At 41.1% G+C, this 125,318-nt stretch overlaps 7 protein-coding genes across 7 annotated transcripts in view; 6 read left to right on the forward strand and 1 right to left on the reverse strand.

The window, feature by feature from the left end:
- LOC139166008 (mas-related G-protein coupled receptor member H-like) overlaps positions 1-4,946 on the forward strand; it is a 13,779-nt gene extending 8,833 nt beyond the window's left edge. The window contains exon 2 of the mRNA XM_070749268.1: positions 3,272-4,946. Coding sequence (XP_070605369.1) covers positions 3,310-4,254 — 945 coding nt within the window. The 5' untranslated portion in view covers positions 3,272-3,309 and the 3' untranslated portion in view covers positions 4,255-4,946. The remainder of the gene's footprint in view (positions 1-3,271) is intronic.
- A 25,586-nt stretch (positions 4,947-30,532) lies between these two features.
- On the forward strand, positions 30,533-31,474 carry LOC139166009 (mas-related G-protein coupled receptor member H-like). Its single transcript, XM_070749269.1, has one exon. It carries the CDS (start codon positions 30,533-30,535, stop codon positions 31,472-31,474), a length of 942 nt encoding a protein of 313 aa, XP_070605370.1.
- Positions 31,475-49,814: 18,340 nt separating this feature from the next.
- On the forward strand, positions 49,815-51,653 carry LOC139166010 (mas-related G-protein coupled receptor member D-like). Its single transcript, XM_070749270.1, has one exon. It carries the CDS (start codon positions 50,048-50,050, stop codon positions 50,981-50,983), a length of 936 nt encoding a protein of 311 aa, XP_070605371.1. The 5' UTR covers positions 49,815-50,047; the 3' UTR covers positions 50,984-51,653.
- Positions 51,654-57,514: 5,861 nt separating this feature from the next.
- LOC139166011 (mas-related G-protein coupled receptor member H-like) lies at positions 57,515-58,477 on the reverse strand. Its single transcript, XM_070749272.1, has one exon. The coding sequence runs from the start codon at positions 58,475-58,477 to the stop codon at positions 57,515-57,517; it is 963 nt and encodes a 320-aa protein (XP_070605373.1).
- Positions 58,478-89,396: 30,919 nt separating this feature from the next.
- LOC139166012 (proto-oncogene Mas-like) lies at positions 89,397-91,035 on the forward strand. Its single transcript, XM_070749273.1, has 2 exons — positions 89,397-90,239; positions 90,946-91,035. The coding sequence occupies exons 1-2, from the start codon at positions 89,397-89,399 to the stop codon at positions 91,033-91,035; spliced, it is 933 nt and encodes a 310-aa protein (XP_070605374.1).
- An 11,956-nt stretch (positions 91,036-102,991) lies between these two features.
- On the forward strand, positions 102,992-103,939 carry LOC139165491 (mas-related G-protein coupled receptor member H-like). Its single transcript, XM_070748666.1, has one exon. The coding sequence runs from the start codon at positions 102,992-102,994 to the stop codon at positions 103,937-103,939; it is 948 nt and encodes a 315-aa protein (XP_070604767.1).
- Positions 103,940-111,043: 7,104 nt separating this feature from the next.
- Positions 111,044-113,308, forward strand: LOC139166013 (mas-related G-protein coupled receptor member H-like). The gene is made up of 2 exons (XM_070749274.1): positions 111,044-111,128; positions 112,321-113,308. The coding sequence occupies exon 2, from the start codon at positions 112,364-112,366 to the stop codon at positions 113,306-113,308; it is 945 nt and encodes a 314-aa protein (XP_070605375.1). The 5' UTR covers positions 111,044-111,128; positions 112,321-112,363.
- The last annotated feature ends 12,010 nt before the right edge of the window (positions 113,309-125,318 follow it).

Below are 125,318 nucleotides of genomic sequence, written 5' to 3' on the forward strand. Positions count from 1 at the left end.
TCTTGTTTCTAAGCAAATCAGTTAAATTTCCCCATTCTTAGCTAATCTGGAGATGATAACATTGTTCTTCCTATTGTGTAATCATACAAATTCTGACTTATTTCAAAGATTGCATCCAACAAAGCTTAGTTTGCGGACAATTGCACATAAAATTCTTTATTTGATGGGAAGTAGAGGGCAACTAATGCTTGTTCGGGAAAATTGCTTATGAAAATAAAGATGGATATTTCTATACTTAAATAGCCATAGATGTATAAGCCATACAAACTCAGAGATGGTTTGAGCAGATTTATGCCTGAAAGTGACGAAACTCATACAAATCTCCCACAGCTTCTTGCTCAAGATTCATTTAGCTCAAGGTTTATTTACTTTTACAGATCCATTTGTTTATTTGGTTTGCATTCATTTCCCCACCATTTGCATTTATTTAAATGGCAGCACGCATTTGTCAGAGACAAGGTAGAAGACTGTCTGTGTGTATGCTTTTCTTTGCTTGCTTTGTCTTAGTATATTTGGTTTGTTTGTTTATTTTTAATCTGGGGTTTGAGTTTCTGTAGCTAGTGGATCTGTGCATATTCATTTGATGGCTCAGTTCCCATACAAATATACAATATATGGCAGTCAACCATAATACTAACCACAGGCTACAAGACATACTTTTAACTGAAAAGAGAATATCTTCATTTATTGGTGAGTGAAAACACTTATGGACTTTTTGTTTAAAAACTTAAAAAAACAAACTTACGTTTTATAGTTTTGTTGATTAGATAGGATAAATTGTAGAAAGAAGAAAGTTGGGTAATGACTTTAGAGACAGAGAAAGGTCAATTTATAATTGTATTTATAACCACAGAAAAGAAGATTACTAGTCATCTGTCATATTGTTCTTTCTTTTCTTTCTGTCTGCTAGTATTTTTCTGTGAACAATTGGGGTTTTTTCTTTCCTTTTTTCTTTTTCTCTTTTCTTTTTTAAACTCTATTTTAAATTGGAATAGAATAGAATAGAATAGAATAGGTAGTATTAGCCTTAATCCTGTGTTTACAAATTTCAATAAACATATTTGATATACTTTCAACAGCAATATTCTTATTGTTCAAAAATGGTAAGATCCTCTTAGTTGCAATGCTGGTAGATCTCTTTCAGCAAATTTTTCACTTTTCACACACACACACACACACACACACACACACACACATTTATGTGCATGGGTAGATGTGAATTTATGCATTGAAATCAACCATGAGTCTGACTGCCCCTGCAGGGTTTTTTTGCCAACAGCTTTGGAGATCGTGTTCATGTGTGTATTTGTGTGTGCATTTATATGTGTATCTGTGTGTATGAATATCATGTGTATGATATTATGCCTCTTGTTTATCTGTGTCTCCGCTGCATATTAAATTAGATCCAAAGTTTCAGGTTTGTCCTGTGACAAACGACTTTTTTTTCCCATGAAAAAACTCATTTTAATTATCGGCCAAGCTGATTTGATCTTAGTGTTTGAGCACAGAAATCTTACTGCATTTTTCCCAAGGTTTTTTTTTTTTTAATTTCATGATCAAAACTCTTTTTTTGGCAGTTCTTTTTCCAAAGGAAAAGATAATTTTGGAGAGGTTTTCCTGAATGGGATTATAATATTCTGGCACTTAACTAGAGGAAATAATGCATACATTTTCTCTGTCCAGATTGTTACTGAAGAATCTTTGAAAATATTGAAACCATAGATTTATGATAAAATTTAGTAATATTTATAGCCCACCTCAGTCCTAGCACAGTCTGAGTGAGTTAGGAGATTGTAAACCCTAAGAACAAAACAGAGTTCATTAAAATTGTCAATAAACAGTCAAAAGAATGATAGGCGCACACAATAAATTCATGTAAAGACAAAGATTTTGGTGATTTTTTTAAATACCATCATCCTCACTTCTAGAAGGAGAGGATTTTTTACGGAATAGAAGCCACAAGCAAGAAAGCCTGTAGCTTGGTCCACACATCATGTGTTGGGGCAATTTGCACACAGACTTTTTGAAGACTATACCTGGCCAAAAAAATGTTATAAACCAAAAAATGCAAACAAGGGCATATTTTAGAACAAGATTTAAATCGTAACAGAAAGAATATACTCAAATGTAAATGTACTCAAATGTTTCCAAATGTAAAATAATGCACTTGGGGAAAAGGAATCCTCAATCTGAGTGTCGTATTGGCAGTTCTGTGTTAGCAAAAACTTCAGAAGAGAAGGATTTAGGGGTAGTGATTTCAGACAGTCTCAAAATGGGTGAATAATGCAGTCAGGCTGTAGGGAAAGCAAGTAGGATGCTTGGCTGCATAGCTAGAGGTATAACAAGCAGGAAGAGGGAGATTATGATCCCGCTATATAGAGTGCTGGTGAGACCACATTTGGAATACTGTGTTCAGTTCTGGAGACCTCACCTACAAAAAGATATTGACAAAACTGAACGGGTCCAAAGACGGGCTACAAGAATGGTGGAAGGTCTTAAGCATAAAACGTATCAGGAAAGACTTAATGAACTCAATCTGTATAGTCTGGAGGACAGAAGGAAAAGGGGGGACATGATCGAAACATTTAAATATGTTAAAGGGTTAAATAAGGTTAAGAAGGGAAGTGTTTTAATAGGAAAGTGAACACAAGAACAAGGGGACACAATCTGAAGTTAGTTGGGGGAAAGATCAAAAGCAACATGAGAAAATATCATTTTACTGAAATAGAAGTAGATCCTTGGAACAAACTTCCAGCACACGTGGTTGGTAAATCCACAGTAACTGAATTTAAACATGCCTGGGATAAACATATATCCATTGTAAGATAAAATACAGGAAATAGTATAAGGGCAGACTAGATGGACCATGAGGTCTTTTTCTGCCGTCAGTCTTCTATGTTTCTGTGTTTCTATGAATACATCAGATGAGATCATAGATACTAAGTTCTGCTAGCCAATATTGGTGAATCAAGGTTTTCACATAACCCATTTTATTCAGACAAACAATGTCAAATTACTTCGCTTAGTTCAAACTATAAAAACTAATGAGGGCAAGACTGATCAGTTTGGCAGTTTGCAGCAAGTATAACGAAAACCCAATTTGACTCCAAGTGTGCTCAATATTATTAAAAGAGATTATCTTGCAAACCAACATGATTTTTGCTCACATCTCAGCAATTAGACTTATATGCAATATTCTTCCATATTCTGACATGCAACCAGTATGCATTTTTAGGAATTAAGGCCAACTGCTTCTCTTTTGTCCCAACAGGAATATCTGGAGCCGTAGAAGGAAAAGACCAGAGCATAATGGATATGGCATCACCCACTCCTTTCACGGTCTTAACACAAATGAATGTAACATCCACGGGCAAAAACAGAACCTGTTATGATTCTGGCATCAACGAAGAAGTGCTTATTTTTGCAATCTTCACTATGCTATTTTGTGTGCTGGGAATGCTGGGCAACGGCCTTGTGATCTGGTTGCTGGGTTCCTCCGTGAAGAGAAACACGTTTGCCATTTATATTATCAACCTCTCTGTTGCAGACTTTGGGTTTCTCACCTTTGAGCTGATTATCGAAATCCACTGGCTTTTTACCCGTTTGTATTGCGATTTTCCCTATGAACTCTTCCAAACGGGCCTGCTTTTCATGTACAGCACGGGGCAATTTCTCCTGACCGTCATCAGCATGGACAGGTGTGTTTCCGTCCTTTTCCCAATTTGGTATCGATGCCACCGGCCAGTGCACATGTTCACTACAGTGTGCGCTGTCATCTGGACCACTTCTTTCATCCTCTCTGCAATTCATTTCACAATTATAGCAGTTGATGGATTTGGAAACAGTTATACTCTGATGTACCAATTCATCGTTAACGCTGTGCTTTGCCTCCCACTGATGACCATCTCCAGTGTCACCTTATTTATCAAAATCTGCTTCATATCCAAAAGCCAAAGGAGGAGGCAACTTCTAACAGCTATTCTGCTCACACTATTCTTCTTTTTAGTCTTGGCTTTCCCACTAAATGCCTTTTATTTTATCCTGTATGTTTTCAAATTTATACATCCCAATCTTGTACATTATGGCTACTTGTGTACCTGCATCAACAGCGGCATTAACCCCGTGATCTATTACCTGGTGGGGAGACAGAGGGGGAGAGCCCGGAAAGGAATCAAAGAGTTGTTTCAGAAAGTTTTCAAGGAGGAAGAACTCTCTACTGATGAACTGGAAACTTCGGAAGGTTCCAAGATCTGAATGCTTTAGTTTCACTCTTGTCAATCAAAAGATGCATTTTTTTTTTCTTTTCAAGCAAGCCCATATTGTTGTTTTTTTATTATTATTTAAAAGAAACTGGTCTTTATGCGGATTAAGTTCTGCATGCATCCCAAATTTGTGCAGAAAACAAAACATTTCTCAAATTAAGGACTAATCTATTTACCAAGTATTATTTACTTGCTCTAAGTCTAACTGAAGACTAATTGACTTTCCCAACTTGAGTGACCTCAACTTCTGTGTGTTTGAACTTCAATGACTAGCTAGTAGGATCATTGCTGAGAATTTTCAAAGTGGACATTCACACCTTTAGAAAGGGTCCATCTATGGCGGTTATGTCCAGAAACAAGAAAATATTGGAAAAAAATAAATAATTGGTTGTGTCAAATAACAAATACAAAAATAGAATATACGCCAGAGTTTTTTCTACTGGGTATTATGAGAGGTACCTTTTCTAAAAATGTAAAATATTTAAGCTTGCATATTACAACAGCTGCAAGGATGGTATTTGCACAGAACTGGAAAAATCCGCAAATACCGGAAGACAATGAGATCATCAAGAAAATATACGACTGTGCAGAGATGGACAGATTGACAATGGAACTTAATAATCGAAAAGAATTGGACTATTGTGAAACCTGGACAAAATGGTACCAATGGACAAAAAAAAGAAACTCAAAAGAAACATCGAAATAAAATATCAAGAAATCTAAAAGTAATTAGAAGACAATGTCGATAGGAATGTATATATGATGTAGATTCATCTGTAAATATGATTGTGCACTTTTTTTAAAAAATGGAAAAATTTAATAAATATATATTGAAAAAAAAAAGTTTCTATCAGAAGGTTCCGAAATCTGTATTCTGAATAATTTATGCATGAATCCCCAATTTGTGCAGACCATTCTCTTTGTGTAATATCAAAACATTTTTCAAACAACCTATTTACCTAATATCTACCACCTGAAGATTAACGAGCTTGCTTTAGTTCAGCCTTTCTTGACTTGAGTGGCCTACAATTCTGTGTGGCTGAACTCTAGTGTCTAGCCAGTAGAATGAGTGTTCAGAATTTTCAAAGTGGACATTCACACCTTTGGAAAGTATCCATCATAGAAAGGTGAAGCCAAAGAGGCACACATGAGACTTTTAAAATGTCCCAAGTTCTACCAGGTACAGGACCAATGATGAAGGATAATGGAACTGTAGCTTTACACTACTTGGAGAATCCTAAATCTGCATATGAGATTAGGATTCATCAAATCAATTGTAATAAAAGTTTGACAACTGTTACAACAAGAAAATCATGTTTAAATGAAAACATTTTTGTCTGATTCCAAAAGAAAGGAATCAGAGAAAGACTGAAACAATTTTAAGTAGTAACATCTACAAACTGATCTCTCTTCCTACACCTCCATGGTAACTTGGTGGCTTGGTGGGTGTGGCAGAGGAAGGATACTGCAAAATCTCCATTCCCACCCCATTCGAGGGCCAGCCAGAGGTGGTATTTGCCCGTTCTCCAAACTACTCAAAATTTCAGCTACAGTGGTACCTCATCTTACAAACGCCTCTTCTAACAAACTTTTCAAGATACGAACCTGGTGTTTAAGATTTTTTTGCCCCTTCTTCCAAACTATTTTCACCTTACGAACCCAAGCCGCTGCTGCTGGGATGAAGGGGTTTCTTTTCCCCCACCCCCGTTTTTTAAGAAAGAAAAGGGAGGGGTGGCTTGGAGGGGGAAAAGACTGCATTTAAATAACTAGGAGAACAGCGTGCTTGCAAAGGCACTGAAAGGGTGTCTTTTGAAGAAAGAAAAGGGAGGGGCGCCCCCCTTGCCTTTCTTCCTTCCCACTCACCCTTTAGCCTAGCCTTACTTCTTCCACCCGCCCCCTTTAGCTGCTCCTCCCTGCCCTCTGTTCGCCTCCCTTCTAAAGTTTGGGATTTTCCTGAAGGATTTGCACGCATTATTTGCTTTTACATTGATTCCTATGGGAAACATTGTTTCATCTTACAAACCTTTCACCTTACGAACCTCCTCCTGGAACCAATTAAGTTCGTATCATGAGGTACCACTGTATATCTACGAAAAGCTACAAAAACAAATACATGTATATGTGTACGTACATATCCTGTTTCACCCAAAACAAGACATCCTCTGATAATAAGTCCAATTGAGATTTTGAGTGCATTTCAATAAGGTCAAGTGCTTATTTAAGGATTCAAAAAAAATATAAGTTGGGGTCTTATTTTGGGGAAAACTTGGTGTGTGTGTGTGTGTGTGTGTGTGTACCCACACACATATTAAAACAATGCTGTATGTGTTTTATAGATGGTAAAAAAAATAACATTATTTACTCCTAAAGAACTAGCAACAAAACAAGGCATTGCTCTGAACTTTTTCCCTCTTTTTTGCTTTCTTGTGAAAGTGCAAGTGACTTATTTTAGACTATTTGAGTCACTTGCTGTGACTCAATGCAGAGAAGAGGAATCTTGCTATGTTAGAATCATGTGAGGCTATCTATAAATGCAGTTTTAAAGATTTCAATTGATGCAGGAAAGGTGGAAATAGCTAGATGGCATTCTTATTTTATTATATTTATTGTACCATAATGTCAATGGCTACCTATTTAACTTGAGACAGAAGTTGTAGGTATCAAATTCCTAAATGTTTCTAGGTTATCATATACAATATAAAAAAGATTCTGCTCCCATATCAACAGAAGGCAATTTGCCTGCCTTGAGAAACAAAGGAAACATTTCAGGTTTTCTGGTTAATTGTTCTAAATTCATTTAAATTACACAGGCATCACAATTACAGAAATAAAGAGATGTTTAATCCTGGATTTAGCAAAGTTATTTTAGCCTCAGGTAAATTGCATATAAATCCCATTAATAAATAAAATAAATAATAAATAAATTGCACCAAGGGGATTTTTTTCCCCTTCCAGTAAAAGCTGATGGTATTTTATCTTTTCTATGGTTAAATAAAAGTTTATATCTTCAGATTTGGAACTTTCTGTTAACACGGCTCTACAATAAAGTAGATTTAGCTTGTGTAGTCATGTTTTCTGTCTGGTTTACTCAGGACAGAGGATATAGAACATCTGACAGATAGTTGAACACACAACAACTGAATGCTAGATGAACGGAAGACAAGCCATGCCTGAACAGGAGGTTATCTCTTTGTTTATTTATCCTATCAGGCAAAGGAGAGGGGTCTACGGAGAGGGGCGGCATACAAATCTAATAAATAAATAAATAAAGGAGCAACAAGTTGCTTCTGCAGACCACAGTGCTAGCAGGTGGCTTGTTTTTCTGTCACTGCACCCAGAATGTGTCAGAGTATGAATATTCATAGACTGGAATAGATCAGCCAATGGGGACTGTTTGGAAACTGAAACAGTATTTGTTTGTAGGGGGCCATAAGAAACAGATTGGAGCTTGGGCTTGACTTAGTTTCACTGAAATGGGCATGTATTTGTGTATACACAGAGAGAGAGAGATGTTTTCCCAAATCAACCTGGTATACCCAAATATGGGAGGAGCTTAATGCTTCCTTTTGCCTCTCGGCCCAATCCAGGGCCATTTTTAAGGCAGTTAATTAATTTTTTCACAGCCGACAAACTATATTTTGTATGTGTAACATATTTTTGCTGAATTTGAAAATGAAGGGAGACTATTAGTCTCCCTTCATTTTAAAATTCAGCAAAAATATGTTACGTATACATATGTGTGTGTGTGTGTGTGTGTGTATTTGTATACTATCAATTTTTTTAGTTTTTACTGATCTCGAATCTTTTTACTAGTCTCCCTTCCTTTTCATTATCAGCAAAAATATGATTCATACACACATAGAGAGGGACAGACAGACAGACACACACATAGTGCTTCTGTGATTCTATAGTTTCTGTATTATATTAACCTCTGTATTATATCTTGCTTCTGTGAATATTAATTTTGTGCTTCTGAGTTCTGTATGGTATTGTATATAAAGACATTTTCTTATATATAACGGAATCCTGCTGAAGTTCATTTATTTGTGTGCTGGTCAGATGCTCTGCAACCTCTAAAAGAATAGATAGCTAAAAACAGAAGGAGAACCAAGAGAGGCTTTTGTTTCCCCACCATCTGCAAAAATGGATCTCATGATGGCTGGTATATAATGGTGACATTGCACTGGGAGCAGTTGCAAGAGCTGCAGAGGGAATGGCTGATAAGAAGTGTTCCAAAATACTTCGAATATCTGAGGCAGGCACAGTGCTGATAACAACACGAAAACTTGAGCTGATTCCTTTCAAGGTGGACTTCACTCTCTTCCCAATAGGTGGCTCCCAAGAATGGTGAGGTATTTCTTTCTTTCTTTCTTTCTTTCTTTCTTTCTTTCTTTCTTCCTCTTTCTTTCTTTCTTTCTTTCTTCCTCTTTCTTTCTTTCTTTCTTTTAAATTATTTATATGCTGCCCCTCTCCAAGGATTCAGGGTGGCTTACAACATATAAAGAGAACAATAAAATACACTGTCTAAAGCCAATTAATTAAACTAAGTGACTAAGTAACACCTACAAAAAGATATTGACAAAATTGAACGGGTCCAAAGATGGGCTACAAGAAGGGTAGAAGGTCTTAAGCATAAAACGTATCAGGAAAGACTTCATGAGCTCAATCTGTATAGTCTGGAGGACAGAAGGAAAAGGGGGGACATGATCGAAACATTTAAATATGTTAAAGGGTTAAATAAGGTTCAGGAGGGAAGTGTTTTTAATAGGAAAGTGAACACAAGAACAAGGGGACACAATCTGAAGTTAGTTGGGGAAAAGATCAAAAGCAACATGAGAAAATATTATTTCACTGAAAGAGTAGTAGATCCTTGGAACAAACTTCCAGCAGACGTGGTTGGTAAATCCACAGTAACTGAATTTAAACATGCCTGGGATAAACATATATCCATTGTAAGATAAAATACAGGAAATAGTATAAGGGCAGACTAGATGGACCATGAGGTCTTTTTCTGCCGTCAGTCTTCTATGTTTCTATGTTTCTAATTTAAAATCCCCAGTAACATTAAAAATCTATCATACCCATTCAAAGAGCAATCATACAAAACATTTGTCAACCAGGGGGCCAAGATCTAATCGCCCCAAACCTAAATAAGTCTTAAGACTCTTACAGAAGCAGAAATAATTCTTAAGACTCTTACAGAAGGTGAAAGATGCAGCTAGACACCGGGAAGAGGGGATGTAGTGAAAAGAGGAACAATACATAAATTGGAAACTGGAATTTTGCTGGGGGTGGCTTTCTTTTTGACATTCACATGTGACTTGGAGACATTAAAATACGACGAGTTTTGAGAGAATGTTGAGGCTTCTTCAAAGACAGAAAATTGAGCTTTTGATTTTTAGCTGTCTTCAGAGTTTGTATAGTGGTTTGTGATATGTGTGTGTGTGTGAGAGAGAGAGAGATAGAGAGAGAAAGAGAGAGAGAGATTTTTTTGTCGAGTCTGCCTTACAAGACAGAAGCCTCAGGTTCAAATCTCAGTAAGGGTGTGTCTACCTGATGAAGGCAAATAAGCCAGAAATAGATCTATAATAGTCTCCATTCCTTTTCATTATAAGAAAAAATATGTACACACACACACTCTCTACAAAGCATTGTAAGCTTGTTCCAACGTCACAACTGATTGCTGTACTAGTGACAAATCATGCTGACAGTTTGGATCAGTTCAGGCGAACCAGTTGGAATAACTAATTTATTTATTTTTATTTATTCATTAGATTTGTATGCCGCCCATCTCCCAAGACTCGGAGCGGCTCACAACAGGAATACAAAATACAAATCCAATTATTAAAAAAGCAAAACAGTTAAAAACCCTTGATTAAAAACACTCATACAACCCAAACAAACCATACATACAAAGGAGCAGCCGAGGGGAATCAATTTCCCCATGCCAGGTGACAAAGGTGGGTTTTTAGGAGCTTGAGAAAGGCAAGGAGGGTGGGGGGAAGTCCTAATCTCCGGGGGGAGTTGATTCCAGAGGGTTGGGGCCACCACAGAGAAGGATCTTCCCCTGAATCCCGCCTGATGGCATTGTTTTGTCGACGAGACCCGGAGAAGGCCATCTGTGCGACCTAATCAGGCGCTGGGATTCGTGCAGCAGAAGGCAGTCCTGAAGGTATTTTGGTCTTAATGCTGTCCTATTTAGCCACAGACATAATGCTGTCCTATTTAGCTATGTTTCTGTGGCTGGGCACATGCATGAAAAGCACATGTGTGAATAAAGATCATGCATTGGTGATTTTGCGCATGTGTGGAGGCATGTGCTCACATTTGTAAACCAGTAGGAATAGTAAGTGAAAATCACCACTGGCTAGTGAGCTGGAGGGAAGACACTTCTCGTGATCCCAGCTTAAAACTGATTTCTAAATCCGGGGTGGCACAGTGGTTAGAGTGCAGCACTGCAGGCTACTTCAGCTAACTGTTAGTTGTAGTTCAGCAGTTCAAATCTCACCACCGACTCAGCCTTCCATCCTTCCGAGGTAGGTAAAATGAGAATCCAAATTGTTGGGGGCAATTATGTTAATTCTGTAAACAGCTTAGAGTGGGATGTAAAAGCACTGTGAAGCGGTATATAAGTCTAAATTTATTTTATTTATTTATTTTATTTATTGGATTTGTATGCCGCCCCTCTCTGGAGACTCGGGGCAGCTAACAGCAATAATAAGACAGCGTATAACAATAATCCAATGCTAAAAACAATTAAAAACCATTATAATAAAAAACCAAACATACATACAGACATACCATGCATAAAATTGTAAAGGCCTAGGAGGAAAGGGTATCTCAATTCCCCCATGCCTGGCGGCAGAGGTGGGTTTTAAGGAGCTTACGAAAGGCAAGGAGGGTGGGGGCAATTCTAATCTCTGGGGGGAGTTTGTTCCAGAGGGCCGGGGGCCACCACAGAGAAGGCTCTTCCCCTGGGTCCCGCCAAGCGGCATTGTTTAGTTGATGGGACCCGGAGAAGACCCACTCTGTGGGACATAACTGGTCGCTGGGATTCGTGCATCAGAAGGCGGTCCCTGAATGATATTGCTATTGCTAAAACCTGGTTGTATATGATCTGTGGAAATGTGGAAATTAGGCCTTGGGCAAGTGGTGGCGTTCCCTTATATGGATGAATGTGTGAATGGTTTGAGAAATATAAAGTCTTGCTTCACCCAAACCCACTTCTAATTGCATGGTGCAGCAATTGGGCAACGACACAAGCTATGGACTGTGTTAAGAAATAGCTTTATAGATAACATTTAACTACCCTATGACTACTGGAGACCCAAATATGAAAATAAGGAAGATTTTTTTAACTAAAGTAGCCCCGGAATGTGATGGTAGAAGATTGAACCTGTAAAGGGGATGTAAAGAAGCTATGGATAATAGAATAGAATAGATTTTTTTTATTGGCCAAATATGATTGGACACACGAGGAATTTGTCTTGGTGCATATGCTCTCAGTATACATAAAAGAAAAATAAGTCCATCAAGAATCATAAAGTACAATGCTTATTGATGATCCAGGTACAGATAAGCAAGCAAATCATATTATGAACCAGTCACTATAAATTGTAAGGATAAAGCAGCAAAGTTACAGTCATGCAATCAATGGTGGGAGGAGATGGGTGATGAGAACGATGAGACGATTAGTAGTAGTGCAGACAGTGTTGAGGGAATTATTGGTTTAGCAGAGTGATGGCGTTCAGGAAACAACTGTTCTTGTGTCTAGTTGTTCTGGTGTGCAGTGCTCCGAGTGTTCGGAGAGGGGTGGCATACAAGGAGCCGGGGTGACGCAGCAGGTAGAGTGCTGTACTGCAAGCCACTGAAGCTGACTGTAGATCTGAAGGTCAGCGGTTCAAACCTCATCACCCGCTCAAGGTTGACTCAGCCTTCCATCCTTCCGAGGTGGGTAAAATGAGGACCCGGATTGTGGGGGCAATAGGCTGGCTCTGTTAAAAAGTGCTATTGCTAACAATGTTGTAAGCCGCCCTGAGTCTAAGGAGAAGGGCGGCATAAAAATTGAATAAATAAATAAATAAATAAATAAATAAATAAATAAATAAATAAATAAATACAAATCTAATAAATTATTATTATTATTATTATTATTATTATTATTATTATTATTATTATTATTATTATTATTATTTTGAGGGTAGGAATTGAAGCAGTTTGTGTCCAGGATATGAAGTGTCTGTAAATATTTTCACAGCCCTCTTTTTGACTCATGCAGTATGCAGGTCCTCAATGGAAGGCAGGTTGGTAGCAATTGCTTTTTCTGCCATTCCAATTATCCTCTGAGCTCTGTCTCTGTCTTGTTGGGTTGCAGAACCAAACCAGACAGTTATAGAGGTGCAGATGACAGACTCAATTATTCCTCTGTAGAACTGTATCAGCAGCTCCTTGGGCAGTTTGAGCTTCCTGAGTTGGTGCAGAAAGAACATTATTTGTTGTACTTTTGTGATGATGTTTTTGATGTTAGGTGACCATTTTAGGTCTTGAGATATGAAACAAAATGAAAACAAGTCCACTTGTAATAGTATGTAGGAAAAACCTTGAGAGATGGAATAGAGAGACCTGCCCAGAGTAACCCTGAGGTAAGATGGGCGACCAATGAATGAATGAATGAATGAATGAATGAATGAATGAGTGAATGAGTGAATGAGTGAATGAGTGAATGCGTGAATGCGTGAATGCGTGAATGCGTGAATGCGTGAATGCGTGAATGCGTGAATGCGTGAGTGAATGCGTGAGTGAATGCGTGAGTGAATGCGTGAGTGAATGCGTGAATGCGTGAGTGAATGCGTGAGTGAATGCGTGAGTGAATGCGTGAATGCGTGAATGCGTGAATGCGTGAATGCGTGAATGCGTGAATGCGTGAATGCGTGAATGCGTGAATGAATGAATACTAAGAAAGAGACAGAGAGAGAAAAAGAAAGAAAGAAAGAAAGAAAGGGAAGAAAGAAAGGAAGGAAGGAAGGAGAGAGAGATAAGAGATAAGAGACAGTTTAGCCCGCAGAAGCAGAGAAAGAGGCTCCGAAGGAACACCCATTTCCCCAATACTGCTATCACAGTTACTAGGCAGATCACACAGGAAACATGACCAGATAAGCTAATTCTACTTTATTGCAAAACTCCGTTAAGAGAATATTGCCAATAAATTTCTCCTGCCAGCTCCATTACAGCCTGAGAAACCAGGTAGGGTCCCATTTTGAGTCTTTTGCCCTGTCCACTGTCTAGCTGCAAACCATGCTGTCTCTTATATGATCATTTGTTCATAAAATCATACATCACAATGTACCCCCTGTTGGTGACTACTTCACCTGTTGTTAACAATAACAACAGAAGAGCATACAATAGATACAAACTAAATGTAAATCGCTCCAAACTAGACTGCAGAAAATACGATTTCAGCAATAGAGTGGTCAACGCCTGGAATTCACTACCGGACTCTCTTGTTTCTTCCCCCAACCCCAAAATCTTCAACCTTGCATTATCTATAGTGTTGGGTGAACCGAACTCGCACAATTTGGGGCCGTGCAGACTTTGCAGTGTTTGGCATGCCGAACACGAACACATTTTTTAAAAAAACTTCGGGCAAAATTTGGGGTCGCATTCGGTGTTCGGTCGCCTCGGCTGGCCTGGAAGTGATGTCTCCGTGATGTCAAAGCCCCGTCCCCAGAATCCCATCGTGGGGAGGCTGGGGAAGTGGGGGCAGGGGATTCCCCTCTGCCTGCCACCCCCCCTTTTTTGACATCGGAAGGAAGATGGGTGCGTGTGGGGTGTGTGTGGAGCGTTTCTCCATTGGGAAAGTAAGATGGTGGCAAGTTTCTTGGCGTGTTAAAGCCGCCGCCGAGGTGGTCCCCACCGAGAAACTTGCCACCGTCTTACTTTCCCAACAGAGAAACGCTTCCCACATTCACAGCGCGTGCCCATCTTCCTTCCGACATCAAAGGGAAGGGGGGCGGTGGCAGGCAGAGGGGAATCCCCTGCCCTCACTCCCCCAGCCTCCACACCGAAAGCCAGGAAGTGATGTCTCTGTGACATCAAAGCCCCACCCCCAGAAGGGTTTGGCGGGTTCAGGTTCCACAAACTTGCCTGAACCAGCCGCCAAGTTTGCATGAACCTGCCGAACCCGAATTTCGTTGGGTTTGCCCAACACTAATTATCTACAATAGACCTCTCCTCTTTTCTAAGAGGTCTGTAAGAGGCGTGCATAAGTGCATCTTTATGCCTACCATTCCTGTCCTAATGTATTTTTATCTTTCTATCTCTACTTTATACTTATATTATGTTAGACATACTACAATACAATACTATATTTGTATGGCAAATAAAATAAATAAATAAAAATAAAATAAATAAATTTCCTAAGTGGCATCTCTTGGCATGCTCTAGAGGTGGAATTCAACAGGTTCTGACCAGTTCTGGAGAACCAGTAGTGGAAATTTTGAATAGTTCAGAAAACCAGTAAATACCACGTCAACTGATCCCACCCCAATCTATTCTCTACCTCCCAAGTCTCAACTGATCGGGAGGATATGATTTTGCAGTATCCTTCCCCTAGAGTGGGGAGAGAATGGGGATTTTGCAGTATCCTTCCCCTAGAGTGTGGAGGGAATGGGAAATTTGCAGCATCTTTCCCCTGGAGTGGAGAGGAATGAGGATTTTGCAGTATCCTTCCCCTGGAGTGTGGAGGGAATGGGGATTTTGCAGTATCCTTCCCCTAGAGCGGGGAGGGAATGGGAAATTTGTAGTATCCTTCCCCTGGAGTGTGGAGAGGAATGGGGATTTTGCAGTATCTTTCCCCTGGAGTGGAGAGGAATGGGGATTTTGCAGTATCCTTCCCCTGGAGTGTGGAGAGGAATGGGGATTTTGCAGTATCCTTCCCCTAGAGCGGGGAGGGAATGGGAAATTTGTAGTATCCTTCCCCTGGAGTGTGGAGAGGAATGGGGATTTTGCAGTATCTTTCCCCTGGAGTGGAGAGGAATGAGGATTTTGCAGTATCCTTCCCCTGGAGTGTGGAGAGGAATGGGGATTTTGCAGTATCTTTCCCCTGGAGTGGAGAGGAATGGGGATTTTGCAGTATCCTTCCCCTGGAGTGGGGAGGGAATGGGGATTTTGTAGTATTCTTGCCTTGCCATGGCCACCAAGCCATGGCCACCAAGCCACACCCACAGAACTGGCAGTAAAAATTTGTATCCCATAGCTGGCCCTGGTCCCCTAAAGTCTTTCCTACATACCATTATACTATCCATTGTTTCTCACATTGCAGCCCAAGACGATATGCTGGAGAATTGGGGCACACTGACCACTGTTTTGAGCTTCTTACCTTGTCCATGCTCTAGCTGCAAGCTATGCTGTCTCTTGATCATTCCCTAAGTGGTGTATCTTAGCCTGGTCCCCCAAAGTCTTTCCTATATACCAGTGATGGCAAACCTTTTTTTCTTTGGGTGCCAAAAGAGTGTATACACATGCAGTCGCGCATGCCCAAGTGCCCACACCCATAATAAGAGCCGGGGTGGCACAGCAGGTAGAGTGCTTTACTGCAGGCAACTGAAGCTGACTGTAGATCTGAAGGTCAGCAGTTCAAATGTCATCACTGGCTCAAGGTTGACTCAGCCTTCCATCCTTCCGAGGTGGGTAAAATGAGGACCCGGATTGTGGGGGCAATATGCTGGCTCTGTTAAAAAGTGCTATTGCTAACATGTTGTAAGCCACCTGAGTCTAAGGAGAAGGGCGGCATAAAAATCAAATAAATAAATAGATAGATAGATAGATAGATAGATAGATAGATAGATAGATAGATAGATAAATAAATAAATAAATAAATAATTCAATACCCAGGAAGGGTGAAAACAGCTTCCCCCGCCCCCTGGAGGCTGAAAATGGCCTGTTTCACAACTTCTGGTGGGCCCAATGGGCTTGTGCGAGAGCAATTATGGGCTTCTCCAAGTATGCCCATATCACTCCAACACTCCACAGTCTGCATTGGTTGCCGATCAGTTTCCGGTCATAATTCAAAGTGTTGGTTATGACCTATAAAGCCCTTCATGGCACCGGACCAGAATATCTTCGGGACCGCCTCCTGCCGCACGAATCCCAGCGACCGGTTAGGTCCCACAGAGTTGGCCTTCTCCGGGTCACGTCGACTAAACAATGTCGTCTGGTGGGACCCAGGGGAAGAGCCTTCTCTGTGGGGGGCCCGACCCTCTGGAACCAGCTCCCCCCTGAGATTAGGATTGCCCCCACCCTCCCTGCCTTTCGTAAACTCCTTAATTAAGACCCACCTCTGCCGTCAGGCATGGGGGAACTAAAACACCTCCCTATGCCCATGTTGTTTTGTTGATTGATTGACTGTGTGCCTGTTTTTTATATATACTGTTTTTATGAGATTACTAATTTTTAATTGTAATTAGATTGGTGGGCATTGGATTTGGTATTATGTACTGTGCTGTTTTTTATTATTGTTGTGAGCCACCCCGAGTTTGCGGAGAGGGGCGGCATATAAATCCAATAAATCTAATCTAATCTAATCTTGTGATTTGCCCTACCCAGGCTACAAAGGCTTCCCTGGAGCCAGGGGTGGGTAAAAATGCCCTCTCCCATCCTCCCGGGGATTCTCTGGATGCCAAAAATGCCCTCTAGAGCCTCTGTGTGAGTCGGAAATCAACTGGCCGGCACACACATGCACAGTGGAGCTGAGCTAGGGCAACAGCTCGCATGCCAGAAGATATGGTTCCGCGTGCCACCTGTGGCACCTGTGGCCATAGGTTCACCATCACTCCTATATACCACTGTACTATCCATATTTACTCAAATTGGAGCCCATGGAAATATGTGGGAGAATTGGGAGAATTGGAGAATTCGGAGAGGGGCGGCATACAAATCTAATAAATTGAATTGAATTGAATTGGGGCACACTGAAAGCCTTGGCAGCCAGCATCACCACCTTAACCAATACAATGGGGTAGATGACCTGGACAACAAGCTGCATCAACAGGGGAATACACTCCAAGACCAGGGAAGTCTTAATACCACTCTACTACGCCCTGGTCCGACCACACCTGGAGTACTGTATTCAGTTCTGGTCACCACACTTCAAAAGAGACATTGAAACTCTGGAGAAGGTGCAAAAAAGAGCAACCAAGATGATTAAGGGATTGGAAACCAAGACTTACGAAGAGAGACTGAGGGAACTGGGCATGGATAGCCTAGAGAAAAGGAGGGCCAGAGCGGACATGATAGCAGTCTAAAGTATACGAGGGGATGTCACAGAGAGGAGGGGATCACTTTATTCTTCAGGGCACCAGGAGGCCGGATGAGGAACAACGGCTGGAAGCTGACCAAGGAGAGATTCAACATGGAGATAAGGAGGAACTTCCTGACGGTCAGAGCGATCAACCAATGGAACAACCTACCAGCGGACGTTGTGAACTCCAACACTCTGGACATTTTTAAGAGAAGATTGAACTGCCACTTGACTGGTGTACTATAGGGTTCCTGCAGGGGTTTGAACTCGATGGCCTTCATGGTCCCTTTCAACTCTAACAATAAATAAATAAATAATAAAAACAGTGCTATGCTGTTGTCCTTTTGTAAGAGCAAGCAAATTGTAAGTAAACAGCTTCCAAACCAAGTAGACTGGCTGCCTTCTGATTACCACCGCCTTCAGGGGAAAAAAGCTGCAGCTGAGCACGTTCATGTAGAAGAGGATTGATGCAATGACCAAAGTGTTTCTCAATTTCTGGAGGTGTCCTGCCCTCTGCTCTTTATCTCCGATTCTGACTATGTCCCTGACCTCAGCTTGTTCCTGACCACTCATCTCCTTTGCACTTGCTGACTTTCTGACCTTTTATTTTTTGTTTCTCGCTTGGCTCTTAGCAAACTCAAAAGGAAAGGAACTAAGGAAGGAAATCAGTTTTAACAAGGAGGAAACAATTTAGCATTTAGATTTATATCATACTTCCATAGTGCTTTGACAGCCCTCTCTAAGCAGTTCACAGAATCAGCATATTGCCCCCAACAATCTGGGTCCTCATTTTACCCACCTCGGAATGATGGAAAGTTGAGTCAATCTTGAGCCAGTGCTGAGATTTGGACTGCTAAATTACAGCTAGCAGTTAGCTGAAATAGAATAGAATAGAATAGAATAGAATAGAATATTATTGGCCTAGTGTGATTGGACACACAAGGAATTTGTCTTGGTGCACATGCTCTCAACGTACATAAAAGAAAAAGAAAGAAGTAGCTTGCAATGCTGCACTCTGTTGTGGTTAGCTCTGTTGTGGTTAGCCCAGCTCCTGCCCCAAGGACTGTGGAAGTGGGGGAGACATCCACATGCTGCAGGCCTGTTTTGCCCCCGGTGGAATCTGCTGATGAAGGCTCCTCTGACCCAGAAGACATGAGTGACAGGGAGGAGGAGAGTGTGACAGACAACTCAGAAGGAGATCAATTATCTAGCTCCTCCTTGGATTCAGAACAAGAGTTAATGATACAGCCATGCATGCGGAGAGCGATGCATAGGCAGCAACAACTGAGAGATTATTATCAAAGAAAATGAGACCACCTGTGGTTGGGTGGGGCTGTGGTAATTAGTGAGGCTGCTATAAAGAGCAGCCTGTGGGTTTGGCCATTGTGGAAGATTATCTGATCGTTGTGTTTCGTGACTGCTTTACTGACTTTGACCTTTTGTGTGCTGATTTTTCCCCGCTTTGAAACTAAACCAGAGCAAAGTGTGTTTCACTTTGTGAAAGAAGAAGGACGGTGAATTGCCTAACAGCTGCAAGCTAAGTATCACAGAACTGATAAGGGACTTGTACAAATTACCAGTTTGTTTGGAGACGAGTGCTCTTTGCTATACCAAAAGAGGGCTTGGTTTAAGTGAATTTGCATTATAAAGAACATTGTTTTGAATTTTCAAACGTGTGTGTGTCTGAAATTTGTACCTGTGAATTTTTGGGAGGAGTCCACCAGAGAGCCCGACAGAACACACTCTAAACACTGTGCCACCCCAGGTCTCTTTGATAAAGAACATTTATATTTGTCAATCCAATAATTAACAGTCAGGCTGAAACTAACAGACCTCCGTTCCTCTTAAAGAATAGCAAACCAAACAAATCCTTTAAGACAGTGATGACGAACCTATGACACAGGTGCCATAGGTGGCACACGGAGCCATATCTGCTGGCACATGAGTCGTTGCCCTAGCTCAGCTCTAGCGTGCATGTGTGTGCCGGCCACCTGATTTTTGGCTCACACAGAGGCTCTGGGAGGGCGTTTTCTGGCTTCCAGAGAGCCTCCAGGTGGATGGGAAAGGATGTGTTTACTCTTCTCCTGCTCCAGGGAAGCTTTGGAGCCTGGGGAGGGTGAAACACGACCCTACTGGGCCCACCAAAAGTTGGGAGACAGGCTCTTTCTGGCCTCCAGTGGGCCTCCAGAGGATGGGGGAAGCTGTTTTTGCCCTCCCAAGCATTGAATTATGGATGTGGGCACTCAGGCATATGCAATAGTGCACGCCCATGCTCTTTCGGCAACCGAGGGAAAAAAGATTCACTATCTCTGCTTTAAGATATCAGTGTTTAACAACATAAAGGAAGCATGCCTCAAAGTCTACAGGTACAATATACTGAAAGAAAACCTGAAGTATTTATTTATTTTATTTATTTGTTTGTTTTGTCAAGTATGTACTAGTGGTATACAAAGATATAATAATATTTGTATACATTATGTTGTGTTTGGGCCTGGGCCAGCCGTTGCTTCCACAGATGGGAGAGACGCGGCACAAAGTGAATGTGAAAGCCTGGCTGACAGCCAGGAAAATGTGGCAGACAGCCAGGAAGACATGGCAGACAGCCAGGAGGACGAGGCCACTGGTATGCAGGATTCAGCAGACAGTCCAGGGGATTTGGCATGCAGTCCCTCAGACAGTCTTTCATCCCTGGGTTCTTCTGCAGATCAATATATTGATCTGTGTAGCCGAAGAGCTATGCAAAGAAGGGCTCGATTGAAAGAGTATTACAAGTCATAATAGTAGCACCTGGGCTGGGTGTGGTTCTTATACTGAGGGCTGGGTGTGGTTCCCTTAATGAGGGCTAAAGGGATAAAAGGGAACAAAGGCCCAAGGCAAACTGTGGCTGTTTATCTGTGCTATTTTGTGGTTCCTGCTCTGAAGTTTCTGTTCCGTGCCATTGGAGTTTTCAACCCAGCTTTTTCAGACAAGTAGGAGGTGAAATCTCTGGGACTTGCTGTTTGCTCCAAAGATTCAACAGGGCTCCTGAAACGTCTTTGCTCATTCCAGGTTGTCTTTGTTTGTTTTTTTCCTGTGTTTTTGTATGCGGCTGCAGTAAGCCTTGCACTATCATTGTTTTCGGACACTACGAACTGTTTTGAGTAACCCTTTTTTGTTTACTTAGTACAAGTTTGCTGATTAGCAGAGCACGTGTTTGTTTGATTTCTTTTCCTTGAACTGTTACGCATTGCCTGAGCCCAGTCAGGCAGAACACATTATAATAGGAAAAGAGAAACATTGGGACAGAGGACTGTTGTTAGTTGCCTTTGGGATTGTCAGATTCAGAAGACAAGGATGATGTAGAAGCTGTTAATTCCCCGGATTTAAGAGATGTGGAAGAGGCTAGTGATGGGCCGCATGAAGATTCAGGGCCAGCTCCTCTTTCTTCCTGGCTGTGGGAAGCTGGAGCCCTCCGTACCTGCCTCCTCCTCCTCCTCCTCCTCCTCCTCCTCCTCCTGCTGCTGCAGAAAGAAGCCAAGGGGAGCTCTGCCTCTTTGCAGCCAGAAGAAGAAGCCTGACTGTGGGGTCGCCTGCTTTTTTTCTCTCCTTTGCTGCTTTGGGCTGTCCGGTTGCAGGCTCATCTAGTGGCTGGCTCTTCGTCTTTTGCCACCACCGCCACTGCTTGAAGGTCACGCCTGGCTCCACAACTGGCCCGGTTCTGAAGCACCCTGCTTGGCTGTCCTTTGGAGGTGAGGGGCGAGTCCCGAGTTCACCACACAGAGAGCAGAGCAGAGCCAGCTCATCGCCTTTCTTTTCTTTCTTTCTTTCTTTCTTTTTTTTAAGATATATTTTTTATTGTTTTTTTTAAAAAAGACAAACAAAGACATACAAAATTAAACACTCAAGGAGCTGCCATTGCTCCGCTTATCTCAGAAGTCTAACTACTACAAAAAGGAAAAACCTAACTGTGATCAGATCAATACAGAAATAGCACACATATATATTAGATACTTGTTGAATTTAACTCTATATTTTTATGTTAATTAAATTTCTTTATCTATCAAATACTTATTCAAAAAATATAATAGCACATCTAACTTTATCATACTATAAGCATTTTTAAACTGTTTTACTCTATCTTATAAAATTTCAAAACAATAAGTTCAAATAGTTCTAAATTCTTGTTACTTTAACTTTTAATACTATTTTTAAAGTTCCACTATTCGTATACTTTATCCCATATTTTATAAAATTCTGTTTCTACTTGATTATTTAAGCATTTTGTCATCATGTCTAATTCTGCACATTCCATAATTTTTTTATAAACTTCTGCATCCTTTGGTATTTCCTTTTCTTTCCATTTCTGCGCAAATGTAATTCTTGCCGCAACCAATATATATATTATTAAGCAATAAATTTCTTTTTTATACTTAATGTTTGAAATACCCAATAAGAAAAATTCAGGAGATTTTTTAATCTTCTCCTTTGTTATTTCATTTATCCATTTCTCTACTTTGTTCCAATATTCTTTCGCCTCTGAACATGTTCACCATGCGTGGTAATATGTACCAATTTCTTTTTTACATTTCCAACATACAGGTGAGACGGTTGGAAACATTTTGGAGATTCTATATGGTGGAATGTGCCATCTATAAAACATCTTAATTTGATTTTCTTTGAAAGAAGTTGATTTTGTTATTTTCCAATGATACACTCAAATCTTTTCCCATGTTTCTAAGTCTATCTCTTTGCCAAAATTTTTGCACCAGCTGATCATGTTATCTTTCAATATCCAACCTATCGTTCTATGATTTATTAAGTATTTATATACATTTCCAATTACCTTTACTTGATTTTGGAGTAATAATTTTTAATTATCTTTCTTTTTTAATAGTAATTTTATTGAATATAAATATTTTAAAAGCATTTTCGATCAGCATTTCTGGGAGAGCAGAGCAGAGCAGAGCAGAGAAGAGCAGAGAAGAGAAGAGAAGAGAAAGTTCCATGAGGAAACAAGGCAAGACAAAGGCAAGGCATGATGAAAATGAAATAGAACAGCCATCCGACTAAAGTTTGCAGAGTAATGCTTCTTCAGATAACGGGGTTATAGAAGGGTGTCCCTGGTTAAGTGCAAAGTTCAGAAGGTCACAGAAAAGGAAATATGCACTTGGGGGAAAGAGGTTTTAATATGCTATTCAGAATGTGTAAATTAATTAATTACACCACATCCGGAATTGACCGGAAGTGATGGATGCTTTTCTTCAAAGTGCAGTACCCAGGGGAAGAGCCTTCTCTGTGGCGGCCCCGACCCTCTGGAATCAACTCCCCCCCAGGGATTAGGATTTCCCCCACCCTCCTTGCCTTTTGCAAACTCCTTAAAACCCACCTCTGTCACCAGGCATGGGAAAATTGATTCCCCTGGGCTGTTTCCACTTTACGTATGGTTTGTATGAGATGTATGATTGGTTTTTTATATTAAGGGTTTTAAATTGTTTTAACCATTGGATTTGTACCGCTTTGTTGTTGTGAGCTGCTCCGAGTCTCCGGAGAGGGGCGGCATTCAAATCTAATTAATAACTAATTAATTAATAATTAAATTAATAATTGAAAATAATGTTCTGATCCCTCCGTTTTTGTTACTGTCAACAAACTCAAAATCATTACGCAATTAACTGTGCAACTAAGGAGAGGACACCACTCAGGGGTTCCTTCAGAGAGAGGTAAGTGAGGAAACATTATCAGGATGTTGCAAATGTTTCCCTTTACATAACTGCACTTTGTGCCAGAGTACAAGAGGACAGAGCTGGCATCATGACATGACAATGCATATTTCGTCATTATGGCTTCATTGGGGTTAGAAAGAGATGCTTACCTCTGGAGTTCCTTCACCACCATAGTGGGGAAAGTCCACCTCATAGAAACATAGAAACAACCATCTGTGATACACTTGGCATCCATGAATCTGTCTAATCCTGCCTTGAAGCTATCCAGGCTGACACATAGAAACATAGAAACATAGAAGACTGTCGGCAGAAAAAGACCTCATGGTCCATCTAGTCTGCCCTTATACTATTTCCTGTATTTTATCTTAGGAGGGATATATTTTTACCCCAGGCATGTTTACATTCAGTGACTGTGGATTTATCTACCACGTCTGCTGGAAGTTTGTTCCAAGGATCTACTACTCTTTCAGTGAAATAATATTTTCTCACGTTGCTTTTGATCTTTCCCCCAACTAACTTCAGATTGTGCCCCCTTGTTCTTGTGTTCACTTTCCTATTAAAAACACTTCCCTCCTGAACCTTATTTAACCCTTTAACATATTTAAATGTTTCGATCATGTCCCCCCTTTTCCTTCTGTCCTCCAGACTATACAGATTGAGTTCATGAAGTCTTTCCTGATACGTTTTATGCTTAAGACCTTCCACCATTCTTGTAGCCCATCTTTGGACCCGTTCAATTTTGTCAGTACCTTTTTGTAGGTGAGGTCTCCAGAACTGGACACAGTATTCCAAATGTGGTCTCACCATCGCTCCATATAAAGGGATCACAATCTCCCTCTTCCTGCTTGCTATACCTCTAACTACAGGCAGAGATTGCGATCTCTGTGGGTTCCTCTCAGTAGTGGATTTTGAAATCGATTGGTACTTGTTCATGTGTGTGCTCACATGTCATGCTTCTGCACATGCACAGAAGCATACTGGGTGGGTGGGCGGAGCCTCCCACCACTGGTGCTACCGTTTCGCAGAACTGGGCCGAACCAAGAGCAACCCACCGCTGTTCCCTCTGTGTTATCTGTGGTATCTCTCTGTGGTATCTCTGTAGTAACCATTTCCAACACAAAAATATGATACAGGGGGAAATACCCTGACAGATATGAAGACAGATGAAAGAACTCATACAAGTTGCCCAATCTCTGAAACTCCTTTTTGTAGACATCCTGAAAGTTGGTGTTTTTCTAGATTATCTCTGACTACAGGCGGAGATTACGATCTCTGTAGGTTCCTCTATGTTATCTGTGGTATCTCTGTCGTAACCATCTCCAACACAAGAATATAATACAGGGGAGGAGTGGGGTGGTGGTGGCTACATTGACAGATATCAAAACAGATGAAAGAAGTCATATGATTTCTCCATTCTCCATTCAATTTATTTATTTATTCAACATCTATGCCGTCCGATCCCGAAGGACTCAGAACAACAATATAAATACAATATAAATAGATAGAAAATGATAGAAAGAAGTTGAACATTATCTAAGAATAAAATTTTATCAAAAACTAAAACCCCATTAAAAATTTATTACAAAAATGACACTCACAATCATATACAGCTCACATTAGAGAAACACCTTTCAGCTGTGGCGAGGGGGGCGTTCGCCCAGGTTCGCCTGGTGCACCAGTTGCGGCCTTATTTGGACCAGGAGTCATTGCTCACAGTCACTCATGCGCTCATCACCTCAAGGTTCGACTACTGTAACGCTCTCTACATGGGGCTACCTTTGAAAAGTGTTCGGAAACTTCAGATCGTGCAGAATGCAGCTGCGAGAGCAATCATGGGCTTTCCCAAATATGCCCATGTTACACCAACACTCCGCAGTCTGCGTTGGTTGCCGATCAGTTTCTGTTCACAATTCAAAGTATTGGTTATGACCTATAAAGCCCTTCATGGCGCCGGACCAGATTATCTCAGGGACCGCCTTCTGCTGCACGAATCCCAGCGACCGGTTAGGTCCCACAGAGTGGGTCTTCTCCGGGTCCTGTCAACTAAACAATGCCGCTTGGCGGGACCCAGGGGAAGAGCCTTCTCTGTGGCAACCCCGGCCCTCTGGAACCAACTCCCCCCAGAGATTAGAATTGCCCCCACCCTCCTTGCCTTTCGCAAGCTACTTAAAACCCACCTCTGCCATCAGGCATGGGGGAATTGAGATCCTCTTTCCCCCTAGGCCTCTACAATTCTATGCATGGTATGTATGTATGTATGTTTGGTTTTTATATTAATGGGTTTTTTAATCGTTTTTAGTATTAGATTAGTATTGTACACTGTTTTATTGTTACTGTTAGCCGCTCCGAGTCTCCGGAGAAGGGCGGCATATAAATCAAATAAATAAATAGATAGATAGGTAGGTAGGTAGGTAGGTAGGTAGGTAAGTAAGTAAGTAAGTAAGTAAGTAAGTAAGTAAGTAAGTAAGTAAGTAAGTAAGTAAGTAAGTCAGGTCTTCACGGCCTTGTGAAAGGCCAGCAGGGTGGGAGCAGTATGGATGTTTGGGAGGTCGTTGGTTCCATAGAGCTAGGGCAGCCACCGAGAAGGCCCTCCCCTGTAGTCCCGCCAACCTGCATTGCTTAGTCGATGGGATCTAGAACAGGCCAACTTTAGTTTGTTTTATACTTCCTTTCAAATTATGAAAGAAATTGTATGTATGTATGTATGTATGTATGTATGTATGTATGTATGTATGTATATATGTATGTATTTATATGTATTTATTTATCTGGGTTTAAATGTAAATGTAAAAGTTTGAAGCTTGGGTGTAATAACAAAAGTGCTAATAACTACACTGTGTATTATTACTACTGTGTATTATTACAGGTAGTCCTTGACTTACTGAGTCCAGAATTTCTGTTGCTTAGTGAGACATTTTAAAAGTGATTGTTGCCCCACTATATGACCTTTCTGGCCTCAGTTGTTAAGTGAATCACTGCAGTTGTTAAGTCAGTCACGTGGTTGTTATGTGAATCCGGCTTTCCCGTTGCTTGTTAGAAGGTCACAAAAAGGGATCACGTGGCCTTGAGACACAGCAATGGTCACACATATGAACCAGTTGCTAAGCATCTGAATTTTGATCACAAGTTCATGGAGATGCTGCAAGGGTCATAACTACGAAAAATAGTCATTTTTATCAGTGTCATTGTAACTGTACAGTCACTAAATGAACTGTTCTAAGCTGAGGATGTATAGGATAGGATAGGGTATATATTAAAAAATAGAGAATAGGATAAGATAGGATAGGATAGGATAGGATAGGGTACGGTAGGGTAGGGTAGGGTAGGACAGGACAGGATATGGTATATATTAAAAAAATAGAGAATAGGATAAGATAGGATAGCATAGGATAGGATAGGGTAGGGTAGGACAGGATAGGATAAAAAATATATTAAAAAATAGAGAATAGGATAAGATAGGATAGGATAGGATAGAACTGAACTGAACGAAATAAAATAGAATAATATTTGTTTATTTGTTTGTTTATATTTCTAAGGCACCCAACTCCTTGAGGAATCTGGGCAGCGAGTAAAGTAGACCAGACCAGACCAGATCAGACCAGAATAGAATAGGAGAATATATTACAAACCAGAGAATAGAGTAACAGAACATAATTAAAATGCAGAATAGAATAGAATGCAACAGAACAGAAATGAAGAATAGGATAGGACAGGATAGGATAGAGTAGGGTAGGGTAGGGTAGGACAAGATAGGATAGAGTAGGGTAGGGTAGGATAGGGTAGAGTAGGGTAGGGTAGGGTAGGATAGGACAAGATAGGATAGAGTAGGGTAGGACAGGACAGGACCGGACAGTATTCGAATACTATACTGAATACTAAAAGCTTTTTAATTTGTATCATCTATTTGGAAATTTTAATAAAACATTTGATGGGTCAGCAACAGGTTGGAATCAATGAAGGGATAACTGAATGAAATCCAATAAATAAATAAATAACTCCCAGATGTAGCTGACAGAAGTTGAGATAGACATTCAATTGGATGGACTGGGATGTGGTCAGTTGCTGCCAGATGTGAAAAAAAGGAGTCTGGTTTGAGAATTGCAAACTTGGTGGAGAAAGCTGAAAGGGGAGCAAATATAAGACACTTAGAAATGATGGAATTGATAAGTAGATGGGCTGCATTTTCTTTGGAAGATGGAAGGCTGGACTTATTATATTTGACCAGAAAACAATTTTCTTGTTGGAAGACTTTCAAAACAATGGGGGCTGAAATGATATTTACAACAGATGCTTATGATTCTGCAGAATGATCAATTGTTGGGAAAGCTTCCAAGGGAAAGTTCCCCTTTGAAGAACCAAATGAGGATTTATTTACTTTTATTTATTTATTAGAGTTGGAAGGGACCTTGCAGGTCATCTATTCCAACCCCCCACTCGAGCGGGAGACCTTACACCATCCCAGACAGATGGCAGTCCAATCTCTTTGGATATTTGACCCTGCACAGACCCTCTCTGGACAGACCAGAGAGAACAATGGTGATGATTTGTGGTAGCTGTTGTATACAGCTGTTGTAGATTTTCTGCAAGTTAAATACACAAATAGATTGTTAACAGAGGAGTTTGAGTTTTAATTCTGTTGTTGGTTCACCTGCTAACTGCCCAACATACAGTAAATAGATGAGGTTAAATTGGTTCAGATAGATAAGTAGAATTTTATAAATTGTGGGCCTGCTTTGTAAGGGAGCAAATATTGTTGGGATACATATTGATTTAGATTTAGATTTAGATTTAGATTTAGATTTAGATTTAGATTTAGATTTAGATTTAGATTTAGATTTAGATTTAGATTTAGATTTAGATTTAGATTTAGATTTAGATTTAGATTTAGATTTAGATTTAGATTTAGATTTAGATTTAGATTTAGATTTAGATTTAGATTTAGATTTAGATTTAGATTTAGATTTAGATTTATTATCAATATTTAGATTTAGATTTAGATTTATTATTTAGATTTAGACTTAGACTTAGACTTATTTAGATTTAGATTTATTATCAATATTTAGATTTAGATTTATTATCTAGATTTAGATTTAGATTTAGATTTATTTTTAGATTTAGATTTAGATTTAGATTTAGATTTAGATTTAGATTTAGATTTAGATTTAGATTTAGATTTAGATTTAGATTTAGATTTAGATTTAGATTTAGATTTAGATTTAGATTTAGATTTAGATTTAGATTTAGATTTAGATTTAGATTTAGATTTAGATTTAGATTTAGATTTAGATTTAGATTTAGATTTAGATTTAGATTTAGATTTAGAATTAGATTTATTATCAATATTTAGATTTAGATTTAGATTTATTATTTAGATTTAGACTTAGACTTAGACTTATTTAGATTTAGATTTATTATCAATATTTAGATTTAGATTTATTATCTAGATTTAGATTTAGATTTAGATTTATTTTTAGATTTAGATTTAGATTTAGATTTAGATTTAGATTTAGATTTAGATTTAGATTTAGATTTAGACTTAGACTTAGACTTAGACTTAGACTTAGACTTATTTAGATTTAGATTTATTATCAATATTTAGATTTAGATTTAGATTTATTATCTAGATTTAGATTTATTTTTAGATTTAGATTTAGATTTAGATTTAGACTTAGACTTAGACTTAGACTTACATTTACATTTAGGTGGCTATTTAAGAGCAATCAGCTGGGGCACTGGCGTCAAACTTGATTGTGTCACATTATGTGTCATGACACATTGCAACATTTTTTGCCTTTTCCGGGTTTGGTATGGACTTGCCCTACGCATGCGACATCCACCTGCCGCCACCAATTTGACAACCCTGAGCTGGGGGACAATATATCTACTCTTTCATATATTAGCACAGTCATCCTCATGATGAGGTTTTCGGAGATTGCTATCAAAAGTTCCTCATTTCCTGGAAAGGATGTTTTTGAAAAATATATAGATGCATATTTCCTAGCTGTTATGCACCAACCTCCAGCGGTGGGTGTGTCCTTTTGCACCCATTGTCCTGGACACATATAAAGCAAGAATTTTCTGCTCAGAGATGAATGAGTGGTCACAGCTCCTCTGAAACCAGACCTGATATTAGGAAGAAAAACTTTACCATTTGGAATAAGACTTGCATTGATGTAGAAGATTTTCTGGTAATCTTCGTCAAACAGAAGGTAAGGTATTCATAGAAAAAAAAATCTTGTTATTAAATTATCTTCCACCAATGATCCTTCATGATATACAGCTTTGTCTCCAAATAATTTGATGGAGCCACTTCGAATACCTTCTGATTAAAATGTATCAAAATAAGTAAATGCTTTTGTTTGTATCGATCTGTCATTTTCCCTTTAGCTCTGTAGTGATGCCAATGATTGAATTCTGACTTTTTACCTGTTCAACCGGGTAATATTTCCATATTTCCACTAAATGCAGGTGCTTTATGGAATAATTAGCCTGATGAGATAAACAGAAGCTCACTCAAAACATGTAAAGATGAATAAAAATAATAAAAATAAAATGAATTATAATTATAATTATCTATATATAATTCATTTTTATTATTAAAATACAATAAACTCTTCTTTTTTGATCCTATCTTATATATAAACTCCAGAAGATTAGGACATCTTTTTACTTTGTATATTCTTTCCCTTTTTTTTAGTTTAACAAAACCAAAGTCCTTCCCTCCTTTTTTCTTTCTTTCTTTCTTTCTTTCTTTCTTTCTTTCTTTCTTTCTTTCTTTCTCCTTTCTTCCTTCCTTCCTTCCCATTCATTAACCCTGGTGCGCTGTTCGATAACACTATACACTTGTACTGTTCCTGGGTCTATTTGACCCGGACTGAAAATTGTTCATTTTAGGTACTTGTATTTGGTCTTTTTGAAAACTTTTTTCACTTGGAAACTAGTTTAAACATTTCTGCACACAACGAAATGAAAATTGAAATGAAAGAATTAATGCTTACATTTTTATTTTGCTCATAAAAACCCTCCTCATTTTTGTGAAATTTCTTTCAATTTATAGATAGTTTTGCCTGAAAACAACGTACAATTTTATTAAATTTGGTGTGGAATTACTAGTTTGAACATTTCTGAACATAGTCATATGAACATTGAACTGAAAGAGTCTACGGTACAATGTGCAGTTTTAGCAACCAAAGCTTAAGGCCAACTGTTTCTCTTTTTGTCCCAACAGAAGTATCTGCAGCCATAGAAGGAAGAGAAAAAACGGAAGCACAATGGATATGAAATCCCTTTCTCCTTTAATTGTCTTAGCACAAATCAATGCAACATCCAGTAACAAAACCAGAAATTGTTACGATTCTGGCATAACAGAAGAAGTGCTTATTTTTGCAATCTTCACTATGCTTTTTTGTGTGTTGGGAATGTTGGGCAACGGCCTTGTGATCTGGTTGCTGGGCTCCTCCGTGAAGAGAAACACGTTTGCCATTTATATCATCAACCTCTCTGTAGCAGACTTTGGGTTTCTCACCTTTGAGCTGATTATCGAAATCCACTGGCTTTTTACCCATTTGTATTGTGACTTTCCTTATGAACTCTTCCAAACGGGCCTGCTGTTAACCTTCAGTACGGGGCAATTTCTCCTGACCGTCATCAGCATCGACAGGTGTGTTTCGGTCCTTTTCCCAATTTGGTATCGATGCCACCGGCCGGTGCATATGTTCACTACAGTGTGCGCTGTCATCTGGACCACTTCTTTCATCCTCTCTGCAATTCATTTCACAATTATAGCAGTTGATGGATTTGGAAACAACTATACTCTGATGTATCAATTCATCATTAACGCTGTGCTTTGCCTCCCACTGATGACCATCTCCAGTGTCACTTTATTCATCAAAATCTGCTTCATATCCAAAAGGCAAAGGAGGAGGCAACTTCTAACAGCTGTTTTGCTCACACTATTCTTCTTTTTAGTCTTGGGTTTTCCACTAAATGCCTTTTATTTTATCCTGTATTTTTCCAAGATACATCCCAACTTTTTACATTATGGCTACTTGTGTACCTGCATCAACAGCGGCATTAACCCTGTGATCTATTACCTGGTGGGGAGACAGAAGAGTAAAACTCAGAGAAATGTCAAAGACTTGCTTCAGAGAGTTTTCAAGGAGGAAGAAAATTCTACTGATCAAATTGAAACTTCAGGAAGTTCTAAGATCTGAACTCTTTAATTTCACCATTGACATTCATAAGATACCATCATTTCTTTTCAACCAAGCCCATAATCTCCTTTTTTTATTTAATGGAAACTGATCTCTCTTCTGATTAATTTGTGCATGAATCCACAATTTGTGCAGACAATTATTATTATTATTATTATTATTATTATTATTATTATTATTATTAATTAGATTTGTATGCTGCCCCTCTCTGTATTCTTTGTGCAATATCAAAACATGTAAGGTTCTAGTCTGGAGGACAGAAGGAAAAGGGGGGGGGGGGGACATGATCGAAACATTTAAATATGTTAAACGGTTAAATAAGGTTCAGGAGGGAAGTGTTTTTAATAGGAAAGTGAACACAAGAACAAGGGGACACAATCTGAAGTTAGTTGGGGGAAAGATCAAAGGCAACATGAGAAAATATTATTTTACTGAAAGAGTAGTAGATCCTTGGAACAAACTTCCAGCAGACGTGGTTGATAAATCCACAGTAACTGAATTTAAACATGCCTGGGATAAACATAGATCCATCCTAAGATAAAATACAGGAAATAGTATAAGGGCAGACTAGATGGACCATGAGGTTTTTTTCTGCCGTCAGTCTTCTATGTTTCTATTTAGACAAGAAAAATAAAATGCACAGGGACAGTATAGGTGGTATATTGCTCAACAGTAGTAACTATGAGAGGGATCTTGGAGTAATAGTGGGCAATCATTTTAATATGAGCCAGCAATGTGCAGCAGCTGCCAAAAAAGCCAACAAGTTCTAGGCTGCATTAACAGAGGGATAGAATCAAGATCACGTGAAGTGTTAATACCACTTTATAAGGCTTTGGTAAGGCCACACTTGGAATAGTGCATTCAGTTTTGTTTGCTATGATGCAAAAGGGATGTTGAGAATCTAGAAAAAGTGCCGAGAAGAGCAACAAAATGATTAGGGGATTGGAGGCTAAAACATGTGAAGAGCAGTTGCAGGAACTGGGCATGACCAATCTAGCAAAGAGAAGGACCAGGGGAGACAGGATAGCAGTATTCCAATATCTCAGGGGTTGCCACAAAGAAGAAGGAGTTAACCTACTCTCCAAAGCACCTGAGGGTAGAACAAGAAGCAATGGGTGGAAATTAAACAAGGAGAGAAGTAACTTAGAACTAAGGAGAAATTTCCTGACGGTCAGAATGGCTGATCAGTGGTACAGCTTGCCTCCAGAAGTTTTGAATTCCCCAGCGCTGGAAGTTTTAAAGCAGATGTTGGATAATCATTTGTCTGAAGTAGTGTAGGGTTTCCTGCCTAAGTAGGGGGTTGGATTAAATGACCCCCAAGGTCCCTTCCAACTCTGCTGCTGCTGCTGCTGCTGCTGCTGTTATTATTACTATTATTATTATTATTATTATTATTATTATTATTATTATTGTATTTGGTGGGAGTTAAAGAAACTGAAAAGAAATAAGAATTTGAAGAAAATATAATCTATTTACTTATTGTCTTCAACCTGATGGTTAATTAGCCTGTTTTAGTTCAGCCTTCTTGCCAATGTGAATGGTCCTCAATGCTATCATTGAACTTTAGTGTCTAGCAAGTAGGACCATTATTAAGAATTTTGAAAGTGGATGTTCACACCTTTCAAGGCATTCATCATAGGAAGGCCATGCCAAGGATGAACCACATGAAGCCTTCAAAATGTCTTCTTAGGTTCTATTTGGTATATGAGCAATGGTGAAGGATAATGGAATTTTAGCTCAACGCTATCTGGAGAATCCTACTATATCTGTAACTCCATGAGATGGGATTCATCAAATCAACTGTATCAAAAACAGGAGAACTGATACAACAAGAACTTATGAACATACATAATGAAAAAAGGTGTCTGATTCCAGTAGAAAATAATCAGACTGAAAACATTTCAAGTGATAATATCTATAGGGAGCATACTACTTCCTTTTTACCACTTGGTCCCTCCAGCGGCCATTCAAGGAAGTTAATATTTATAGCTGATAAACTATATTCTATATGTGTAGATTTCATTATCAGCAAAAATATGTTACAAATGTATAATATCTATCTATCTATCTATCTATCTATCTATCTATCTATCGTGTTTTAAATATGTTTGAATATTAGTAACTCAGGTTAGTAGTTGCGCTGTTTTTTAAAAAAATATTATTTATTTATATATTTTCTCTTTTTATACAATAAGTGGTCAGTGAACAGTGTACTGTCAAAGTCAATTTGTTTGATAACAATATTAAACTTCTAGCTTCTACCTCTATTATCCAATTGTTCATAAAACATGTCCCAAGTTCGAAAACATTGTGTGTTGTCTTTTTCTTTTATCTTTAGTCTATTTATTTCTTCTTCTGTGGGTGTTTCCTCATTTTTTTCCAGGGGTAATATTTATAAATTTGCCTTTCTTACCCTTTTTTTTTTTTAAAAAAAAATATATATTATTTTTATATATACATAAACATTACAATGACAAACAAAACAAAACAAAACTTAAAACAAACATTTGGGAAATTGCTTTTCCTGCTAATTTAGAATTTTCAATCCGAGAATTTTCCATTTATTTTTTAAAATTATTATATTAACGTACTGCTTTGCATTTTTACATTTTTAGATATTTATCCTTGAATTGTATTTATTTTATTTATTTCCTCTAGCCAATTATAAAATTTCCCCCATATCTTATAATATTCTGGCCTTTCTTCCTACATATGTGTATATATGGTATTAGAGCAATTACATTTAAATCATTGGCTATAGCTTTATTGCCTGTAATTAAGTAGAGTTACCTAGTACAGTGTTTTTCAACCACTGTGCCGTGGCACACTAGTGTGCCGCGAGACATGGTCAGGTGTGCCGCGAAGCTCAGAGAGAAAGAAAGCAAGAGAGAGAAAAAGCAAGAGAGAAAGAAAGCAAAAGAGAGAAAGAAAGAAAGAGAGAGAGAGAGAGAGAACAAGAGAAAGAAAGAGAGAGAGAAAGAGAGAGAAAGCAAGCAAGAGAAAGAAAGCAAGAGAGAGAGAGAAAGAGAGGGAGGGAAGGAGAGAGAGAGAAAGACATAGAGGGACGTAGGGAGGGAGAGAGAAAGAGAGCAAAAAAGAGGAAGGAAGGAAGAGAAAGAGGGATGGAGAGAGAGAGAAAGAAAGAAAGGAAGGGAGAGAAAGAGGGAGGGAGAAAGAAATAGAGCGAAGGGGAGGAAGAGAGAGATAATTTTTTTGTCCAAACTTTTTTTAGTCGTCCCCCCCGCTCAATGTGCCCCAGGGTTTCGTAAATGTAAAAAATGTGCCGCGGCTCAAAAAAGGTTGAAAATCACTGACCTAGTAGTCAGGACAAACACAGAAGCAACTGAAACAAAAACAATGTTATATAATTTTTATGGAAGGGGAAGGGGGGAATAACATTATTCATCCAGTGTACTCTCCCTAAAGAGCAGGGGTGGCGCAGGATGTTAGAGTGCAGCACTGCAGGCTACTTCAGCTAACTGCTAGCTGTAGTTCAGCAGTTCAAATCTTACCACCGGCTCAAGGTTGACTTAGCCTTTCATCCTTCCGAGGTGGGTAAAATGAGGACCCAGATTGTTGGGGGCAATATGCTGAGTCTGTAAACTGCTTAGAGAGGGCCGTAAAAGCACTATGAAGCGGTATATAAGTCTGCTTCTATTGCTAAATTGCTGTAATGACAAAACATGGAGGAATTCTGACCTTTTTTGTATGTGTCTTCATTATTATTATTATTATTATTATTATTATTATTATTATTATTTATTAGATTTGTATGCTGTCCCTTTCCGTAGACTCGGGGCGGCTCACAACACAATAAAACAGTTCATGACAAATCTAATAATTTACAATTTAAAATATTTTTTTAAAAAAATTATTTAACATACATACAAGCATACCATACATAAATTGTATAGGCCCAGGGGAGATGTCTCAGTTCCCCCATGCCTGACGACAAAGGTGGCTTTTAAGGAGTTTACGAAAGGCAAGGAGGGTAGGGGCGGTTCTAATCTCTGGGGGAGCTGGTTCCAGAGAGTCGGGGCCGCCACAGAGAAGGCTCTTCCCCTGCGGAGTGTTGGTGTAACATGGGCATACCTGGGGAAGCCCATGACTGCTCTCGCAGCTGCATTCTGCACGATCTGAAGTTTCCGAACATTCTTCAAAGGTAGCCCCATGTAGAGAGCATTACAGTAGTCGAACCTCGAGGTGATGAGGGCATGAGTGACTGTGAGCAGTGAGTCCCGGTCCAAATAGGAATATGAAAGTGGAAGCAACTATTCTAGGCAAAAATGATCTGTATGGTTGACCACTTGGGGCTTATTCCAGTGAATCTTTCTTCTGCAACTATGCTATATACTGTCCATTAAGACAGTTTGAAAACATCAAGTAGTGCAGAAATGGGGGTGACAGCCAGTATACATTCTATTATGTTTATTGTGTTCTAATTTCAACAGATGCCTAGTTAGTTTTCGAGGAGATTTCTAGATGTTAAACTACTTAATGGTTCTGGACAGTGGTGGCATTCAAATTTTTTCATTACCATGTTTCCCCAACAATAAGAACCTGTCTTACATTTTTTTGAACCTTGAAATAAGCCTTTGGATTTATTGCCATGCACTCAAAAGCCTGATTGAGCTTATAAGGGAATATCTTATAAAAGATATTGACAAAATTGAACGGGTCCAAAAACGGACTACAAGAATGGTGGAAGGTCTTAAGCATAAAATGTGTCAGGAAAGACTTAATGAACTCAATCTGTATAGTCTGGAGTTCAGAAGGGAAAGGGGGGACATGATCGAAACATTAAAATATGTTAAAGGGTTAAATAAGGTCCAGGAGGGAAGTGTTTTTAATAGGAAAGTGAACACAAGAACAAGGGGACACAATCTGAATTTAGTTGGGGGAAGGATCAGAAGCAATGTGAGAAAATATTATTTTACTGAAAGAGTAGTAGATCCTTGGAACAAACTTCCAGCAGACGTGGTTGGTAAATCCACAGTAACTGAATTTAAACATGCCTGGGATAAACATATATCCATCCTAAGATAAAATACAGAAAATAGTATAAGGGCAGACTAGATGGACCATAAGGTCCTTTTCTGCCGTCAGACTTCTATGTTTCTATGTTTCTATCTTATTTTGGGGAAAGCAGGTACTAGTTCTGTGGGCGTAGTGTGGCTTGGTGGGTGTGGCTTGGTGGGCCAATGAGCCGAGACTTGGGAGGCAGAGAATAGATGGGGGCAGTGCCAGTCAGAGGTGGTATTTACTGGTTCTCTGAACTACTAAACATTTCCACTACCGGTTCTCCAGAACTGGTCAGAACCTGCTGAATTCCACCTCTGGTTCTGGGTTCACATATCTAAGAAAGCCTCTACCCTCACATCTACAACAGAAGGTGAACCTAAATTCAGGATGACTACTTCAGCTTCAACCACAACAACACAAGAGCACACAACAGATTTAAACTTAATATTAACCGCTCCAAACTTGACTGTAAAAAATATGACTTCAGTAACCGAGTTGTCGAAGTGTGGAACTCAATACCAGACTCCATAGTGTCATCCCCAAACTCCCAACACTTTACCCTTACATTATCTATGGTTGACCTATCCAGATTCCTGAGAGGTTAGTAAGGGGCGAGTACAAGTGCACTAGAGTGCCTTCCGTCCCCTGTCCTATTGCTATCCTATATCTCCTATACCTTTCTTCTATTCCTATATTTATTTATTTATTTATTTATTTATTCATTCATTCATTCATTCATTCATTCATTCATTCATTCATTTGTCCAATACACAAATACATAGGAAGAAAAATAGACATGTAGTAATATATATAGGGGTAAAGTGAACTTAGAGGAGAGGATATATGAAAGAAAGAGAATATATATGAAAAGTGAGAGAAAGGAAAGACAATTGGACAGGGGACGAAATGCACACCAGTGCACTTATGTACGCCCCTTATTGGCCTCTTAGGAACCTGGAGAGGTCAATCGTGGAGAGTCTAAGGGAGAAATGTTGGGGGTTAGGGGTTGACACAATTGAGTCCGGCAATGAGTTCCACGCTTCGATAACCTGATTGTTGAAATCAATCTCTTCTTCTATTCTTTCATTGATATGTTCTATTACTATATCTTCTTTTCTATTATTTCTTAGATATATTTTACTATGAGTATCTCCTCTATAACCTTCATCATGTATTTTACTATGTGTATATAGATATATACCCACTAAAACCCTCATTGTGTATTGGACTATCTATCTATCTATCTATCTATCTATCTATCTATCTATCTATCTATCTATCTATCTATCTAAATAAATAAGCAAGCAAGCAAGCAAGCAAGCAAGCAAGCAAGCAAGCAAGCAAGCAAGCAAGCAAGCAAGCAAGCAAGCAAGCAAGCAAGCAAGCAAGCAAGCAAGCAAGCAAGCAAGCCATGACCACCCATCACAATGACTTTGCAATGAAAAAAATTTCATAGTCCTTAAAGTGCCATCTGCTGGTGGGAAGCTTAATAGGAGATGACAATAATTAATATAGGAACTGAAAGAGTTTCTGCATGAGATATCTCTGGGGAAATTCAACTTTGGAACTCAGGATTTGCCATTGATTTTTCACAAGAGCTACATATATTATTCTCCAGAATTATCAATAATAATTAATAAATCTATAAATGTTCTCTAATCAGTCACACCAGGTGACATCATATAGAACCCCACCACCAAAAAAAAATCCCTGACATGAATTCTTGGATTGAATCACTTCAGCAAATTCTAGGACAATTACTAAATGATTGGGTGTCTGTTGTCGGTATTCTGGAAGAGTTCTGAGAACAGCAATATTTCTCTATGCTTTATGACATTGCAGCTTATCTGAGAAAATGTGTTACTTTGATAAAGAAAATGTTTTATTTCTTTTAAAAAAGAATTTTATTTGTTTATTTGTTCATTATTTGTTTATTTATTCATTTGTTTCTTTGTTTCATTGTTTGTTTGTTTCTTTGATTGTTTGTTTGTTTGTTCCTTCCTTCCTTCTTTCCTTCTTTCCTTCCTTCCTTCTTTCCTTTCTTCCTTCCTTCCTTCTTTCCTTCCTTCCTTCCTTCCTTCTTTCCTTCTTTCCTTTCTTCCTTCCTTCCTTCCTTCTTTCCTTCCTTCCTTCCTTCTTTCCTTCTTTCTTTCCTTCCTTCCTTCCTTCCTTCTTTCCTTCTTTCCTTCTTTCCTTCTTTCCTTCTTTCCTTCTTTCCTTCTTTCCTTCCTTCCTTCTTTCCTTCTTTCCTTTCTTCCTTCCTTCCTTCCTTCTTTCCTTCTTTACTTTCTTCCTTCCTTCCTTCCTTCCTTCCTTCTTTCCTTCCTTCCTTCTTTCCTTCCTTCCTTCCTTCCTTCTTTCCTTCTTTCCTTCCTTTCTTTTTCTAAGCTGCATAGGCCGCAAACGCATCCTCACACTATTTGAATCAGCTTGTTGGGCCACAAGAGATTCAAGCTGATAAAAGAGTAGAAACACGGGGGGGGGGAAGCAGGCAGGAGAGGGGGGAACACAGTTCCACTGGTAGAAATGAAGATGCATGCGCAGCTCCAGCTGATTGGCAGCTGCCACATACTGGATTACTGGTCTCGGCTCGACTCTCCTTTTTTTCCCTGCTGCTGCGTCTCTGCTCCTTGCTTTTTTCCTCTTTTCTCCTTCCTGGCCTCAGACAAGCTTCCCTCTCTCCTGCCCGGTTCCCCTCCAGCCTCACGCAGCTACCTCCCACCTGAGGTGCAAGCAGAAGGCGTGGGTGGAAGCGGTGCTGGAAGCATTTATGCTTCTGGCAGCACCCGTTTGTCTAGCTACCCAGCCTGAGGCAGGGGGTGGGAAACCCAGGAAGGAGAGCGCGAGAAACGCGAATCAAACTGTCAGCCCAGCGAGCGACACTGGTAAAGTTGTAAGTCGAGGACTTAACAGTTCACTTGAATGATGATGATTGTTCAAGCCACTCCCACCTGGTCACATGGCCAGCAAGTCTTACAACTGGACTTGCAATTCTAGGTTTAGAAAGCTTAGAACTATGTCACCTTAAAAACAACCTAAGCATAACTCATAAAATCTTTTTTGCGTGCATCTTATATTCCAAAAAATATGGTAACTCATTTGACAAAAGCCACATTTTGTATGGGGAAAGCATTGTCTAAGGGCTATTACTATTGCTATTTTGATTTAACAATGTTGGTTAATAATTTTCACAAGTGATGCTGCCCTCTAGAGGTGGATCTATACAAGAAAAGTAGGACCCAACACCCCTCCCCCAATGGAAAGTAATCAATACAAATTTCATTCGCTCTGTAGAGCATTCCTCATTCTCTTAAGAATTCCTTAGATTCTGACCATTTTGTGACATTAGGCACCACTTCAAGATGTTTTTAGAAGTACAGTGATACCTTGTCTTACAAACTTCATTGGTTCCGGGACGAGATTCTTAAGGTGAAAAGTTTGTAAGACGAAACAATGTTTCCCATAGGAATCAATGGAAAAGCGATTAATGTGTGCAAGCCCAAAATTCACCCCTTTTGCCAGCCAAAGCGCCCGTTTTTGCACTGCTGGGATTCCCCTGAGGCTCCCCTCCATGGAAAACCCCACCTCCAGATTTCTGTGTTTTTGCAATGCTGCAGGGGAATCCCAGCAGGGGAATTCAAGCATCGCAAAAACGAGCGCTTCGCTGGCAATGGAAGTCTGGAGGTGGGGTTTTCCAGCGAAGGGAGCATCAGTGAAATCGCAGCATCGCAAAAGCACCAAAGTCCTTGAAACCCCACCTCCGGACCTCTGTGTTTTTGTGATGCTGCGATTTCACCAAGGCTCCCCTCACTGGGAAACCCCACCTCCAGACTTCTGTTGCCAGCAAAGCGCCCATTTTTGCGCTGCTGGATTCCCCTGCTGGGATTCCCCTGCAGCATCACAAAAACATGGAAGTGGGGTTTCCCATGGAGGGGAGCCTCAGGGGAATCGCAGCAGTGCAAAAACGGGTGCTTTGCTGGCAACAGAAGTCCAGAGGCGGGGCATCCCAGCAGCGGCAGTGGGTTTGTAAGGTGAAAATAGTTTGTAAGAAGAGACAAAAAAATCTTAAACCCCAGGTTTGTATCTCGAAAAGTTTGTATGACGAGGCGTTTGTAAGACGAGGTATCACTGTACTATAATTCAGATGTTTTCAACATTGGAATATATCTGGTGAGCACCTTTAAAACTGAAGCTTCGTTTTCTAAAATGTCCAGATTTTTCCCCATCCAGAAGGGGGAAAGTAATCCAAACTGGGAAAACAAGAATGCCATTCAAACCGTCGATTGTATTTTCTCTCTTTCCCTACACCCTTTGTAAAGTGTGTATTTTTCTTAATGCTTTCCAAACTGAGTAATGTTAATAATAAAAAGGAAATTAAACCTCCCTTGTGATTTGTGGTCATCTGCTACAACGTCCTTCCTGTCAACGACTACTTCAGCTTCAACCACAACAACACAAGAGTACACAACAGATACAAACTTAAAGTAAACCACTGTAAACTCAACTGCAGGAAATACAACTTTAGTAGCCAAGTAGATGATGCAAGCAGATGACTACCAGACTCTGTAGTATCATCACCTAATCCCCAAAACTTTACCCTTAGACTATCCACTGCTGACCTTTCCCAATTCCTAAGAGGTCAGTAAGGGGCATGCATAAGTGCACCAGAGTGCCTTCCATCCCCTATCCTAATGTTTCTCTTTTACTAGTATCATGTATATAAATATGATTATTTTTTGCTATACCACCCATACACACTTGATAAAACAAATAAATAAAATAAATAGAATAGGAAATAATAAGGAATGTTGAGAATTCTCCTCTTGGAGAAGGGCAGCCTACAAATTCAAAAAATAAAAAATATATATTCAAAAATAATTAATGAAAAACAGCTAGAGCAGTAGTGGGTTCTAAAACCCTTTATTAACGATTCGTGCACATGACTGGGTGCGCATTTGACAATTCTGCACATGCACAGAAGCATCCCAGGCTGGTAAGCAGGGCTTCCCACCAATGGCATTACCAGGCTGAACCAGGAGCAACCTACCACTGATCTAAAGGACTTATGCATAAAAAGGTTGATTTTATGATCATTGCAGCAATTCTCCCACTGCACAAGCAGAGAGAAATTTATCTGTCTGTCTGTCTGTCTGTCTGTCTGTCTGTCTGTCTGTCTGTCTGTTCTGTCAAACTCTCTGGTAAAATCCTCCCAAAAATTCACAGGTACAAATTTCAGACACACACACGTTTGAAAATTCAAAACAATGTTCTTTATCAGGAAAATTCCCTTAAACTAAGCCCTCTTTTGGTATAGCAAAGAGCACTCATCTCCAAACAAACTGGTAATTTATACAAGTCCCTTATCAGTTCTGAGATACTTAGCTTGAAGCTGTGAGGCAATTCACAGTCCTTCTTCTTTCACAAAGTGAAACACACTTTGCTCTGGTTTAGTTTCAAAGCGGGGGAAAATCAGCACACAAAAGGTCAAAGTCAGTAAAGCAGTCACGAAACACAACTATCAGGTAATCCTCCACAATGGCCAAACCCACAGGCTGCTATTTATAGCAGCCTCACTAATTACCCCAGCCCCACCCAACCACAGGTGGCCTCATTTTCTTTGATAATAATCTCTCAGTTGTTGTTGCCTATGCATCGCTCTCCGCATGCGTGGCTGTATCATTAACTCTTGTTCTGAATCCAAGGAGGAGGAGGAGGAGGAGGAAGAAGATAATAATAATCTAAATCCAATTAATTTAAAAAGCTAAGCGTATTCATCTATAAAACCCAGTATTGTTTTTTAAAAAACACTTAACATTCATCTAATCACCCCAAGCCTGGCAGCATAGACAAACCTATGCTGCCAAGTCTTACAGTCTAAAGACACACATATGCCACCAAGCTTGGGTTATTAGATTGTCCCTCCTGGCCAATGAATGTATGCTGTGTTGATTGATTGAATGGTTATGTATGTAATTTCATTGGTTTTTTAGTTTTTTAGTTGTAATTGAATTTTAATTATTTGGATTTCAATATATGTCTTTTTTTGTGTGTTGTAAGCCCCCACAAAAAGGTGGCATATCAATCCAATAAATGTAAACTTAAGACTATTGCAGGAAGCGAGGAGGGTTAACTTTTCATTGTCTAAAAATAGAAAAACGCTGCACAGAAATTTCCGTGGCTTCTTCTCATTTGGTTAGCAGGTACTTTCCAAGGTCCTTTCCAACTTCGTTATTCTGTTAAGATTGTACAGATATAATAATAACAGACTTGGAAAGGAACTTGTCTGCGGAGAGGGGCGGCATACAAATCCAATAAATTAAATAAATAAATAAATAAATAAATAAATAAATAAATAAATAAATAAATAAATAAATAAATAAATAAATAAATAAATAAATAAATAAATAAATAAATAAATAAATAAATAAATAAATAAATAAATAAATAAATAAATAAACTTGGAATTCTTCTAGTGCAACCCCCTGTTTAGGCAGGAAACCCTGCACCACTTCAAACAAATGGTTACCCAACATCTTCTTGATGTTGTAGAGTATGTAGTGTGCTACACTCAATCTGGGTTGCCTTCTTAAAGATGTGTCTCTGGGGAATTTATGCTCTTGAGGATATAACTGGGCAACTAATGTATCCCCTTCTCTGACTATTAAGAGTTATGTGTGGTTATGACTGTACAGTATTGATTGTTTTTTAAGATAGCGGGTTTTAGTTATAGTTTTAACCATTAGATTTGTATCATTTTATTGCTGTTGTGAGCCGCCCCGAGTCTTCAGAGAGGGGCGGCATACAAGTCTCTAATTGTTGTTGTTGTTGTTGTTGTTGTTGTTGTTATTGTTGTTGTTGTTGTTATTGTTATTGTTATTGTTATTGTTATTGTTATTGTTATTGTTATTGTTATTGTTATTGTTATTGTTATTGTTATTGTTATTGTTATTGTTATTGTTATTGTTATTGTTATTGTTATTGTTATTGATATTGATATTGTTATTGATATTGTTATTGTTATTGTTATTGTTATTGTTATTTTTATTGTTATTGTTATTGTTATTGTTATTGTTATTGTTATTGTTATTGTTATTGTTATTACATCAATATGATTACCCGTATTGAAAATCCCCAGAGGCCCACAAGTTTCACATTTCACCTCAAAATGAATCAAAGATCTCTTTTATTTCAGCATTTTTGAAAAGAATTAAGCAGATACCTCTAAGATGTCCAGAAGGAAGACAAGGCAGAAGGGATGTTTGAAATGTTCACAAAACGCAGATAGCATTGATCCTTCATCAGTGATCTCCTTTGGCTGCCCTGGCTTTTATACATTGATCAATCCTACTTTTAAAATTATCCATATTAATGACAATCAGAATGCTTTAAAATTATGGTAAAAGGTGAAAGTGAAAGGTTCCCCCTGCACATATGTGCTAGTCGTTCCTGACTCTAGGGGGAGGTGCTCATCTTCATTTCAAATCCGAAGAGCCAGCACTATCCAAAGACATCTCCATGGTCATATGGCCTGCATGACTAAATGCAGAAGGAACACAGAACTCTATTACCTTTCCACTAAAGGTGGTCCCTATTTTTCTATTTGCACTTTTACATGCTTTCAAATCCCACGAATCCCAGCGACCAGTTAGGTCCCACAGAGTGGATCTTCTTCTCTTCTCAACCAAACAATGTCGCTTGGCGGGACCCAGAGGAAGAGCCTTTTCTGTGGCGGCCCCGGTCCTCTGGAACCAACTCCCCCCCCGAGATTAGAATTGCCCCCACCCTCCTTGCCTTTTGAAAGCTGCTTAAAACCCACCTCTGCTGCCAGGCATGGGGGAATTGAGATACTTTTTCCCCCTAGGCTTTTACAATTTTATGCATGGTATGTCTGTATGTATGTTTGGTTTTTATAATAATGGGTTTTTAACTGTTTTTAGTATTGGATTTTGTTATATACTGTTTTATTGCTGTTGTTAGCCGCCCCGAGTCTGCAGAGAGGGGCGGCATACAAATCCAATTAATAATAATAATAATAATAATAATAATAATAATAATAATAATAAGAAGAAGAAGAAGAAGAAGAAGAAGAAGAAGAAGAAGAAGATGAAGATGATTGGCAGAAGCTGGGACAAGTAACATGAGCTCACTCCCTTATGTAGCACTAGGGATTTGAACCACTGAACTGCTGACCTTTCTGATTGACAAGTTGAGCATTTCAGCCACCACATCTCTATTAAATTTACAGTAACCATTTTTAAATATTAAAGTTATGCATTTTGTGAGTACTTATCTTTTGCCTGTCTTACATCCAGTCAGTTTCATTGGATGATTACTGATATTCATGTGAGAAAGAATAACTCTTTTCTGTGTGATTTTAGGTACCCATTTCAGGTTTCTCCTTAAATAGGAAAATGTAGCCCGAATCAGACTTAACATTCATTTAGAGGAATGTGAATATATACTGGCCAAAAAAATAAATAAAGGGAACACTCAAATAACACATCCTAGATCTGAATGAATGAAATATTTCCACTGAATATTTCATTTGCACAACTATTCCATTTCAACAACAGCATGTGAAGTTGACTGTCAATCAGTGTTGCTTCCTAAGTGGACCATAATGTAGAAGTTAAGGTTTTGGCCTTCAACTGCAGAGTGTTGGCCTTCAACTGCAGAGATTTAATCCCTACATGGCATTGGGCCAGAATACATCCGGAACCGCCTGCTACTGCACGAATCCCAGCGACCGATAAGGTCGCGCAGAGTTGGCCTTCTCCGGGTCCCGTTGACTAAACAATGTCATTTGGCGGGCCCCAGGGGAAGAGCCTTCTCTGTGGTGGCCCCGGCCCTCTGGAACCAACTCCCCCCTGGAGATTAGAATTGCCCCCACCCTCCCTATCTTTTGTAAACTACTCAAGACTCATTTATACCACCAGGCATGGGGGAGTTGAGATATTCCTTCCCCCTAGGCCATTACAAGTTATGCATGGTATGTCTGTGTGTATGTTTGATTTTATAATAAGGGTTTTTAGTTGTTTTATTATTGAATTGTCACATGCTGTTTTTATCATTGTTGTTAGCCGCCCCAAGTCTACGGAGAGGGGCGGCATACAAATCCAATAAATAATAATAATAATAATAATAATAATAATAATAATAATAATTATTATTATTATTATTATTATTATTATTATTATTATTATTATTATTATTATTATTATTATTATTATTATTATTATTATTATTATTATTGTTGTTGTTATTATTGTTGTTGTTATTGTTATTATTATTATTATTCACAGCCCTCTCTAATCAGATAAGAGAGTCAGCTTATTGCCCCTAACAATCTGGGTCCTCATTTTACCCACCTCGGAAGGATGGAAGACTGAGTCAACCTTGAGCCATCCAGGATCGAACTCCAGACAGTTGGCAGAATTCGCCTGCAGCACTGCATTCTAATTGCTATGACTCCTGAAGGGTTGACTTAGCCCACAGAGAAGGGGGTGGGGAAATTGACTTTAAATTTTCATGCAAAAATTTCAACAATCACCCATGTTGGCAAGCAAAGGAAGAAATTGACTTTGGGTTCAATTTCATGTGTTTTCTCAGCCTTACAGCTATTATATTATTGTGTTTTTTAACTAAAAATAAACAAGATATAAACAAGATATACAAAAATATATGAAATATAAACAAATAAAGTAAATACTAACCACTTTTACAACTATTTCCTTTCCAGATATATTAATACTTCACAATATTACTATTGTGAAGTAACTTTATGTTCTGTCGGGCTCTCTGGTAGACTCCTCCCAAAAATTCACAGGTACTAATTTCAGACACACACACATTTAAAAATTCAAAACAACGTTCTTTATAATGAAAAGTCACTTAAACTAAGCCCTCTTTTGGTATAGCAAAGAGCACTTGTCTCCAAACAAACTGGTAATTTGTACAAGTCCCTTATCAGTCCTGTGATACTTAGCTTGCAGCTGTGAGGCAATTCACAGCCCTTCTTCTTTCACAAAGTGAAACACACTTTGCTCTGGTTTAGTTTCAAAGTGGGGAAAAATCAGCACACAAAGGTCGAAGTCAGTAAAGCAGTCACAAAACACAACAATCAGATAATCCTCCACAATGGCCAAACCCACAGGCTGCTATTTATAGCAGCCTCACTAATGACCACAGACCCACCCAACCACAGGTGGCCTCATTTTCTTTGATAATAATCTCTCAGTTGTTGTTGCCTAGGCATCGCTCTCCGCATGCGTGGCTGTATCATTAACTCTTGTTCTGAATCCAAGGAGGAGCGAGATAATTGATCTCCTTCTGAGCTGTCTGCCACACTCTCCTCCTCCCTGTCACTCATGTCTTCTTGGTCAGAGGAGCCTTCATCAGCAGATTCCACCAGGGGCAAAACAGGCCTATAGCATGTGGATGTCTCCCTCACATCCACAGTCCTTGGGGCAGGAGCTGGGCCAGAGCTAACCACAACACTTTACATATATAAATATATAGACACACACACATATGTATACTTCTCTATCCTACATCTATATTATTTACTATTTTCATTGAATTTATTGATCACATTTTACATTTTTCCCTGTTTATTTGTTTATTTAACTTGTTTGTATTACAGCTATTATAAACAGGGATGAAATTAGATTGACTTTGAGACTGATTCTGGTTTCTCTTTCAATGTTACTATGAAGTCTCTAAAAACCACTCAACGCCCCCCTGCAAATTTGTGGAAACATCTTCTCTTTTGCTTTTCAATTTTAGAGAAAAATGTAAAGGAAGTTCCTCTTTGGGGGCAGATATCTGTTCCTGTTGCTGAACAGATTCTTCTTTCTCACAAGAGCAACGTCGAATACGGACAAAATTGGGTTGGCAGAATCAATTCAATCTGTCTTTCTGGATTTCCTTGGATTCTCAAAGAGATCTGTTCCTTCTCGCCAAGGATTACCGAATATCATCACCAGGTATGTCGACAGCTAAAAATAGAGTTTTCATCATGGTAACTGTTATATGAAAAGAACTCTTAGTTGAGGCGAGTCTCAGAAATGCTAAAATGTGGTTATTTGGTATCGCATCTCTTTCAGAAAGATATAAATCAGATGATTACTCATGTAAAAAGATCAGTTAAAGAGTTGAGTGGAGAAGATATTTCATGTGGTCCCATAAACCATCCACAGAGACTCACTATTCTGCTCTAGGTGTTTGGGATAAATTGGTTACTCATTGGTTACTCGTCAAGAACATATCTCCGGGACCGCCTTCTGCCGCACGAATCCCAGTGACCAGTTATGTCCCACAGAGTTCGCCTTCTCCGGGTCCCGTCGACTAAACAATGTCATCTGGCGTGACCCAGGGGAAAAGCCTTCTCTGTGGTGGCCCCGACCCTCTGGAACCAGCTCCCCCCGGATATCAGAGTTGCCCCCACCCTCTTTGCCTTTCGTAAGCTCCTCAAAACCCACCTCTGTCGTCAGGCATGGGGGAATTGAGATATTCCTTCCCCCTAGGCTTATAGAATTTATACATGGTATGTTTCTATGTATGATTGGTTCTTTAAATTGGGGTTTTTGAGGTTATTTTTAATATTAGATTTGTTTACATTGTCTTTTTATTGTTGTTAGCTGCCCCGAGTCTGTGGAGAGGGGCAGCATACAAATCTGATTAATAAATAAACAAATAAATAGTATTTTCCTTTCAAATGTTTGTCAGAAACTTTATTGCTTTTACTGTAAGCAGGTTGGTGAAAAAATATGCATGGTTATGTTGGCTAGGAACTTTTAGTTCAGGGTGAGTCTTGGGAGCTGTTACAATTTCTCTTTATTGTACCATTTTTATTAATTAGATATTTGTAGCAGTTATGATATAAAATGGAGTACTGAATTGAATTTAACAACAACTAAAAAACTGCTACAATTAGATTACTGTATTTTTCGGAGTTTTAGATTTTAGAGATGGAAAACAAGCAAAAAATATTCTGAACCAAATGGTGTAGTAATATATTATTTAATAAAATATTAATGTAGCAGAATACTTTTTACAAATATATCCAAACATAGGTCCTTCGCTAGTGAGACCCCATTTGGAATACTGTGTTCAGTTCTGGAGACCTCACCTACAAAAAGATATTGACAAAATTGAACAGGTCCAAAGACGGGCTACAAGAATGGTGGAAGGTCTTAAGCATAAAACGTATCAGGAAAGACTTAATGAACTCAATCTGTATAGTCTGGAGGACAGAAGGGGAAGGGGGGACATGATCAAAACATTTAACCCTGCTGTTCCCCTTGAGTCTTTTTAGACCCGAAGCGAATTTTGAAACCTTGTAAAAAAATTTCCTTGCATATCTGAAACTTGAAATTCCATGACTTCGTCTCATTTGAGGGGTTCTTTCTAAGGGTGGGGGGGGGGTTTGTGTGTGGGGGTGTTTAGTATAAAAGAATATAAAAAGGCTGGTTCTAGTTACTGGAATGGTTTTTTGAATACTTTTTTCACTAGTATACTAATTTGAACATTTCTGAACACAATGAAATGAAAATTGAAGTGAAAAAATTAATGCTTATTTGTTTATTTTGCTCATAAATGCACACTCCCCTGTTTTTGTGCAAATTTGTTCATTTTTATCTAGATTAGGCTGCAAAATCATTGTTGGCATTGTCATACTAATTTGAACATTTCTGAACACAATGAATTGAAAATTGAAATTAAAAAAATGATGCTTATTTGTTTATTTTGCTCAGGAAAGGGCCTTCACCTCCCCCTTCCCGGCTGTGTGCAATTATTTCACTTATTTCACTGCCAGGGGAGAAATACACTGAACCATCGTTTTATTTAAAGTTCTGCTATTAATCTGTGGTCCCCAAAAGAATATTTTGGAAGCATAAGAATTCTGAGTGAATAACCACGTACAGCCATTTTAGTTTCATTTTAAAATAAGGATAGAAAGATCCATGTTGTATTGTATGCCATTAAAACACTTACGACCATTGTTTTCTTTTCATTTTAGATATTATACATTTCTTGCGAAGAACTACAGGAAACAAACTCACCACAAAACTGGTTGGGGAAAAGCTTTATATGGCAATGTGCTAAAATAAACTATCCTCCATGAGAGGTTTCCCCTTTTGTTTGTAGGGAGAGGCACTAAAGTAAAATAAGTCCTTTATTTTGAAAGATTCAAGTTCTTCACGAGTTCTGAAGAGTTATATACATCAGATACTGATTTGACCCTAAAAATTGAAAGTATTGAAAAAATTGAAAATAATATTTAGACACTGATGTTTCCATGTTCGTATTCTTGAGCAAGGATCAATGCAGAAGTCCACAAAAGCATAACCGAAGTGACTTCTTCTGAAGAAGTCAGAAGTTGAAAGTTTGTGAAATTTCCCACATCCGCTGCCATACTTCTTGGAAAAACCAGAACAGATGCAAATGTCATTTGGTGTTTGTTGACTAAACTTTTAGCTATCTGGATCCCTCATTGATCCTCAACAAGAAGCAGATTATTATTTTTTTAAACATTCAACTCCACAGAAAATGACAACCACCTTTTCTGGAATAATGGATTCTAAGATAGAAAACAATTATACTGAACACAACAACACTGATGCCATACATTCGAAGAGAATTATTTTTCAGCCTGGAATTCTTGGGACCGTAATCTTTTCTTTAACCATTTTAATCTGTATTCCCGGGATTATTGGAAATGGAATCGTCTTTCACATTTTGCATTGTCAGATTAAGAAGAATCCTTTCACTATATATATCCTTAATTTGGCTGTAGCGGACAGTGGGACTCTCCTATTCGTATTTATCACTGTAATTCTGCACTTGACAACTGGTGATTCTCTGATAGAAACCACAGAAGGTTTATTATTTACTTACTGCAGCGGTCAACTTCTTCTGACCATCATCAGCATCGACCGGTGTTTGACTCTCTTCTTCCCAATTTGGCATCGATGCCGTCAGCCTCCATACTTGTCTACCATACTCTGTGTCTTCTCGTGGCTGGTCCCTTTGCTCCTTTGTGCAATTCATTACACTCTGATTTGGGTTAAACGCCACCGAATCTTTGCAGAATTCTATCAGGTGTTCATATGTATTGCAGCTTGCATCCCAATCATGATGGCCTCCACCTTGGCCCTCCTCATCAAAGGCTACGTTAAATCAAAGATATGGAAACGAAGAAAGCTTCTCAAAGTCACCTTGCTTGCCCTGTTTTTCTTCCTCACCTTTTCTTTCCCACCATTTGCCATTCATTTCCTCAATGATATCACCGGTAACAAATATGTCAATTTAATGATAATTGACTACCTATGTGCCTGTCTAAACAGTAGTGTTAATCCATTGATCTATTTTCTGCTGGGGAGAAGGAAGGAACATCATTCTGTGTACAACCTAAAAATAAATCTCCAAACACTTTTCAAGGAGGAAGTGAGCGAAGAGCAAGCAGAGGCTCCAGTTGATACTTAGAAATGATGTACACACAATAGACGCATCCTGGAATACAGCTCACCTGTATGGAACCCACATTGTCTATTTGACATCAACACAATTGAGAGAGTCCAGAAATATTTTACGAGAAGAGTCCTTCACTCCTCTTCCCGCAACAAAATACCTTAGTCCACCAGACTTGAAACGCAATGATCACTCACCACTTCACGGTTCACCTTTAGCGGCTTCAGTGTCTCGCGGGTTGCTGCTGGGGCTTAACCTGGTGCAGAATGGAGCCTCTGGGAACCTCTCGTAAGGAGGATTCCCTACAGGCACACATTGTGCCTCACTTCCACACTCTCTCTTTACCTTTTGTCTCACTGCCTCCATCTCTCTCTCTCTCTCTCGGGGAATCCTCACCAGGGGATCCTGGAGGCTCCACTCTGCTCCCAAGAGTAAAGTGTCGCTTGGACAGGGACAAGGCAGGCACGCCACTGAGTTAGCCAGGAGCGAAGCCGCCAGAGCCACCTCAGCAGTTGCCGCCACCACCTCCACCACCACCTCCACCGGGACCGGCAGATATTTTTAAATATTAGATTTGTTGTACATTGTTTTTTGTTATTGCTGTGAGCTGCCCCGAGTCTGCAGAGAGGGGCAGCATACAAATCTAATAAATAATAATAATAACTAAGCGGCACGCCTGCCTTGACCCTGCTAAAGTGACACTTTGCTGCTGGATGCGGAGTGGAGCCTCCAAGAGTCCCTTGTGAGGATTCCCCGAGAGAGAAGGACGGAGGCAGAGAGACAAGAGGTAAAGGAGGGGAAGGGAGGGACAATGTTTGGGGGGGAAAGAGAGAAAAAATCCTACTTCGTGGATTTTCGTTTATCGCAGGTGGTCCTGGAATGCAATACCTGCGATAAACAAGGGATCACTGTACTTCGATTAGACAACTTACAACTCCGACACCTTCATTCCGACTTAACTATAGTTCATAAAATCATATACCAAAATGTCCTTCCTGTTAGTGACTACTTTACCTTCAACCACAAGCATGTAATAGATTTAAACTAAATGTTAACCTCTCTAAAGTAGACTGCAAATAATATGACTTCAGCAATAGAGTGATCAACACCTGGAATGCACTACCTGACTCTGTGGTTTCTACTCTTAACCGCAGAACCTTTAACCTCTGATCCCTTCAGCTTTGTACCAGGGAGGGGCTATACGTTTTTTCTGTTGGATCACCCTGGTATATTGAAGGAACGTTCTTTCAATATACCAGGGTGATCCAACAGAAAACACACACACATACACATATATATATATAAATAGTGGGAGGGGAGAATCATATTTTAATAGCTCTCTGCTATGGCCAGATCTTTTATTCAGACAAATATACAGGACTTCCAGAAGAGATAATTAAATACAGAATAACTGAGCTGGTGATCTATCATATTTCATTGAAAACAAGATCCTGTCTTATTTTTTTTTAAGTCTTAAATAAGTGCTTGGCTTATTATCAGGGGATGTCTTATTTTGGGGAAATTTCAGTAATCGGCTCCTACGGGTACAATCAGGTATACAGAACCAGTGGAAAAATTTTGGTCAGGTGTGTAGAAGTGATAGAAAAAAATTGAATTATTTTCTTTTTTTCTCTTCTGGGCTCTGGGTATGTTTTTCCCATCATAGTAAATGGGGTTGAATGTGTATAATTTCAGAAGAGCTATCTGTAAGTGTGTATATGTACATACACATACAGATTATTCAGTAGATAATGTATATTTTTGGGTGTCTGTGTGTCATATGTATGTACACATATGGCATATATGCATAGAATTAAATAGTATATTTTGGATGTTCAGTAATAGTAAATAGATAGGGAAATTGTATCTCTTTGAGACAAGGAGAGGCCAGGCACCCTAACTCTAACCCAAACCCTTGATGTGAGTGACGTCAAGTTGGCCACTTTTAAGCCAGTCACATAATCTTTAAGCCACACCCTGGTCACATGATTGTCAAGCCACTCCTACCTGGTCACATGGCTGACAAACCACACCCACAAAATAAGACACGCCCATAGTGTGGCAATAAAAGTTTTTTGAGTCCTTCACTGGAAAAATTGTGTAGTAATCATCTCCTACCCAAGCAGGAGGTCCTGTACAGATCCTATGCCATTAAAACTTGGTGGGGAAATGCTTAGAGCACAGTACCATTTCTACGGTCTATATCTGCTGAATGCCGTCTGACTACAATTTGGCAGTTCGACTCTCACCAAGGGTTTTTTTTTCAAAAAGTTATTTTTTATTTTTTATCCAACACTTCATACATAAAATATACCTTTAAATATTACAGTATTACAATAAATACATACCTGTACATTTTAATCAATCATTCATATATTCTTTACATATATAATAATTTACTCCAGGTATATTTCTCTGTAATTATATCGCTTCTAAAAAAATGGGGGGAAAAATAAATCTAATTTGTTTGAACCTACATGTTCCTGTTTATGTGATTTGTACTTGCTATGGTTTGTATTTATGAACTTCTGTTTTTTTCTGTATAAGGACATACATTTATCTGTAAGCTGTTATTGGCAGATGGAGAACATGCGTTGGTCTTTTTTTTTAAAAAAATATTGTTTAAATAAAATTTTAGTGATGGTTCCAACATGGGATAGGCAAAAATTGAACAATGGCTCAAGCAGAATGATGCACATCCAACATACGAGACTGCAGTTAAATCTTCTATTTTAGGGGAAATGAAATATATTGGATTACATCTTGACAAGCAGCACATTGTATTAATATAATCATTACCACAATGGCTTTTGTTTTTCCTTGACAATTTTACAATTCAGGCTCCTAGGACAGAGTAGTACAGTGGTACCTTGTGATACGAACCCCTCGTGATACAAACCCATTGTGATACGAACCCGGGGTTTGGAAATTTTTTGCCTCTTCTTACGTGGCCTCCAGGAAGGACGTCTTTGTGACGTCAAAGCTCCGCCCATGGAATTCCCTATTGGGATTCCCCACCTCCTTTCCAGCCTCTAGGTTGGCCGAAAATGCTGCCACCAATTGCAAAAACAGCGCTCCGCTGGGTGGCGCCGCCCAGCTGTAACCTTCTGAAACAGCCAGGTGCTTCTCGGTGGCCTGCGGAACCTGAACCCAAACTTCTGCGTTCGGCGTTCGGGAGAACGCCGAGAAGTCCCCCGGCTGTTTCAGAAGGTGACAGCCGGATGGCGGTGCTTCTCGGCGGCCTCCCAGAAAGTTCGGGTTCGGGAGAACGCTGAGAAGCCCCCCGGCTGTTTTAAAAGGTGACAGCCGGATGGCAGTGCCCAGCGGAGCGCCATTTTGTGATTTCCCCCCTTTTTCCACGCATTAATTGCTTTTACATTATTTCCTATGGGAAACAATGTTTCGTCTTATGAACTTTTCACCTTACGAACCTACTTCCAGAACCAATTAAGTTCGTAAGACAAGGTATTACTGTATTACATTTTTTTAAAAAAAAATCATCAAAATTTCATACATTACTTCTTCATCAGAAAGAAAAGAGCACCACCTTCCATCCACACAGAAATACATGCAAACATTTAATGGTTTACAGTTAACAGCACTATGCTACGTAATGTACTCTGATTTCTTCATATATGTATAATAGCTTCAGCAGATTTTTCTAGGACTTGGTCATCCAATCATCACTTATGGTATAAGAATCCTAGTAAGACCTAAGAGATTGTTCAGGTTTTCCTTTTTATGGTACTGAACCTGATGCATCAATAAACCTGTATTACTCCATCTTTTTGTGGTCTTAATTCCCTGAACTGGGAAACGGATTCAGCTGCAACAAAATGGCATGGATATCGGAGTTCCCTTATGGAGCGAGGCACACGGTGCTGGTCATGCCCTCTTTTCACCAGGCTCAAGGCTGACTCAGCCTTCCATCCTTCCAAAGTGGGTAAAATGAGGTCCAGGTTGTTGGGGGTGATATGTTGACTCAGTAAACCGCTTAGAGAGAGGGGTATGTAAAAGCACTGGGAAGCGGTATATAAGTCTAAGTCTCCATAGGCATAGGCATTCCAGTAGAAAAGAATCAGAGATAGACTGAACATTTAATAATGATGATGATGATGATGATGATGATGATGATGATGATGATAATAATAATAATAATAATAATAATAATAATAATAATAATAATAATAATTTATTAGATTTGTATGCCACCCCTCTCTGAAGACTCGGGGCGGCTCACAACAATAATAAAAAACAATATTATAGCGAAACAAATCTAACATTAAAAAAGAAGCATATAAAACCCTATCATATTTAAAAACCAAACAACACATACATACCAAACATAAAATATAAAGAGCCTGGGGAAAAGGTGTCTCAACTCCCCCATGCCTGGCGGTATAGGTGGGTCTTGAGTAGTTTACGAAAGACAAGGAGGGTGGGGCAGTTCTAATCTCCAGGGGGAGTTGATTCCACAGAGAAGGCTCTTCCCCTGGGGCCCACCAAACGACATTGTTTGGTTGATGGGACCCGGAGAAGGCCAACTCTGTGGGACCTTATCGGTCGCTGGGATTCGTGCGGTAGCAGGCGGTTCCGGAGGTATTCTGGTCCAATGCCATGTAGGGCTTTAAAGGTCATAACCAACACGATGAATTGTGACTGGAAACTGATTGGCAGCCAATGCAGGCCGTGGAGTGTTGTAGAAACGTGGACAAATCTGGGAAGCCCCACGTGGCCGCGTTCTGCACGATCTGAAGTTTCTGAACACTTTTCAAAGGTAGCCCCATGTAGAGAGCGTTGCAGTAATCGAACCTTGAGGTGATGAGGGCATGAGAGCAATGACTCCCGGTCCAAATAGGGCCGCAACTGGTGCACCAGGCGAACCTGGGCAAACGCCCTCCTTGCCACAGCCGAAAGATGATGTTCCAATGTCAGCTGTGGATCGAGGAAGACGCCAAAGTTGCGAACCCGTTCTGAGGGGGTCAGTAGTTTTCCCCCCCAGGGTGATGGATGGACAGATGGAATTGTCCTTGGGAGGCAAGACCCACAGCCACTCCGTCTTGTCTGGGTTGAGTTTGAGTTTGTTGACACCCATCCAGGCCCCAACATCCTCCAGGCACCGGCACATCACTTCCACTGCTTCGTTGACTGTGTGTGTGTGTACATGTATACAAAGAGTTTGCAGATATTACCATTTGAAATCTTTTCAGTCTATCTCTATTTCTTTTCTACTGGAATATCTATGCCTATGGAGATTGTCAATCATTCTGGAATCATTCAAAAATATTGTCTATTGAATGTGGTTTTATAAAGTCTTTTCTTCTGTCCCCCTTTTGATTCAGTTGATTTGGTAAATACTGGACTAGTGGAGATGGGAGACATCCAATTCTCCAGATGCAGTTGAGCTAGAATTCCATTATCCTTCACCATTGCTCATGGATAGAACCTAAAACATTTTGAAGGTTACATCTTTGGCTTGGCTTTTCTATAGTACGGACCTCCAAAGTTATGACTGTCAATTTTGAAAATTCTCAAAAATAGTCCTAGTGGGTAGGCACTGAAGTTCAAACATCCAGAATTGACAGCCACTGAATCTTGTGGTTAGCTCTGGCCCTGCTCCTGCCCCAAGGACTGTGGATGTGGGGGAGACATCCACATGCTGCAGGCCTGTTTTGCCCCCAGTGGAATCTGCTGATGAAGGCTCCTCTGACCAAGAAGACATGAGTGACAGGGAGGAGGAGAGTGTTGCAGACAGCTCAGAAGGAGATCAATTATCTAGCTCCTCCTTGGATTCAGAACAAGAGTTAATGATACAGCCACGCATGAGGCGAGCGATGCATAGGCAACAACTGAGAGATTATTATCAAAGAAAATGAGGCCACCTGTGGTTGGGTGGGGCTGTGGTAATTAGTGAGGCTGCTATAAATAGCAGCCTGTGGGTTTGGCCATTGTGGGGGATTATCTGATCGTTGTGTTTCGTGACTGCTTTACTGACTTTGACTTTTTGTGTGCTGATTTTTCCCCGCTTTGAAACTAAACCAGAGCAAAGTGTGTGTCACTTTGTGAAAGAAGAAGGACTGTGAATTGCCTCACAGCTGCAAGATAAGTATCACAGAACTGATAAGGGACTTGTACAAATTACCAGTTTGTTTGGAGACGAGTGCTCTTTGCTATACCAAAAGAGGGCTTGATTTAACTGAATTTTCATTATAAAGAACATTGTTTTGAATTTTCAAATGTGTGTGTGTCTGAAATTTGTACCTGTGAATTTTTGGGAGGATTCTACCAGAGAGCCCGACAGAACACTGAAGTTAGGTAAAGCTGAACTACAGCAAGATAGCTAATCTTCAGATAGGAGATGCTAGGAAAATAAGTTAGTCCAGTTTGACAAATGTTTTGATGTTCCACAAAGACAATTGTCTGCACAAATTCTGGATTTTTACACAAATTGCATACTCATTCTTATCAATTTCTTTTTTAAAAAGATGAATGTACTTGGAAAGAAATGGATGTATCTTTTGAATGACAATGATGAAATTAAAGAGTTCAGATCTTGGAGCCTTCTGAAGTTTCCATTTGACTAGTACAATTTTCTTCCTCCTTGAAAACTCTCTGAATAAAGTCTTTGATGCTTCTCTGAGTTTCACCCTTCTTTCTCCCCAATAAGTAATAGATCAGAGGGTTAATGCTGCTGTTGATGCAGGCAAGTGAGTAGCCATAATGTAAAAATTTGGGAGATATGCCATTCTGATAGTAAAGGATCAAATGAATGGTATTTAATGGGAACGCCGATACTAAGAAGAAGAAGAGAGTGAGCAAGACTGCTGTCAAAAGTTTCCTCCTCCTTTGCCTTTGAGATACAAAGCAGATTTTGATAAGTAAGATGACACTCGAGATGGTCATAAGTGGAAGACAAAGCACAGTATTAATCATGAATGGATACAAAGAACTCCACTCATATGTCCATTCATACCCAGTACCAGCTACAATTATGAAGTTAATTGAAGGGTGGATGATGGAAATGGCCCAGATGACAGCACGCAGAATAGTGGACAGGTGGACAGGTCGGTGGCATCGATACCAAATTGGGAAATGGACTGAAACACACCTGTCGATGCTGATGGCCGTCAGGAGAAATTGTCCCGTACTGTACATTATCAGCCGGCCCATTTCAAAGAATTCGTACAGAAGATTACTGTCAATATGCAAGTTGTTACTCCAATATGCAAAACGCCAGTAGATTTCGATCATCAGTTCAAAGGTGAGAAAACCAAAGTCTGCAACCGACAGGTTGAGAAAATAAATGGGAAAAGTGTTCCTCTTAAAGGAGGAGCCCAGCAACCAGATCACAAGACCATTGCCCAATATTCCCAACACACACAAAACCATAGTGACAGTTGCAAAAACAAGCTCTTCGCTTGTGCTGAAATCATAGCTTATGTTTTTGTAGCTAGTTGTTGTATTGATATGTGCAGCGTCATTGAATGGAGACGGGGATGCTATATCCATTATGCTCCAGTCTTTTTTCTTGCTTCTGTGGCTGTAGATTCTCCTGCTGGAACAAAAGAGAAATAGATGACATTAGCCTTGGTCGCGGTTCCTAAAAATGCATATTGCAAGATAATAATAATAATAATAATAATAATAATAATAATAATAACCCACCCTCCAGGGAACCTGGTCCCTTATATTTTACCCTTAGACTGTCCACGGTTGATCTCTCCAGATTCCTAAGAGGTTAGTAAGGGGCGTGCATAAGTGCACTAGAGTGCCTTCCGACCCCTGTCCTATTGTCTCTCCTATATCCCATATATCTTCTCTTCTATCCCTATATCTTTCTTCTATTCCCTCTCATCGATTTATTTTACCCTATATTCTCTCTTCTATTCTTTCTCTAATTCTATTTCCCTCGAAGGTGTCCTCTGTTAACCTTCATTGTGTATTATTGTGTATTGGACTAAGTAAGTAACTAAGTAACTAAGTAACTAAGTAACTGGGTAACTGGGTAACTGGGTAACTGGGTAACTGGGTAACTGGGTAACTGGGTAACTGGGTAACTGGGTAACTGGGTAACTGGGTAACTGGGTAACTGGGTAACTGGGTAACTGGGTAACTGGGTAACTAGGTAACTAGGTAAAGTTGATGAAGTTGGACTTAGGTGTTCAGGTGGGCTTATTTCTCACGTACCTGCCTCCTAGCTGCGTGTCAAAAGCCCTGCCTGTGCTACTCGAGGAGGTAGCCGGGTTGGCGGTGGAGTTCCCCAGACTTATTGTCTTGAGGGACTTCAACCTGCCGTCACTCGGCGAAACCTCTGGGTTGGCACAGGAGTTCATGGCCACCATGACAGCCATGGACCTGACTCAAGTAGTTCAGGGTCCGACTCACGAGGGAGGACACGCACCTGACATGGTATTCCTCTCCGAGCAACTGAGTAATGGTCTGAGACTAAGCGGTTTAGAAGCATTGCCTTTGTCATGGTCAGACCATTTTCTACTATGGCTTGACTTCCTGGCTCCAATCCTCCCCCGCAGGGAGGTGGAACCAATTAAGATGTTCCGCCCCAGACGCCTGATGGACCCAGAGGGCTTTCAGACGGCGCTTCGGGTTATTCCAGATGCACTCATCCACAGTTCGGCGGAGTCTCTTGCGGTGGCCTGGAACAAGGCTGCAGCGGAGGCTCTTGACCGGATTGCGCCTTTGCGACCTCTCCGCGGCACTAGACCCCGTAGAGCTCCATGGTTCAATGAGGAGCTCCGGGAGTTGAAACGCCAGAAGAGACGTCTAGAGAAGCGATGGAGGAAGAGTAAGTCTGAATCTGATCGAACACTTGTAAGAGCTTTTATTAAGACTTATAAAGTGGCACTCAAGGCGGCAAGATGCGCGTATCATGCTGCCCTGATTGCATCAGCGGAATCCCGCCCGGCCGCTCTGTTTAGGGTGACCCGCTCCCTTCTTAATCAGAGGGGAGTTGGGGAGCCCTTACAGAGTAGTGCAGAGGACTTTAACACGTTTTTCGCTGATAAAATCGCTCAGATCCAGGCGGACCTCGACTCCAATTGGAAAACAGAGTCGGCTGACAACGAGTCAGTCGAGGTGACTGGGGCCCGTACTTGTCCACCTGTCTGGGAAGAGTTTGATCTGGTGACACCTGATGAAGTGGACAAGGCCATTGGAGCTGTGAGTTCCACCACCTGTTTACTGGACCCGTGTCCATCCTGGCTGGTTTCGGCCAGCAGGGAGGTGACACAGAGCTGGGTCCAGGAGATTGTCAACGCTTCCTTGGGGACGGGATCCTTTCCATCATCCTATAAAGAGGCGCTCGTTCGCCCCCTCCTCAAGAAGCCTTCCCTGGACCCAGCCGTACTTAATAACTACCATCCAGTCTCCAACCTTCCCTTTATGGGGAAGGCTGTCGAGAAGGTGGTGGCACTCCAGCTCCAGCGATCCTTGGAAGAAGCCGATTATCCAGGTCCCCAGCAGTCGGGTTTCAGGCCCAGTTACAGCACGGAAACTGCTTTGGTCGCGTTGATGGATGATCTCTGCCGGGACCTCTCAGCGGCTTTCGATACCATCGACCATGGTATCCTTCTGCGCCGGCTGGAGGGGTTGGGGGTGGGAGGCACTGTTCTTCAGTGGTTCTCCTCCTACCTCTCCGGTCAGTTGCAGTCGGTGTTAGTGGGGGGTCAGTGGTCGACTCCAAGGTCTCTCCCTTGTGGGGTGCCTCAGGGGTTGGTCCTCTCCCCCCTGCTATTTAATATCTACATGAAACCGCTGGGTGAGATCATCCAAGGGCATGGGGTGAGGTATCATCAGTACGCTGATGATACCCAGCTTTACATCTCCACCCCATGTCCAGTCAACGAAGCAGTGGAAGTGATGTGCTGGTGTCTGGAGGCTGTTGGGGCCTGGATGGGTGTCAACAGACTCAAACTCAACCCGGATAAGATGGAGTGGCTGTGGGTTTTGCCTCCCAAGGACAATCCCATCTGTCCTTCCATTACCCTGGGGGGGACTATTGACCCCCTCGGAGAGGGTCCGCAACTTGGGCGTCCTCCTCGATCCACAGCTCACATTAGAGAAACATCTTTCAGCTGTGGCGAGGGGGGCGTTTGCCCAGGTTCGCCTGGTGCACCAGTTTCGGCCCTATCTGGACCGGGACTCACTACTCACAGTCACTCATGCCCTCATCACCTCGAGGTTCGACTACTGTAATGTTCTCTACTTGGGGCTACCTTTGAAAAGTGTTCGGAAACTTCAGATCGTGCAGAATGCAGCCGCGAGAGCAGTCATGGGCCTACCTAGGTATGCCCATGTTTCACCAACACTCCGCAGTCTGCATTGGTTGCCGATCAACTTCCGGTCACAATTCAAAGTGTTGGTTATGACCTTTAAAGCCCTTCATGGCACTGGACCAGAATATCTCCGAGACCGCCTGCTGCCGCATGAATCCCAGCGACCGATTAGGTCCCACAGAGTGGGCCTTCTTCGGGTCCCGTCAACTAAACAATGTCGGTTGGCGGGCCCCAGGGGAAGAGCCTTCTCTGTGGCGGCCCCGGCCCTCTGGAACTAACTCCCCCCAGAGATTAGAACTGCCCCTACTCTCTGTTGTGGTTCCGTCTGAGGCCCCTCCGGGAACGGATGACCTTCTGTCGGTTTCCAGCTCAGAGGGAGAGGCTGAGGAACAGGAGGTGCAGACAGACGAGGAGGAGGAATCCCAGGCTGAAGAAGAGGGAGGACAGCCAGAGTCCCACCAGGGGGAGCTCTCCCCAGCAAGCAGCCTGGATTCCTTAGAGGAAAGTGCACAAGCCATAATTGATCTGCGACAACGAAGAGCTACTCAGAGACGGAATCAATTGGCTAAATACTTTCAGCATTAAAGTGGCAACAGCTGGGTTTGGGTGTGGTGCTCTTGGGAAAGGCTAAAAGGCAGACCCACCCTTCCTGGCTTGTGGAGTTTTATCTTTGAGAGTCGTGGGACCTGACTGTGAACTTTGGCGTCTTGGAATCCTGGTTTGTGCCTTTGACTATTGAAACCTTGGGGGGGGGGCAGCAAGAAGCTTGCTGTATTGACTGGACATCAGGACCCTGCTGTACCGTATTATATCCTGTCTGTTGGGAAGAACAGGTTTTCCTCTGTGCTTATTTTTTCCAATTATAAAATACTTTTGGCTTTTACCAGAGTGTCTGGCTGTTTTTTCCAGTTGGTGTTGAGGTCTGGGGGAACCCAGACAGAACAGTATAAAACTCCACCAACCACCAGACACCTGGTGCTCATTTTGGAGGGGTGGTTTGGTTGTTTTTTTTTCTTGCTCTCTGCTGCTGGTTCCTTGTTGGACATCTTTTGCTTGTTGGCTTCCTGTTTTTGCCTGCCACCATGGATGTTTCTGCAGCTGACATGCAGGCTGTCTTTGCAGAGTTGCGAGGGGACATTGCTCAGTTGACCCAGACAGTCCTGTTATTACAACGCCAAGTGGAGGTTTTGTCCCAGGCGGCCCCACCCCAGGCGGCACCTGTGGTACCTCCTCCAGCACCTTTGCCCAGAAGGAAATGTTTTGTGGCGATGCCGGAAAAGTTCTGGGGGGACCGGCGGCTGTTTTCTGCGTTCCAGAGCCAGGTGCAGCTTTTTATCAACGCTCAGATGATGCACTTCCCAGGGGATGACCACAAGGTGGCGTTTCTGTGTAGTTTGTTGGCTGGCCCTGCAGCGTCGTGGGTGGCACCTTACCTGGCCCGGGATGACCCGCTACTCCAGAACTACAATGCTTTCTGTGACCTGCTGCGTCACCAATTTGCGGACCCGGTGCAGGAGCAGACGGCCACGCGGGCGCTGAAGCAATTACGCCAGGGTTCGCGCCCCCTGGCGGACTATATGGCTGACTTTCGGTCTCTGGCCGGGCAAGTCCAGTGGAATGAGGCTGCCCTGATCGAGGCCTTTCAGGATGGACTATCAGACACGATGTTGGACGAACTGGTGCATGAGGTGATGCCCGGCACGTTGGACGCTTTGGAGCGGCATTGCTTGGCAATAGAGGCCAGGCTGTTGGCCAGGGAAGTCCGTCGAGCGGGACGGTCCAACCCCGTGCGTCAGGCGTCCCGCCGACACCTGTTCCGCGGCGGGGGTTGTCGACCGTAAGCACCCCGGCTCCGGTCCCTGCGCCCCGATGTTTTTCACCAGCGCTGCCTCCACGCCTGATGGATCGTGTTGCTGCCGGGGAGCCGATGGACGTGAGTTACGCCCGACCCCGACAGACCCCGGAGGAACGAGGGCGTCGGCGGGCAGCTGGGTTGTGCTTCTATTGCGGGGCCCCGGGACATTTTGCTGTCATTTGTCCCCACAAGAGGCGGAGCACGGTGGCTGCCGTCGTTCCCGTACCCTACAGTTCTCCCATGCTTCCCATGGCGTCCCCTGTGCAGTTACAGGAGACAACCCCTTGTGTCCCCGTCCCTGCCCTGAACTCTCCGATGGCGGGGCCTTCGTCTGGATGTCCTCCGTCGCCGGAACGATCGGGAAACGAGGGGGGCCCGGCTTGGTGGCAACACTAGGTCGGGCGGGGATCCCACTTTCTTCTGACTCCACGACTCCCGAATTCGGACCGTTTCGACACCTGACGCTTGCGGTGACTCTGCATATCGCGCAACGGACTCGGACTTATCCCGCGTTGGCCCTCGTGGATTCGGGGCGATGACGAACTTCTTGGACGAAGCCTTTGCCCAACGTCATTCCTTGCCCCTTTGTCCTGTTACCCCGCCATTAACTGTGGAGACTATCGATGGGCGGGTTTTGCTGGCTGGTCCCATCCGTTTCCAGACCCTGCCGGTGCGGATGTGCATCGGAACTCATGAGGAGTCCCTACAGTTTTATGTTACCAAGGGGCTTCATTTTCCCCTCGTGTTGGGGTTGTCATTGTCGCGCTGGAAATTGCCAGCCCCCAACGACATTGAGAAACATCCAGTAGTTAGAGAGTTAATTCTGTCTAGTAAGATAGCTCCTCCTGTGTGATGTAACCTGTTTGCTCACATCCTGTCTCTTCTTGAAGAAGAAGGGCGGTCCTTAATTAGGAGACATCTTTCCTCCGTACATCCTTAGCTAGAGGATGTGCTTTTTTGTGTCTCTTCAGACTTTTATTGTTTTTATACTTTTCTAATAAAAACTAATTGTTCATTTGAACATGCTTAGTCTGTACTTCAATATTCATCACCTCTGGAAGCTCCCGGCTTACTCCTCACGGGCTGAGCGCCTTGTCTAAGGTAAGGGGGTCTCTCCATCCCGACATGGTAGCAGTTACGGTTATTATTGAAGTAATAGACCCCGCTTACACCCCGTAAGCTTCCTAGGAATTTTTCCCTAATGCCAGCGAAAAAGAAACGTAATCCTCTCACGCAATCCTACGTGGATTCCCTCACGAGTGACCAGTTGGCCCAACTCAAGGAGACAATTCGTGTAACCGATTGTAAAAGGAATCCTACAATGTCTTTGCACGGTGAGAAGGAAGCTCTTCCAGCTGACGCCTGCATTCAACAAACTGTAAGTTTATCTTACTTGATTGATGATGTAGAAACCAGGGAACAGGATTGTAAATCTACCCACGGTGAGCCCTCCGGCAGTCTTTCCATTAATCCTAGCGAAGATGAGGAGGAGGAAACGTTAACTCTCTTCCCCTCACAATCATCTGGCACGCAAGTTAAGGCACAAGCCAAGACAAGGCACCTAGATGATTTCAGCTCTCTCGCTTCTGCTAACATAAAGGGAACTTCCCTAAACTTGCAGACAATTGAGCAGCTCATTGAGAAGGATGAGAAGGAGATTCACGCTTTGGAATCAGTCTGTCTCCACTTTGATAACCTTCCTACAATGAAAAATATAGAGCAGCAAGAAATCTATTTCAGTTATTTAAAAAAGGCTGATAATGCCAGGACTGAATTACGATCTCTGAAGAAACTTCAGCTTAAACTTCTTACAGAAAAGATGGAGGTTATGTCCCTGAGAGGTAGTTCGCATGCTCATTCTCCAAAGGGAGAGACAGAAGGAATCCATTCCTCCCACTCACCCCAAGATACGCATGTGCACATCGTAAATCCTCCCGTGGTCACACACTTCTTCCCGCCAGGCTCTAACATAGAACACATTCCTTTCCAAGAAGGGAGGGCTACCCAGCCCGAAGATAAAAAAAATGGTCTCTTTGCAATTTAAAACTGCAAGCCGAGGAAGGGGGAGGCTTTCCCCCACTGCTACAAGTTACGCAGCAGCGGCCACTAGTGGATGGAATGCGCCAATGGCACAGTTAATTCCTGAAGCAAATGCATTTGATGTGAAGCCTAATGATTTTAGACTTTCCCTCACAGCTAAGATGCAAAGGCAATCGGTCCCTCATGTTCCAGATACTTCTGTTTCATCGCAGAGACCTCCAGTTTTTATTCCACAGATGCCTGTAAAACTTCCCCAGGTGGGACAGCCACAAGGTTTGCCAGGAGGAGTTGGGGCTCAACCCCAGCAACTCCAAGCGGTCCAGCTGACTGCATCAACAAGGCATGCCATCACCTCTCCTACTCTAAAAGGTGAGTTTGTGCTGTTACCAAATCAACTGGATTTTAAAGTATGGCTTTGCAGGATAGGACTGATCTTTATACTCATGTCTATAGACTCTGATGTTTTGTTCAACCCATGTACTCCTGAATGGAAGAAGGTTGTTGACAGATTCAGCAGATATCCACTGCCTTTTAAAACTACTCAGAGACTCTGTAACATGCTAACTGAAGAAGCAGAGTTGCTGAACACTGGCCTTAGACCTATGTCAGCAGCATTTAAATCTAACTTGGCCAAGGGCGGTCAGCAGAAAACAAGTACTCCAAAGTACTCACGCCAGAAACCTTTTAAGAAGGATGACACTCGCAAATCTCCTGATGTGCAAAGTGTGAAGTCTGGCGAGACTGATCATCCACCTTATCCAACCCAGCCTAAAGGCGCACACAAGAAAGGATCCAGAGGAAAGAGTTCTGGAGCTGCAAAGTCAACTCCCAAAGACTCAAAAGATGACAAACCTACTTATGTTGGTACCATCCACCTCAGCATTGTTCCTGACAAGAGTCCACTCTACGACATTCGTGAGTTATGGACCCTAGACAGCGGAGCAGCGGCACACATCGCGTACCGGAAGGAATCCTTCAGTGAGCTACACCCGACAGATGTCAAGGAAGTGTTTGGAGTTGGTGATCTACGTTCCAAGGTGGAAGGAAAAGGAAAAGTCTTCGTCAAAGAACTGGACTCCCTTATCTCAAATGTTTTCTACGTTCCAACTGCCAAGAACAACATCCTTAGTGGATATTGCCTGAGAGAAGAATTGAAGGTTGTAATAAACTATGAACTTGTTGACACCAACATTATCAAGGATGGCAAACTTCTTGCTACTGCCATCCCCATCAAAGGTGTCTTTTATTTGCAACCCAAACCTGCCAGCAAAGGTAGTGTAAGTATAAGCGTTCCAAAGGGCGTATGCACAGGTCCAGAGAGAAACCCTGGTGCCACCGCTAGTTCAAAGGTTCCTAAAACCAATGAAACCCCTGAGGTTCCTAATGCTGTTAAAAATGTTAAACATATGTTAACAAATAAATCTTTTCATTCCAGGTGCATTCACAGATGGCATCGTCGCTTGGGGCATGCTTCTTACCCCGTCTTAGCAAAGATGTCTGAATACGTTGATGGTTTCACAATTGATGGGGCTTGCAAGGTTTACCTAGATTGTAAAATTTGTAATTCTGCAAAATCCCGGCACTCCCCAGTTCCAAAGATTGCTGTCCGGCTGTGTACACGCATTTTTGAATTGGTCCATACCGACGTTGTCGGTCCATTTCGGCCTACTGTTGGTAAACGTAAGTATTTCTTAACTGTAGTTGACAGTTACTCACGATTTGGCTATGTTTTTCTTTTAAAACAAAAATCAGAGGCGTTTGAGGCTTTTAAAGGCTTTGCTGCAGAGATACTTACCCAACACGACGTCTGGATCAAGCGGATTCAAAGTGATCGTGGAGGCGAATTTATGTCGCAACAGTTCCAAGGATGGATGGCCAGGAATGGAATCCGCCAGCAGACCTCATCACCCGGGACGCCACAGCAGAATGGTGTGTGCGAACGCAGGAACGGGATTCTGCAGACAATGTTTCGTTGTCTCATTGAGGATGCAAACGTGGACTTTTCATACTGGGGCGAAGCATTAAGGTATGCTAATTACATTGTTAACAGAACATGGAGTAGCGTCATTCAAGACACTCCTTATTACTTGCTCCATGGCAAGAAACCTGACATTCAAAATATTTACATTTTTGGTTGTTATGCCACTGTTAACATTCCAGTTGAACAGAGAAGAAAAGGAGGTCCTGTGTCAGAAAGAATGAGATTCATCGGCTTTGATGAAGTCTCTAAGTACCACAAATTTGCTGACTCTCATCACAGAGTTTATATTTCTAATTCAGCCAAATTTGAGGAAGACACAAATTGGTCCAGTATACATAGTAATGATACTTCAGTTTATTTTCCTAAGGAAAGTGTCCAGAATCCTGATGCCCAGGGATCTGTGCCAGATATTCCTGATGTTCCAGATAATGAACAGCCTTCGACAGTTGCTGAGGAAACCTCTGGTGATGAACTTGAAGGCGGAGATGATGATGAAGGATGGACCAGCGTTCCCAGACGTTCCAAGAGAACTACCAAAGGAACTCCTCCAAAGAGATTTGCACAGCAAGTATCTGACTCTCCTTATCTTTTCATGTGTAACAATCTTACACTTCCACCTGATCATTTTCACCAGATCAAACTTTTGCCTGACTCTGAACAAGAAAAATGGCATGAGGCTATGGAACACGAACTGGACTGTTTAAAGAAACTTAATGTGTTCCAGAAGGTGGAGCCTCCTAACAAGAAGAAAGTCATTGGCACACGCTGGGTGTATAAAGTCAAACAAAAACCTAATGAGGAAAAGCTGTACAAAGCTAGACTCGTAGCTCAAGGATTCTCTCAAGTTTATCCGGAAGACTACACAGACACATACTCACCCACAGTCAGAAATGAAAGTGTCAAGATTGCCCTAATCACTGCTGTTGCTTTGGGTTTAGAGGTTTTTCAGTTCGATGTAGAGACTGCCTATTTGAACGCTGATCTGAATGAAGAGATCTACGTCAAGGGTGCTCCTGGATTCCAGAACCGAGAAGGAGAGGTTTGGTCTCTGAGCAAGTCTTTATATGGCCTCAAGCAGAGCGTCCTCTGCTGGTACAAATTATTATCCCAAAAGCTAAATTCAATGGGCTTTATTAAGTCCGAATCTGATGGATGCGTGTTCACAAAAGGGCAAGGTAAGACTTATGAAATTGTTCTTGTTTATGTTGATGATATTGTTTATGTGGGTCTCAATGAAAGCACCAGTCAAACTTTTGCTAAGGGCCTTGAGAAACATTTCACCTTGAAAAGCCTAGGGCATATCAATGATTATCTAGGTGTTCAGTTTGAGAAAACTGAGAAGGGGTTCTCTCTTTCACAAGAAAGTAAGGTTGACCAGCTTTTGCAAAATTGTAACATGTCTGATGCGCATACTTGTCGTTCTCCTATGCAAACTGACTTTTACAGGTTAACCCGAGAAGAGTATCCTGATTTTGAGAACAAAACATTGTACCGGTCAGTGATTGGATCGCTATTGTACATCAGCAGCTGGACGAGACCTGACATTTCACTGAGTGTGAATCTACTGTCCAGATACGTTGGAAAGGCTACCACGTTTCATTGGTCTTGCATAAAGAAGCTGCTCAAATACATGAAGCTCATGAAAGGCAAGAAGCTGTACCTTGAGCCAGATCATGTTGGGTACCCTGAAGTGATTTGTTATGCTGATGCTGACTGGGCAAGTGACACAGAAACACGAAAAAGTACTTCTGGTTATATCATGTTTTTAAATGATTGTCCTTTCTTTTGGAAAGTTAGGCAGCAGAAGTTTATTTCTTGCTCTTCAACTGAATCTGAATATGCATGTGTTTCTGATTGCTGTAATGCATTAATGTCTCTTTTTCCTCTCATTGATAGTATTTGGAAAGGTCCTATGACACCAATTGTTATTATGGAGGATAATATTTCAGTTGCATTCATTGCTGAAGCTGAATTTGTTGGAGCTCGTTCACGGCACATTCACATCCGGTATCAAAATATCCGAGAGAAGGTGAAAGATGGTTTCGTGAAATTTCAGTATGTGGCTACTACTGAGCAGATCGCTGACTTGCTGAATAAGCCATTGCCAGCTGATCAACATGAATACCTCACCAACAAATTGTGCCTTAAGTGAATTGATGTCTTGATGTCCTGATGTCCCTCTTGTCTCTGATGACTGACAAAGAAGGGGTGTCGCGCTGGAAATTGCCAGCCCCCAACGACATTGAGAAACATCCAGTAGTTAGAGAGTTAATTCTATCTAGTAAGATAGCTCCTCCTGTGTGATGTAACCTGTTTGCTCACATCCTGTCTCTTCTTGAAGAAGAAGGGCGGTCCTTAATTAGGAGACATCTTTCCTCCGTACATCCTTAGCTAGAGGATGTGCTTTTTTGTGTCTCTTCAGACTTTTATTGTTTTTATACTTTTCTAATAAAAACTAATTGTTCATTTGAACATGCTTAGTCTGTACTTCAATATTCATCACCTCTGGAAGCTCCCGGCTCACTCCTCACGGGCTGAGCGCCTTGTCTAAGGTAAGGGGGTCTCTCCATCCCGACAGTCATGGCTGCGTGCACATGACCCGCATGTGGTGTGGTCCCAGAACCTGGTCACATTCTCCAGTTTGCAGTGCGTGGACCATCACCAACATGTGTGCGCAGCCCACGGCCCAGTAGTTCCCGCGATCCAATTACCCCGTTGCCTCGAGGAATTCGCAGATGTGTTCAACGAGAAGGAGGTGGATCGGCTACCACCACATCGGATGTATGACTGTGCCATCGACCTGCTCCCTGACGCCAAGCTCCCGGCTGGTCGTTTGTACTCCATGTCCGAGCCGGAGCTTGTGGCCCTCAAGGAGTTTGTGGAGAAGAATTTGGCCAAGGGATTTATTCGGCCATCCAAATCCCCTTTGTCTGCCCCTGTTTTGTTCGTGAAAAAGAAAACGGGCGATCTTCGCCTCTGCTGTGACTATCGCCGCCTTAACGCCATCACGGTGCGGAATAGGTACCCCTTGCCCTTGATCCCTGAACTCATGGACCGGTTGCGGACGGCAACGGTATTCACCAAAATCGATTTGCGCAGTGCGTACAATTTGGTCCGGATGCGGGCCGGGGATGAGTGGAAGACAGCGTTTGGCACGCGTTACGGCCACTTTGAATATACAGTGATGCCATTTGGCCTCACCAACGCCCCGGCTGTGTTTCAACATCTGATGAACGACGTGTTCCGGGACATGTTGGACCATTTTGTGGTGATTTACCTGATGACATTTTAGTGTATTCCCCGAACCATGCCTTGCATTTGAACCATTTGCGCCGGGTCCTGCTCCGGTTGCGGGAGCAGCATTTGTATGCCAAGCTGGAGAAGTGCCAATTCTTCCAGACTACCGTCGAATTCCTTGGGCACATTTTGTCTCCAGGTGGCATTTCCATGGACCCGGGCAAAGTGGCCGCACTTCAGTCTTGGCAACCTCCACGATGGGTGAAAGACGTACAACGTCTTTTGGGGTTTGCAAACTACTATCGGGCTTTTGTTCCGGGGTATGCCACGTTAACCACGCCCTTGACTCGGTTGTTACAAAAACAAGTCCCGTTTGGTTGGGGGGAGGCGGAACAGCGGGCTTTTGATGCCCTGAAAGCGGCGTTCATGGCGGAACCGCTTCTGCACCATCCTGATCCCGCTCGGCCGTTTGTGTTAGAAACAGACGCTTCAGATGTAGCGGTTGGCGCAGTGCTCCTCCAAGCCCATCGTCCCGGTGACATGTTGTTTCCGTGTGCCTACTTCTCCCGGAAATTGTCTCCCTCGGAAAGGAATTATACTATTTGGGAGAAGGAACTCTTAGCGGTGAAGGCTGCCTTTGAGCATTGGCGGCATTACCTGGAGGGGGCCCGTCATCAAATTGAGGTACGGACGGATCACCGGAACCTCGAGTATTTGCAGACGGCCCGGAAGTTAAACCAGAGACAGATCCGCTGGTCCTTCTTTTTCGCGCGGTTCAATTTCCGCATCAGGTACACTCCCAGTGCCCAGAACCCTCGAGCAGATGCCTTGTCGCGCAAGCCGGAGTACACGCACCCGAAGGAGCCGGCTCCTCTGCAGACAGTTTTACCCCCTGCAGCTTTGGCTGCCACTCAGGACCCAGTGGACTTGCGTCGCCGTTTACGGGAGGCGCAGTGGGAGGATGGGTTTGTAGCGCAGAGAGTGCGGGAGTTAACACCCAATTCCCCCTGGACGTTTCAAGACGGTCTGCTTCGGTACCGGGGGCAGCTGTATGTTCCCGCCGGGCCAGTGAGAGGGTTGATTATGACCCAGTGTCATGACTGTCCAGTGGCGGGGCATTTTGGCCTGTTCAAAACATTGGAGCTGGTCTCTCGGACATTCTGGTGGCCATGCATCCAAGATGATGTGCGTTCCTATGTGGCCACCTGTGTCCGGTGTCGTACGGCCAAGGCGGTGACTGGAGCCCCACCGGGATTACTGCAACCTTTGCCCACGCCTGAGAGACCCTGGGGTGCCGTGTCCATTGACTTTGTAACTCATTTGCCTTCCTCTGCTCGCTTCACGGTAGTCATGGTGGTGATGGACATGCTCACCAAGATGATCCATTTTGTACCTTGCACTAGGGTGCCCACTGCCCAACTCACGGCTCAAATGTTTATCAGCCACGTGTTTAGGTTACATGGGCTCCCGGATCAAGTGGTCTCTGATAGGGGAACACAATTCACAGCCCGGTTTTGGCAGGAATTGATGTCGGCCCTGAATGTGTCCGTGTGCCTCGCATCGACGCAGCACCCCCAGACCGATGGAGGCACAGAAAAAGTTATAGGGATACTGGAGCAATACCTGAGGTGTGTCGTGGCGGATCGCCAGACTGATTGGTCCCGGTTCCTCCCTGTAGCGGAGTTCGCTTTTAACAACTCCCGCCACTCATCGACCCGGCTCACGCCCTTTTTCGCAAATTATGGTTTCCACCCTCGCTTCTTTCCCTTGACCCTCCTAGATTCCCCGGTGCCTGCTGCTGAGGACTTTCTCTCGGAGCTGCAGGCGGTCCATGAAATGGTGAAGAGGTACCTGAATAAAGCCAAGGAGGACTACAAGAGGGTGGCTGATCGCTCCAGACGGGATGTGCCCCCCTTGGTGGTGGGGGATCAGGTGTGGCTGTCCACGAAATACGTAGCTTCTGAATTACCCCGACACAAATTAGATCCCCGGTTCCTGGGTCCTTTTCCCGTTGAGCGGGTGATCAATCCGGTGGCCTATCGGCTCACCCTGCCGGCCAACTTGCGGGTTCACCCTGTGTTTCACCATTCACTGTTAGTCCCTGTTCCTCCCGATTGTCCGCTCCGTCCCAATGTTCCCGTGTTTCCTGCCCCGTGTGTTCGTGACCACCTCCCTGAAGCTATGGTACATGACATTGTGGATTCCCGTTGGGTGGACGGTTGCTTCCAGTACAAGGTGCAATGGGTGGAGGGGGACCCTGATGATTGCTCCTGGGTAGAAGCGGCGTTGTTGGACGCTCCCGACCTTATTCGGGATTTTCACGCCCAGTTCCCTCAGAGACCGCCTCCTCTCCGCTGGCAGGTGGGGAGGGGCCTTCCGCGGGGGGATGGTGTTGTGGTTCCGTCTGAGGCCCCTCCGGGAACGGCTGACCTTCTGTCGGTTTCCAGCTCAGAGGGAGAGGCTGAGGAACAGGAGGTGCAGACAGACGAGGAGGAGGAATCCCAGGCTGAAGAAGAGGGAGGACAGCCAGAGTCCCACCAGGGGGAGCTCTCCCCAGCAAGCAGCCTGGATTCCTTAGAGGAAAGTGCACAAGCCATAATTGATCTGCGACAACGAAGAGCTACTCAGAGACGGAATCAATTGGCTAAATACTTTCAGCATTAAAGTGGCAACAGCTGGGTTTGGGTATGGTGCTCTTGGGAAAGGCTAAAAGGCAGACCCACCCTTCCTGGCTTGTGGAGTTTTATCTTTGAGAGTCGTGGGACCTGACTGTGAACTTTGGCGTCTTGGAATCCTGGTTTGTGCCTTTGACTATTGAAACCTTGGGGGGGGGGCAGCAAGAAGCTTGCTGTATTGACTGGACATCAGGACCCTGCTGTACCGTATTATATCCTGTCTGTTGGGAAGAACAGGTTTTCCTCTGTGCTTATTTTTTCCAGTTATAAAATACTTTTGGCTTTTACCAGAGTGTCTGGCTGTTTTTTCCAGTTGGTGTTGAGGTCTGGGGGAACCCAGACAGAACACTCTCCTTGCCTTTCGTAAGCTCCTTAAGACCCACCTGTGTCGTCAGGCATGGGGGAACTGAGACATCTCCCCCGGGCATATACAATTTATGAATGGTATGTGTGTATGTATGTGTGTTTAGAAAATGGGGTCTTTTAAATGTTTTTAGTAGAAATTTAGATTTTTTGTAAACTGTTTTTTTCACTTTGTTGTGAGCCGCCCCGAGTCTGCGGAGAGGGGTGGCATACAAATCTAAATAAACACAAACAAACATAAACATAGGTAACTAGGTAACTAAGTAACTAAGTAAATAAATAAATAAATAAATAAATAAATAAATAAATAAATAAAATTAAATAAATAGAATTAAATAAATAAAATTAAGTAATTAAGTAATTAAGTAATTAATTAATTAATTAATTAATTAAATAAATAAATAAATAAACAAACAAACAAACAAACAAACAAACAAACAAACAAACAAACAAACAAACAAATAAATAATGAAAGTTCTATATTTGCTGTGGACATACCTGGTGATGAGAATTGCTTGGTGAAAACCAATAGGTCTCTTTGAAAACTCAAAGAAGCTCAGAAAGGTAGAATGAATCCAGTTTGCTCTGTGTTTGATTTAGCTGTGGTGAGAAAGCCTAATTTATTCAGCCTCAGGCATAGAAAAGAGGAACTTGCTTAACATTTTGCTATGTACTTGGAAAGAGAAAGCATTTCTACACATTTTTTTTGTAAAGGAAATGTTTAAATGTAACTTTGTGTAACATATCACCATAACTTTGAAGGAAAAACGAGAAATTGAAAATCAGTCTAACTTCATGAGAAAACATGAAATCATGAGAAAACATGAAATCAAATCTAAAGTTTGCTTCATCTTCTGCCTGCAAATGTTTCTTTGAAATATGTTGAACCGTAAGTTCAAGGACATAAATGGGGTTGGTGGGATTTAGAGCAATTGAAGTAAAAAGAACCTTTAATGTTGTGGGGCTTTACAACCTGTAATGGGTTTGCCTATCTATCTATCTATCTATCTATCTATCTATCTATCTATCTATCTATCTATCTATCTATTTATTAGATTTGTATGTCGCCCCTCTCCAAAGACTCGGGGCGGCTAACAACAGTATAAAAATACAATGTAAATAAATCTAATATTAGAAACATAGAAACATAGAAGACTGACGGCAGAAAAAGACCTCTTGGTCCATCTAGTCTGCCCTTTTACTATTTCCTGTATTTTATCTTAGGATGGATATATGTTTATCCCAGGCATGTTTAAATTCAGTTACTGTGGATTTCCCAACCACGTCTGCTGGAAGTTTGTTCCAAGGATCTACTACTCTTTCAGTAAAATAATATTTTCTCATGTTGCCTTTGATCTTTCCCCCAACTAACTTCAGATTGTGTCCCCTTGTTCTTGTGTTCACTTTCCTATTAAAAAACACTTCCCTCCTGAACCCTATTTAACCCTTTAACATATTTAAATGTTTCGATCATGTCCCCCCTTTTCCTTCTGTCTTCCAGACTATACAGATTGAGTTCATTCAGTCTTTCCTGATACGTTTTATACTTAAGACCTTCCACCATTCTTGTAGCCCGTCTTTGGACCCGTTCAATTTTGTCAATATCTTTTTGTAGGTGAGGTCTCCAGAACTCAACACAGTACTCCAAATGTGGTCTCACCAGCGCTCTATATAAGGGGATCACAATCTCCCTCTTCCTGCTTGTTATACCCCTAGCTATGCAGCCAAGCATCCTACTTGCCTTTCCTACCGCCCGACCACACTGTTCACCCATTTTGAGACTTTAAAAATATTAAAAATAATCTAAAAAACCCCAATTTAAAGAACCACTCATACATACAAGCATACCATGTATTAATTCTATAAGCCTAGGGGGAAGGGAAATTTCAATTCCCCCATGCCTGACGACAGAGGTGGGTTTTAAGGAGCTTGTGAAAGGCAAGGAGGGTGGGGGCAACTCTGATATCTGGGGGTAGCTGGTTCCAGAGGGCCGGGGCCGCCACAGAGAAGGCTCTTCTCCTAGGTCCCACCAAACGACATTGCTTAGTCGACGGAACCCGGAGAAGGCCAACTCTGTGGGACCTAACCAGTCACTGGGATTAGTGTGGCAGAAGGCGGTCCCGGTTGCTGCCCCCAAAGGGAGAAGGGGGACGCAGTGGAGGTAGACTCGGGGTGGCTAGTAAGGTAATACGTTTATGCACTATTTACTGAATCCTTAATAGTTTTTTATTGTCCTTCCTTTTCTACTACCTTAGTATGATCCTTAATTACTTTTAAAATAGGAAATAATTAAGTAGTATGTTTTTACCCATAAACGCTTTAATCATTTTAATCATTATCTAAAACTGAACTTTTATAGCAATTAAAGAAAATTGGGCTACTTCCCTAATCTGTTATCAAACTGTTGTGGTTAGCTCTGGCCCAGCCCCTGCCCCAAGGACTGTGGATGTGGGGGAGATATCCACATGCTGCAGGCCTGTTTTGCCCCCAGTGGAATCTGCTGATGAAGGCTCCTCTGACCAAGAAGACATGAGTGACAGGGAGGAGGACAGACAGCTCAGAAGGAGATCAATTATCTAGCTCCTCCTTGGATTCAGAACAAAAGTTAATGATACAGGCACACATGTGGAGAGCGATGCATAGGCAACAACAACAATTGGCCATTGTGGAGGATTATCTGATCATTGTGTTTCGTGACTGCTTTACTGAGTTTGACATTTGTGTGCTGATTTTTCCCCGCTTTGAAATTAAACCAGAGCAAAGTGTGTTTCACTTTGTGAAAGAAGAAGGACTGTGAATTACCTCACAGCTGCAAGCTAAGTATCACAGAACTGATAAGGGACTTGTACAAATTACCAGTTTGTTTGGAGACGAGTGCTCTTTGCTATACCAAAAGGGGGCTTGGTTGAAGTGAATTTTCATTATAAAGAACATTGTTTTGAATTTTCAAACATGTGTGTGTCTAAAATTTGTACCTGGGGAATTTTTGGGAGGATTCTACCAGAGAGCCCGACAGAACACAAACTGACCCTTGTGGTTTCAGTACAAAACCTTAAAATGTTACTGTGCTCCTCAACCAATAGTGCTGTCTATCATTTGTCCTTTTTGTGGCTATTCAAATAATGTGACTTAATCAACTGAAAAAGAGTCCAAGCACCTATTTGAAAACTTATCTTCGTCAGTAAGACCCTCCCACCCAGTGACCTTTAAGCCACTCCCCCAGTCACATGATTGTCAAGCCATTCCCACCTGGTCACATGTCTGGCAAGCCCAGTCATATGACCATCAAGCCACACCCACAAAATAAGCCACACCCACAGTGTGGAAGTAAAAATTTGGACAGCTCATCACTGTTTACAACATACAGAAAGCAGCACACATGGAGCTACCCTTGACAGTTTGGAAAAATGGACCTCCAGTTTGTCTGTTGTGCTGTTTTTTGCACTTGAAGGTTTCTGGGAAGCCCCAGAGTGTAAAAAACAGCACAACGAGCAAACTGGATGCCCATTTTCCAAACTTCTGATCGGCTCGTTGTGCATTTTTTTTCACTCTGAGGATTCAGGAAGCTTCCCCAAACCCTCCAAAGTGCAAAAAACAGCACAATGGGCAAACCGAAACTCCATTTTTCGGAACTTCCAATTTGCCCATTTTTTTTGCCCATACCAAATTTCAAGGGTGCAGGGCGGCATGATTGACAACTTGGGCATCCTCCTCGATCCATAGCTTACATTAGAGAACCATCTTTCAGCTGTGGTGAGGGGGGCGTTTGTCGAGGTTCGCCTGGTGCACTAGTTGAGGCCCTATCTGGACCAGGATTCACTGCTCACAGTCACTCATGCCCTCATCACCTCAAGTTTCAGCTACTGTAATGCTCTCTACATGGGGCTACCTTTGAAGAGTGTTCGGAAACTTCAGATCGTGCAAAATGCAGCTGCGAGAGCAATCACGGGCTTCCCTAGGTATGCCCATGTTACACCAACACTCTGCAGTCTGCATTGGTTGCCAATCAGTTTCCAGTCACAATTCAAAGTGTTGATTATGACCTATAAAGCCCTTCATGGCATTGGACCAGAATATCTCCAAAACTGCCTTCTGCCACACGAATCCCAGCGACCAGTTCAGTCCCATAGAGTTGGCCTTCTCCGGGTCCTGTTGATGAAACAATGTTGTCTGGTGGGACCCAGGGGAAGAGCCTTCTCTGTGGCGGCCCCAACCTTCTGGAACCAGCTCCCCCTGGAGATTAGGATTGCCCCCACCCTCCTTGCCTTTCGTAAACTCCTTAAAACCCACCTCTGCCATCAGGCATCAGGGAATTGAGACATCTCCCCCAGGCCTATATAGTGTATGCATGGTATGTTTGTGTGTATATTTTGCTTTTTAAATAAGGGTTTTTTAGTTACTTTTAAATATCAAAAATCAAATCAAATCAAATCAAATCAAATCAAATCAAATCAAATCAAATCAAATCAAATCAAATCAAATCAAATCAAATCAAATCAAATCAAATCAAATCAAATCAAATCAAATCAAATCAAATCAAATCAAATCAAATCAAATCAAATCAAATCAAATCAAATCAAATCAAATCAAATCAAATCAAATCAAATCAAATCAAATATAAATGCACAGGGGGCTGTGCAGGGTGGTACACACGGATGTGGTGGGGGAATGGGTGTGAGTACGTTTGGTGTGCTAGCACAGGCACACACACTTTTTTGGCATGCAAACCAAAAAGTTTCACCATCACTGGTCTATATGTTTTTGACTAAATACAGTAGCTTGCCCTGCAGGTGTCAATGGGGATGTGGTTTTCTCTTCGGTAATGAAACATTCTCAATCATCCAGGTCATGGTTGCCCCGAAGATGTTTTTTTCAAGAGGCAACTGGACTTTCTTGTTTTTTCTTTGAAGACTTTTCGCTTCTCATCCAAGAAGAGCCAGGGTGGCACAGCAGGTAGAGTGCTATACTTCAGGCCACTGAAGCTGACTGTAGATTTGTAGGTCAGTGGTTCAAATCTCATCACCGGCTCAAGGTTGACTCAGTCTTCCATCCTTCCGAGGTGGGTCAAATGAGGACGCGAATTGTGGGGACAATATACTGGCTCTGTTAGAAATTGCTATTGCTAACATGTTGTAAGCCGCCCTGAGTCTAAGGAGAAGGGCGGCATAAAAATCGAATGAATGAATGAATGAATCAATCAATCAATGAATCAATCAATGAATCAATCAATCAATCAATCAGCTTCTTCAGCAGAATGTCCTCTTCAAATAATAAAAAACAAGAAAATCTAGTTGCCTCTTGGGAGGAAAAAGAGCACCTTTGGGATAGCCAAGCACAGAGGTCACCAAAGTCTCCAAAAGCAAGGCCATCTTTGAGATCTCGGGATTAAGCAGAAAATAAGGCCAGGCAATGCAACACAAATGGTGAACAAGTTTGTTTTTGATCAGGCTTAACCACAGAGTGTGATAACCATAAAAGATGGCAAGAGGAAATTATTCATTTCAAAGAAAGAGACTTGTGTGCTCCTTGTTGCTTTCTGAGCTTGCTAGTTGCTTGCAGTCATTTCATTTTCCAATTATGGTAATAATTTCAATGTGGGTGTGGACTTTGATGCCTATTTATATAGAGTATCTTGCCCTGCCAGTGTTGGCAGAGAGGTTGCTATGCCCCTGAAGACCATCTCATTCCTTTCGCAAAAGCGAAAGCCAGTGAAAGATGTCAGCAAATCTTCCTCTGACAACCGTCCACAGAAGTTGGGCCATCTGTGACTCAGTGCGGAGGGGAACCCTTGTAGCTTTCGCTCTGGTGGCAATGCTCACAATGACTCACTCTTCATGATCTGGAAGGAGATTGAATGCCCACTCCAGTGCACTAAGGGGTCTCACCTGGGCAAGGAGGATGTTGGCCATGCCACATTCCATCTAGGAGTCTCGGAGTTTGGTCCAACTCATGTCTAGTCATCCAAAATGGTAGGGGACCCCCACCAGCTACTGACTACATGATGGCGGTTGGGAACCCTCCTCTTTGGAGCAGCCAGTCAGCCTAAGTTCTGGTTGTCTCCACTCGTGGCTCGAGGTTGATCTGGCACCCAAGTGTGGGTCCCACAGCAGTTTTGTGGGAGAGTTGCTCAGGGGTCAGCTTATATAACAAGCCCCCAACTGGTATTCTCACTCTCTCTGCAGCCTCTTCAGTTTTTACCATGGCCTGAGAAGGTGAGTAGATGGTCTTGATACGGATAGGTGATCCGTCATCTACTAGCTTCTCTTTCTCCATCTTCCCTGAGTCTTTACACCACTTGGTACCGGGTTGGGGCTGGAGCTCAGGACCCTGGACAGTGCCCCAAATACATATACAGTGGTACCTTGGTTCTCAACCACAATTCGTTCCAGAAGTGTGGTCGAGAACCGATTTGGTCGAGTACTGAATTAATTTATCCCATAGGAAATAATGGAAATGGGTTTAATTGGTTTCCAGCCCCTATTTCCTTTATTTCCTATGGGATAAAGATCTGAGGTCTAAGCACTCCAAGCTGTAGTAAGGGTGGGGGCAGCTGCAATACTGGCAGTTTCGGGGGGGCTCCTTTCCTCAGTGGTTCATCTTCTTCCGTTTAAGCAGCTACACTAACTTTCTCCTTCCCGGTGGTGGCGACGGCGGTGCCGGCTTTCCTTCGAGCAGCAGCAGCGCCGGGAACGTCACATGAGAAAGGGAAGCCACTGACGTTCCCAGCGCTGCTGCTGCTCGAAGGAAAGCCGCCGCCATCGTCGGGAAGGAGAAAGTTTGTGTAGCTGCTTAAAGGGAACAACACGAACCACTGAGGAAAGGAGCCCCCCGAACCTGCCAGTATTGCAGCCGTCCCCACCCTTCCTACACCCTTCCGCTCCAAGCTGTAGAAAGGGTGGGGGCAGCTGCAATACCAGCAGCTTCAGGGGCCTCCTTTCCTCAGTGGTTCGTCTTCTTCCCTTTAAGCAGCTACACCAACTTTCTCCTTCCCGGTGACAGCGGTGGCTTTCCTTCAAGTAGCAGCAGCACCGGGAACGTCACATGAGAAAGGGAAGCCACTGACGTTCCCAGCGCTGCTGCTGCTCGAAGAAAAGCCGCCGCCATCGTCGGGAAGGAGAAAGTTGGTGTAGCTGCTTAAAGGGAACAAGACGAACAACTGAGGAAAGGAGCCCCCCCGAAACTGCCGGTATTGCAGCTGCCCCCACCCTTCCTACAGCTTGGAGCGCTTAGACTAGAGACTGGGAGGCTGTTTAGTGGGCGGTCAGGATGGGCATGTCGGATTCCGACTCCCATTCCATCTCACCCCATCCCCTCAGATTTTGTAGCATTTAGGATAATAAACAAAATTTTCTGTTCAGTATCCGAATTTTTGTTCAGATACCGAAGCAAATTTTTGCCAAAAATTTTGTTCGGTATCCGAAATGTACGAGAATCAAAGTGTTCGAGTACCAAGGTACCACTGTAGATTCCAGCACTGTGCTTGTCGTGACTCTATCTATCTATCTATCTATCTATCTATCTATCTATCTATCTATCTATCTACCTACCTACCTATCATCTATCTATCTATCTATCTATCTATCTATCTATCTATCTGTCAATCAAGTTTAGGATAGTAGTTTGTATAAACATAACATAGAAAGTAATAATAAAAAAGACAATAGGACAGGGACAGTAGGCACAATGGTGCACTTATACACACCCCTTACAGACCTCTTAGAAAAGGGGAGAGGTCAACTGTAGACAATCTAAGGTTGAAGATTTGGGGGTTCGTGGAAGAAACCACAGAGTCCGGTAGTGATTTCCAGGCGTTGATTACTCTATTGCTGAAGACGTATTTTCTGCAGTCTAGTTTGGAGCGGTTTAAATTTAGTTGAATCTGTTATGTGCTCATGTATTGTTATGAGTGAAGGTGAAGTAGTAACTACCAGGAAGGCCATTTTGGTATATGATTTTATGAACTATGGTTAGATCAGATCGGAGGCAATATATTTGTAAATTGTCTAATCATAGTATTTTAAGTCTGGTGGAGTAAGGTATTTTGTTGCGAGATAAGGAGTGAAGGACTCTTCTTATGAAATATTTCTGTACTCTCTCGATTGTATTAATGTCTGATATGTAATGCAGGTTCCATACAGGTGAGCTGTATTCTAGAATTAGTCTGACAAATGTTTTGTATGTTCTGGTTAGCAGTTCAATGTTTCAAAAGAAGAAGCTACGTAAGATTAGATTAACAACTCTTAATGCTTTTTTGGCAATGTTGTTACAGTGGGCTCTGGGACTTAGGTCATTGGATATGAGTACTTCTAGGTCTTTGACAGAGTGAGGGTCGTCTACAAGTTCATTTCCACCAAGTTTATATTTAGTATTCTGATTCTTTTTACCAATGTGTAAGACAGAGCATTTGTTGGTTGAGATTGCAACACATGAAGGCTCGTCCTGCAGTTTTCCTCATCCTATTGAAGTCTACTGAATTCAAAAGAGAATTATTAACAAAGGCAGTCCCCCCCACACCATCACTCTGCTAAACGACTAATTCTCACAACATTGTCTATGCTCTAACATGCCAAACCTATTCTATTGCGGGGGAGCCAGGATCCTATTACACCATATGCCAGTGATGGCGAACCTTTTTTTCCTCGACTGCCAAAAGAGTGTGCGTGCACACTATCATCCATGCACAAGGGCCCACAAATGCTTGGGGAGGGCAAAAACAGCTTCCCCCACCCCCTGGAGACCCTCTGGAGACCAGAAATGGCCCATTTCCCAACTTCTGGTGGGCCCAGTAGGCTTATGTTTTGCCTTCCCCATGCTCCAAAAGCTTCCCTGGAACAACTGGGTAGTCTGTACAATTTCCCTTAAGCAGTCATTAAGTACTTAGCTAGCAGCTGTGAAGAAACTTCACACCCCTTCTTCTTCCAACAAAGTGAGACACACACACGTTGCTCTGCTTTGGTTTCAAAGGCGTGAAAAAGAAACAAAGCCCAGCACACAAAATTCCTGACAACTGCGAACAGATATTCTTCCACAATGGCCAAACCCATACACATACAGATAGAATTCTCGGCTATCAATAAAATTAACTGCCTTGGAAATGGCCCTGGGTTGGGCTGAGAGGCAAATAAGGAGCTGTGATGTTCCTTCAATACACCAGGGTGATTTGACACAAAAATATGTAACCCTTCCCTGGTGCAGAGCTGAAGGGATTGGATACTGTAGCCTAGAGGATAATTCTCTGCCTTACAAGGCAAAGGTTGCCGGTTCTAGTGCCAGTGGGCATGTCTAGCTGATGAGGCCAAAATAAGGCCGAAATAGATCTATCCTAGTCTCCCTTAATTTTCAAATTCAGCAAAAAAAAACATGTGACACACACACACACACACATATATGAAAATCTACGAAAACACACACACACACACACACACACACACACACACACACACACACATATATATATATATATATATATATATATATATATATATATATATGTATGTAGATTGTTCTGAGTTCGGGTTTTGCCCTGTGTAATTTTCTACTACGGCTTGACTTCCTGGCTCCAATCCTTCCCCGCAGGGAGGCGGAACCAATTAAGATGTTCCGCCCCAGACGCCTGATGGACCCTGAGGGCTTTCAGACGGCGCTTGGGGTTATACCAGAGGCACTTGTCCACAGTTCGGCAGAGTCTCTTGCGGAGGCCTGGAACAAGGCCGCAGCGGAGGCTCTTGACCGGATTGCGCCTTTGCGACCTCTCCGAGGCGCTAGACCCCGTAGAGCTCCATCGTTCAACGAGGAGCTCCGGGAGTTGAAACGCCAGAAGAGACGTCTAGAGAAGCGATGGAGGAAGAGTAGGTCTGAATCCGACCGAACACTTGTAAGAGCTTTTATTAAGACTTACAAAGTGGCGCTCAAGGCGGCAAGATGCGCGTACCATGCCGCCTTGATTGCATCAGCGGAATCCCGCCCGGCCGCTCTGTTTAGGGTGACCCGCTCCCTTCTTAATCAGGGGGGAGTTGGGGAGCCCTTACAGAGTAGTGCCGAGGACTTTAACACGTTTTTCGCTGATAAAGTCGCTCGGATCCGAGCCGACCTCGACTCCAATTGTAAAACAGAGTCGACTGACAACGAGTCAGTCGAGGTGACTGGGGCACGTACTTGTCCACCTGTCTGGGAAGAGTTTGATCTGGTGACACCTGATGAAGTGGACAAGGCCATTGGAGCTGTGAGTTCTGCCACCTGTTTACTGGATCCGTGTCCCTCCTGGTTGGTTTCGGCCAGCAGGGAGGTGACACGGAGCTGGGCCCAGGAGATTACCAACGCTTCCTTGGGGAGGGGAGTTTTTCCATCACTCTATAAAGAAGCGCTTGTGCGCCCCCTCCTCAAGAAGCCCTCCCTGGACCCAGCCGTACTTAACAACTATCGTCCAGTCTCCAACCTTCCCTTTATGGGGAAGGTTGTCGAGAAGGTGGTGGCACTCCAGCTCCAGCGGTCCTTGGAAGAAGCCGATTATCTAGGTCCCCGGCAGTCGGGTTTCAGGCCCGGTTACAGCACGGAAACCGCTTTGGTCGCGTTGATGGATGATCTCTGGCGGGCCCGGGACAGGGGTTTATCCTCTGTCCTGGTGCTCCTTGACCTCTCAGCGGCTTTCGATACCATCGACCATGGTATCCTTCTGCACCGGCTGGAGGGGCTGGGGGTGGGAGGCACTGTTCTTCAGTGGTTCTCCTCCTACCTCTCTGGCCGGTCGCAGTCGGTGTTAGTGGGGGGCCAGAGGTCGACTCCTAGGTTTCTCCCTTGTGGGGTGCCTCAGGGGTCGGTCCTCTCCCCCCTGCTATTCAACATCTACATGAAACCGCTGGGCGAGATCATCCAAGGACATGGGGTGAGGTATCATCAATATGCGGATGATACCCAGCTTTACATCTCCACCCCATGCCCAGTCAACGAAGCGGTGGAAGTGATGTGCCGGTGCCTGGAGGCTGTTGGGGCCTGGATGGGTGTCAACAGACTCAAGCTCAACCCGGATAAGACGGAGTGGCTGTGGGTTCTGCCTCCCAAGGACAATCCCATCTGTCCGTCCATCACCCTGGGGGGGGAATTGTTGACCCCCTCAGAGAGGGTCCGCAACTTGGGCGTCCTCCTCGATCCACAGCTCACATTAGAACAACATCTTTCAGCTGTGGCGAGGGGGGCGTTTGCCCAGGTTCGCCTGGTGCACCAGTTGCGGCCCTATCTGGACCGGGACTCATTGCTCACAGTCACTCATGCCCTCATCACCTCGAGGTTCGACTACTGTAATGCTCTCTACATGGGGCTACCTTTGAAAAGTGTTCGGAAACTTCAGATCGTGCAAAATGCAGCTGCGAGAGCAGTCATGGGCCTACCTAGGTATGCCCATGTTTCACCATCACTCCGCAGTCTGCATTGGCTGCCGATCAATTTCCGGTCACAATTCAAAGTGTTGGTTATGACCTTTAAAGCCCTTCATGGCATTGGACCAGAATATCTCCGAGACCGCCTCCTGCCGCACGAATCCCAGCGACCGATTAGGTCCCACAGAGTGGGCCTTCTCCGGGTCCCGTCAACTAAACAATGTCGGTTGGCGGGCCCCAGGGGAAGAGCCTTCTCTGTGGCGGCCCCGGCCCTCTGGAACCAACTCCCCCCGGAGATTAGAACTGCCCCTACTCTTCCTGCCTTCCGTAAACTCCTTAAAACCCACCTTTGCCGTCAGGCATGGGGGAACTGAAACATCTCCCCCTGGGCACGTTTAATTTATGCATGGTATGTCTGTGTGTATGACTGTTAGTATATGGGTTTTTTAAATATTTAAATATTTTAAATTTGTCTGATTGCTTATGATTTGTTTTTTACATGTTGTGAGCCGCCCCGAGTCTTCGGAGAGGGGCGGCATACAAATCTAAGTAATAAATAAATAAATAAATAAATAAATGTTTTGCATGTCTATGCGACGTTTCGGCGAAATCACATTCACCATCTTCAGGCTGTAGTTCCAATCTTTGTGTTGTTTTAAATGGAATGTATATATATATATATACGGGAACTGGGCATGGATAGCCTAGAGAAAAGGAGGGGCAGAGGGGACATGATAGCTGCATACAGGTATATGAGGGGTTGCCACAGAGAGGAGGGAGCCACTCTATTCACCAGAGCACCAGAGGGCCGGACGAGGAACAACAGCTGGAAGCTGACCAAGGAGAGATTCAACCTAGAAGTAAGGAAGAACTTCCTGACAGTCAGAGCAATCAACCAATGGAACAACCTGCCTGTGGAGGTTGTGAACTCCCCAACTCTGGACACTTTCAAGAGGAGATTGGACTGCCATTTGGCTGGGGTGCTTTAGGATGCCTGCTCAGGCAGGGGGTTGGACTTGATGACCTGCATGGTCCCTTTCAACTCTAACAATAAATAAATATAAATATAAATATATACACATAGTAAAATACATGATGAAGGTTATAGAGGAGATACTCATAGTAAAATATATCCAAGAAAGTATAGAAAAGAAGATATAGGAATAGAACATATCAATGAAAGAATAGAAGAAGAGATATAGGAATAGAAGAAAGGTATAGGAGATATAAGAGAGCAATAGGACAGGGGATGGAAGGCACTCTAGTTATTGAGTTATCTTTCTCTTCAGTTATCTTTCTCTTCGGAGCTGTCTCTTGTTTCTCCTCCGAAGTTATGATTAAACATATAAACATTTCCTTTGCAATAAAATACATAGCAAAATGACTTCCTTTTTTTTCTTTACAGGAAATCTGCTCCTGTTGCTCAATAAATTCTGCTTGTTCATCACAGCAACATCCAATGCAGAGCAAACGATTCATCCAAGCTTTGTGGACGTCTTTGGATTCTCAAAGAGACCTTCTTCTTCTCACCAGGGATTCCTGCACATCATTACCAGGTATGTCCACAGGAAAGGTAAAACTTTCCTCTTCATAACTATTATATGAAAAGAACTGTTTCTCTCTTTTTAATTTTTTTATTAATGAAACCTACATAAAAAAAGACAATGACAAAAAAGAAAACAAAACAAGGTTATGTATAGCTGGCTCTATAAGTAAAGTACAAATCCTACGTGTTTGTCTGAGCTAAGTTTAGTTGATGTTTGGTGGGTGATGCAATGATTCCTATTGTGGCTTAATGGCTTCGCTCTGGTTTGGATCTTGAGTGAGGGTTAATCCTATCACCCCGACTTTGTTTTTGGTTTTTTGGTTTTTGCTTTTAAAATAGTCCATCAACTCTACTATAAAGTACTTAGACCTCTCTTGTTCCACAGCAGTGAATGGGAGTGGCTGATAAAAAAATGAAAGAAATTGCAACTTCTGCATCCCTTACTCTTCTCAGGAAAGTGAAATCTCCCTCCCATTGAGAAGAATTTTCTCATTTTGCTGAGTACGTTTGTTCTCCTCTTCGGGAGAATTCTAACTATAAGCTAATATTTACCTCAATTAAAAAATAAATACATAAATTTCTAAACCTCAAATTCAATAAAATCCTTGTCAGGTTGTCACCAACAACTTTAAATGCCACATTGGTACAAATATTTAACAGGGCAAAATTTATTCAGTTAGTTATTCCAACGAATAACGTTTTCTTCTCTTGTCATGTTCATCTATGACCATATATAAACTGACCAGAATATTGTAAAATGTTTTGTAATTTATAGATGGTCCTAAAGAATTATGATTAATGATCTGTCCAGATGGGTCACTGATTAGGATAAAAATCACACACACACTCAGAGGATGATATATAAAAGTATATTGTTATTAAAACGTCCAGGTGAAAAATAGTTAATAGTTAATAATAGTTAATAGTAAGGCCGCCCCGAGTCTTCGGAGAGGGGCGGCATACAAATCTAATAAATCTTATTCTTAATAGTATCAAATCAAATTTCATGGCACCAGAACAGATTATCTCAGGGACCGCCTTCTGCTGCACGAATCCCAGCGACCAGTTAGGTCCCACAGAGTGGGTCTTCTCCGGGTCCCGTCAACTAAACAATGCCGCTTGGCGGGACCCAGGGGAAGAGCCTTCTCTGTGGTGGCCCCGGCCCTCTGGAACCAACTCCCCCTCCTTGCCTTTCGTAAGCTACTTAAAACCCACCTCTGCTGCCAGGCATGGGGAAATTGAGATGCTCTTTCTCCCTAGGCCTTTACAATTTTATGCATGATATGTCTGAATGTATGTTTGGTTTTTTTATATTAATGGGTTTTTAATCATTTTTAGTATTGGATTATTACTGTACACTGTTTTGTTGTTGTTGTTAGCCGCCCCGAGTCTCTGGAGAGGGGCGGCATACAAATCCAATAAATAAATAAATAAATAGATAGATAGATAGATAGATAGATAGATAGATAGATAGATAGATAGATAGATAGATAAATAAATAAATAAATAAATAAACAAACAAACAAATAAATATTAATAATAAATAAATAAATAAATAAATATTAATAATAAATAAATAAATAAATAAATAAATAAATAAATAAATAAATAAATAAATAAATAAATTTAGTCCATTCTGGCAGTGTTCCCAGATTAATTGTCTTTGAGATAAGAACAGGTCCTGGGCCAGAAACAAAAACTCATTAGGGGAAAATGCTTTTGAAGTGATTCTGTCAATCAAACTGGACTTATAGTTTTTCCAGAATCTTTTCAGAGATGCAGATTTCTTAAATTAGAGCAATCTAGAGCAATAAAGTGCTCCTGGAATGCTGAAGCTCATAAACGGCCAAGATTTTTGCAAACATTGTTTCCCATGCCCTATTATCCCCAGACTGTCCTTTATATAGTGACAAGGCATGGCCAAGTGTTCCCTAGAGCTAGTAATGCCAAGACCCCATTCTTTTCAGATATTCTTGTCTGGACATAGTCCTCCTCACTCTGGCATCAAACATGGGCTCTTCCTCTATTTCATCTTCCTCCTCCGACTTGTCAATGTCATAACTGGGGGTGCTACGGTCTCTAGTTGATCTTTAGTCTCCAACTCCACATCACTCTCACTCTCAGACTCAGGTGACAAGAACACTGGCCTTGGATACCAGTACACATCCATCTCCTGGTTCTCAAAATCCGTGACCAGCTGAGCCAGACGTGGACCAGCCACAAGAGTTGATTCCTTTGTATAACACTTTTAAATATACTTTATGATAAAGATGAAATGATCCACACTGTCTTGTGTCCAACCAGAATGATGATATTGTGATCCTGCTGTATAGAGCACTGGTGAGACCACATTTGGAATACTGGGTCCAGTTCTGGAGATCTTACCAACAACAGATATTGATAAAATTGAACGAGTCTAAAGACGGACTACAAAAATGGTGGAAGGTCTTAAGCATAAAACGTATCAGGAAAGACTTAATGAACTCAATCTGTGTAGTCTGGAGGACAGAAGGAAAAGGGGGGACATGATGGAAACAATAAGGTTAAATAAGGTTAAATAAGGTTCAGGAGGGAAGTGTTTTTAATAGGAAAGTGAACACAAGAACAAGGGGGCACAATCTGAGGTGAGTTGGGGGAAAGATCAGAAGCAACATGAGAAAATATTATTTAACTAAAAGAGGAGTAGATGCTTGGAACAAACTTTCAGCAGATGTGGTTGGTAAATCCACAGTAACTGAATTTAAACATGCCTGGGATAAACATATATCCATCTTAAGACAAAATACAGGAAATAGTATAAGGGCAGACTAAATGGACCTTAAGGTCTTTTTCTACCGTCAATCTTCTATGTTTCTATGTTTCTATATTTTTTGCTTTCTTTTATTTTTCACAGATTTCTTGTACAGAACCAGAGGAAAACAAACTCCTCAACAAACCAAAAATGAATTTCATCTTTTACCTGGAAAGGAGTTAAATAAGCTGTGGTTTTACTTCCCTTACTTCCCTTCTATGAAGAGATGAAACAAGTCCTTCACTTTGTAAAAGTCAAGACTGATTTCCATAGAAGATGATGATTAACATGACAAACATCATTTCTGGAATAAAGGCTGCTAAATTGGAAAATGGGACATCCAAGATTACCGGTCACCGTGACACTGCCATAGACTTACAAGTCAGCAATTCTGATTCTACATATCTGGGAAAACTCATCTATTCTTTTATCTTTTTCCTCTGTATTCCAGGGATTATTGGAAATGGAATTGTCATAGGCCGTTTGTGTTTCTGGATTAAGAGGAATTCTTTCAATCTCTACATCCTCAATTTGGCTCTGGCTGACAGTGGGACTCTCATATTGATATTTCCGTCCATAATTCTGGACATGAATCATTGGTATTACACTGAATGTTTAATCACTTACTGCACTGGTCGATTCTTTCTGATTATCATCAGCACTGACCGGTGTTTGCTTCTCATCTCCCCTATTTGGTACCAATGCCATCAACCCCAACACCTGTCTACCATCCTCTGTGCTATTACGTGGACAGTCTCTTTCCTTATCTCAGCAGTTCATTATACTATGAGTTTTTTTATACGCCCTCCCATAATCTTTGACATTGTAATGTGTAGCTCAGTTTGCTTCCCACTCGTGGTGGTCCCTTCCCTGGCCCTCTTCATCAAGGGCTCCCTTAAACCACAAATGCAGAGGCAAGCACAACTTCTCTTAAACTTCTTGCTTGCCCTGTTGTTCTTCCTCATCTTGTCTATTCCACTAAGCACCATTTATACCTTCAATGTTCTTTTCATATGGAAGTATTTCGATTTAAATACATGCAGCTACTTGTTTGTTTGTCTAAACAGCAGCATTAACCCACTGATCTATTTCCTGCTGGGGAGAGAGAAGGTACATACAGTGGTACCTCTACCTACAAATGCCTCTACTTACGAACTTTTCTAGATAAGAACCGGATGTTCAATTTTTTTTTTTGCCTCTTCTCAAGAACCATTTTCTACTTACAAAGCCGAGCCTCCAAAACAGTAACTGGAAAAGGAAGGGAGAAGCCTCTGTGGGGCTTCTCTAGGAATCTCCTGGGAGGAAACAGGGCCGGAAAAGGCAGGGAGAAGCCTCCGTGGGGCCTCTCTAGGATTCTCCTGGGAGGAAATAGGGCTGGAAAAGGTGGGGAGAAGCCTCCGTGGGGCCTCTCTAGGATTCTCCTGGGAGGAAATAGGGCTGGAAAAGGTGGGGAGAAGCCTCCGTGGGGCCTCTCTTGGAATCTCCTGGGAAGAAACAGGACCAGAAAAGGTGGGGAGAAGCCTCCGTGGGGCCTCTCTAGGAATCTCCTGGGAGGAAACAGGCCCAGAAAGGGCAAGGAGAAGCCTCCGTGGGGTCTCTCTAGGAATCTCCTGGGAGGAAACAGGGCCAGAAAAGGCAGGGAGAAGCCTCCGTGGGACATCTCTAGGAATCTCCTGGGGGGAAACAGGGCCTCCACTCTCCCTGTGGTTTCCCCAATCGCACACATTATTTGCTTTAACATTGATTCCTATGGGAAAAATTGCTTCTTCTTACAAACTTTTCTACTTAAGTACTTGGTCATGGAATGAATTAAGTTCGTAAGTAGAGTTACCACTGTACATCTATGCACACCTTAACCACTTGCAAAGAGGAAGAAAAGAATCACAGCCAACCAGAGGTTCAGGTGGATATATAATTATGAGATTCTCACAAGAGTGAAAAGCTTCCATTTTTCTAAAGTTTCCTGCAAGATCTTCAGGTCCAATTTAATTTAATTTAATTTAATTGACTTCTATGTTGCCCAATCCCATGGGACTATATTACAACAATATAAAATGCAATACAATTTAAAAAGTCAAAAAATAATACTAAAAATTACAGTAAAACCCCATTATAAAACCCTATCACTGTCCAATCAAAACAAACATACATGGTAAATCAGTCACAATTACAATTTGGCCATGACACAATGTTAACATTCATGGCCCCCAGGCCTGCCGGCAAAGCCAGGTCTTCACAGCCTATCAGAAGGCCAGTTGGGTGGGAGCAGTATGGACATTGGGGGGAAGTTGATGACATAGAGCTGGGGCAGCCACAGAGAAGGCCCTTCTCCATGGTCTCGCCAACCTGCATTGCTTATTCGACAGGACCTGGAGAAGGCCAACTCTGGGTGATCTTATTGGTCTCTGGGAGGTATGTGGTAGGAGACGGTCCCATAAATTGTGTTAGTACTGTGTGTATAACTAGTTGGGTTTTACAATATATAACTATATAACAATAGCCAGCAACGTATGGTTAAATGAATTAGCACACTACTGAGTTAAGAGCTGGTGTTGCAATCTGCTATAAGAGGAAGTCAGCAGTGTCTCTCTTCGTCAGAGCCTAGAGCATTGAGACTCTCTTCCTAGTAAGACTTTCTCGAATCTCTCTCTGATTCTATGCTGGTTTGTTTATATGACTATTCTATTGTAAGGACTATTGTGTATAGTAAGGACAATGTGTTCATTGTATATATACTGCTCAAAAAAATAAAGGGAACACTCAAATAACACATCCTAGATCTGAATGAATGAAATATTCTCATTGAATACTTTGTTCTGTACAAAGTTGAATGTGCACAACAGCATGTGAAATTGATTGTCAATCAGTGTTGCTTCCTAAGCGGACAGTTAATTCCACAGAAGTTTGTTTTACTTGGAGTTATATTGTATTGTTTAAGTGTTCCCCCTTTTTTTTTTGAGCAGTGTATATTGAGAATATTGATTGCTGTGTTTGTGAATGACTAGGACTGTTATATTTGCCTAATGTAAATAATATTTATACATTTAATGTATGCGGTCTGGCTATTTGAAGTACTGCTCATATCTCTGGAATATTAGCTGGATATCTGCTACCTTCACGTTTTCCTCTATATGTCCTGTGTAACTCTTAAGAGTAGCACAGCTTACTCCTTAACACCTAACAAATTGTAAATTGTGTTGTTAGCATCCATGCATATTTGGCAGCCTTCTAATCTATATTCTTCATTAATATCCCATGCATGTTGAAATATATTGCAGAACAATTTTAATATAATGTGGTTTCATTCTATTTTAATGATACTGGTTTTAATTTTGATTTAATGAAAATTGTAATTATATATTCCTATGGTTTACGCTTTCTATTTTATATGTTGTTATCCACTCTGAATGTTGAATTAGAAAGGATCAAAATTTAGTAAATAAATTAATAATAGCTGCATTTTGTAGGTTATTTATTTGCCAATGGCCGCCAAGATGTAATTTTCCAAAACTCCCTTTCCCAAGGATTCATATAATACTGGATTGTTCTTCCCTTTCCTCTCTGCCTGTCAGAAGGGATCTTCCATCTCTTTGAAATTATTTTTCTATTACTCCAAATTCTCTTTGTTCAAGCACTATCAAAATGCTCCAAAGACTGTTAAAAATGCTTTGATGGTTCCTAGCTCTTTTATCCTCACAGTCAGTTCCTCAGCAAAATTCATTGAGAACTGATCTGTGTTTACATCCATGCTAACATGGTATCCATCCGATATATATACTTGGACTTCAGTAAAGCTTTTGATAAAGTTGAGCACAACCTCCTAATCCACAAATTAGAAAAAAACCGGAGTAGGTTACAACACATGCAGATGGATAAACAATTGGCTGTCCAACCGCACGCAACAAGTTGTCCTCGACGGTTCCAAATCCACATGGAAGAAGGTAGGCAGTGGGGTACCACAGGGTTCTGTCCTGGCCCTGTACTCTTCAATATTTTTATCAATGACCTGGACGAGGGAGTAGAAGGGAAACTAATCAAATTCGCAGACGACACCAAACTGGCAGGAGTAGCCAACACCCTAAAGGACAGGCTCAAAATACAGAAAGATCTAGACAGATTAACACTATGGGCCCACACTAACAACATGATGTTCAACATCGACAAGAGCAAAGTCCTTCACCTTGATAAAAAAAAACTAGACACGCATACAGCCTGGGAGAAACCCCACTTAGCAGTAGTGACTGCGAAAGATGTATGTATATATGCCCACTAAAACCCTCATTGTGTATTGGACAAAATAAATAAATAAATAAATAAGCCAGCAATGTGCAGCAGTGGCCAAAAAATCCAACACTATCCTAAGCTGCATCAACAGGGGGATACACTCCAAGACCAGGGAAGTATTAATACCACTCTACTACGCCCTGGTCAGACCACATCTGGAGTATTGCATCCAGTTCTGGTCACCACACTTCAAAAGAGACATTGAAACTCTGGAGAAGGTGCAGAAAAGAGCAACCAAAATGATTAGGGGACTTGAAACCAAGACTTACGAAGAGAGATTGCGGGAACTGGGCATGGATAGCCTAGAGAAAAGGAGGGGCAGAGGGGACATGATAGCTGTATACAGGTATATGAGGGGTTGCCACAGAGAGAAGGGAGCCACTCTATTCTCCAGAGCACCAGAGGGCCGGACGAGGAACAATGGCTGGAAGCTGACCAAGGAGAGATTCAACCTAGAAGTAAGGAAGAACTTCCTGACGGTCAGGGTGATCAACCAGTGGAACAATCTGCCTGCGGAGGTTATGAACTCCCCAACTCTGGACACTTTCAAGAGGAGATTGGACTACCATTTGGCTGGGGTGCTTTAGGATTCCTGCTCAGGCAGGGGGTTGGACTTGATGACCTGCATGGTCCTTTTCAACTCTAACAATAAATAAAATAAAATAAATATATGTGTGTTTCATTCATTTTCCATGCCCATTGAAATATATTGCACAATGGATTTTAATAATTTTAATGATACAGTGGTACCTCTACTTAAGAACTTAATTTGTTCCATTGCCAGGTTCTTAAGTAGAAAAGTTTGTAAGTAAAAACAATTTTTCCCATAGGAATCAATGTATAATGCCTGCAAACCCATTAGGAAAGAAATAAAAGCTCGGAATTTGGGTAGGAGGAGGAAAAAGAGGAGGAGGAAGTCGCTGCCAAAGGAAGAAGGTGAGGTGAGGGAAATAAAAAAAACAATCCAAAACTTTAAGGCTTTTTAAAAAAAGGGACTATTTTTTTAGGTGGAGCATGCGTCTCCTATACACCCGGCGCGAGGCTGCCTCCCATACACTGCGCCAGAGAGAGAAACCCAGGGGGAATGGCAGGAAACTGGCCGAGTCTTCATGCCACTCTCAAATTTCCTGGAAAATGTCTTATCTAGAAAAGTTCTTAAGTAGAGGCATTCTTAGGTAGAAGTACCACTGTACTGATTTTAATTTTGCTTTAGTTAAAATTGTAATAATCTATTTTTGTTGTTTATTTTTTTTCTATCTTTATCAGTAGTTAGTTACCTGGAATGTTGAATAAACAGAAAGGATAAAAAAATTAATAAATTAATTAATAATAAATCGATGAGTTATCCAGAACTTATATTTGCCAATGGCCACTGAGATTCAGTTTTTCAGTTTTTTCTGGAGTGTGCAGAGATGGACAGGATGTCCAAGAAATTAGAAGGGAAAGAAGACTCAGAATATTATAAGATATGGGGAAACCTCCATGACTGGCTACAGAAAAGAACAATGATAAAATAAACAAATTATAAACTTTCACACAACAGATTAAAATATAAACAAAGCAAAGCAATACGTTAATAAAAGAATACTAAGTTATGATGAAATACTCTCTGATTGAACATTCTAAAAGAGTGGGGAAACTTTTTTCCCCAAATGTTTGTACTTATATGTTTTGTTTTATTTACTGTTTTGTTTATCTGTTTATCTGTTTGTTCGTTTTACCATTTATGTATAAGAATAAAAATAAATAAAAAAAGAGATTCAGTTTTTCAAAATTATCTTTTCCAAGGATTCAAGTAATATTGGATTGTTCTCCCTTTCCCTCTTCTTTGAAATGGCTCTTTATCACTTCAAATTCATGGCTTGAGACATCATTTCATATCCCTTCCACTGTCTCCAATTCTGAGCATGTTAGTCACACAAACTCAACCATGAAGATCTGATAAAAATACAATCACCAAGGCTTTTTAAATAGATTTTTTTTTTAAAAAAAAAAAGTTGATTAGCTAGATTGAAGAGAGTAAATAAGGAAGAGGTTTAAGATGTTAGGCAATCTAAGTATAGCCACTGAGATGGTGGATTTCAGATGTGGAGATTAAACCTCAAAACCGCATATGACCATAGAGCTCCTTCATCACTCCTGTTTCATCATGAAATCATCATTATGTAGACAGTAAACACAGAATCAACCAAAATGGACTAAAATATCTTGGGGAAATAACTAAGGCAGAATACCAGCAAATAGCCTAAGCCTATAAAGATGAAGTGAGGCAAGCTAAGGCTCACATGAACAAAGGCTTGCGACAAAAGTAAAAAGTAACAAAAAGAGATTCTTCCAACATATTAAAGACAAGGGGAAAAAAACCCAAGGAAACAATTGGTCCATGGGAGAAAGTGGCAAGAAGATGTATTCATAGGTGTATTCAGATGTATAGTTTAGGTATTTTGTTAACGATGCTTCTTGAATTTATTAGTTTGCATTTAAGATTTAAGTAGTTGTTTAAGTAAGATTTAAGAGGACCTAAGGGGTGTGCATACCTAGTCTTGGTTTAATGGGAGTTGGTTTCAGTTGAAGGTGGATTGGAGGTTAGGATGAATTTGGGTAATGGTGGCTTGAATGTTATGGTTTATGGGGGCGGGGTATGGCGGTATCCCAAGAAAAAGAAAAGTCATCTTTGCGATTTCAGAATTAAGCAAAAAACAGGCGGGGCAATGGAAGTAAGAAGAAGGAGGACACATGGGTTGAAAGAGTTTGGTTTTTATCTTGATTTTTTTGGTAACTGTTGTGAGGGGTCCTTGTCCAGCTCAGCTGGTCATGGATTTTGAGGATCTAGAGATGGATAAGTACTGTCATTGCAGGCCAGCGTTCCTGACATCTGAGTCTGTCAGTGAGAGTGGGGAAGAGTTAGGGACTGAGGGTCAACCAGAGACTGTAGAACCTCCAGTTATGGGATTGAATGAGTCAGAGGACAATGGGGAATTAAAGGAGAAGGACCCCCTATTAGATGCAAGGGTCAGAAGAACGTGGTCTAGGCACGAATATCTGAAAAAAGGGATTGTTGGCATTACTAGATATATGGCCACACCTTGCCAATATATAAGGGACAGCTAAAGTGAAAGTGAGTGTGGTGAACAATGTTCCTCATCATGGCTGCTGGAGAATTGAAACTGAGAGGACTCTGAGTTCAAATCCTTTTCTTTCATGCCTGTGTTATGCTTTGCAAAGTTTTACTGAACCGTAAGTTTTGTCCAAGCTGCCAGAAACACTTCAAGGACTAAGATTTATTGTTCTCTAGCTCAAAGCCCAGGCTTTCTTATCTCCAGCTCATTAGAGAGAAACGCTGCCCGCATGAAATTCTTTAGACTTAATCAATGGATTGCATGACTTGTTTTACCAATAGATTTTGCCTATGTTCAAATTTTGAACCGCATGAGTGGCTCTTTATTTCTGATCATTGCCCTGTCCGGAGAAGAACAAAAACTACAGTGAAAGAATGCGGAAAACCACAAGAGGTGGCAATAGGAAATGACTAATTTCACTAGAAAGGAACATATGTATCTCTAATTGCAGAATCCTTGGTGCTTTGGAAACGTGGCTGTTTCCTGGCAGATCTTTCACTATTCAACTGAGTTACATCATGTGTGAGCGAGTGTGAGATTTTTATTTTTATTTTTTTGCCTGTTCACATAGAGAAGCTTTAGTGAGTTGTTAAGGTTTGACCATGTGGTCCTACAATCATTTTCAAATCCTAATCTGCAGTAAGCCACAACTCTGCTGTTCTTTTTCTGGACAAATTCTGATTATTTGTCAAGAACGTATTTTCCTATCAAATGTTTGTCAGAACACATGCGAAAATATTCTCTCCTGGTCCCTTTCTCTTACTGATTTCTTTATAAGCTAAAATGAATCTGTTCTGTCAGGCTCTCTGATAGAATCCTCCCAAAAATTCACAGGTACAAATTTCAGACACACACACGTTTGAAAATTCAAAACAATGTTCTTTATAATGAAAATTCACTTAAACTAAGCCCTCTTTTGGCATAGCAAAGAGCACTCATCTCCAAACAAACTGGTAATTTATACAAGTCCCTTATCAGTCCTGTGATACTTAGCTTGCAGCTGTGAGGCAATTCACAGTCCTTCTTCTTTCACAAAGTGAAACACACTTTGCTCTGGTTTAGTTTCAAAGCAGGGAAAAATCAGCACACAAAAAGTCAGTCAGTAAAGCAGTCATGAAACACAACGATCAGATAATCCTCCACAATGGCCAAACCCACAGGCTGCTATTTATAGCAGCCTCACTAATGACCACAGCCCCACCCAACCACAGGTGGCCTCAATTTCTTTGATAATAATCTCTCAGTTGTTGTTGCCTATGCATCACTTTCCACATGTGTGGCTGTATCATTAACACTTGTTCTGAATCCAAGGAGGAGCTAGATAATTGATCTCCTTCTGAGCTGTCTGCCACACTCTCCTCCCCCCTGTCACTCATGTCTTCTTGGGCAGAGGAGCCTTCATTAGCAGATTCCACCGGGGGCAAAACAAGCCTGCAGCATGTGGATGTCTCCCCCACATCCACAGTCCTTGGGGCAGGAGCTCGGCCAGAGCTAACCACGACAGATACCATTGACTATGGTATCCTTCTGCGATGGCTGGAGGGATTGGGAGTGGGGGGCACTGTTTTACAGTGGTTCTCCTCCTACCTCTCCAGTCATTTGCAGTCAGTAATAGTGTAAGTGGAAGGGCAGAGGTCTATCCCTCGGCCTTTACTTTGTGGGGGCCGCAGGGGTCAGTCATCTCCCCCCTACTATTTAAAATTTATGTGAAGCCACTGGGTGGGACCATCCGACAGCATGGGGTGATGATACTGTGATGATACCCAGTTATACATCTCCACCCCAGACCAATCCAGTGAAGTGGCTGATGTGATGTGCCAGAGCCTGGAAGTTGTAAAGGACTGAATGTGAGCCGACAGGCTCAAACTCAACCCAGACAAGACCAAGTGGTTTTGGGCTTTTCCTCCAAAAGACTATTCCATGTGTCTATCCACTGTTCAGGGGGGGGGGGGATTCTGCCCGTTCAGACAATTGGGAGTTGGGAAGAATTTCAGCAAGGCATTTTTTTCTTGTTTTTACTTTGAAGTTATGATTAAGTCTTCAAAGTTTTGTTTTTGTAAAATTTGTAGTACCTCTTTTTCCAACTACATAACAAAATGTTAAGCAAGTTCCTCTTTTCTGTACCTGGAAAAGGCTTCCTGGTGATGAATAAATTCTGTTGCTCCCCACATCTAAACCAAACCCAGACCAAACTAGATTCATCAAAGAAGCTTACCTTTTGGATGTCTTCGGATTCTCTAAAAGATCTGTTGGTTCTCATCAGGGATTACTGAAAATCATCATCAGGTATGGTCAGAGCAAAGATAAAACTTTTTAAGTGGTACTGGTAACTGTTTCGTAAAAAGTTCAGGATGAGTGTCAGGAACTGCTCGGGTGAAATTATTTGATATTGTATCTCTTACAAAAGACATCCACCCAGATGACCACAGAGAAAATAAAATAATTTAAATAGTTGAGTGGAGGATATAAACTACTTCTAGATTGTACTTCCTCAGCAATGTAGGAACTAATTAACATAACTATCTGTATGTTCATACCAACTTGCTTGCCATAAAAGTGCCAATGAACCCAACTGGGTTCTCATATCTGTAGGAACCTAGCATCTACCCCACTCCTAGAGGAATAAAATATTTTACGAAACATTTAAAAAGGCAGAATATTTTATTTCCATGGGTGAGGAAGTAGAGAAACATATTTTTAGGCAGGAAACAAGCTCAGCTTCTTAGCCCTTGAGTCACCATCGCCCTATCATGAATAACAAAGTAATATAATATATTATATAATATATAATAATATGATATATTATATATGTATATATATATCATGTATAACAAAGTAATATAATATATTATATAATATATAACAATATTATATATTATATATGTAGATATACCACCAGTATACAGCCGCCCCAAGTCTTCAAAGAAGGGTGGCATACAAATATAATAATAATAAAAATATTTATTTATTTATTTATTTATTTATTCATTCATTCATTCATTCATTCATTTATTCATTTATTGGATTTGTATGCCGCCCTTCTCCGGAGACTCGGAGCAGCTAACAGCAACAATAAAACAGTGTACAATAGTAATCTAATACTAAAAACGATTAAAAACCCATTAGTATAAAAACCAGACATACATACATACATACCATACATAGAATTGTAAAGGTGTAGGGGGAAAGAGGATCTCAATTCCCCCATGCCTGACAGCAGAGGTGGGTTTTAAGTAGCTTACGAAAGGCAAGGAGGGTGGGGTCAATTCTAATCTCTGGGGGGAGTTGGTTCCAGAGGGCCAGGGCCGCCACAGTGAAGGCTCTTCCCCTGGGTCCCGCCAAGCGACATTATTTAGTTGACGGAACCCGGAGAAGATTCACTCTGTGGGACCTAACTGGTCGCTGGAATTCGTGCAGCAGAAGGCGGTCCCTGAGATAATCTGGTCTGGTGCCATGAAGGGCTTTATAGGTCATAACCAATAATAATAATAATAATAATAATAATAATAATAATAATAATAATAATAACAACAATAATAATAATAACAACAACAACAATAATAACAACAACAATAATCCTTGTTAAATTGTCAACAGCAATGTAAAATTGCATATTAATGCAAACATTTAGGAGGGGAGAACTTAATTGCTTAGACATTTTGTTCACCAGTGACCAAATATAAACCAACCAGATTATTATGAAATATTTAGTTATTTATAGGTGGTCCCAAAGGGAACATTTTAGAAGGATAAGAATTATGAACATTAACTTTGAACAGCTGTTTTAATTACACTTAATTACAAATTTTAAAAAAGATAGAAAGACCCATAAAATATTGTAATCTCTCAGACAGATCATTTGAATGTTGTGTGTTTTTGCTTTCATTTTGCACATTACACTGTTCTTGGAAAGAGCCAGAGGAAAGCAAACTCCCCACAAAACTGAGAAGGATGTCCTCTTTTATCTGGCAAAGCAATCAAATAAATTGTGTTCCATGAGACGTTTTTGCTTTGGTTGTGTAGAAAAGCTTTGAAGTGAAACAAGTGCTGCAGATCAATGCAATATGTAAATATTTAAATAAAAGTTAGAATAAAGAAGCTTTCTTGGGAGAAGAAAATAGCTTAGAGAAAATATTAAAAGAAAAGATTAACGATACCAAAGCACAAGCTAGTAATATATACAGAATGTTATCGCAAGCGGAAGAGGGAGTAATAAAAGATGTTGACAAGATGTTGGCAAAATGATTTAAAAATAGATGAAAGTGAAATGAAAGAAATAGTAGAAAATATATATAAGATTAAGAATACAAGAGTTAAGCGATGGGAAGAAAAATTTTACATAAATGGTATTATACACCGGCACAACTTGCACACTTCCAGAGGAAAGGGAAAAGTAATTGTTGGCATGGTTGCCAAAGGAAAGGGATTTTTATGCATATATTCTGGGAGTGTGTTGAAGTTCAGAAATTTTGGAAGGAAGTGCAGAATGAAATAAATAAAATGCTAAACATTAATTGGATAATTACAAAAGAAATAGCGATATTAATTAAACGAAGAGGATTAAGAGATTTTAAAGAAATAAAAACTGCAGCATTGGAAAGCGCTCAAGCGGTAGTGGTATTGGGTTGGAAAGAATCTATAAAATGGACATTACAGAACTGGTACTGGTACATGGTGGATCACATTCATTTCGAAATCATGGAAATAAGATTAAACAAGTTTGATGAAAATAAATTGGAGAAGCTGATGGTACGATGGAATAAGGTGAAAGATTATATGTTGAGTAGAATTTGTGACAAAAATGTGAAAAATAAACTCCAATCACTCTTTGAATAGTAAACAAATGCAAATTAGAGCTAAGAGGAAAAAAAGAATATAATCTAGTAAATATTTGAATCCCCCGCAACTGGTGGTGGTGGTGATGGTTATTGTCAGTCGAGTGATGGGCACATGCACTGTGCACTGTTTTATGTTTGTTTTATGTAACCTTATGTGCAAAACCAATAAAATATATTTTTTTTTTAAAAAAAAGGTGAAACAAGTGCCAGAAAATTATAGATGTCAGGTGACCAAGGCCGAGATATCATCAAATATTTAATCATATTGTTTGCATTTTAGTGGAAAAACCTTTATCTCACTTAGTTTGCAGAGATTAAACAAGTTCTGCTTTTCTTTCTATCTTGGCTGTTTATATTCTAGTTTCTCAAAGCATCTCTACCACAGAACATCAAAGGGTGAAAACGGATTCATCAAATAAATTACATTTTCTGGCCAAGTCTTCCCCAAGCTCCTTTTCAAAAGAAAACCAATCAAAATAGAGACATGACAGCAGTGTTTCAATATCTCAGGGGTTGCTACAAGGAAGCAATCTATTCTCCAAAGCACCTGAGGGTAGAACAAGAAGCAATGGGTGGAAACTAAAAAAGGAGAGAAGTAACTTAGAACTAAGGAAAAATTTCTTGACTGTTAGAACAATTAATCAGTGGAACAGCTTGCCTCCAGAAGTTGTGAATGCTCCAACAATGGAAGTTTTTTAGCAGATGTTGGGCAACCATTTGTCTGAGATAGTGTAGGGTTTCCTGCCTAAGCAGTGATTTGAAGAGAAAAGCAGAGTGAGATTAATACTCATTTTACAATATCCTAAGCACCTGTTCTGTCGGGCTCTCTGGTAGAATCCTCCCAAAAATTCACAGGTACAAATTTCAGACACACACATGTTTGAAAATTCAAAACAATGTTCTTTATAATGAAAATTCACTTAAACCAAGCCCTCTTTTTGTATAGCAAAGAGCACCCATCTCCAAACAAACTGGTAATTTGTACAAGTCCCTTATCAGTCCTGTGATACTTAGCTTGCAGCTGTGAGGCAATTCATAGTCCTTCTTCTTTCACAAAGTGAAACACACTTTGCTCTGGTTTAGTTTCAAAGCGGGGAAAAATCAGCACACAAAAGGTCAAAGTCAGCAAAGCAGGCACGAAACACAAGGATCAGATAATCCTCCACAATGGCCAAACCCACAGGCTGCTCTTTATAGCAGCCTCACTAATGACCACAGCCCCACCTAACCATAGGTGGACTCATTTTCTTTCATAATAATCTCTCAGTTGTTGCTGCCTATGCATCGCTTTCCACATGCGTGGCTGTATCATTAATTCTTGTTTTGAATCCAAGGAGGAGCTAGATAATTGATCTCCTTCTGAGCTGTCTGCCACACTCTCCTCCTATCTGTCACTCATGTCTTCTTGGTCAGAGGAGCCTTCATCAGCAGATTCCACCGGGGGCAAAACAGGCCTGCAGCATGTGGATGTCTCCCCCACATCCACAGTCCTTGGGGCAGGAGCTGGGCCAGAGCTAACCACAACAGCACCCAGAGAAAGAACTATGATAAAGCCTCATTCCAACTGTTTCTCTTTTGTCCCAACAGGAATATCTGCTGCTGTAGAAGGAAGAGAAAAGACCAGAGCATAATGGATATCACGTCTCCCACTTCTTTCATTGCCTTAACAACAACCAGTGCAACATCCATTGGCGAAAACAGAACCTGTTCACCCAGTGAAGAAGAAGAAGTGCTTTTCTTTGCAATCTTCACTATACCTCTTTGTGTATTTGGAATGTTGGGCAATGGCCTTGTGATCTGGTTGCTGGGGTCCTCCGTGAAGAGGAACACCTTTGCCATTTATATTATCAACCTCTCTGCTGCAGACTTTGGTTTGCTCACCATTGAGCTGATTATCCAAATCCACTGGCTTTGTACACGTTTGTATTGTGGTTTTCCTTATGAACTCTTTCTAACGGTCTGGCTTTTAATGTACATTTCGGGGCAATTTCACCTGACAGCCATCAGTATTGACAGGTGTGTTTCGGTCCTTTCTCCAATTTGGTATCGATGCCACCGGCCGGTGCATATGTTCACTTCTGTCTGCACTGTCATTTGGGCCATTTCCTTCATCCTCGCTTCAATTTATTTCACAATTGTAAGTGTTGGTAGATATGAATGGACAGATAATTTTATCTATCCATTCATGATTAATGCTGTGCTTTTTCTCCCACTTATGACCATTTCCAGTGTCACCTTATTTATCAAAATCTGCTTCGTATCCAAAAGCCAAAGACGGAGGAAGCTTTTGACAGCTATTCTGCTCACATTATTCTTCTTTTTGGCCTTGGCTTATCCAGTAAATGTCTTTTATTTTATCCTGTATTTCAAAACCATACATCTCAACTTTATATATTGTGGCCACTTGTGTAACTGCATCAACAGCTGCATTAACCCCGTGATCTATTACCTGGTGGGGAGACACGGAGGGAAAGCCCGGAAAAACATCAAAGACTTGTTTCAGAAAGTTTTCAAAGAGGAAGAACTCTCTAGTGATGAACTGGAAACTTCAGAAGGTTCCAAGATCGGAATGATTTAGTTTCACTCTTGTCAATCAAAAGATGGATTTTTTTTCTTTCCAAGCAAGCCCATATTTGTTTTTTGTTTTTATTTAACACAAACTGGTCCTTATGCTGATTAATTTCTGCATATATCCTGAATTTGTGCAGATAATTATCCTTGCGGAAAATGAAACATTTCTCAAATCAAACTAATCTATTTACTGGCTGACCAATCGCACCCAATGAGTAGCCCTCAATGGGACTAAATCCACATGGAAAGAGGTAGGCAGCGGGGTACCACAGGGATCAGTCCTCGGCCCAGTACTCTTCAACATATTTATCAACGACCTAGACGAGGGAATAGAGGGGGAATTAATTAAATTCACAGATGACACCAAGCTGGCAGGAGTGGCCAACACCCCAGAGGATAGACACAGAATTCAAAAAGATGTAAACAGACTTGTACAGTGGGCCAAAAAGAACAAAATGAAGTTCAATGTAGAGAAGAGTAAAATCCTGCACCTAGGCAAAAAAAACCCAAAACATGAATATAAATTAGGCGAAACCACACTCACCATGAGTGACTGTGAAAGGGATCTTGGAGTCTTAGTGGATAACCAGCTAAACATGGGCCAGCAATGTGCAGCAGCGGCTAAAAAAGCCAACACAATCCTAAGCTGCATGAACAGGGGGATACACTCCAAGACCAGAGAGGTAATAATACCACTCTGTAAGGCCCTGGTCAGACCGCACTTGGAGTATTGCATCCAGTTCTGGTCACCACACTTCAAAAAAGATATAGAGACTCTAGAGAGGGTGCAGAAAAGAGCAACTAAAATGATAAAGGGACTACGAGGAAAGGTTGCTGGAACTGGGCATGGATAGTCTAGTAAAAAGAAGGGCTAGGGGGGGACATGATAGCTGTATACAGGTACTTGAGGGGTTGCCACGGAGAGGAGGGGGACACACTGTTTTCCAGGGCACCAGAGGGCTGGACGAGGAACAACAGTTGGAAACTGACCAAGGAAAGATTCAACATGGAGATAAGAAAGAATTTCCTGACAGTGAGAGCGATCAACCAGTGGAACGGCCTGCCAGCGGAGGTTGTGGACTCCCCAATTTTGGACACTTTCAAGAGGAGATTGGACTGCCATTTGGCTGGGGTGATGTAGGATTTCCTGCTTAGGCAGGAGGTTGAACTTGATGACCTGTAAGGTCCCTTTCAACTCTAATGATAAATAAAAATAAAAAATATTATCTGAAGATAATGGGCACACCTGGTCAAATTGGGTTTTGGTTATACTTGTCACAAATGGCAAAACTGATTAATCCTGTTGTCATCATTAATTTTTATGGTTTGAACTAAGGACAGTAGTTTGACGTTGTTTATCTGAATAAAATGGGTTATGTGGAATTATTGCCGAGAATTTTGAAACTCTCACTTTTGGAAGGGGTCCATCAGAAGGTTCTAAAATCTGGGGAGAGGGGTGTGGCCAAGTGCTATGGTGAGACAGAAGTTCTCCATGCTACGTGGGAACCCTAAATTCCCATCACCGGGGTGGGGGTGCGATTCTTGTGGAAATGGCCACAGAACTGTCCTGAAGGGGCTGAGAAGAAAAGGAATACAGTTGAGTCCTGTTTGGGGTCAGCACACCCCGCAGAAATCCACCCCAGAGCCCTCGATAGCTTGGGAGCATGTTGTCACAGCCATTTTAGCTGTGGTGGCCACGCAACGAAATGACCGATTGTTTGCTGCGGTGGTCGTCATCTGGAAAAGAAAGAACAAAGCATTGTGCAGGAGGAACTGGGGAGCATAAACTGTAGCGGTTGGTGAGTCTTTTTGCCAAAGAAGAACTTTTAAAACAACTCCTAAGCTTAAAAGGGGAGAACAAAGGGACCAGAAATAAGGAAGCGACTCAAACAGTGGAGGAAACTATGGAGGGTTAAAAGAAAAGTCTTTCCTGATACGTTTTATGCTTAAGACCTTCCACCATTCTTGTAGCCCGTCTTTGGACCCGTTCAATTTTGTCAATATCTTTTTGTAGGTGAGGTCTCCAGAACTGAACACAGTGTTCCAAATGTGGTCTCACCAGCGCTCTATATAAGGGGATCACAATCTCCCTCTTCCTGCTTGTTATACCTTTAGCTATGCAGCCAAGCATCCTACTTGCTTTTCCTACCACGTGACGACACTGCTCACCCCTAAATCTTTCTCTTCTGAAGTTTTTACTAACACAGAGCTGCCAATACAATACTCAGATCGAGGATTCCTTTTCCCCAAGTGCATTATTTTACATTTGGAAACATTAAACTGCAGTTTCCATTGCTTTGACCATTTATCTAGTAAAGCTAAATCATTTACCATATTACAAAGGCCTCCAGGAATATCAATCCTATTGCACACTCCCAGGTCTCTTCCAACTCTGTTGTTATTGTTATTTTAACTACCTCAGTCACAAAGGGAGCAAAACCTTACAAGAGGTCATTAGGGATAATTAGTGTTATATCCCCTCAAAAAGCAAAATCGCGATCTCAAAATTTAAGCAAAAAACAACCCAGGCAATGGAAGTAGGCAGAAGAAGGACGCACAGGTTGAATTAGTTTTCTTTTGATTTTGATTTTTTTTTTGTAACTACGGTAAAAGAATGTGAAAAACCACAAGAAGTGGCAATAGGAAATGACTAATTTCAACAGAAAGGAACATATGTACCTCAGATTTTAATTGTGCATTTCTTGGTTCTCTGGAAACATGGCTGTTTCCTTTCAGATCTTTCACTGCCCAACTGAGTTACATCATCAGTGTGAGTGAATGTGAGAACAACCTGAGATACGAAGCCGGGGTTCAGAAAATTTTTGCCTCTTCTTACAAACTTTTTTCTTCTTATGAACCCGCTGCCGCCGCCGAGAAGCCTCACCGCCCGGCTGTCGCTTTTTGAAACAGCCGGGGGGCTTCCCAGCGTCCTCCTGAACCCAAACGCCAAACCCAAACTTCTGGGTTTGGCATTCGGGAGGCCTCCGAGAAGCCCCCCAGCTGTTTTAAAAGGTGACAGCCGGGCAGCGGGGCTTCCCAGCAGCTTCCCGAACCCGAACTTTTGCTGAACTTCCAGGTTTGGCGTTCGGGAGGCTGCTGGGAAGCCCCGCTGCCTGGCTGTCACCTTTTAAAACAGCCGGGGGGCTTCTCAGCGGCCTCCCGAACATTTTGAGTAGTTTGAGTAGTTCAGAGAACCAGCAAATACTGGGTGGCCCCAGAGTCGGGTGGGAATTGAGATTTTGTAATATCCTTCCCCCAGGAGTGGGGAGGGAATGAAGGTTTTGCAGTATCCTTCCTCTATCATGGCCACCAAGCCCAATAAGCCACGCCTGTAGAACCAATAGGGGTTTTTTTTTGGTATCCCGTTACTGAAACCAACATTTTAAATTATTCCTGCAAGCCTGCTGGTAACCTTCACAACTCACAAAGCAGAGTGTCCCCTGGACAAAATGAAAAATGTTCATGACTCTTTAGGCTGCTGCATTCTGGACCAGCTGTCATTCTGAACACACTTCAAAGGCCTCCCCATCTGTAAGGCTTTCTGCATCTTTAAAAGCACAACAAAGTTCAAACTTCTTTTATACACTTGTAGTCCTCCGGGTCATATTGACCTGGACTAAAAAAAGGTTGTTTTTAGCTACTGGAATTGTCTTTTTGAATACTTTTTTTCCCTAGTATACTGATTTGAACATTTCTGAACATAATGAAATGAAAACTGAAATGAAAAAAGTAATGCTTATTTGTTTATTTTGCTCAACCCCCCCCAGCTGTGTGCAATTTTTTTTTCAATTTATAGATAGATTAGCCTGCAAAATCCATTTTTTAAATTTCATTTTTCATTTCATTATGTTCAGAAATGTTCAAAGTAGTATGCCAATGCCCAAGATAGTCCCAAAATTCTGATTTGGCAGGCTAATCTATATATAAAGTGAAATAATTGCACACAGCGGAGGGGGGGGGTGCCTTTTCTGAGCAAAATAAACAAATAAGCATCAATTTTTTTTCATTTCCTTTTTCATTTAATTATGTTCAGAAATGTTCAAATTAGAATGTCAATGCCTAAGATAGTCAAAAAGTTCTGATTTTGCAGGCTAATCTATCTATACATTGAAAAAAATACACAAAATCAGGGGAGTGGGCATTTATGAGCAAAATAAACAAATAAGCATTAGTTTTTTCACTTCAGTTTTCATTTCATTGTGTTCAGAAATGTTCAAATTAGTATACTAGTGAAAAAAGTATTCAAAAAGACAATTCCAGCAGCTAAAACCAACCTTTTTTTTACTCCAGGTCATATATGACCCGAGGATCACAAATATAAACTTTTTTGCCCAGCATAAACTAAACAATCGCCCCAACCCTCCCCCCCCCTTAGAAAGAACCCCTCAAATGAGACACAGTCATGTAATTTCAAGTTTCAGATATGCAGGGAAATATATTTTACAGGGTCTCAAATTTCGTTTTGGGTCAGGATTGACCCAAGGAGAACAGCAGGGTTAACCTATTGCTTCAAATAATCCTTTTCAACCCAATAGACTTTCTCAAGGACATATACGGATGTATAAAAATTTGTTCAGTCTTCTATTGAACCTCACAATTACTAAAGAGAAACAAATTTGTGTATTTATCCATTTCATGCAAAATTTCCAAAAAACCATAATGATGGCAGGCAAAGGATGAAACAGACTTTAGATTCAATTTCAAGTAGGGTTTTGTTGTTGTTATTGTTGTTGTTTGCAATCTTCCAGACATTCAAAACAGGGATTGGAAAGAATTCTAGCAGGGCATTTCTTCTTGTTTTTTTCTTTGAAGTTATGATTAAGTCCTCAAAGTTTTGTTTGCGTAAAATTTGTAGAAACTCTTGTTCCAAGAACATAACAAAATGTTAAGCAAGTTCCTCTTTTTTGTCCCTGAAAAAGTGCTCCTGAACATGAATAAATTCTGTTTCTCCCTACATCTACATCAAATCCAGACCTAACTGGATTCATCAAAGAAGCTCACCTTTTGGATGTCTGTTGGTTTTCAACAGGGATTGCTGACAATCATCACCAGGTATGTTCAATGCAAAGATACAATCTTTTTCGTGGTAACTGTTTCATGAAACATTCAGGATGAGTGTCAGGCACTGCTATCATGAAATTATTTGATATTGTACCTCTTACAATCCAGATGACCAGAGAGAAAATAAAATCAGTTAAATAGTTGAGTAGAGGATATAAACTACCGGTACTTCTTGATGTACTTCCTCAGCAATCTATGACTTAATCAACATAACTATTTGTATTTTCATACCATCAAAGCGCTGATGAACCCAACTGTTTTCTCACATCTATAAGAAGTTAGCATCTGCCCCCCTCCATAGGAGTAAAATATTTTAGGAAATATTTAAAAAGGCAGAATATTATATTTACTTGGATGGAACATATTTTTAGGCAGGAATCTCAGCATTTTAGCCTCTAAGCCACCACAGTCCTATCATGTATAATATGTTAATATAATATTATTTTATTATTATTTATTAGATTTATATGCTGCCCTTGTCTGAAGACTCGGGCGGCTCACAGGATATAAAAACAACACAATAACAAATCTAATTAATTAAAAATTGCTACTAAAATTCCCTAATTGTTTTAACTCTGTCATTAATTGTTCATATTGTAGCTTTTTTTCTTTATTTACCTTCGCTGTATAAGAAATTGTTAATCCTCTGATGTACGCCTTCGCTGTATCCCATACGTTTTCAGGGGAAGTTTCTGAATTTCTATTTATCTCAAAAAAAACCTTTAATTCTTTTTCTATCCACTCCTTATATTGTGGGTCTCTTATGACATTCCTCTTCATTTGCCAATTTAAGTATTTCTTATTACTTTTCAAATATATCACTATCGGATTGTGATCTGCCCAAATATTTATGTCTATCTCTATCTTTTTAATTTGTTCTGAAATATCCTTTGAAGCTCAAGCCATATCTATTCTTGTCCAAATATTGTGGAGATTTGAATAAAACATATAATGTCTAGTTTGTGGATGTCTTTCCCTCCAAATATCATTTAACAATAGTTCAGTTTTCATTTTTTGAAAGGTAGTTGGTAATATATTTTTCTTTTTCTTATTTTTCTTCCCCCCTGAATGATCTAATAATCTATTCGAAATTGCATTAAAATCTCCAATTAAAATCATATTTTCAATATTTAACTTGTTTATTTTTTGGTGCAACTGCTTATAAAATACCATTTGGTTATCATTTGGAGCATAAATAGAGATAATGACAATCGGTTTCAGCTCTATATTTATCTGAACAATTAATATTCTACCTTCTTTATCAGCATATAATTGTTTGGACTTTATGGAGTTTTCAATATACATAGCTATCCCTCTTTTTCTTTGGTCTGCCAACGCGGCGTGCATATTTCCAATTTTTGGATAAAAGCCCATATATATGAAAATCAGTCAGCCAATTCATTCATATATTGTATATAATACTTGTATATATACAGGCAGTAATAATCCTTGTTAAATTGCCAACAACAATGTAAAATTGCATATTAGTGCAAACATTTAGGACTTAATTGCTTAGTGTTTCCAAACAAACATTTTGTTCACCAGTGACCAAATATAAACCAACCAGACTATTATGAAATATTTAGTTATTTATAGGTGGCCCAAAAGGGAATGTTTTAGAAGGATAAGAATTATGACAACAGCTTTGAACAGCTGTTTTAATTACATTTAATTACAAATTTTAAAAAGATGGAAAGACCCATGAGATACTGTAAGTCATCAGACAGATCATGTAAATGTTGTGTGTTTTTTGTTTTCACTTTGCACATTACACAGTTATTGGGAAGAACTGTGTGGAAAAGCTTTGAGGGGAACCAAGTTGTTTATTTTATAGGAGTCAAGCAACAGAAAGTTATAGATGTCAGATGACCAAGGGAAAGCTATAATCAAATATTTTATCATATTATTTGTTTTTGTTGGAAAAAACCCTTTATCTTACTGAGTTTGCAGAGATTAAACAACTTCTGCTTTTCTTTCTATCTTGGGTGTATATATTCTGGTTTCTCAAAGCATCTCTACCACAGACCATCAAAGAGTGAAAATGGATTCATCAAAGAAATTGCATTCTCTGCTCATCCTTTGGTCTTCAAAGAGATCTGCTGATCCTCCTTGGAACTACTAGCTGCCTTCACCAGGTAAACTTGTTGTCTCTTGGAAACTATTATATGGAAAAAAGTCCTCTTTATTTCTGGATGGGTTGAAAGAAGGGTTGGGAATCAGGATGAATTTGTAAGATAGATTTTCTCCAACGTGTTGATTTGAAGAAACCCTACACTTTTGGAAACTGAAGGAAAAGCTGGGGAAAAAGTCTTCCCCGAGCTCCTTTTGAAAAGAAAACCAATCAAAATGGAGACATGATAGCAGTGTCCCAATATCTCAGGGGTTGCCACAAGGAAGGAGTCAACCTACTCTCTAGAGCACCTGAGGGTAGAACAAGAAGCTATGGGTAGAAACTAAAAAAAGGAGAGAAGCAACTTAAGAACTAAGGAGAAATTTCCGGACAGTTAAAACAATTAATCAAAAGTTGTGAATGCTCTAACATTGGAAGTTTTTATGATGTTGGATAACCATTTGTCTGAAGTAGTGTAGGGTTCCCTGCCTAATTAGGGGGTTGGACTTGAAAACCTCCAAGGTCCCTTCCAACTCTGTTGTTGTTTTTGTTGTTGTTGTTGTTGTTGTTGTTGTTATCATCATCATCATCATCATCATCATCATCATCATCAATACAACACAGCAAACGAGATCACTCTGCTGGATTTCGTATTTTATCACCTGTCGGGCGCTTCCCAAGCACCTAGGACTGTATGATGTAGCGGCGAATTATATGTGCCGATCCCAATAAAGCAGTCTTTTGCAATTGACAGAGGGACATTTTGTCAATTCTGGTGGTTTTCAAATGTCTGCTGAGATCCTTTGGAACTGCAGATGAGACTTGCTCTACACATTCTTTCCTGATTTGCAGAGAAAAGAGGTGTGAGATTAATACTCATTTTATAATATCCTAAGTGTTAAATATGCAGAGAGAGTTGCTAAGGGCAGGATTTGAATGTTGCCTCCTGATTGGCTGTTCGTTCTGGCGGGACAATTTGTTACTACGTCAAATAAGGTTTGTTACTTTGTGAAGCCTATAAATAGGGCAAAGACGCACCACTTTCTCTGAGAGAGAATTAGTGACTATACCCTAACTGATCTGTTTAACCTGCCTGAGAGAAAAATAAAGAAACTGCTAATTCACCAGTTGCCTTCCACTGAGTATTTTTCACTAAGCACCCAGAGAAATAATTACGATAAAGCCTCATTCCAACTGCTTCTCTTTTGTCCCAACAGGAGTTCCTGCAGCTGTAGAAGGAAGAGAAAAGACCAGAGCATAATGGATATGACATCGCCCTCTCCATCCATTTTCTTAACAGAAATCAATACAACACCCACAGGTGAAAACAGGACCTGTGATTATGTCGGCAAAAAGGAAGAAGTGTTTATTTTTGCAAACATCAATATAGTTTTTTGTCTGTTGGGAATGTTGGGCAACGGCCTTGTGATCTGGTTGCTGGGCTCCTCTGTGAAGAGAAACACTTTTGCCATTTATATTATCAACCTCTCTGTTGCAGACTTTGGTTTGCTGACCATTCAGTTGATTATCGAAATCCACTGGCTTTTTACAAATATGTATTGTAAATTTCCTTACGAACTCTTTCAAGCGGGCTGGCTTTTAATGTACGGAACGGGGCAATTTCTCCTGACCGTCATCAGCATCGACAGGTGTGTTTCGGTCCTTTACCCAATTTGGTATCGATGCCACCGGCCGGTTGGCCAGTTCACTACTGTGTGTGCTGTCATCTGGGCCACTTCCTTCATCCTCTCTTCAATTTACTTCACAATTGTAGTTGTTGATGGATATAAACAGACGGACACTCAGCTCTATCCATACATGATTAATGCTGTGCTTTGTCTCCCACTGATGACCATCTCCAGTGTCACCTTGTTTATCAAAATCTGCTTCATATCCAAAAGCCAAAGTCGGAGGAAACTTTTGACAGCTATTCTGCTCACACTTTTCTTCTTTCTAATCTTGGCTTTTCCACTAAATGCCTTTTATTTTTTCCTGTGTATTTCCAAGTATATACCTCTCAATATTGTATATCTTGGTCACTTGTGTATCTGCATCAACAGCTGCATTAACCCTGTGGTCTATTACCTGGTGGGGAGACAGGGGGTTAAAGCCCGGAAAGGCATCAAAGACTTGTTTCAGAAACTGTTCAAGGAGGAAGAACTCTCTAGTGATGAAGTGGACACTTCAGAAGGTTTCAGGATCTGAATGTTTTACTTCCACTTTTGTCAATCAAAAGATGTGTTCGTTTCTTTCCAAGCAAGTCAATATTTTTTTTCTTATTTAGCAGAAACTGGTCTTTATGCTGATTAATTAATTAATTAATTTATTTATTTATTAGTTGGACTTGTATGCCGCCCCTCTCCGAAGACTCGGGGCAGCTCACAACAAGTAAAAACAGTCACAACAATCCAATTAATTAAAATATTTAACGATTTAAGAAAAACCCCATGTAATAGCAAACACACACACAAGCATACCATGTATAAATTAACATGCACAGGGGAGATGTTTAGTTTCCCCATGCCTGACGGCAAAGGTGAGTCTTAAGGAGTTTTCGGAAGGCAGGAAGAGTAGGGGCAGTTCTAATCTCCGGGGGGAGTTGGTTCCAGAGAGCCGGTGCCGCCACAGAGAAGGCTCTTCCCCTGGGACCCGCCAACCGGCATTGTTTAGTTGACGGGACCCGGAGAAGGCCCACTCTGTGGGACCTAATCGGTCGCTGGGATTCGTGCGGCAGGAGGCGGTCTCGGAGATATTCTGGTCCGATGCCATGAAGGGCTTTAAAGGTCATAACCAACACTTTGAATTGTGACCGGAAATTGATCGGCAGCCAATGCAGACTGCGGAGTGATGGTGAAACATGGGCGTACCTAGGTAAGCCCATGACTGCTCTCGCAGCTGCATTCTGCACGATCTGAAGTTTCCGAACACTTTTCAAAGGTAGCCCCATGTAGAGAGCATTACAGTAGTCGAACCTCGAGGTGATGAGGGCATGAGTGACTGTGAGCAATGAGTCCCGGTCCAGATAGGGCCGCAACTGGTGCACCAGGCAAACCTGGGCAAACGCCCCCCTCGCCACAGCTGAGAGATGGTTTTCTAATGTGAGCTGTGGATCGAGGAGGACGCCCAAGTTGCGGACCCTCTCTGAGGGGGTCAATAATTCCCCCCCCCAGGGTAATGGACGGACAGATGGAATTGTCCTTGGGAGGCAAAACCCACAGCCACTCCGTCTTATCCGGGTTGAGTTTGAGTCTGTATGTATCCCATATTTATGCAGATAATTATCTTTATGGAAAATAAAACAGTTCTCAATTAAGGACTGATCTATTTGCCAAGTATTATCTGAAGATAATGGGCACACCTGAAGTCAAACTGGGTTTTGGTTATACTTGTCACAAATGGCAAAACTGATCAATTCTGTTGTCATCATTAATTTTAATGGTTTGAACTAAGGATAGTAGTTTGACGTTGTTTGTCTGAATAAAATGGGTTATGTGAACTTCAGGATCTAGCTAGTGGAATTATTGCCGAGAATCTTGAAAGTTGACATTCACTCCTTTGGAAGGGGTCCACCAGAAGGTTCTAAATTCTGGGGAGAGGGGTGTGGCCAAGTGCTATGGTGAGACAGAAGTTTTCCATGCTATGCGGGAACCCTAAATTCCCGTCATCGGGGTGGGGGTGCGATTCTTGTGGAAATGGCCCCAGAACTGTCCTGAAGGGGCCTAGAGGAAAATGAATACAGTTGAGTCCTGTTTGGGGTCAGCATACCCCACAGGAATCCATCCCAGAGCCCTTGACAGCTTGGGAATATGTTGTCCCAGCCATTTTAGCTGGGGTGGCCACGCAACAAAATGATTGATTGTTTGCGGTGGTGGTCGTCATCTGGAGAAGAAAGAACAAAGCATTATGCAGGAGGAACTGGTGAGTCTTTTTGGCAAAGAAGAACTTTTAAAACAACTCCTAAGCTTAAAAGGGGAGAACAAAGGGAGCAGAAATGAGGAAGTGACTCAAACAGCGGAGGAAACTATGGAGGGTTAAAATTGAAAATTGCAACTCAAGCCCAATATCTATAGTTTTGTACTTTAAAAGACTGGATAGACATACAAAAGATAAATTGTCTTATATTTAGATTACCCCTAAAATCATGAAAGAGTGGGAAAGATTTAACTGGAAGAACCATAAGCACCATTTTTTGGAGCCTGTGGGAATTATTGTATAGCAGCTGGGCAAATTTAAAAGGTGGACTTATAATTTTCTTGGGTCTATGAATAAAGGGCAAAAATGTACAATTATGAACTTTGTATGATGTATGTAATACTGGAAAGTATGTACATGTTGAATCTGTATTTGTGAAGGTGGAGAAAAATAAAATAAAAACTTTTGAAAAAAAAAGTTCCAAAATCTGCATTCTGAATAATGTGTGCATGAATCCCCAGTTTCTGTGGACAATTCTCTTTGTGGGATATCAAAACATTTTTCAAACAATCTACGCACCTAATATCTCAGCTGCCTGAGTCCTTCGGGAGTGGGTGTCATACATACATACATACATACATACATACATACATACATACATACATACATACATAATTCTACCACCTGAAGATTAATGAGATGGCTTTAGTTCAGCCTTTCCTGATATGAGTGTCATATCCAGTTCTGTGTGGTTGAACTTCAGTAGAACAAGTATTGAGAATTTTCAACATGGACTGGTGAATTAAAAGCCAACACAGTTCTAGGCTGCATTAACAGAGGGATAGAATCAAGATCACGTTAAGTTTTAATGCCACTTTTTAAGGTAAGGCCACCCTTGGAATACTGCATTCCGTTTTGGTCGCCACGATGTAAAAAGGATGTTGAGACTCTAGAAAAAGGGCAGTGAAGAGTGACAAAGATGATTAGGGGATTAGAGGCTAAAACATATGAAGAATGGTTGCAAGACTGGGCATGGTTACAAGGGGAGACAAGATAGCATTGTTCCAATATCTTGGGGGCTGCCACAAAGAAGAGGGAGTCAACCTATTCTCCAAAGCACTTGAGTGTAGGACAAGAAGCAATGGTTGGAAGCTGAGCAAAGAGAGAAATAACTTAGAACTAAGGAGAAATTTTCTGACTGTTAGAAAAATTAATCAGCTTGCCTCCAGAAGTTGTGAATGCTCCAACACTGGAAGTTTTTAAGAAGATTTTGGATAACCATCAGTCTGAAGTAGTGTCTGGTTTTTCTGCCTAGTTAGGGGGTTAGAAACATAGAAACATAGAAGACTGATGGCAGAAAAAGACCTCATGGTCCATCTAGTCTGCCCTTATGCTATTTCCTGTATTTTATCTTAGGATGGATATATGTTTATCCCAGGCATGTTTAAATTCAGTTACTGCGGATCTACCAACCACGTCTGCTGGAAGTTTGTTCCAAAGATCTGCTACTCTTTCAGTGAAATAATATTTTCTCATGTTGCTTTTGATCTTTCCCCCAACTAACTTCAGATTGTGTCCCCTTGTTCTTGTGTTCACTTTCCTATTAAAAACACTTCTCTCCTGAACCTTATTTAACCCTTTAACATATTTAAATGTTTCGATCATGTCCCCCCTTTTCCTTCTGTCCTCCAGACTACACAGATTGAGTTCATGAAGTCTTTCCTGATACATTTTATGCTTAAGACCTTCTATCATTCTTGTAGTCCGTCTTTGGACCCGTTCAATTTTGTCAATATCTTTTTGTAGGTGAGGTCTCCAGAACTGAACACAGTATTCCAAATGGGGTCTCACCAGCGCTCTATATAGTGGGATCACAATCTCCCTCTTCCTGCTTGTTATACATCTGGCTGGGGGATTCTGGGAGTTGAAGTCCAAATATCTCCAAGTTGCCAAGTTTGGGAAACACTGGAGTAGAGGATATAAACTACTTCTTGATGTACTTCCTTAGCAATCTAAGAGTTAATCAACATAACTATTTGTATGTTCATGCCATAAAAACGGCTGAATCACAACAGTTGGTAATATATTTTTCTTTTTCTTATTTTTCTTCCCCCCTGAATGATCTAATAATCTATTCGAAATTGCATTAAAATCTCCAATTAAAATCATATTTTCAATATTTAACTTGTTTATTTTTTGGTGCAACTGCTTATAAAATACCATTTGGTTATCATTTGGAGCATAAATAGAGATAATGACAATCGGTTTCGGCTCTATATTTATCTGAACAATTAATATTCTACCTTCTTTATCAGCATATAATTGTTTGGAGTTTATGGAGTTTTCAATATACATAGCTATCCCTCTTTTTCTTTGGTCTGCCAACGCGGCGTACATATTTCCAATTTTTGGATAAAATCCCATATATATGAAAATCGGTCAGCCAATTCATTCATATATTGTATATAATACTTGTATATATACAGGCAGTAATAATCCTTGTTAAATTGTCAACAACAATGTAAAATTGCATATTAGTGCAAACATTTAGGACTTAATTGCTTAGTGTTTCCAAACAAACATTTTGTTCACCAGTGACCAAATATAAACCAACCAGATTATTATTAAATATTTAGCTATTTATAGGTGGTCCCAAAGATAACATTTTAGCAGGATAAGAATTATGAATAATAACTTTGAGCAGCTGTTTTAATTACACTTAATTACAATTTTTAAAAAGATGGAAAGACCCATAAGATACTGTAAGTCATCAGACAGATCATGTGAATGTTGTGTGTTTTTTTGTTTTCACTTTGCACATTACACAGTTATTGGGAAGAACTAGAGGAAAGCTTTGCTTGTGTTGAAAAGCTTTGAGATGAACCAAGTTGTTTATTTTATAGGAGTCAAGATCAAGAAAGTTATAGATGTCATATGACCAAGGGCAAGATATCATCAAATATTTTACTGGAAAAACCTTTATCTCACTGAGTTTGCAGAGATTAAACAACTTCTGCTTTTCTTTCTATCTTGGGTGTATATATTCTGGTTTCTCAAAGCTTCTCTACCACAGACCATCAAAGAGTGAAAACGGATTCATCAAAGAAATTGCATTCTTTGGTCTTCAAAGAGATCTGCTGATCCTCCTTGGAATGACTAGCTGCCTTCACCAGGTAAACTTGTTGTCTCTTGGAAACCATTATATGGAAAGAAGTCCTCTTTATTTCTGGATGGGCTGAAACAAGGGTTGGGAATCGGGATGAGTTTGTAAGATGCAAAGATTTTCTCCAACATGTTGATTTGAAGAAACCCTACACTTTTGGAAACTGAAGGAAAAGCTGGGGGGAAAGTCTTCCCCGAGCTCCTTTTGGAAAGAAAACAAATCAGAATGGAGACATGATAGCCTATACCAATATCTCGGGGGTTGCCACAGGGAAGCAGGAGTCAACCTGTTCTCTAAAGCACCAGAGGGTAAAACAAGAAGCTATGGGTGGAAACTAAAAAAGGAGAAGCTTAGTACCGGGAATAATACATGCATTAATGGGAATAAGGAGATCGCTGACCATTTCAATAGCTACTTCTGTTCAGTTTTCTCAAAAGACACCTTACAAAATAATACTATAGAGGGATATAGCATTGCTTCCAGCTGTACAGATTCAGCTCCATTGATCTTAGAGGCTGATGTCTTAGAAGAACTTGAACGATTAAAGATAAATAAGGTAATGGGTCCAGATGGCATCCACCCCAGAGGTCTTAAAGAACTCAGATCTGTCATTGCTACCCCCCTGACTGATTTGTTTAACCAATCCTTGTTAACAGGAGAAGTTCCTGAGGATTGGAGAATGGCCAGTGTTGTGCCTATCCACAAGAAGGGCAGTAGAGAAGAAGCTGGTAACTACAGGCCAGTTAGCTTGACATCAGTTGTAGTTAAAATGATGGAGACTCTACTCAAAAAGAGGATAAATCAGCACCTAAAACACAATAACTTATTGGACCCAAATCAGTATGGCTTTACTGAAGGCAAATCATGTCAGACTAATCTCATTGATTTCTTTGACTATGTCACAAAGGTGTTGGATGAAGGTGGTGCCGTGGATATTGCCTACCTGGACTTCAGCAAAGCCTTTGATACGGTTCCACATAAAGAGCTGATAGATAAATTAGTGAAGATTGGACTTAATCCCTGGATAGTTCAATGGATTTGCAGCTGGCTGAAGCGTAGACATCAAAGAGTTATTGTTAATGGCGAGTATTCTGAGCAGAGTAAGGTTACAAGCGGTGTGCCACAAGGGTCTGTTCTGGGTCCTATTCTTTTTAATATGTTTGTGAGTGACATAGGGGAAGGTTTGGTAGGGAAGGTTTGCCTATTTGCCGATGACTCTAAAGTGTGCAATAGGGTTGATATTCCTGGAGGCATCTGTAATATGGTAAATGATTTATCTTTACTAGATAAATGGTCAAAGCAATGGAAACTGCAGTTTAATGTTTCCAAATGTAAAATAATGCACTTGGGGAAAAGGAATCCTCAATCTGAGTATTGTATTGGCAGTTCTGTGTTAGCAAATACTTCAAAAGAAAAGGATTTAGGGGTAGTGATTTCTGACAGTCTCAAAATGGGTGAACAGTGCAGTCAGGCGGTAGGAAAAACAAGTAGGATGCCTGGCTGCATAGCTAGAGGTATAACAAGAAGGAAGAGGGAGATTATGATCCCGCTATATAGAATGCTGGTGAGACATTTGGAATACTGTGTTCAGTTCTGGAGACCTCACCTACAAAAAGATATTGACAAAATTGAACGGGTCCAAAGACAGACTACAAGAATGGTGGAAGGTCTTAAGCATAAAACGTATCAGGAAAGACTTCATGAACTCAATCTGTATAGTCTGGAGGACAGAAGGAAAAGGGGGGACATGATCGAAACATTTAAATATATTAAAGGGTTAAATAAGGTCCAGGAGGGAAGTGTTTTTAATAGGAAAGTGAACACAAGAACAAGGGGACACAATCTGAAGTTAGTTGGGGGAAAGATCAAAAGCAACATGAGAAAATATTATTTTACTGAAAGAGTAGTAGATCCTTGGAACAAACTTCCAGCAGACGTGGTAGATAAATCCACAGTAACTGAATTTAAACATGCCTGGGATAAACATAGATCCATCCTAAGATAAAATACAGAAAATAGTATAGGGACAGACTAGATGGACCATGAGGTCTTTTTCTGCCGTCAGACTTCTATGTTTCTATGTTTCTATGAGAAAAGCAACTTAGAACTAAGGAGAAATTTTCTGAAAGTTAAAACAATTAATCAGAAGTTGTGAATGCTCCAACACTGGAAGTTCTTAAGATGTTGGATAACCATTTGTTCTGAAATAGTGTAGGGTTCCCTGCCTATTTAGGGGGTTGGACTAGAAAGCCTCCAAGGTCCTTTCCAACTCTGTAATTATTATTATCATCATCATCATCATCATCATCAATACAATACAGCAAACAAGATCACTATGCTGGATTTTGTATTTCATCACCTGTCAGGTGCTTCCCAAGCACCTAGGACTGCGTGATGTAGCGGCAAATTATTATTATTGTTGTTGTTGTTGTTGTTGTAAGGCTTTTTGCATGTTTAAAAGCACCACAAGCTTCTTTAACCAATTGCTTCAAATAATCTTTTTCAACCAATAACATTGGCAAGCAAAGGATGAAACAGACAAGTAGGGGTTTTTGGTATATTTTTGCAATCTTCCAGACATTAAAAGCAGGGATTGGAAATAATTTTAGCAGGGCATTTCTTCTTGTTTTTCTCTTTGAAGTTATGATTAAGTCCCCAAAGTTTTGTTTGTGTAAAATTTGTAGAAACACTTTCTTGTTCTAACAACATAACAAAACGTTAAGCAATAGATGTAGTTGTTGATGATAAGGGGCAAACTAATAACGAAAATAATGTTCTTCGGGTAATGTGCACAAATGCTCGAAGCTTGAGCAACAAGCTCTGTGAATTAATGGCCATAATAACTAGAGATAATTTGGACCTGGTTGCCATAACTGAGACATGGTTTAAGGATTCTAATGAATGGGAAATATCCATACCAGGATATACACTGTATAGGAAGGATAGAATAGAGAGAAGGGGAGGTGGAGTAGCCATTTATATTAAAGAAAGTCTAAAAACAACACTAATTCAAAACACGTGTCAAGATCTAGAGACTCTCTGGATTTGCATGCAAAATAAAGAAGGTTCTGTCATTAGAATTGGGGTGATCTATAGGCCTCCAGGGCAATCCGAGGAATATGACAACAAGATGGTGGATGAAATTACCCAAATGGCAGTAAAGGGAGATATTGTGGTTATGGGTGATTTCAACATGCCTGATGTTGACTGGAATATCCCCAGTGCCCTTACATGCAAAAGTAAGAATATAGTAGAGGCCTTTACAGGAGCAGCTCTGGCACAGCTGGTTAAGACACCAACTAGAGGGGAGAATATTCTAGATTTAGTTTTTACGAATGGGAATTGGGTTTCAGATGTCAAGGTGGGAGAAAATTTAGGTTGCAGTGACCATCTATGTTTGTGGTTTGATGTAAAAACTCATTGTGAGCAATCCTATAATGCAACCAAAGTATTGGATTTCAGAAAAACAAATTTTAATGCAATGGGAGAATATTTAGATAATGAATTAAAGGGGAGGGATAAAATGGCAGGAGCGAGCATCCAGTGGACTGTATTAAAAAAGGCCATCTTAAAAGCCATTGGACTGTATGTAAGACAAATAACTAAAGGTAAAAGGAAGAAGAAACCGCTATGGTTTAGCAATGATGTAAGGGCTATAGTCAATGAAAAAAAGGCTGCCTATAGGAGGTATAAAGAGTCTGGAAGTATAGCTGATAGGGAGGTATATAAAATGAGACAGAAGGAGGCGAAACAGATAATATATGCTGCTAAAGCCTCAAAAGAGGAAGAAATTGCCAAATCTGTAAAGAAGGGGGATAAAACCTTCTTCAGATATATTAATGATAAGAAGAAGAAAAACTGCGGCATCACGAAGCTTAGTACCGGGAATAATACATGCATTAATGGGAATAAGGAGATCGCTGACCATTTCAATAGCTACTTCTGTTCAGTTTTCTCAAAAGACACCTTACAAAATAATACTATAGAGGGATATAGCATTGCTTCCAGCTGTACGGATTCAGCTCCAGTGATCTTAGAAGCCGATGTCTTAGAAGAACTTGAACGATTAAAGATAAATAAGGCAATGGGTCCAGATGGCATCCACCCCAGAGTTCTTAAAGAACTCAGATCTGTCATTGCTACCCCCCTGACTGATTTGTTTAACCAATCCTTGTTAACAGGAGAAGTTCCTGAGGATTGGAGAATGGCCAGTGTTGTGCCTATTCACAAGAAGGGCAGTAGAGAAGAAGCTGGTAACTACAGGCCAGTTAGCTTGACATCAGTTGTAGTTAAAATGATGGAGACTACTCAAAAAGAGGATAAATCAGCATATAAAAAACAATAACTTATTAGACCCAAATCAGCATGGCTTTACTGAAGGCAAATCATGTCAGACTAATCTCATTGATTTCTTTGACTATGTCACAAAGGTGTTGGATGAAGGTGGTGTCGTGGATATTGCCTACCTGGACTTCAGCAAAGCCTTTGATACGGTTCCACATAAAGAGCTGATAGATAAATTAGTGAAGATTGGACTTAATCCCTGGATAGTTCAATGGATTTGCAGCTGGCTGAAGCGTAGACATCAGAGAGTTATTGTTAATGGCGAGTATTCTGAGCAGAGTCAGGTTACAAGCGGTGTGCCACAAGGATCTGTTCTGGGTCCTATTCTTTTTAATATATTTGTGAGTGACATAGAGGAAGGTTTGGTAGGGAAGGTTTGCCTATTTGCCGATGACTCTAAAGTGTGCAATAGGGTTGATATTCCTGGAGGCGTCTGTAATATGGTAAATGATTTAGCTTTACTAGATAAATGGTCTAAGCAATGGAAACTGCAGTTTAATGTTTCCAAATGTAAAATAATGCACTTGGGGAAAAGGAATCCTCAATCTGAGTATTGTATTGGCAGTTCAGTGTTGGCAAATACTGAAAAAGAAAAGGATTTAGGGGTAGTGATTTCTGACAGTCTCAAAATGGGTGAACAGTGCAGTCAGGCGGTAGGGAAAGCAAGTAGGATGCTTGGCTGCATAGCTAGAGGTATAACAAGCAGGAAGAGGGAGATTATGATCCCACTATATAGAATGCTGGTGAGACCACATTTGGAATACTGTGTTCAGTTCTGGAGACCTCACCTACAAAAAGATATTGACAAAATTGAACGGGTCCAAAGACAGACTACAAGAATGGTGGAAGGTCTTAAGCATAAAACGTATCAGGAAAGACTTAATGAACTCAATCTGTATAGTCTGGAGGACAGAAGGAAAAGGGGGGACATGATCGAAACATTTAAATATATTAAAGGGTTAAATAAGGTCCAGGAGGGAAGTGTTTTTAATAGGAAAGTGAACACAAGAACAAGGGGACACAATCTGAAGTTAGTTGGGGGAAAGATCAAAAGCAACATGAGAAAATATTATTTTACTGAAAGAGTAGTAGATCCTTGGAACAAACTTCCAGCAGATGTGGTAGATAAATCCACAGTAACTGAATTTAAACATGCCTGGGATAAACATATATCCATCCTAAGATAAAATACAGAAAATAGTATAAGGGCAGACTAGATGGACCATGAGGTCTTTTTCTGCCGTCAGACTTCTATGTTTCTATGTTTCTATGTTTCCTCTTTTTTGTACCTGAAAAGTGCTCCTGAACATGAATAAATTCTGTTTCTCCCCACATCTACATCAAACCCAGACCAAACTGGACTCATCAAAGAAGCTTATCTTTTGGATGTCTTTGGAGTCTCAAAGTCATCTCTTGATTCTCACCAGCGATTACTAAAAAATCATCACCCGGTATGCCCAGAGCAAAGATAAAACTTTTATCATTTGTTCCATGAAAAGTTCAGGATGAGTGTCAGGAAGTGCTTGGATGAAATTATTTGATAAATTTGTATCTTTTACAAAAGACATCCATCCAGATGACCACAGAGAATTGCAGCACCGGACTTACCCGGCAGCAGGCTTTGCTGGAGGGACCGGGAGACACCGGACCCTCATGGCAGCAGCCATCTTGAATCCCGAGCGAAGTCTCGTGAGATGAGACTTCGCTCGGGAGTTCGGGCCTGTCTGGCCCGGCTGCTGATTGGTCCGGGCGGGGCCTGCTTGCCCTATATAAGGGCGAGCAGGCCCGGGGCTCTTCCTTTTCGCCCGGACAGCAAGCCACGAGCAGACACCCGCCCGCCCTCCCTATTTTGCAGTGTGCTTAGGGGGCCGAATGGGAATTTTTTGCAGTTCTGCCTTTTAGCCGGGCTGTTTTTTCGCCCATTCCACACTGAGGAGATGGATGTGCGGTTAGGGGGTGCTTGCATTTATTAGGTTAATTGGCTTACCTTTGGTCATTTGGGTAGGCAGGTTAGGGGCGGAAAACTGGGGTGGTTTAGCAACCGCGCGTTCTCCCTTGGGCATCTTTGGGGATGATTGACAGGTTCTCCGCAAGCTCATGGAGGGAGTGCCTGCCTGAGCAGCTGGGGGGAACCTGTCTTTGGGTCCTGCACCTTTAATTCCCAGATTCGGGGTAGCCGGTGGGACCCCCCTCATGCAAAGCATGGCAGGGTCGCAGGTGATGGACTGGTCCCTCACCTGGACTTGCATCGAGATACGCCCATGAGTTGCCCAGGAAGTTTTTTGTCATAACGTCATTTCCGCCCCGGAAGTATTTGTTTGACCCTGCAGGTCCATTTCCGGGTCATAGTTGATTATGCTAATTTATGCAAATTTAATGAATAAATTATGCAAATTTGTGTTAATAAAAATGACCCAGTTTAAATCCAGCTCTTGTGTCCGTGTCGTTACTCCGTCTCTCCAGCAAAATGAAATCAGTTAAACAGTTGAGTGGAGGATATAAACTACTTCTAGATGTACTTCCCCTAATCAACATAACTACATGGGTTCTCACATTTGTAGGAAGTTAGCATCTACCCTACTCCTAGAGGAATAAAATATTTTAGGAAATATTTAAAAAGGCAGAATACTATATTTCCCTGGATAAAAAATGGAGAAATACTGTATGTATTTAGGCAGGAAATCTATCAAAAAGTTCAGCCCCGGAGCCCTCACAGCCCTATCAATATATAATATATTATATAATATATAATAATTTATTTATCTATCTATCTATCTATCTATCTATCTATCTATC

This window comes from Erythrolamprus reginae, chromosome 3, assembly GCF_031021105.1.
Source record: "Erythrolamprus reginae isolate rEryReg1 chromosome 3, rEryReg1.hap1, whole genome shotgun sequence".
In the NCBI taxonomy this organism is placed as follows: Eukaryota; Metazoa; Chordata; class Lepidosauria; order Squamata; family Dipsadidae; genus Erythrolamprus; species Erythrolamprus reginae.

What these genes read in the sequence shown, in the direction of transcription:
- LOC139166009 (XM_070749269.1), top strand. Translation starts at nt 30,533, where the DNA reads ATGGATATGAAATCCCTTTCTCCTTTAATTGTCTTAGCACAAATCAAT.
- LOC139166010 (XM_070749270.1), top strand. Translation starts at nt 50,048, where the DNA reads ATGACAACCACCTTTTCTGGAATAATGGATTCTAAGATAGAAAACAAT.
- LOC139166011 (XM_070749272.1), bottom strand. Translation starts at nt 58,477, where the DNA reads ATGGATATAGCATCCCCGTCTCCATTCAATGACGCTGCACATATCAAT.
- LOC139166012 (XM_070749273.1), top strand. Translation starts at nt 89,397, where the DNA reads ATGATGATTAACATGACAAACATCATTTCTGGAATAAAGGCTGCTAAA. An exon ending in GGAGAGAGAAGGTACATACA is followed by an intron (nt 90,240 to 90,945) that starts GTGGTACCTCTA and finishes GTTCGTAAGTAG; the next exon opens with AGTTACCACTGTACATCTAT.
- LOC139165491 (XM_070748666.1), top strand. Translation starts at nt 102,992, where the DNA reads ATGGATATCACGTCTCCCACTTCTTTCATTGCCTTAACAACAACCAGT.
- LOC139166013 (XM_070749274.1), top strand. Translation starts at nt 112,364, where the DNA reads ATGGATATGACATCGCCCTCTCCATCCATTTTCTTAACAGAAATCAAT.